Raw genomic sequence first — 144179 nt, forward strand, 5'->3', positions numbered from 1 at the left:
GGTGAACCAGCTGGCCCTAAACAGTCTTGTTGGCTTGTTGGCTTTTGTGCAGTTATCACAATTGAACTTGCAGCTTACAGAAATGCTATTCAAAAAATCAGTTTCTAAACATTCTCAGGTGTCTTCAATAAAAACCTCAATTGTCAAGTAACTGCAACACAAGATTCTCATCAGTCCTTCTGTCACCCCCCCTTCCTCTTTCCCCCTTATAAAAAAAAGGATAAAATGGAACAAAAATCTAACAACTAAAGGGACATGAGCAAAATAACACAGATAGTGTGCAGCGGTGACCACAGCATGTGGAAGGAGGGATCTACATAATCAGAGCTTGCATCCAACTGGTATTTAGACCGTCGTATAATCCGCTCCTCAGGGCCTCTATTAGTATTGGAACAAGTGTAAAGCTTGTATTCGTGTCGGGTAGGCGTATAAGGGCAATCCCTGAGAAAGGTAATGAACTAAGTAGCCCCATACATATTGAAAGTTCTTAAAGGTGTCCGATAGGATATCTCTCATGTGTTCCATTGATAAAGCCTGCCATGGGCGAGCGTGCCATTGTATTATAGAAGGGGCATCTGTCCTCTTCCATGCGCCTGCCACTGCCATCTTCGCCGCTCCAAAACACAACCTCAATCATTTTTTATTGTTTGAAGATGGCAAACCAGTGCAAAACTTTACTTTGTACGTTGTTTTATTGAAGCACATGCTCTCCACATTTTGTTGCCATATGTTTTCTTTTGTTTTTCGTTCTTTCTTATAGCATATGCTTGCACTATAAAGAAAACCACCACCTTGTATTTTAGAAGGCAAGTTGGGACTTTTTTTTACGTCAAGGCTTTTCCCCCGCAAAAGTTCACAAATATCCAACTCAAATAGTCCGCAGTGCTGGTCCAAGTGTGGGAAATTAGATAACATCAGTGGACATTCAGGCTTCTATGTAGGTTACTTCAAAAGCTTTGATTTACACAAATGTAAGTCTCACCAACAAACATTGAGAAGGGATTGCCATCATTCACAAAGAAAATATCCACTGCACCAGCGAGACAGAAGACAGCATCCAGACCATGGAACACCTCAACTTCAAGTTCCAAACAGATGGAAAAACCGCCATCAGAGGCACCCTTGCCTCTAAACCCCCTGGACAACGCCCCAGCTTTTGCATAATCATCCCTGACTTCATCGACCCTATCGCCATTGACCCCAAGGACTACATCTTCCTTGGAGATCTGAATTTTTCACCTTGATTACCTCAACAACACCAACACTGCCAATAAAATCGGACTCACCCAACTTATTACCGACCCCATCCACAATGCAGGACACATGCTGGACCCCATCTTCACCTCCAGCAACAGGGTCAAGTACAGCCAAGTCATCTAACTCACCTGGAATGACCACAGCATCTTACACTTCAACATCTCAAGCCCTGCATCTCCACCACTGAGCCACCCAGCACCCTCCACCGCAATTAGAGCAAATTATCAAAGAGCCAATGGACCGACGCCCTCAACACATCATGCCCTAACATTGCATCTAACCTGGACCAAGCTGTCAAAAACTTCAACTCCTGGATCACTAACTGTGCTGACATCATCGCTCCCATCAAGACCAGCAGACACAGGAGATTCACGAAGCAAGCAAAACTGAGAACAGCAAAATGCCACTGCAAAGAAAGAAAATAGTCCACAAGCCAGGACACCTCAGAAAGGACCCCCTGAAGACCTTCCTCAACCTCTACCACCGGCTACTGAGAGAAACTGGGAGGAAAGCCATGGCCGACCGCATCGAGTCCAGTTCCAACCGCAGCAAAGATGTCTTCAACATTGTCAGAGAGTTTTCCAATCCCGCAGCCACAGAAAACAGCATCACCCCCACCCAAGAACTGTGTGACAGACGCAATTACTTTTTCAAAAACAAGATCACCAACATCTTAAATAACTTCAAACCCCAGTCCACGTCCTCAGATTTCCTTCACACACTCACTGAAATCAACACGCACCACCGACCCATCCAGGGCACAAGTCTGGGGTACAGGTTGGTCCACGGCATCCACCCACTACTTTCACAGGGTGGACGCTGTCCCCCCCCAAGCCAAGAAGTTGGGCCACTCAGAAATATGGTGAACTTGTGGGACACGTTCAGCAGTGTATGTACGTTGTCTGCTTTCAATTCCCAGCAGCAAAGTGCAGGCAGCAAGGGAGCTTTTTTTCACCTCCAGCTGGGTCGCAGTTAAGGGGCCATCTAACCTCCTTTTGTGTTAATACCCTGACTGGAGGCGGCCCGGAACCTCACACTTAAATGTAAATGCCACGGAGAGGAAACAAAGGCACAGGGCTTGTTATCTCTCCACAGGTACCTAAGGGAGGCATGCTTTTGCTTTTGTTCAGCCCCTGTATATTAGAGATGTATGCACTCTAAGACTGTCTGATGTGTTGGTCTGTCCCAGTATTTACACAAATAACAATTTCAATGGCACTGTTTTATTTCTTTAACAGCTCTACACAACTCATGCAGGGTGTCAGAGCTCTTTATGTAACATACACATTATACATTGATAATAAATCATGTACATGTGTAAATCAATGTACAAGATGAGTTGCATGAGACAGGGTTACAAGGTGTAGGAGTCACATGTCCTTCATAGGTCACTGTGCTATATTGCAAGGATTACAATTTATGAACAGCAGGAAACAAACAGATCTCTGTGTTAAAAGCAGTAACCCACTTTACTATCTACATAAAATAAAAATCTGTCATATGCATGTTACGTGGTGTGATTTGCAGGAGACACATTAACCTTATACTACTTTGATTCAAATCTGGGACTTCACAAAACACAGATCTCTCCAACAAATGAGTTAAACTCCAGAGTTATCTCACCATTATTACTATTCCCTGAGATTTGCTGGGCACCTTTACAGCAGATGCCTTGCCCAATAAAATATTTTAAAATGTAGACTTTGCAACCAATAAGTATAACAGATCTACTGCCATGCTTCTCCTTGTTACCCATTACTTTGTGGAACGCATAAAAAAATAAATGTATTAGTTGAGGCCCAGATTTTGCATCAGGATTGCACCACTTTTTTGGCACCACCTCAACACCAAATCTCAATTGTTAAATCTCATAATGCGCTTAAATGTTCTTATATACCTGAAAATCATATGTGTGAGGTCTTAATATCTGATATCACTTCTTGTGATTTCACTCCCAGTGAGGTCACGTGCAATGTCATGCGTCGTGACATCATGCATTGTGATGGCACGCATCATGATTTCACTTGCATACTGCCTAAACTGGTTAGTCCCCCCACTTCTCTTTTTAAGGACCTGTGCCCTGGACCTATCTGAATCTAGAAAAAGAGTCATGCACGCCCTCATCAGTAGCAGACTGTACTAGGACAACACTTTCTACGCCAGAATCAACAAGAAACTACTTTGCAAACTCCAGACCATCCAGAACGCCACAGCAAGACTAATCCTAGACATCCCCTGTCACAAGCACATCACCTAGCACCTACGTGATCTCCACTGGCTCCCCTTCGAAAGAAGAATAACCTTCAAGCTCCTCACACACGCATACAAGGCCCTCCACAACATCAGACCAGCATACCTAAACATCCGCCTCTCCGATCAGCTGACCTCTTTCTGGCCACCATCCCACGCATCTACAAGACCAGAATGGGAGGAAAATCCTTCTCCTACCTGGCAGCCATGGCCTAGAACAACCACTCCCTCCACCTCCAGCAAGTCCCTACACTACTCCAGTTCAGGAAGGACCTCAATACCTGACTCTTCAGATGATCCCAGCACGCAACGGAGCCACTCCCTCCCACTCCCCCAGCGCCTTGAGACCAACACAGGTAAGTAGCTGCACTTTACCAACCCTGATTGACTTACGTCACTGGATCAGCTCACTCACAGGACACCACCCCCATCAGGAACTCCTTTCACTCGGGAGCCCCCACTGACCCCTGCCCGCACCAGATTTTCAACCTCTGAAGCTGCAGGATCAGCAGTGAGCTCATCACCCTCTTCAACTCCTCACTTGCCACTGTCCCCTTTCCCAAAGATTGGAAACATGCAAAAATCAATCCACTCTTCAAGAAACAATCCTATGACTCAAGCAAACTCACAAACTAGTGCCCGTCTCCCTTTCCCGGCAAAGTCCTGGAAAAAGCCATCAACCGACAACTCACTAAATAGCTGGAGCAGAACCATCTCCTAGACACCTCCCAACCTGGATTTAGTGCCAATCACACCTCAAGACTGCATTCATTGCAGCCACCGATGACATCAGAGCCCTCCCCGACTAGGGAGAAACGCCAGCTCTGATCCTCCTTGACCTCTCAGCGGCCTTGACACTGTATCTCATTGCACCATGATCAGAAGACTGCATCACATCAGTATCCAAGGGAAGGCCCTCAAGTGGATCACCACCTTCCTCACTGGAAGAATGCAGAAGGTCTGGCTATCTCCATTCACCGCTGAGCGCAAGGACATCATCTGCTGTGTCCCTCAGGGATCCTCCCTCAGCTCCACCCACTTCAAAACCTACATGACCGCCTTGGCCAACATTGTCAGATCCCACGGACTAAACATAATATCTTACGCAGATGACACCAAGCTCATCCTCTCAGAAGATCCAGCCACTTCCACAGTTGCATGACGAGAATCGCCAACTGCATAAAGGACCACTGCCTGAATCTCAACATGGACAAAACAGAAGTGCTGATCTATGGCAACAACGCACCCCTTGGAATGACTCCTGGTGGCCCTCGGAACCAGGACCATCATCCAAACAAACCAACTGCGCCAGAAACCTCAGCATAATCCAGGACAGCAAACTGACCATGAAGTCCCAGATCAACGCAGTCGCCTCTACCTGCTTCTGCACACTTCACATATTTTGGAAAGTCTTTAAATGGCTCCACCCTGAACACAAGGTGTACCGTCACTCAGGCCCTAATCACCAGCCGATTAGGCTACAGCAACGCACTGTACGCTGGGATCACCATATACACCTGCAGAGACTCCAGACCATACAAAAATCTGCTGCCATACTCATCCTCAACCTCCCCAGAGGGGCCCACATCACTCCCCACCTCAGAAAACTCCACTGGCTCTCCATACAGTATTGATGCCAATTCAAGCTGAAGATCCATGCCTGCAAAGCTCTGCGCAACCAAGCACCAATCTACATCAACCATCGCCTGAATTTTCACCACCCTACCAGACAACAATGCTCCACCTCCCTCTCACTCACCCACATCCCCCGTCCACTGAAGCAACAGTGTAGGACGCTCCTTCTCCTACGTTGTGGCGAAAACCTGGAACAAGCTCCCTCTGCTGCTACAGACTTCCAACTGTATACTGGAATTCCAGAGAATACTCAAGACTTGGCTGTTTAACTGAAACACCTGAACCATCATGACACCTCAAGCACCTGGATACCCTCTTGAGTGATTAGCCATGCTATATAAATCCACTTATTTGATTGGTAGTAGACAGACGCACCAGATGCTCACCTGTTTCACCTCTTCCATCATCTTTTCAAATGTTGCTCCTTCCTAGTGAGTGGTGTACCAGTGTGTGAGCAGCGTGCTTCTGTGATGGCAAGATAGCCACCACATTTTGAGAGTGCATTGTGACTAAGGTTTCCAGTTTTCTATTTGACTGATATTTACAGATGAATACTGACAGAAAACAATTTGTTTTCTGTCTATACTTATTTTACAAAAGCAGAAAAATGCTGACATTTGTGCTTCATGTTGGTGACTCTCCATGCTGTCTTTGTCATTTTCAGGACAACAGCTCAGGAGATAGATAGCATGGGAAGTAAAAAAAAAAGTTGAGATTTCCCTAAAGACAGGCATAAGTTCACATATATTTGTATTATAATGCTGATATTTACCTGTGAGTGTATTGTTTCACTATATTTGGCTGTTTATTTTGCTAATAATTGACATGCAGAAAGATAAGAGTGCATATTTATCTGTAAAATAAATGTGGAAATATACAATATTACGGATCCGTTTATTCTTAAAACACTAAATAAATATGGATAAATACAAGTAAGGTGGCCAAAAAATAAATATGGATAAATACAGACAGCAATATTTTAAAAAATACCAGAAAATCGGAAGCCCTTAGTGTGAATGATGTGCCTGTGTGAATGCAAAATGTAGATTTTCCTAGTTATTATGACGGAAAATCTTAATTTTATTAAAGACACAGAGGCGAGTATTATGCTTTCTTATCTTGCATTTATTATAATAGCAGAAAAGATAAGCGTAAAACTACAGTTCCCAGGGGCCCAGTAGAACACACTGGCCAATGGGAATGCAATAAAAAACGATACCTAACAACCAATCATGACATATTAACCTATAAAACGTCATATCTCCCTGCGCAGCTTCCTCTGTTCACTGACGAGCAACTCAAATAAAGTCAGAATACAGTGCAACAATTGCCAAAATGATAGAAAAAGCCAAAGTCCAGGAGCAAAGATCTTGACCCATATTCATCCAGTAGAAGGGAGCAACAGGAGTCATCGTAGAGGCCTCAAGTCCGGACGGAGAGATGAACAGTCGAGGAGGAGACCAAATCCGATAAGAAACAGGATCCTTACGACGATGCCGGTGGCAGCGCAGGATTTGCTGAAGGGAGGGAGAAACGCAGGTTAGCAGTGTAGCGGTGGGATAATACTCGTCTCTGTGTCTTTAATAAAAATTAAGACATTCCGTCATAACTAGGAAAATCTACATTTTATGGCAAGACCGGAGGCTCCTATTATGCTTGTTTAAAGCATATTAACCACAGTATCAACAGGTTTGCAATAAAACATTCAAAAAACACTGTCATTAGTCCAGTCTGCTGATCTCAGAATGTCCTCAAGACAGGAGCAAGCCCAAAAGGCTTTAGAAGCCATGGCTCTCCTAGTGGAGTGAGCTCCGAAATCGGAGACATCAATGCCCGCAAGAGACATAACCCAATGCACCCACCTGGCTAGAGTAGCAGAAGATGGGGTTTTCGGTAGGAAATGAGCAGTTGGGAAGGTGAGGGCGATCTGAGATCAGAAGTCCGTTGTTCGTACACTTTTAGACATTGACCTATGCATAACTTGGGATGAGAGGTAAAATAGGGATAAAACACAGTATTTAGATTAGTCTTAGTTCTTCTGTGGACCTGGAACAGGACACCTGTAGGAGAAAATTGACATGAAGAAATATCTAAAGCTTTAACATCCGAAATCCGTTTAATGGAAACCAAACATAAGAGCATGGTAAGTTTGGCTGACAACATTTTTAACCCCTTGCATGCTCGTGACGGAACTATTCCGTAACGAGCCACGGTGGTGCTGTGCTGGTGACGGAATGGTTCCGTCGCGGCCCGGCCGCCGTGCCTGCGCTGCAGTGATTTCGCGCCTGCGCGGAGCGTTCTATTGAGCGGGCGGGGACATGACGGAACCATTCCGTCACAAGCACAGCGCCACCGTGGCTCGTGACAGAGTGGTTCCGTCACGAGCATGGCAGAGCCGCTCGCCCCCCTCCCCCCCCGCCCCTAGCGTCACGGCGGAATTACCGCCGCGGCCAATGGGTTAAAGAAAGAGCAGAATTATCTGGCCAATCAGTGAACAATTTGAGAACAACAGAAACATCCTATAAATTAGAATACTTAGCCAACGGAGGTTTGAAAAAACAAACTCCTTTTAGGAGACGACAGATTAAAGGATGTGCACCTACAGGTTTGCCGTTGATGGGGGAATGATTGAGGGAAATAGCAGATCTATACAAATTGACCGTCCTGTAGGACTTACCTGCACTAGCTTCAGACGCTAGGAAATGGACCACAAAATTTAGAGGGACTGAAAGGGGATTGATATGCCGTTCCAGATACCAGCTAGCCCAAAGAGACCAGGCGGATTTGTAAGCTTTTGAGGTCCCAGGGGCCCAGGCTTTGCTGATAAAAGAGAAGCCTCTTGTGAAATGAGGATGTCAGAAGGGACAGGCCGGAAACTTTCCAGGCCGACAGAACCAGGGAATTGTCCAGAATGAGACTTTGATGAAGGCCCAGCGGGCTCAGAAGCAAGTCCTCGCGAACGGGGAGGAGAACAGGAAAGTCTATTGCCATTTCCAGAAGAGATGGAAACCAAATCTGAGATTGCCAAAAGGGAGCCACAAGGACCAGGGAGGTCGACTGGTGACGAACCTGGGAAAGAACGCTGCTGATCATAATGAAAGGAGGGAAAGCATAGTTGAGATGGAGAGACCAATCCTGCAGGAACGCATCCGTAGCAAGAGCTGCTAGATCTGGCTGAACCGGGGCAACTGAGTGTTTAGGCAGGAGAACCGGGGCAACTGAGTGTTTAGGCAGGAAGCAGAGAGATCTATGAAGAAAGGGACCCATTTTTGAGACAGGGATAGAAAATTGGATGGAAGCAGCTTCCAGTCGCTGCCTTCTCGAAGATAGCGAGAATGCCAGTCTGCCACTGAATTGAGATCTCCCGGAAGATATTCGGGTGTCAAGGACAATTGGTTGGTCAGGCAGTACTCCCAAAGGCTCTTTGCCAACTCTGCAAGGGGTTTGGATTTTGTTCCGCCTAATTGATGTAACGGGCCGCAGAAACATTGTCCATGCGGAGAAAGATAGAACAGCGAACCCTGTTTTTTTAAAGTCTTTGGATTGCAAAGGAGCCTGCAAGCATCTCTGAACAATTGATGTGCAATTTCGACTCCTCTCGTGACCATGTACCGCCAATCGATATTGGACCACAATGGGCACTCCAACCCGCCAGGCCGGCATCTGATTCTAATAAAGGTCTGGGGCCGAGGCGAAGATAGTTGGACCGTTCCACGCATCTAAATGGTGGATCCACCATTGGAATTCTAAACGGGATTCCTGATCCAATTCGATAAGGTCGGCGTAGGCCAAACCTTGGCGGAGGTGATTTATTTTTAGGCGTTGAAGAGCCCGATAATGAAGCGGTCCGGGAAAGATGGCTTGGATTGAAGCAGAGAGACGACAGACTATCCTTGTCAACGATCTCAGGGAAATGAGAGAGGTCCGCAGAACATGGGTGATTTCCGCCTTGATTTTAGAAACTTTGGATTGGGGAAGAAGAAGAGAAGCTGCGAAGGAATCTATCAAGAAACCCAAGAACTCGATAGTCTGAGAAGGGATGAGCATCGACTTTTCGGCATTAAGGAGGAATCCCAACTCCAAAAGGAGGGATTGTGTGGTATGAAGTTCTGACGGAAGAATTTGCATGTCCGAATTCATGATCAAGATATCGTCTAGATAAATAATAAGTCTGATCCCGAGGGATCTCAGAAAGGCCACCAGTGGCTTCAGCAGTTTTGTAAAGCACCAGAGTGCTGAAGAAAGACCGAAGGGAAGGGAGGTGAAGCGGTAAGTGAGGCTCGACCACTGGAACTGGAAAAATTTGGAGTGAGAAGGATGGATGGGAACCGTGAGGTAAGCATCCTGTAAGTTCAGGCGACCCATCCAGTCTGATGGTTGTAGGCTATCCCGTAAGTGAAGAATGGTTTCCATGGTTAAACCATTTCAGGTTGATCACTGGACGCAGTTTCTTGTTCTTCTTCTGAACGAGAAAAATAGAGCTTAGGAAGCCCGACGGGTCGAAAGGAGCGACCAGAAAGGCTTGTTTCCGAAGAAGAGTTTGAATTTCTGAGGATATCAGAAGTGCCATGTCTTTTGAAAAGACCAGAAAAGGGGGAAAAACGGTTTGAGAAGGCGGCGAATAGAGCTCTATAAGATAGCCTTGACCAGTATTTAGAACTCATGGGTCTGTGCTGATAGTTTGCCACTTTGAAAGAAACAGTTTTAAACGTCCTCCCACAGGGGGAAGAGGAAAAAGACATACCTTGTTGGTTGTTGTGGTTATTGCAGTAATTCTTCTGTCTACATCCTCTGAAACCTCTACCCAGCTGACGGGTAGAATTGGGGTTTGTAGTCTTGGGAAGAATTGTTGAAGGATCCCCTGGAGCCTTGATTGTTGTAGGAATGGCCGGAAGAGCGACTCCTGCCTCTGCCGGCCCGTCCAAAAATACTTTCTTTATGGACAGTTGCGCCTTATCTAGAGATGCGATAGTGGACACAAATCTACTAAGATCCCTGACCAAGGAGTCGCCGACGAGCAGACCATTAGCCTTACTACCTGGATCTTGAGGAGTCAAATTGGCCAATTTGGGGTCCAACTTAATCAAGAGGCCTTTACGGCACTCATGTGTAATGGCGGCATTTGCATTTCCCAGGAGACAAAAGGCTTGTTGAACCCACATGGAGATCTCTTCGGCCGACAGGTCCGAACCATCTAAGCGGGCAGCTTCAGCCATGTCAAAAATGCGAGCCAGAGGGCCCGCCACATCGAGCAGTTTATCCTGGCAAGTGGACCAGGCTTTGCCCACCCCCTTGCGGGGATCTTTACCAAACTTAGAAAAGAAAGTAAGGAGTGGCTGGTCAATAGCAGGAACCATGGTATTTTTTTCTGGTAATGAAGGTTTGGGACATTCGGATTTAAGACTGGACCTGACTGGGGCCTCCAACGGCAGGCGTAATCTGGCGGAAATGTATTCCCCTACGTGAGCAGTAGGCAACCACTCGGTGGAGTTAGGGTGACATATTGAGGAAGGATCGAACATAGGCATTCCTTCAGAATCAAAAACTGGTTAAAACACATAAGAATCTGATTTGGATCTTTTGAAGGGGGGAGGGAGGGTCAGAAATGTCAAAGAGATCAAAAAGGTCATCTGCGTCCTGCATGTCATCATCAGTGTCCATTATGGAAGAAATGACTAATTTCTTCGGTGTCTGTGCGTGCTTCGCTTTGAGTTTTTGCTTGCCCTCGATACCTACATTTCCCTCCTGAACAGGAGCCCTGGGTGGAACTAGGTCCTCATTCAAATGCGAGGAAACCCGGCGACGCAGACGTGATACACTTTTGGAAGCGAACAACGCAGCAGAGGAACCCACCTTTTTATGTCTGCCATCCCCGCAGACTGGGCCAGTGCCTTGGACAGGAGGCTTAACATGGAATTTTCCATCCCTTTAGACATGCACCGCATAGGAGTCTCCACAGATGAATTAATGAATTTATTCAAGTCTTGTTTAAAGGCTTCGCCTTCTTCATTCAGAATTGTAGGTTCTGCAAAGCTATCCATCTCCATAATGCCCAATACTAGGAACAAGAGTCACTGACGGGTTAACAGAGAGGCAGAGGGGAGGGGCGTCAAAGGAAAACACTCCTTGGGGCGTGTCAGGCTGGACGAGCGCTCCGGAGTTCAGAGGAGGAAGGAGAAACACTCCCCGAGGTGAAGAGCAGAAGAAATCACTGTTGAGGAAAAATGCTCGACGCTACACCGGGTCGAGAGAGAGCAGGCCAACAGGTGAGCGAGAGCGTCATGCCTGGGAGAGCGGTAACGGGTGTGACCACAGCGAGCACTCGCGGGGGGAAAAGAAAGGAAATGAAGCGCAGAGACACTTAAAAGCGGTGAAAACCGCGCAAGCACAAGCGTGAAAGCAGCGCTAAAGGGGCAGTAAAAACCAGCAATAACACAACAATATAATAAATAAATACCGAATACAGAACAATACTGAGAGCAAAAAGATAAAGCACTTATCTGACTGCGCGCAGCAAGAAAAGAGGAAGCTGCGCAGTCAGGTATGACGTTTTATAGGTTACTATGTCATGATTGGTTGTTAGGTATCGTTTTTTATTGCATTCCCATTGGCCAGTGTGTTCTCCTGGGCCCCTGGGAACTGTAGTTTTACACTTATCTTGGCTGCTATTATAATAAATGCAAGATAAGAAAGCATATTAGGAGCCTCCGGTCTTGCCATAAAATTAACATTGTATTTTGTGAGTGCATGGTAAGTGGTCTACAGGTTGAAAGCTGCTCCTATGTGTGTGCATAGTGAAAAATATGCTTGTGTGAGGACTTGCCTTTGCAAGGGCAGCAGTGTGAGTATGGCAGTTCAGATACCCAGGTGCTGTAATTGTCCAAAGTCCGCCCCTTCCAAATTAGATAGCACAAAATGAGTAGGCATGTCAGACCCTTCCATAGCTGCCAAGGTTTGAGATTGCCAAGTGTGACATTTTCATAATTTCAGTGTAATTATGAGTGACATTCCAACGACTGTGAGTGACACTTTTTCGGAAGCAAAATCAAGCAAGGAAGACTAGGAAAACATATAAATATCAGCAATTACACCCATTTGGGCAAAAAGAAGATGTTAAAACTGCTGGAAAGCACCAGAAACTGAAGCATCTAGTGCCCTTATAAGCTGATCGTACTATTAACCAAAACGAGGACTCAGATCTGCACCACTCTGTGACAGTGCGCGCTGTGCCACTACAAACAAAAGGACGTTTCTGTAATTTTCAGCAAAGTCAGTTATTTTAGCAGGGGCAGATTATCTGTTGCGAAAACCGGTGCAGTGTGCCTGCCACTTGCTCACCTGGAATACAGAGAATAACATGACTGGTATAGTGGGGGGTGGGGGGAGATAAGGAGGTGGATGAGGACTATTTTCAAGATTGGGTCTCCTCATTTGAAAACGCACATCGACATTGTTCGTTGGGGTATTTACTGAATAGAATGTATCCGAGGTCCAGACTTTCCAGTACCAAAATTTTGAGCAGGTGTTCTGCTTTAATTCTGCTCTGACAAACCGAAAATAAAAAGCTTTAACTAAGCACTTTCATGACTGCTGAACCTCTAAAAAACTCAATCAAATGAGCACGGGATTATAATTGTATATAAGAGCATCAATAGTTTTCCTTGTTCAGAGGTTAAGAGATCATGTTTAAACTTGCACGTTACTTTAAAGAAAGGCAGGCGACGAGCGGAGACGGCGCAGCGGCGACAGGCACCTTCCCCCTGGGCTGGTACACACACTCACAGCTGCAGGCAGCAGTCCGGCCCCGCCGTTGGCGAGGTAGGGTCTGTTGACCCCTAGTACGCGGGAATCAGGATTATACCACTTCGCATAGCGGACCCAAAGTGGCAAGCAGCAGCAATCTCTGCTACAGGGTGGCAGCAGGCACAGCAGCCGCCACTGCTTGTAGGGCTGGCTGGGTGACATTTTGAGAGATCGAGGCAAGCCTGCGGTGGTGCGAGCGGCGGTGGCGTGCTCATCTGCTCAGCTACCTAACCCCTGACCTTTTCATTATCTTAGATCCTGCCTCTGCCAGCCACGACTGTGCGACCGACCCATCTAACCGGCGTCTAGTCAAAGCCGGTGTTTGCGCGCATGAGCGAGGAGGCAAAAAGAAGTTTAATTCAAACTGCCAGCAGTGCCACTCGCTTTGCCGCCTACGCAAAGAAATTAAGGATACACTGATGTGGTCACGTGAATGCCGTGCCCCGCAGTAGGTTTGCTAATAATGAATGCTCATTGCTGCAGGCAGCGCAGCAATGAGCCATTCACAAACCGACATTTCACACTTAGACTATTATATACACAATGCCAGAACAGCACGTGGTCTACGCTGCGTGCTCAGCTCATTCGGAGTTGGCCGGGATTACGATTTCGGTCCCGTTTATCTCTTCCTCTGTAAGGGTGGTGATGTCAAGGATGCGCCACAAATGCGTGACCTTGCATTTTTGTGCGGTGATGCGGACCGCCGTACAAAAATGCGTTAGTGTCACACCCAAGGCGTGATACTTGGCAGGGCTGCCCTTCAGTTGAGGGTTTCATTGCTTATTCATAAGGTTTGCAATTAGACCCTAAGAAGTATCAGGTAGTCTATCCGCAAGTGGATCTCTCACTAGTTGTTTGGAGTGTCTTAAAGTACACCTCGATGTCAATGAGGCACCACAGTTAAATGGAACGTAAGCTATGCAAGTTTGAAATGTAATCTCTCAGGCAGTCAAAAATGTCCTTGCCCTCACTACTGCTCAAATTAAACAGACTTACTGCTCAAATTAAACAGACAAAAAAAAAAGATACTAAAGAGGGTAATTCAGTAGTCTGATGTTCCTAATCTCTCTGGCGTACCCCAGCATAATCACTACTAATCGCTGTTGATACGATAGAGCTGCTAGTTCAAATGTGGCCGCCATCGATGCAACGTCCGCTCTTGACTTTACTCTCTCTCTCTGCTATCTATCTTCAATACTGTTAAAAACAAACAACAGACTGGGAAAAACGTGAGACAGGACTATGTGATCCTCGTGTTCGCAGTCTCAGGATAGAGTCTTTCTGGCAGTTTTACCAATAACTGAAAGCAAGAGAAGGAAAACAAAACATACACATTGTTAAATAATAGTGGAGAGCATGCAGTTATGAAACGATGGTAGTAAACTCGTGTATTAAAGTGTTTATTGTAAACGATCATAAACGTTTTAAAATTGAAATACTGTCACGTGACAAACTTGGGTCTGTGCAAGCAAAAAAGTGAAAACGGATTATATTTATGTTCTGATATGAAATATTGTTTTCGGATTTTCAGCTAATTAGTCTCTCGTCCAAGATGGCGTCAACTCTGTTAAGTGAGCGACAGTCCTTCTTTTGTTTCCAGACGAATTGTCTTGTCCGGGTCGTTGTTGCCGGGCGGGAGCGGAAGTACTGTCAGACTCAGGACAGGAGCTGGACTCGAGGGGATGCTGAGCCCGTCAGTAGTAGTACCTGGAACGAGATGGGTAACATTTTTGGCAGGAAGCGGCGTAGCAGGGTCACTGAGCAGGATAAGGCGGTACTGGTAAGTGTAGGGGCAAGAACGGAAATGGACTGGGGAGGGATATATTGGAAGGAAATTGCCTGGCCTACAGGGGGTGTGGCTGAAAAGGGTGTGACTTGAGGAGGCTAGGCGCCAGAGTTTGGAAATAAAAGGTGGGTTGGTTGGAGAGGTATGAGAAGAGGCTGTATTTAGGGGATGAAGTGGGAGGATCTTGGATTTAAGATGTTATGTTGCATTTCAGCAGCGTCAAGCCCTATTGTTATTCCAACAAATTGCACGTCCTATTTGTGTTCTCTTTCGAACCTACCGAGCTAGAGGCACTATCATTTAATAGTGTATGCTGTTTTATTGGCTTGTAATAAAATTAAGAATCAGTCAAGCACAGATCACATGGAGTTGTCACTGGCACGGAAAGAAGGCTACATAGAGGCACTGCAACCAGAATGGAGTAGTATGGGGCTGTCCACCTTCAAATCTTCCTGCAAGTGGTGTCAGAGCTGGCTGCTCTGTTGGAGGAGCCCAGTGAGTAGAGGACACATAATACATTTCTGCTAGTAGTAGTAGGTGTACTTGAAAGCGGTAAATGTAAATGGAATCCTGCATGTTCTGGCTGTTTCGGCACTTTAGGAGCTTACATTGGGAGATGTGTGATTGACTATAGGCTCCTAACTCTTTAAAAGGATTTAACCCAGATCTCTTGACTGGGGTGAATGTATGATTCATTCAGCATTCTGTCCATCATTTGTTTGCGTAGCACTTTTTGCCCTAAGTAGGATGGGTATGCCCAGACTTGGGTCCCTTGCTCACTGTGTCACTGGATTCAAGCTAGTCTGGCTGATGAAGGGTAATACCCTGAAACCGGTCCCAGAATGATTGTTTCCGGTCCAGGGAGGACCTGACTTGGCAGTTCGGTCTGGACTGTTCCCATGAGGCACAGGGTCAAGACTGATTTGCATATGGCTGGGTCTAAACTGGTGTGGCATGGTGAGCCAAAGAACGATGGATTTAACCCAGATCTCTTGACTGGGGGTGAATGTATGATTCATTCAGCATTCCGTCCATCATTTGTTTGCATAGCACTTTTCGCCCTAAGTGGGTTGGGTATTCCCAGCCGTGGGTCCCTTGCTCACTGTGCCACTGGATTCAAGCTAGTTTGGCTGATGAAGGGTAATACCCTGAAACCGGTCTCAGAATGCTTGTTTCCGCACCCGGGAGGACCTGGCTTGGCAGTTCGGTCTGGAGTGTTCCTATGAGGCCCAGGGTCAAGACTGATTTGCACATGGCTCGGTCTAAATTGGGGTGGGATGGTGAGCAAAAGAATGATGGCTTTAACCCAGATCGCTTGACTGGGGATGAATGTATTATTCATTCAGCATTCCGTCCATCATTTGTTTGTTGTTTCGATGTGCGTTATCCTGTTTAATTCATCGTGGCAGTCTGAATCTCAGTGTCATATGTACACTAGGGTTGTAGACCTACAAGCTTGTTGGTCTTGCAGTATAAAAGTGTTTACTGCATTTATGGTACAAGGCATGTAAGGAACTATTGGTGACAGGTTAGCTGCACCTGAAGAAATGTTGTCTTTGGTGTGGCGCATTTGTGAATGGGTGTGTATACAGATGTCGGTGTTTGCCCCCACAAACTGAACTCTTGTGAGTAGAAGCTGATGAGCAAATACTGTGTTGCGTATGAGGGAATATAAGAACCACGTTGCATTGTGAGATGCACCTATAAGCATGCCAGTAATGCCAGCAAGACACTAGACGGGTTCTAGGGGTTACACTGCTCAGAGAAAGTTTTAGTGCAGGGTCATAGTTACTTAGGCAAAGTGGAACAGTGTTCCTCTGCCAGACAGGTGAATCTGTAATCCTTACCTATGGAGTTATTGTATGCTGTTGCATCAGTCTCAGCCAAGTTTGTGTAGCTAATTCAAAGACCATGTCTCTCAGGTGGTGTTTTACTAGACCGCGGTATTCTACTCCAAGACTCCGGTTGCCATTTTCTGCCCGATGCTAGTAATAAAATAGGAATTTTATCAGTTACATATATTTTCCTTTTAGAAAAGCCGTCCATTTGAATAAAATCACTAATTGAGTATATTGAGTGTTATCGCCTGTCTGCAAACACAGACAGTCATCAGATTATCGAATGTGGACATTAGGTCTGTATGAGTATTAAGGAAGCCATCTGATTTTCCTGTTCATGTCGTTTGACATCGCATTACAACACCATAAATCAGAGGATCAGATTTTTAAATTGGATCGATTAAGAGACTAAGTGCAGTTCTCCACCTTCATAAACTGGCCCTACTATAGATTTTTTAAATAATTGTGTGGCTACTCCTGAAGAAGGTATTGTGTACGCTGAAACGCGTATCGAAAGTCATAAGATCTCGCCACTTTTTAACCTTTTTAATTTTTTGTTTATGTATTGGCTGTTATGAATTTAAATGCATTATAGATTGTGTAAATCACACAATTTTTTATATATTCGAATTTTTAACAAAGAATCATTAAAGAGTGGATATTTTCTGTACATTTTTTCTCTTTATCCTTTGTTTCTCCCTATATTACATTATTTATATATAATTCTTGAATTATCCTGATTGCCTAGGAGTTATGTTCTCTACATAGTTTTACAAGACCTTGGTACACATGCAGAGATTCCAAGCACAATTGTGCAGCTTTTGTCCGCACAGTGCGATCAATCATGCTTGTGGTCACCGGAGCATGTTTTGGTTGGCCCGCCTCTTTCTCTCTGTGTCAGATGGTAAATGCTGCAGCAGTCCAGCAAAGCTGTTAGAGACCCACAGCTTCTTCCGCAAGAAGTGCAGATTTCAGGCAATTTCCTGGGCCTCTGGGAGATTAACTACCAGCAGTACCGTACTGGATCACAGCAGCTCTTCGAGTACTCTGCAAGGTGCCCCTATTCTTGGGCAGTGAAGCAACTTGGAACTGGAACAAAATTCGCAGAACTGTGCCTCCCTTTTATGCATAGTTGCTGGGATGTGGATCCACTGTCTACAGTTCAGGGACTGGGTTGTTTTGGTTCCTTTTCATAACTCCATTTTCTTCCTGAGGTGCAGATAATTCTTTAGACAAAGTTAGCCCATCACACTTTAAAGGGCAAGTAATAAGCAATAAACAGTTTTCAAGATGCAAATGTATTCCAATGAAGAGTCGATGTTATGTGGTCGTATAAATTTCATCCTATATTTTTCTTTTTTTTAAACGTTTTGCAACCGCCAACGCGTTTCGTCCATACAAGGACTTCTTCAGGGCTCGCACTATAGTGCGAGCACTGAAGAAGCCCTGTTGTCCGGTCTTGCACCTTTACGCTGCCGTTCTTACTCTCTGGATCGGGGACGTCGTTCAGAGGCGGGTAAGCACAAACATAAATCGCGGAGCTCTTCCTCCCTTACGCATTACGCTGGTGCCCATTCTTCTTGCTCCTTGCCAGGCACGGGCGTCCGGCCGTTGTCTCCTCCGTACCCTCCCTTTCCGGGAGTTGGAGCAACGTGGGCCCAAATGAGGCTTATTCAAAAGCACTCCACTCCTATTTTGGGTCACCCCCTCTTCCTGGTGCGCCTTCGGGTCCCACAGAGGTGGAAGGCACTTATGTCAGATCTTCTCCGGCAGATTTTTCCTCGACGCCGGCTGTGTGCATTGACTCCGGCTCCAGAGTCGATATGACGTCAGCGGGACACGGCCCAGAGGGTCCTCCCAGTCAGCCATCCAGCCCACCCCTCCAGTCACCGCATAGCCCTGCACGGCTTCCTGCGCTAATGTCAAATGCGCCGCCAGGCTCGACGCCCTGTCGAAGTCTTTCCTCCTCGCATATTGCGGTGGGATCGCAGTCGGTGGGCGCCCAGGCTGAGCCCCTTTGCAGGTCGTCGACGTCGAGACGATTCCGACTCGGCGTCAGTCGACACCGGTGCCACCCTCTACGCCACCTCTTTTACATGAGGTTAACGTTCCTCACGACTCCTCGGACATCGATACGACTCCCATACGGCATCGGTCAACGCCGGTGCTGACGCCTCCTCTTTTACAAGAGGTTGACGTTCCTCTGGACTCCCCAGGTCCGAGGTAGTTTTGGTGCCCCATGGAGCAGGTACCTAGTGTGGCTTGGCCTTCGGATCAGCCTCAGACCCCTCCACTTTTGCTGTCAAGTGGACGGCTTAGTCCTACTGACGGTTTATTGTCGCCTCCTAGGATGATAGCTGAGGCTAGTTATGCCTACGCACGGGCTGTTCACAGGGCGGTGGCTATTCTTCGATTTCAGCCCCCTGTGGTTTCCCTGCCTTCTGATCCTTTACTGGATCTTCGCCACATGGAGCCTATTGAGGTGGAGCCTTTGCTGCCCCTTGGGGCATTTTTGTTTGACATCATGCTTGGCACATGGGTGAGGCCCTCCTCTGGTGACCCTGTTGATCGGGCCACTGCTCGTTGACACCGTCCTGCCCCGGACAGGGATGTGGAATTCCTATAGCCCGACGCCCAGGACATATTGTTTGGGGTCTAGGGCAACAAGTTTTAATGTGCATTTTGTCCTTGGGACCAGTAGGCCCAATCCCCTGCAGCACAAACCCTTTGGCTGCCAGTTTACAGTACCACAGTGTGGATCAGGGAAGGGCATTCTGTACAATTAAGGTTACATGTGTGTTATATATAATACGTGTGTTCATGCTGTTCGAACTTGTATATATGGTTCATTACCGCAAACCCTTTAGAATTAGGGTGAGCACTAAAAGTAAATGTTTTAAGCTCAGCCTGCACTTCTAACGGTGGTTCCAGTATAAAAGTGTACACACATTTTCAAAGATTAGTAATATGAGGCTCTGTATAATGCACCCAGAATGCTCTCTGATTGTATGCAAATATTTGCAGAAGCTTCAAAGCAAGAGTGATGATTCTTTGCTTTCAAAATAAAACGGTCACAAAATGCGAGAAAAAACATTTAGCTAAACTACTGTAAGATTTTAGGTACCGTATCTTTGCAGCATCATTTAGTAACATGTTGATGTATGTTAGTATTTACCAAAAATATTCAGAATCGGAAATCAATGTAACCAGTTTAAATACGAATATGGTAAAACAAAAATAAACAAGCATTGGCAAAGCTAGCGGGTCTGAAATTGGTGGTCAGCCTTTTGGTTTTGTCAAGGCGTGACTTGTTTAGGCATGGTTTTTGTAAAACCTTAACTGTGTGAGCTGCTGGGTCCTCACCATTCTAACAAGCATTGGCAAAAGCAAAACAATCAAAATGTTGGTCTCAGCACACATTGCAACAGTGGTTCTGGGCTCTGAACAAAACTACTTTGTGTGCCACTATGCTCCTTCTAAAAGAGCAAAATACTGTCACTTACAGGGACTCCAGCTGATAGACGGAGAGAGACAGAATAAAAAACAAAACAATGGTTAATGCCAGGCCTAATTAGAGGCCCAATTATTAAAGAAAGTCTCAAAAGTGCATCCATGGCATATATCCTTGCATTAAGTGCATATGCACAGTTTTCACGAATTCACAAGAATTTACAGAAGTAGGCCAAGAAATAGTACTCCCAGAAAATATTTGTGAACTGCATTTTAGCATGAGCAAATATGCAGGTGTAGATTTGCTTATGTGAAGATCTGAATGTTTTCAAGTTCACTTTTTTTCTCCAATCACTTTTTTCCCAACCCTGGAAGAAGTTTTAAGGCTGCCACTGTCAGTAATAAATTTCCAACAGTTCTCAGTATGGGAAATGATTAGAGAAGAACTGTTGAAAACACTTAAAACAAGCACGTTAGTAGGTTTGCACAGACTAAAAAGGGCATTCCAACCCTGGAACTATTGCTTACCACTACCTTCAGCCCCAGTATGTAGACCTGAAGAAACATAGCATCATAAGGAAATTACTAGTATTCAAACACTACTATGGTATGAACCCTGGCATAATCAGAGAAGCTATATCAGAACTCTTAAAAAATGAGATTGCTGCGTAATTTGTTGCCGCATTACATGGCACAAATGGGACAAGTGGATTTTGTTACAGGACAAGTAGATTTATTAAGCAGCCTGCCTCATGGACAAGTAGAAATTTTATTAAATTCCACACCCCTGCCCGGATGATTCACTCTGCCCACTTCACCCTAGAACTCAGGGTCTAGTTGTTCAGGCAGCTTTTGACTTGCAGCCTTCCTCCGCTTTGCCGTTGCTACCTCCCACCAGGGAGTCTAGGTGGTTGGAAACGTGTGGTCGCCAGCTTTTTGCCTCTGCCAGTGATGGCATCTGTGCATTAAATACGTCTTGTGTGTTCGCACACGCGCTTCCTTCGCCCTTTGGGACTTAGTCGAGATCTTCCTTCCTTCCTTCTATTCCAGAAGGTCCTCGGGCAGAATTACTTCGCCTTATTCTTGATGGCAGGGGAATGGCGCAATTTTCCCTGCGATCTTTCCTCGATGCAACTGACTCTGGGTAGGGCTGTTGCTCGGGCTGTGGCTTTGTGCCGCCATGCATGGCTGCGTGACTGTCGTTTCCCAGACAGTGTTCGGGATGCTCTTAGAGATCTGCCATTCACTGGCGTGGACCTTTTTGACAGCCACGCAGATTCAGCGGTCTCCCGCCTCATGTCTGGGTTGCCGTAACTATTGAGGAACAATTTTCTGCCTTCTAATATCTTTTTCTTCTGTATAGGTGATGTTACCTTGTTGGTTTTTCAGAAATGTCCCGGGTTCTTGTATAATACCCGCATAATGTAAGCGGCTGTTCCGCTATCTAAGTATTTGTTCAGTACAGCCGGACGGCTGGTTCTGTCTTCCTTTCAGTCCTCTGAATATTTGCTTTGCCCAAGAGGATTCCCCTCACGGGGTTTGAGGGGTATCTGCTGGCTATTGGGTCACTGCATTAGCCTTGGTATGCTCCTATGGAGTCTTCCTCACGGACATCCTCCTGAGGGTCAGGCTGTCCTGATTTCTGCTACAATCCTAATGTTGGCATTGCTCTATTGCACTGCGGTTGCAATTGGTTCCGGTCGGGACAGTACTCCTCTTGTTCGGGATGGCTGCGCTTTTTTTGCCGGCCACTATCCCTTGGGCCCTTGTTCTGTTCACTTCAGGCGCAGCCCTTCATGGCTGATGCCCTGTCATCGTTTTGCGCCCCAATAAAAAGCCGCTGTGCGGCACGCTTCTTAGTGTTGGCGCAAACTGGGAGTGCACCTTGGTATAATTGCTATCATAGGGTGCTTGCGTTGTTTCTTCCGCTGCTGTGGTGCTGATTCTACCCTCCCCTCTAGGGTTGGGTAATAGTTTTTTATTTTTTTATTTGTTTATTGGCATTTAAACAAAAAACATCCATTAAGCACAGCAGTGGCACCTACACAGGAATAGCAATACAGTAACTTTATGACAGAAACACATTGCACAAAGGCAGCAGCACCTCCCCAGCTCTAGTCCGAGCTGCTATCACCTATACAATGTACAACCACCCCTCTGATTACATTGGTGTTATTAGTAGTCACTCCTTCCAACACGATGTCAGTATTCGAGTCACAAAACAGTTCTCTAAGATAATGTCTCTATTTTGTCATGCAGTGATGTCGTCTCGTGTGCTGTCTGACTCTGTGACTGAGGCCTCGGCTCTCGAGTCGCCATCCCCTCGTATAGACCTCCTCTCCAAGTACAACGCCCAGTAATTTTTCGGTCGGTTTTGGGGGGGGTAGTAATTTGCTGTATAGTCCCGTTTGTGTACAGCAGTATAGCATATCATTCTCCCATCTGGCCATCGTCGGGGTCGGCCCATGCATCCAAGTTAACGCAACACCGCGCCTGGCAATTAAAAAGGCCATATCTATCAATCTCCGCAATGCTGGCGCAATATCTTTAGAGTATCCCAACAGGGCCAAAAGCAGAGAAGGGGTTAACGATAGACCAGTGAGTTCATTCACTTCTTTGTACACTGCCAGCCAGAAGTCTGCCACCCTCGGACAAGTCCAGGCCAGGTGCAGGAAGTCTGCAGACTGAGCGCTGCACCTCTTACAGCCAGGACCCTCTCGCAAGCCGTATCGGAACAACCGCTCAGGGGTGTAGTAAACCCTGTTAAGGAACTTAAAATGCAACAGGTGGTGACGGCCATTGAGCAACACCTTCCGAACACTTGCGCAACAATACCGCCATTTGTCTTCAGGGAGGTCAGTGTTTAAATCCGTCTGCCACGCCAAACGCGGCTTCGCGTAGTGCGTCGTCCGCTCTGCTAGCGTGATTCGGTAAAGTCGCGATATTAATTTAGTAGGTGCCTTAGCAGAGGCCATGAATTCGTACACAAGCACCACCTGCGGCTCCTCCATATCGTCCCCCCAAAGCGCCAGCAAGGCATGTCTCACTCTGTGGAACTGGAAGCGAAGGAGAGGCTGGGCGCTGAGACTCCATCCGTTTCAATGTCGTCCCAGGTGCGAGCCGAGCCACCTGCAAAGAGGTCGACCATGGTAGTCGGATTCAATGTAGCAAGTGTAGATAGTACACCTTTGTCCCTACAAGGGCTAAGCCATGTGCACCAAGCCAGCTGCGCTTTCGGGGCGTATAACAATGAGCAAGCCTGTGCGTCCATGAGGTGATGAGGTGTAACCAGGCATATGTCACAGCATTTAGTGAATCCAGAATGCCCGTTGGCCGGTCCCGAGGACGGGCGAGAAGAGCCGGTAGCGAGACCGGATCTGCCACTATTCCCTCAATCTTCAGATGCGGCGCTTCCGCAGGTCCATGCATCCAGCCATACGCGTGTGCGTCCTGAGCAGCGCGATAGTATAGCTCAAGATCCGGGGCATTCAGGGCTCCCTTCTCATAGGGGCGAACAAGTATGTCCCATGCCACCCTGGGTTGCTTACCAGCCCAAACCAGACGCAACACAAACGCATGTAGTTGTTTAAAGAAGGCACCCGACAGGACCATCGGGATATTACTGAAAAGAAATTGCATTCGGGGGACGACTACCATCTTCAACAATGATGTACAGCCCAGTAGTGACAGGGGGAGATCTATCCATTTAGCAATCGTATCCTCGAGCTTGGAGATTGCCACTCCATAATTCTCCCGAAGTACCACCTCCGAGTCCGTGTGTAAACGGATACCCAGATAACGTACCGAGTCCGTAGTCCACTATATGGGGTAATCCGAGTCAACCCTCCTGGTGGCAGGGGTGAGCGGGAACATGACAGTTTTGCTCCAATTCACATTGATCCCAGACAGCAAACTGAACAGGACCACTTCCCTCAGCGCCCTCGAGAGGTTTTCCTCTGGTTCCCGCACATAGAGCAGGGTATCATCTGCATATGTGGAAACTATTAGGTTGTATCCCGGAAAGCGGATTCCTCGGTGACCGTGATATTCGCGCAATGCGCACGCTAAAGGTTCGCCACCAAGGCATACAAGATAGGGGAGAGGGGCCAGCCCTGCCTGGTGCCACGACCTATCTCGAAAGGCTCAGTTGTGAGTGATCCAATGCGCACCCGCGCCGTTGGGGAGGTATAAAGAGTGTTCAACAGTTGCAGAAAGAGATCCCCAACTCCCTTGCGTTGGAGTACCAGGCGGAGAAAAGGCCATTCGACAGAGTCGAAGCCCTTTTCCATATCAAGGAAGACGGCTACTGCTGGTACCTCCTGTCGCCTGTGTTGGATCGCCGCAAAAAACGTGCGTAGGTTATAGGTCAGATTACAGTTGGGGACAAAGCCCGCCTGTTCGGGAGCCACCATTGTAGGGATCCAAGGGCTGAGACGATGTGCAACATTCTTAGCGAATATCTTCGCGTCCACATTAATCAGGGACAGTGGTCGGTAAGAAGCACATTCCCCCGGGGGCTTATCCGGCTTGAGGATAGCTACAATAATAGCTTCCTTCATCGTCGCTGGCATCGTATCCCCCTCCGCCATCTGCTCGATCAGTGTCAGCAGCCTGGGTATCAATAAATCAGAGTACGTTTTATAAAACGAGGCCGGGAAGCCATCTCTGCTCGGGGCGCTCCCCGCCTTCATGGATGACAATGCCCAGACCACCTCCTCTCTCTCGAATGGACGCGCCAAAAATTCACGATGACTATTTGTGAGCCAGGGTAACTTAATGTGCATTAAGTAATCAAGGATATGGTCCTTCAGGATCGGGCCCCTAGTAGCGTAAAGAGCCTCGTAGTATTCCCTAAAACGTTCTGCTACTTGCTCATCCGGCAGTTCCTCGTCAGTTTGTGGCGATCGCAGTGCCGGCGCCGCAGCGCCTTGTTTGCGTTGTTTGGCGAGTCTAGCCAAACCCGTCCCCGGCCGTTCCCCCTCCCCGTATGATCTGGCTTTAGAGTATTTCCCCAGATATTTCACCTCCACGTCTGCCTCCTCATGATACTCCCTTAGCGTTTTCTCAAGTTCTTGGGACAACTCCGCGCCGGTATCCCTATGGCGACGTGCTTCTATGTCCTTCAGTTTACTTTCTAGGAGCGCTAGACGTCCTCGAATGGACTTTAGTACGCCCGCATGTTTCAAAATGCCCACGCCTCTTATATACGCCTTAAAGGCTTCCCCAACAGTCAAAATGGAGTCTACCGAGCCTATATTCCTATAGAAGAATTCCTCAATGGCCGACGCCAGCTCTTCCCGAAAGGCGTCGTCCAAAAGCGCGTACGGTGGAAGGCGCCACGAAAAAGGGGGTGGGGTCGGTGCTTCGGGGCTCGAAGCGTAACCAGCACCGGGGAATGATCCGAATAGGTTCGGGGCAGCGTCGCGCAGGCCTGCACCATGGAGAGGAGGGGCACGGAGAATAACCAATAATAAATACGGGTATGGATATTGTGTTGTGCCGAATTGTGTGTGTATCCCCCTTGTGTCGGATGTCTGGTTCTCCAAACGTCCTGCAGTCCTATTCTAGTCATCTCAGTCTCCAACACTCGGACAGAGGCTAAGGGGCGTCTGCCGGGGCCATCCGAGCGATCCAACGCCGGTTGCCGTGTCATGCTGAAGTCCCCGCCCCACAGTACATGTCCGTCGCCCAGGTCCCTGATCTTGCTGGCTAGCGTTAAGTAGAAAGAGGGGCAATCAAAATTGGGGCCATACGTGTTAATCACATGAAAGGTCATGCCTTTGCCAGCGCATTTCGTGATGGTGTATCGTCCTTCCGTGTCAGTGGCGATAGGTGTCATGGTCAGGGAGGACTTGGGATTTACCCAGGTCAGCACACCTCTAGCATTGGAGGTGAAGTCGGCAGCGTGCATGTTGTTGTGTAATCCCCTGTAAGTCAGTGTAGGACTGTTTGGCCGCAAGTGGGTCTCTTGGAGCAAGGCTACATCGATCGCGTGCCTCGAGTGGTATTGCTGCACCAGTCTAATCTTTCTATGGTCATTTAAACCCCGCACATTCCATGTCAGAAGGGTGAGATTGTCATTGTCGGGGTGGGTTGTGTCATGGCGGTGGGTGTGGTGTACACATGGGATAAAGTGTGATCGAGCGTGCCACCGTCCAATGCGTCGTCCTATATGTACGTGTGCCAATACATTGCAAAACCAAACAAACAACCATAAACCAAACTCCCACTTTCAGAAACCTCAAGAAGGGAAAAACATATGACTGCATCCCAACCCCCTCCCACCCTTGCCCATCCCCAACTCTGCCGCGTCCCATCCCGCCTCCCGCCGCCCCCCTACATTGATCCCCAGATACTCTTCCCCCCCCACCCCTACCCATCACCCCCAATACCAAATGAATATGGCAAAACAACACATAACAAAAGCAAGTCCCCCAGAAGAGAGAGTAGGGCAGGGAAATGTGGTTCACACACCGGGGCATAGGTAGCATGCACATATCAAGTATAAATCAGTATCCTTTCTGTGCTACCGCCACATCGCCTCGCCCTCCTGCCTCTACAAATAAGAAGGTAGCGAAGAGCCAGTACCTATGAAAATGTCAAGCTATATCCCATAGCAGTACGGGGGAGTAATTCCCGAATCCGGGGAGCCCCATCACTCTGTCCTTACCTCCCAATACATCTGACACATGTAATTAGCCCACTCAAGCGACAATAAAATATATAGCAGGATACAACTCGTAAGGCAAATGCAGCATCTCTGATTAACGAACATCATGCACATTTATGGGCAAAAAGATCAAGTGATCACCAAGGTATCATTGTATACAAGTCTCAAGTAGGAGAACACCCCCCCCGCCTCCCACCCAGTGCACAGCTCCCCCTCAACAATTCCGGGATCTGCAATGGTGTACGGACTCAACAAGCAGTCATGTCCGCCTCAAACCAGCACCCTCCGATGGCAAAAAACAACATGTCTGAAGTGCATCTGTCACTGAAGAGCAAGTACCTCACTCAATAGTCTGCAACAGACCTAGTTCTGTTCGTCCATGGGCCCTCCTGTTGTCTCCTCCGACCTCTCATCGCTCGGCGCAGTTTGAGTTTCTCTGCGCCAGTCCTTCATGGCTTTCTGTAGCGCTTTCAGATCAGTAAAAATGGTAGAGCGACCCTGTCTGTTAACCTTTAACTTGGCAGGATACAGCAGCGCATAATCTATTCCGAGATCTCGAAGTTGCCGTTTCATGGGAACAAACTGGCGCCTAGCCTCCTGCACCCTGGCTGTAAAATCCGGGAACAGGGATAGCGTGCTACCCTCGTAGTTCAGTGGCTGTTTCTCTCGGGCCAATCTCAGAGCAGTATCCCGGTCTCTGTAATTAAGAAGTTTAGCCACGATGGGTCGCGGTAGGGCCCCCGGCTTGGGCCTCGGGCCTCGGGTGCGGTGGGCTCGTTCCATTACAAACATTCCTGAAAAAGCGGTGTCTCCCAGCAGCTTTTTAAGGAGCGATTCCACAAAGAGTTCAATGTTACCCGTTTGGGTGTTTTCTGGGAGGCCTGTGATGCGTATGTTGATCTGCGCGACCGCGCTTCCAAATCCTCGGCCTTATCCTGCAATAGCTGAATCACCTTGCCCAACTGCTTGTGTTCCGAGTCCAGAGACATCTGCGACTCTTCCACCTCCCCTATTCTGCGCTCCGACATGTCTAGGCGTTCGGCGTGCTTGTCCAGCCGTTCCGCCATCCGGTCCGTACGATATGTGAGAGCATCCATTTTGGTGCCTAAAGCAGTGATACCACCCTGCAAGTTATTTTCCATCGCCAATAGAATGGTACGGATGTCAGGTTCTGAGGGGTCACCTTCCCCCGAATCTCCAGCTCCGCCGCTCGTAGTAAGTTGTGGAGGGTCTGGGTCCTTAGTTTTTTGCCCTGTTCAAAGTTAAGTTTGGGTTGCGTGCGGTCCGGACGACCCATGGCGCCGCAACCGATCCCCTCCGCAGGTAGCCCAGCACACCAAGCACACTTATAGTCTTCGCAGCCCAAAACAGGAACAGACAGTGCCCGAACAGGCCACTCCGAGCGCAATGCTGAGTTGAGGATAATGGCTTACGGGCAGTTGCAGTGGCTCCACAGCGTATCCTCGCCGTCACCGGGGACCGAAGTTTGTCTAGGGTCTGGCAGGGCCAGCCAGGCAACAGTCCAGGGAACCAGGTCAGGAATCTCGCGCGCTCTCCACAATTGTCCCAGCACCAGTGGAGAGTCAGGGGGTGCAGGCCTGTCGCAGTCTGCGCATCAATTTGATCCCAAAGTCTGTCCTCCTAGCGCAGCCCGGGGGCCACCATCTCTGCCTCCAGCACCAATGACCGGGCCCCGACCGTCACCCGGCCGGGGGGGGGCTAAGGTAATCCAGGCGCTCCTAAAATGGTGCCAGACTATCAGGGTAGGCTCCAGGCCCACCGCGGCGGAGCGCGTGGGGACCAGCCAGTGCAGGCCTCAGAATACTTGTGGCGCCAGGGGCTCTAGTGAGTCGTCACAGCTGCCGCGCGGCCACCTCCGCGGTCTCCTGCCTCCAGCTTCAGGACCGCCCGCACGTCCCCCAGCACCAGTCTGCCGTCAGCCGTCCCAAGCTCTGCAGCCCACCCAGCGTGGCAGCCGCCCCCTCTCTCCACACACCTGCAGGGTCTCTCGTACGCAAGGGAGGGCAGCACAGTATTCCAGGTCCAGTAAGAAACTCACAGTGGAGTCCGCGATGTAAGGCCCGCAGGCCCAGCCGGAGCCAGGGGCTCGCGTAGGGCGCTCCTCCCGCCTCGGGCCTCCAGGGTAGTGCGCTCGTTCCATACGGCCCCCCGCTCACCGCTTTCCTCTGAGTCAGGGTTAACAGCTCTCCTCGCGGCTCCGGGGAGCAGGCCACCCTCTGCAGCCGCTCTGGGCCGCTGCAAAGCAGGGGCTCACTTCAGCACGAGTTGCACACCAGCCGCTTCACCCCGTAGGCCGCGCCGCCTCGTGGGCCAGTCCTCCGTAGGCCGGGTGGAAATCGCCACTTTCCTTCATCCGCTGGTCACAAAACTCGCACCAGTTGTACCCCCCTCTGCTCGGAAGCTCATTATCGGCACTGTGGCGCTCGCAGAGCACCGCTACCCTCAGGATATTTGGCAGGATCGACTGCGTGGCGGAGGAGCCGACGGCTTAGGCGGCCATCGCTGTTGCAGGCTAGCTCCGCCCCCCCAGGGTTGGGTAATAGTTTCTCGTCCTTCAGCCCTTACTGGGCATGTTTTTTAAAGGTGGCGTATTTGCCATCTACGTCTCTACTGTACATTGCTGTGTGCCCTCAATTTCTAGGCACTTTCCCAACAGGAAGTTTTCCGCATACCCTGCTGCTTCCGCTCAGGTGTTTTCCACACTTCTGCTTTGTGTTCCTGCTGTAACGCTCTCAATGGGAGTGTTCTCTTCAGGAAACTTGCTTCTTGGGTCCATGGGCCATTAGGTTGGTCCTGACAGTTTCCACTTCTTGTCTGGCTCCATTTACTCAGCTGTCTTGCGGGGGACCGTTGCTCCTCCTGGGCAGGGGGTTAATGTCGCTTACGGGTCTGGGCTTTGTGCAGTCCATTTCTAATTCCATATGACTGTTGGTACCTCTTGCGTACCCTAATCCTTTATTGTATTTCTTCTTACTCTATATCTGCCTTGTGTTCTTACACAGCAGAGTCGTGCAGGCAAGTTCCTTCATGCGGTGCCCGTGGTCCTCGACCCTGTCTGCTCCTGCTACAAGTTCTTATGTGGGTGTCCACCTTGCCTGGTACCCCTTTTATGTTGGTTGCCTTCTTGCTATTGTGTCTCTCGCATCTGGGCTGCTCACGTTACCCTACAGGAAGGTTTTTGCTATACTTCCTATGGTTCTAGCGTCCACACGGTGTGATTATGCATCTGCCACTTAACTATCATTCTTACGGTAGTCCTGTTTTCGGTGCTGAGGCTGGTTGCAGTCAGCCCTTTCACATGTCCTGTGACAGAGCGAATATGTACTAGCGTGTCTTCTGTTTTTAGTTCTACTGGCACTTTCTGGCTATGGATCAGCATCCTGCCAATGCTGCTCCACGTATTTTGGCTGGTGCAGCTTTCAACAGTGCTTTCCCACTATAGTGCATACTGGACCGGTATGCGCTTACTCTGTCCTCTTTCTGCGTTTTACTTACGGTCAGCATGCAGAATCCTGCGGATCCATCGGACCCTAGGTTCAGTTCCACTTCTTTGCGAAGTCATGAACTTTCCCTTTCACACCATCCTATCTGACATGTTTTTTTCTTTTCTCACCCGGTATACATATGGGGGTTTTCTGGCTGTTCTTTGTCGGCTGGTGGTGCCTTTGCCTCCCCATGTTTTCCGCTCTTTTCTGAGCTTCATGGGCTGGTGTGGCTGCGCTGATTTGCGATTCCTGCTGTGTTTCGTCACCTTAACGGTTAAGTTCTCTCTGAAACTTTATGAAGTTCAGTCGCAGACCCGCCTCCTCTATGTGAATGGCTTCGGTATCTATTCTAAGTTAAGGAATCTGCGGCTAGATGTCTCTATCAGATGGACAAGTTACTTACCTTCGGTAACGATGTATCTGGTAGAGACACAGTCTAGCCGCAGATTCTTTTTAATGCCCCATCATCCTCCCCTTTCTGCGAGGACCGTTTCAGGTTGCGCCGCCTTTATTCACCTCCCTCCGGGTGGCTTCACAGTTCTGCAGGTTGACATTTTCACTTCACTCCAACACACAATGCTTCATTCTGTTTCATTGCTCATCCGCCCATTCTCGTTATTGGGCAGTATGCTCATGTGTCCTTTCCAACCCTTCGCCCTTGGTTGTCCAGGGTGGGATCTACTCATGTTTTCCCACCCCCCACTCTCCCTTTCTGTATCCTCCTTGGGGTCTCTTACCTCCCCTGCGGTCCACTGTTTTGAAATCTTTTGGCACTGCCACATTCTATAGGTCTCTCATTGGGCATACGGCGTCTCTTTCGGGTGACGTCTTCTGGTGAATTGTCATTGTTCCTGTGTTCCGTACATGTTGTCCATCACAGTTCTACATTATAGTTGCAGACTTTGTCGTCTGCTATGATGTTTTTCACGTCTTCATCTGCCTCCAAGGGAGTCATTAGGCCGCACTTTCACCGACACAAATAATACGGTCTGGTCACACATAACATTTGCAAAAAACAGTACCCTGCCTGCCAACAGTAACATTATTAAGCCCTATCATAGTGCATTTTCTCTGAGTTTACTTGCCTGAATAGAGTCTGCAATTTAAAGGCGATCAGTTACCTGTAGGCTTTTCCTCAGTAATCACAAAATGTTTTCAATTTTTAATATAATCAGTTTTAACAAAAACTGCCTGATTAACAACCAAGTTTCACTATAATCGAATGTGAGCCACTTATTCCAATTACGAGTCCATCTATGCCCCACATTACGATATACATGGATGATAAAAACATTCTTTTGCCACCTTTTTGAACAACTATCCTTCATGTAGTTCTTCAGTTTTGCACGCGCAACTCGCCCGAGCAAAACCGTCACGATTCATCAATATCCTTTATTGTACCACGTATAAGCAAACTCCCAATATGGCCGCCGCGACCGTCCGGTCTAGTGGTCTAGCGGTTTTGGGAAGGAACCCGGAAGCTCGTCTCCATTTAACCTTTCCGGAGCAGCAGACGAGTAAGATGCAGTCCCGGGGAGGCTGTTATTAGGTATTATCGAGCGCTTTCACCACTCTAGAAGTAAGTAACCTTTCCTCACGGAACCATGAGACACCGGATTAGGCGTCTGAACAAATATTGATTGCCATTTTGCGAACTGATAATTATCGATCTTCTACTCTCCTATTTTCTTCCCTTTTCGGACCAACAGCAGTGAGTCCAATTAGGTGAAATCGATCCCCCTGAGAGACCATGAAGTGTTATTTAGCACAATACTAAGTAAATATCGAGAGTCTTCTTTATCTATGTACCTGCTATATGTTCTACGTGTCTATCGTTTTGGTCACATTAAGTCCTGTCTTGTTTTTATGTGTGAATTCACAAATCACTCCGCACAGTTAATACGTCCAACACTTGGCATGACAGCCTGCACGCACCAATATGGTGCAACCATCCACCATAGTACCGGATATGTGCGGCATGAAAGCATACTATGTGACCCTTCCCACCAGGAGGGGATTAATGCCTCTAATGATGTGCTTTCTTTTTACAGCATCGAAATTCGGTACAAACGTATGTATTTCCATTGAGAACGCATGCCTTTAATTAGTGTATTATCTTAATCCTATCACTCCCTAACTAGGGACATAGGAGTGGCAAATGCAGGGCTGGTCCCGGCATGGTCCTGAAGAAATGCTAGGGGTAGCATGAAACATGTTGACCTTTTCACTTTCACTGAACCAATCCTCATTACAGGTTGGTCTACAGTGATATTCACCCCACTTTTAACGTACCTGCCTAGGAGCATAATAAATTTGTTGAGGCCCACTAAGCACGGTATTTTTAATTCACCCACACCCACTCCACCACCTTTTTGCACCACACATAGTCTTTCATTTAAAAGTGCTCCTGCGTAGTTCGTGAGTCGTAGCACGCCCCTTTTCGTAGAGAACTGGGATGGCCCCAATGATGAAGCATGTCACCGTGGGGCAACCCCGGTGAGTGAGGGGACACTAGAAAGAAATTTTTCTTTCTTGTATGGTTACACTGATCAACTAGTTCAGTTTCCTATACTTGAGCTAGGTCTCGGGACCCAGTAATTTGGATTCCAACTTATGTACTAAGACTTTTGAGGGCGACCTAGTCTCTCATTCCTCCTTCTCCCCCTATTTCATAGTTGAACTTTGGCATCACCATGTGTCTCTTCTGTATATTAGCTCTCTTCCCTCTTCCTCCCCCATTCCAGGAAGTAAGTGCGTATTGTACCTTTCGTGTGCCACCTCTTCACCGCTGGAAAGTCCCTGCAAGCACTGGCACTAGTGTGTGCTGAAGCCATTTTTTGCCACTGGCGTTTCATGTCTGGTGATGATGGCTTCAGAAGGAGAAAGATAACACGGCGTTGCTTGAGAAAAGCATACCCTTCTTTTTGCCCCCATTTAATACCTTATGGTGAAGCTTGAGCTAACTAGAATGCTTACTTAAAACACAGGTACTGTGCACACGTCTGATCGGTACAATAATGGTATTTTTGGAGACAATGAGACATATAAATATCATTGATTACATAAAGACAGTTCGTATTGTTGAATATTAGTCTTTATTTCTTTTTTCTTCCTTTCTTTATTCAAAAAACGCCAGCCGACACGTGTTTCATCACAGGTGAAAGACTGTGACTCATCAGGGCTGAGATTGCGTGGTAGAAATCAAAATATATATCGGAGGTCAGCCAAGGTGTACTGGGTAAGGATCACAATGCATTCGGGTGCGAATGCAAAGGGCTTGAGTATAAAGTTGTGCTCCTGGCCGTGGTGTGGCCTTATATGAAGGCTAATGAAGATAAAAAAAGATGCCACTATAAGGTATTTGGTATTCCCATTTTAATAAAGGATTAGATGACTGCTTAACAGTTCTAGTATCCGTGTTGAATACACACTTTTATATTTAGATAAACACAGACTATGAGTGGTTTCTGCTGTTTCAGGTCTTACGTGTCAGAAGCTATTAAAGAGGCTCTGGATTCAGGAGGCAAAGCTATGCTTGAGATGCTTGATCTGTCTGATTTTGAAATCTGATTTTGACACCGTCCCCCATGAGGGTCTCCTCGCCAGACTTCATGAGATCGGTCTGAGGGGGACGGTGCTCAGCTGGTTTAGATCGTTTTTGGCTGGCCGCCGACAAACGGTCTGGGCCTCCCCGAGCTCTGCCGTGATGCCGCCTTTGGGAGTCGGAGTCCCGCAGGGCTCAGTGTTGAGCCTGACTCTTTTTAACATCTTTATGACCCCTCTGGCGGCATTGGCGGAGTCTTTCGGGGCCCAGATCGTATCTTATGCCGATGATACCCAGCTCCTCTTTACGTGCGGGAAAGGAGCAGATTTTGATGGAGAGAGTATCCGCGGGTGCCTTGGGGCTGTTTTTAAATGGTTCCAGCTTAACAGCCTCAAGTGCAACTCAGACAAATCGGAGGTACTCTTCTTCGGCTGCCGATCTGACCCAGACTGGCAGGAATGGTGGCCTGTCAATATGTTTCCTCCAGCGGGCTCTTCCCAGCTAGCCAAGAATCTGGGGATTAAGATCGATAATGGCCTGACGTTGAGATCACAGATCCTGGGTCTAACGGGAACATGCTTTGGCCTCCTCAGGATGCTCCGTAAGTTTCTTCCTTTGCTCTCAGAAGATCATAGGAAGACTACGGTGCAGACCTTAATTGGTTCGAGATTGGACTATTCCAATGTCCTGTATCTCGGCCTGCTGGAGTACCTCCTGCAACGGTTGCAGGTGGTCCAGAACTCGGCGGCACGGGCCATTTTCGGCCTTTACAGGCGAGCTAGAACTTCCGGCCTCCTGCAGTCGCTTCATTGGCTGCCTATCCGGAAGCGGATAGTTTTTAAGGCCTTGACCTTGGCCCACAAGGCTCTCCACGCGTCTGGAGCAAAATATCTCCAAAGGAGGCTAGCCTTCTACCATCCTGCCCGATCTCTGAGATCTGAGTCGTTGTTCCTTGCTGCGGTCCCTCGAGTAAAAAGGGCCCGCATTGGAGGCCGGTCTTTCAGGCTGTTGGCGCCACAGCTTTGGAATACTCTGCCCTTGGCACTGCGCAGCACTTCTAATCTGTTGACTTTTAGGAAGGGCCTTAAAACTTGGCTTTTTGCTCTTTAGTGCGTTTTTTTTCTGTTGTCAGGGTCTCTTATTTTCCGTGTTGTGTTATCTGCTACAGGTTTACAATAAAAGCGCCGGGACACTCTATGGAGTAGTCGTGCGCTATAAAAAACTCATTTAACATAACATAACATAACATAACATAACGTGAATGAGACAAATCACAATGACCTCCAGACCAACTGTGAAACATAGTGTGCATATGTGAGGTGACTGACTTTGATGAAGTAACGATCAAATTATAAGGGACTTCCTAACCTAAATGTGACAGCTCATGCGGAGGAAATAATGGATGCTGCTAAAGAACATTCAAAAGCCAAACAGATCGCTTGAACTCTTGAGAGCAAAGGCAATGCCCAATGAGAAAACGTTGACATAGTCAAGTTAGAAGAGTAATCTCCATTTCAAATAATTTGCATAAAAAAGAGCACAGTACCAGATGAAAAGTAGAAAAGCTTCATAGGCATTGTGGCAGCAAAACTTTTCTAGAAGAACAACACCCCCTCCCCCCACAGGCACCAATGCCTAAGAATGTTACAAATGTGAATTAACAATTGATGCTAAACACCCACTCCAAAGAAACATTGCTTTCTTCGAACCAGACAGACATATAAGTTGTAAAAGGGAGTTTCATTCAAAGTTACTCAAACATGAGCTGGATGATACAGTAATATAAGTCCTCTTCCTGATGTGCACTGGCATCGAGATGAAGAGAAGACACCCAGAGAGCAACTCCAAGCCCTATAGTCCTTGCTCAAAATTCAACCAACAAAAATGAATTGATTCCTTTTGTTGTAGAGTAGCCTCAAGGCAAGCTGTGCGCGGCCAACTCCGGACTGAATTAGGCGAGCTTACCTTGAAGTCTGGCAGAGACCACATCCTAAACTTCAGTACTGAAGAAATTCAAGTGATGCTATGTACAACAGGCACCACCAAGTTTCAGGTACTGTTAAAGACTTACATATTGACTCTACTGTGCAGCAAGTGCCTCAAAATGAAGAAAGAGCTGCTAGAGTATCGACACTCAGGATCTGAGCTATAGCTGTTGCCAAATAGCCTGGCTAGGCAAATCTTAAGTAATTAGGAGCACCTAAGCATTAGGTGTGTTATTATTATTTATAATGCAGCTTAATTCTTAATAGTAAAAAGATTGGATTTATTAAAAAAAATCTAATAAATAGAAAAATCACTACTGCAGAATTACATATATTATGTTACATCAACAAATGCATTTGAACAGATCAGCATAACATATTTGTTTATATAACTACATCCACAAATTCATAGTTAAAACGAATATAGTCATTGGGTAGGTATCTTATATATCAAAAACCACAATTATCATAATTTCAATAAATTTGCCAATATCCATCCAGGTATGTGTTTTTTTTCATCAAGACAGAGCACATTAATAATATCAATATCTTAATCCATGCACAGTACAATCAAATCCAATTAAACGGCAATCCAGTGACGGTACAATCTTAAAATGAGGGTACCTGGACATAAGCACTAGATAATATTCTCAATCAGTAAGTGATTGCAAATAACAGAAATCTCACCAGAGACAATATAAGCTAACATTATATTATTTATATACAGTTATGATTAAAATAGTTGACTCACGATTTTCCCAATTCTATCCTGTTCTTGGTAGCATGTCAAAGGCTGAGTGCAGGTCCACAAACCTAACATAAAGACATCACCTTCCCAGAATAACTGTTATCCAGTACAGCATCTGTGGGTAGAACACTTGATCAATTGTGCTTGTGGACTCTCTAAAGCCCTCTTGGAGGGTTGGCAAAATCTTATTGCCAGCTATCCAGTCCTGTAATCTAGCTATGATCACCTTACTAAAGAGCTTTTAGTGTACTGTCTTTGAGACTTATTGGATGATGATTCACCAGCAAATTGCGTGAGCCTTTTTGAAAATGGGGATTGTTTCAGGCTCTGCCCGTGTGTGGGATAGGTGCCCCCTTCAGAATCGCGCAGTACTGCACTGCAAAATAAACACCCCATAGTTGTCTCACTCCAGAGTAGATCGCCTGGGATTTTGTCTAGCCCTGAAGCTTTGTCTAGGACTATTACCCCAATTGTCAAATTTATCTCCTCCACTGTAATGTCCATGGGCTTCTCTTCTTGTGAATAAATAATGGACTGGGGGAGGACAATCTTGGAACTCGCCAAATCTTGAGCACAAAGTGGCTGTCAAATTTCCTCATGTCTCAACTGACTCCTTGTGGATGATATCAAAACAAGGGTGAATAGCTTGGAAATACTGTGAAGGACTGTCCATTGAATAGGGACAGATGTGGAGCAGTTCCCTATATTAACCAATAGAGCTACAAAGCAAACAAGAAGATTTGGAAAACAGATGGCAATATACATATTTGCTGCATCCAGAGAGGATCAGCAATTGAAGATATCTAGTTGTTTGTACAGGCTGCCCTCGCTTTAAAAGGAAAATATAATGAGCAAGATCCGAGGCCTATGGAATTCATATAACCCCACACCCAGTCTACATTGTTTGGGGTCCAGGATAAAACCTGTTCATGTTTATTTTGTCCTTCGGAGAAGTATGTCCAAGCTCATGCAGCAGAAACCCTTTCAATGTCAGTTTACAGTACCACAATGTCCATCTGTGTAAGAGGATTGCCTTCCACTACAGCAGGGTTTGTATCCAAATATATGTTAGGTATTGAGACCTGTATTTGGGATTAATCAGAACAGTTCACTATTATGGTGAATGTTCTAAGGAAATGCAGTAAGCTCAACCTCCATTTCTGACATTTGTCCACATTAGTAAAATGTGTATATGTTTGATAAATGTTTACAACTAGAGGCTATTTGTAATTGTTAGAACTGGGATTTCTGGTTGGCTAAGGCTTACGCCAAAGCCAGGCAAAAACCTCCATTCTAGCCAGGGCAAGGGGGTCACATGCCAAGATAACCCCTGCTCACCCCCTTGGTAGCTTGGCACGAGCAGACAGGCTTATCCCGGAGACAATGTGTAAAGCATTTGCGCACGCACACAACAGCAACAACATCCTAGGCACACCACAAAAGGAACTCCACAAAGTTATATAAAAATAACTTTTGTATTGTCAAAACACATCAGATAGTAATCACACAATATACATTGTGCCAACTGGCACAGGCAATATTCACACAGGATTATTTACATCAGGACAGGGCCTCGTGGGCCACTGTCAGAATCAGCACTTAGCAGAAATAGCACTTCTAGAACATAGAATAAGTGTAGCACAAAATAACAATTATAGACCACAACCATTAACCACTGGCAACAGGTAGGTACACACTACGCAATACTAATAACCATAGGCCTAGATCACGCAGGGACACAAACTCACTAGTATAACATACTAGGCAAAGTAAACTTCTAAGCATGAGCACATTTAGAAGTATAACACAAGCATAAAGGCAAAGCACATTACGCAGCAATCACATTAGGCCTAAACAGTATAACTACAGTAGGCAATCTCTCACTAGTCTTAACACATTAGACTCTTCCTCCTAAGAATATATCACATTTAGGGGCGTACCTCACAGCGAAGTAAACTCTCACTGACATAAACCCACATAGGTAAAATAACCTCATAATCATAGTAACGTCACATTGCGCAAAAATCACATTAGGCAATTACCATTCTAAACATAGTAAAATCACATTGCGCAGAAATCACATTAGGGCCTTGGCCAGCCCCCTGGCCAACTGGCCATCTCAAGAAGGGGCTCAAATGCCCTGTGTCCCAAATGTCAGGGTGCGCTGCCACGCAGCGCCATTCAGGGGTGCCCCACCGGCGCAAACCTAAACGTTGCAGCTGCCCACTAATTGCTGGGCAGCTGGGAACAGTAACAGGGCCTAAACGTTGCAGCTGGCACTATGTGTTGCGCAGCTGTGGAAGGCCTGGCACCTCTGCGCCATCTCCGTCCCACACAGGGACTCTCTCTACCTTGGCGCCTAAACGGTGAAGCTGCCCACTAATTTCTGGGCAGCTGGGAGACAACAAAACTGTGACAGGGTCCTCACTGACCCTAGAAACCAAACTGCGCCCAAACGTTGGAGCCACACAGGCTCTGACATAAAACATGCCCGCAAATGGTTGGAGCCCTCTGGGCTCTGGAAAGAAGCATGGGGGCGCTGGAGCCATCTGGCTCAGAAAGCATAATGAGGCACAAGTATGGGCACAAACATGGGCCCCTCTGGAACCCTTTATCAGGAATGAAACTTTGAGCCTCGCAGGCTCGAAGGAAAGAATACCCAGAAACCAAGCTAGCGCAGGCAGGAGGGGGGCGGGCACCGGCAATGTGCCCCGACGCCCCCTCTCACAACAGTGGCCCCCTTCATTGGAGTCCCCCCTCTGGGGACTCGAAAATAGCAACTGCTCGTGGGCTCTAAGTAAACAAATGCCCTTAGGACGTTTGAGTCCCGCTCGGGGACTCGTGCAGAAAAGGTGCCTCTTGTGGGAGCGGCCCACTGACCAAACGGGGCCGTTCGACCCGCCTCCAGACACTGTGCCTCTCTCAGGCACTGCAAGTGTCCCCGGAGCTTCCCCCAGCATGTGACACTCACCGGCTTCTCTGGGGACTCCGCTTTGGTCTCCCGGCTTCTCTGGTCTCGGCTGCCAGCACACGCGGAGCTTCACCGGGGCTCCTTTTCCCTCACAGGAGCCTCGCTGGGACGTTTCCCTACTGCCTCTTCACCCGGGCCCCCTCCTGGGACCCGGGGCTTCACTGCACACTGGCAGGGCTCTCCCCCTCACATGGGAGCCCTGCTACCGCCGCCATGTTTGTTGCTCCCTTCCTTCCGAGTCCGGCCCCGGGCCGGCAGCCAATCACATCGCGGCCCGGGGAATGATATCACGGGGGTGTCCCGGGCCGGCCGGCGGTGATTTCCATGGTGGAAAATGAGGGGTGGGCACCCTCGGTGCGTAAAATAACATAAGAAACGGGGTGGGCACCCATGACATAACTAAATAAACGGGGTGGCACCCATCAAATAAAAATAGCGATCATAATGCAGGGTAGGCACCTGCGAGGCATAAAAGGGCAGGAGCGCTCAGGCCTAAAATCACCAACACCAGGCTACAGAAATAGGCTAGGAAAAAGCAAAAAGTTTCGGGGTGAACCTGCCAAAAAGGCCGGGTCCAACAGCAATGCTCCCAGAATGCTTCCTATTTTTATACAAATTACATGCAAAAACATGGAAGCAAGATTGTTTGCATTTAAAATAAAATGTACACGAAAAAATGGATCTTAAAAAAAACAACATTTTTTCTGAGCTTTGTTCAACTTTGAATGCCATTTCTCTGAGGCATCATTTAGTAACCACTTTTTGATGCATGCCAATATTAAAAAGATAAATACTGGAGGGTGTCTGGACTCCCTCTGCTACATGGCTAAAAAGGTGTTGGCAGTGGTTAGACCTACATGGGAAAAGTTGGATGCTGTCTGTAGGAAAGGTATTTTGTGAGTTTCATGGTATATGGAAAGTAGGTGTTGTAGAGTTGTGCAAGGATAGATTCAGTCATGAATGCAGGTGCTCAACATTTTTAAATAGAGGTTACGGAGTGGTTGTTGGTAATGTTTGTGTGATCCCCAAAGGTATGCCTTTGAAATGGCATGGTCTAGAGTAGTTGGAAACCCATCCAGTGGGTTTGGGCCATTCATTGCGTGAGTTGGAAATAACTTGTTAATATTGAGATACAGTCAGTAAGGTTTTAATCAATACGGTTGGGGTGGCATTACCCAGCTCCTCTTGCTGTTCTGTAGGTCCTTTGCAAATATCATTATCTCTCTTTATGCAAGGTATAGGGTTCACAACGTTGTGTCTTACTTTGGAAATAATCGTTTTTTGTATTGCCTTTCTGAATTTGAAATGGTTGCTGATTGTTCTTATCTTCTTGGGCAATTTGTTCCATAACTTGTGTGTTTGTACTGATATGAGCTACCTCCTATCCTAATTCTTCCGAAAGGCAGAATCAGGATAGGAGCTATGGTGCCATTCTTGAGTAACAGCCCCTTCTTTGAATCTAAAGTTTGAATTTTGACTATACCAAAGTAGATGCAGTCCAATGGTTTGCCCTTTGGTTGACGTAGAGGGCTTTGAAGGATAATCATCTTTCAACCAGAAGCCAGTGCAATGCCTTGAGGATAGGTGTGATGTGGTCACACACTTGTTCAGGCTGAGAACTTGGAGGCGGCTGCATCTTGCACTTTCTAGATTGACAGGCATTTTGTAAGCCCACTGTATGCTCCATTGCATAATCTAGCCATGATATCACTAACAGTATATTGACGCCTGTACTCTGTGATGATAGCCGGGTATGGGAAGATCTGTTGTAGAATTCTCATGATGCTGTTGGCTTGTTTCTTAACATTGTTGGCTTGATTTTCAGGTCTGAGCTTGGTGTCCATGATCTTACCCGAGTTCTTTATGTTTCTGAATGTGGTGGCAGGAGAGCTAATTTCCCTTTTGCCAGGCTGTGGTTGGGTAATGCTCTTTCCATAGTTCACTGGTTAGAATTTTAGTTTTAAAAGGTTTTGATTTCAAATGTTTTTTGCAGCATCGAGATATCAACTGCAAATAGACAATCAGTGAGCACTGATTTCCCGATATCCCAAGATTTGATGTTTTTCCCAGTTTAAGGACAGTGTGTTTGCCAACAGCTTAGTTGTACCAGGTTAGTTTGAAGGATTCTAATTGACCAGGCAGCAGAGTCTGTTTTATGTTGAAAAACTGAGGTTCAGTTGTTGTCCCTTGGACAACACCTATGCTTTATGTGAATGAGAATGATTGGAAATTATATATGATACAGTTTGAGTTCTCTCACCGAGGTCTGACTAGATGTATTTCAGTTTGGTGCCATATATTCCTTTATCATTTAGTCTTTCAAGTAGTAGTTGGTGTTTCACAGTATCAGAAGCTGTGGGATGGTCAAGCAGGATTATTTCAGCAATGCTGACAAAATCTACAGTGTGCTTGCTGTCATCCCAGATAACAATTAGTGCTGATTCAGTGCCTTTTGGTATTGGAGAGGGAGTGGTTTCTGTCATGGAACTTTGAAACCTTGATGAATTCAGATAATTTCATTAGTCTCTAGGTCCAGTCTTTGCTCTTAAAAGTTGGTTTGATATAGGTTTTTAGTTTGTTGGGGAATTCTTCTGCTAACAGTGATTCATTGTTGATCGCACTGGCCACTATAGCTGCAGAGGTAGCTTTCAGAATGTTAGTAAATGTATGTGGGGGCCCCATAATCATCAGAAGGAGCCACAAGTACTCCGATGTAATTAGTTTTTGTATTTCTTTATGTAGAGTTGAATACGCAAACCTATGTTAGAGTGTGGGTGGCTGTTATGGTGGTTGGACTTGATTTCGGATGTGATCTGATTATTGGTGTTTTTTGTTAGCAAGTAGCTCTTAAAATCTTTGGATTTTTTCAGTTCTTCATTTGTATTTCAGAGTTTTTGGGAGTATTTGGAGATGCATTCTAGTTGCTGGAATACAGAGCTAATTTTTAATTGTTGTTTAGTCGAGTTGCTGGCATCTGAGATGAGTTGTGAGTAATATGATTTCTTGGCTTTTTTAACAAATATTATTTTTAATTCTCACTACCTTGGAAAAAATATAGGTAGGTTGTTACTCTCACCATCTCAGAAAAGAGAGTAAGCATGTTCCATAGAAAAACAGAGCTGCATGTTATTGCAGTTGGACAAAATAATAATTTTCATGCCAACAGATCACACGCTTCTACCTGATCAAATTTTTGGTAGTAGGCCCTAACCACCCCACAGGCATTCTCTCCCCCCTGCACTGCAGTAAATCTACAAATGAATTGTTGAAAAAGAAAGGATTCGGATTTTGTAGAGGCCAAGTCAAATTAACATTAACCTCTTTGAGATGCTGTATGTATAAATTAATGTTTTCTGAAGAAAAGTGGACTTGAACTCCAATCACAAGATGTGAGAGACGAATAAAACTCTTACAGGAAACTTCACATTGTTGCTGCTAAAAGGGGTTCTACACATTACTGAATCCTGGGGTGTACTGTCTCTTTCACACACAGCTACTAAACTTTGGCTAATTCTTTGGTTGTTTAAATGATTTGAATTTGTGCTTTTTGTCTGCATGTTAGATTTATATACATTTAGAATTTGGAGAAGACTAGATGAACACTCACTATTTATCATGTAAAAGCAAAGATTCTTAAGAGGGTTTATTTTATTATTTCACATCACTAGAGTAAAAGAAGTGGGGTTATATAGTGGAGAATCACAGTTTCGTAGGCAAGTGAAGCTTTTGTGATGTTAGAAACACCCCCCCCCCCCTTAAGACAAACTTTGGAAATCCCTAAAAGTTATATGGACCTGAATCTCAATACTGCAGAAATGCAAACTAATTTTTCCAAGTGGATGTGTGAATCTGTGTCGCGCAACTTCAACACCTCTGCTGTGCTACAATTTGTCTAAATTTGCCCAGCAGCACAGACATCCATGTTTTCAGTGACTGTAATGAGCCTTAAATAAAGAATTAGGCCAATGAAGGCATGAGCAGGTACTCTGCATTATAGGATGGGCAAACAAATTTAAATTTAGTTGTTATTTCACTCTCAAACAACACAAGATAAACAACAAGAAAAAATGTGCTACAGCAGTGTAGGGCTCGACAATCACACTAGTGTGTCATAATGATTTTTGTTTTTATTCTCAAGTATTCCTTCGCTCATCGTTTCATGGCCTCACTACCACAATCGATCAGAAACCCAAAAACAATATATTGAAAAAGAGCATAATTATACCAGAAAAAGTTTCCTTAAATGGATATTCTATTCCAACCATAAATTGTCAACAACAATCAGTCCAACATATGGAATTTCACAGAATCAATCCTCCCGGAGCTTTTTGAATATGTACAGAATCAATTTTATTTATTTGAGAAGCTGGCCTGGTATATGATGTCCACTGACGTAAGTTGGCACTGTGCACCAGTCCAGACAACACTTATGGTGATTTAAGAGGTCTTAGACAACCTTAGAAGGCTCTCTAAGTTGTAGCTGTGGCGATCAGCCTTCAGGCTTAGTCCAGAAGGAGTGAACAGCAGCTTGTTTTACCAGAATGCATTCTTATAGTATAGATTAAGTGAAAAGAACCACACCTAGTATTTATAAAAATATGTATTTATTATATGATACTCTCTAGTACATTCCAGTATCACCAACACGGAGATAAACACAATGCACACAATACTTTACCAAAGACACACAGTAAATAGCACAGAATACTCTGTGGACCCCAGGGGGAAGACCAAACCATATACTAAGGAAGTGGTATCGGAAACACGGCTCGGGTCAAGACAATGTCGAGAGGACGTAGAAGTGCTGGGGACCCACTGAACCACCCAAGGTAAGTAGATATGGACCCCACTGAAAGTGTGTGCAATGTGGAAACATGACGGAGTGCTCTGTGCAACTCTATGTGTAAGTCATGATTGGATTGTTCAAGATTAAGGACCCTTTCCAGTTGACCCTGAAGAAACCCTGCAGAAGTCAGAAGGTTGGAGAGCCCCCCACACGTGGATACCCTAGTACCTATGTTACCTACACCAAGGAAGCCGGGTGCATACGTGTGAAGTTGTCGGAAACCGCTGTCGAACCCAATGGAGGACTTTAGGAAAGTGCCGCTGTTGCAGAAGGAGAAAGTGTCCAATGGAACTCGGAGGTGGATTCTAGATGAGAGGTACATCCAAGCAGATAGGACAGAGTCTAGGTCACTCAGGAGTGACCAGGATACTTGGAAGACAAATGCCCTCCATGTCAGATGTTGCTGGATGGGTGACGATGACCTTGACTCTGCAGCCGTGAGGACCAGGCGACACTGAGGAGAAACCAGCGTGACCCTCAAATGGACTCCTAGGCTGGAGGCAATGGAGTTGCGAGAAGACCTCTAGCAGCTCACCAAAAGATGCAGGCCACGATGATGTGTGGCTGAAGTCTCTGCTCCCCGGAGGTGCTCGAAGTTGGGGCTATTTGGAGCCCGAAGATCTTCTTGGAAGGAAGCCTTCAAGCCTGTGCAACTGCAAGTTTACCCGGTGCAAGGGGTTCGGTTATTGCAATCCCCACAAGGGATACTGGCCTCAAACTTGGTGATAGGGCAGGGCAGGCCTCGGGAGCTTTGGAAAACCACCAGCTGTATTGCAGAACCTTACGGAGTCCGGAGGAGCTCCGTATCAGCAGGCCGGTCTGAACCAGAGAAGGATCTGGACAGGGGGTTGGTTACTCCCTTGTCCTTAGTCCAGTTTCACACCAGAGCGGGAGCCAATGGCTTCCAGGACTTGTTTGAACTGGACTGTGAAGAGGGATACCTAATGTGGCCCTCATGCAGACTGAGTGGCGCTGGCAAGCACACCCACCCGACCCCAATACTCTATATCCTGTCTGAGAGGTGGTCACATCTCCCTGTGACAGGATGCCAGTTGTTCTGCCTTCACCTGTTCGAGCTTGCCTCAGCAGCAGGAATTGTGTCTCTGTTCAGCAGCAACCATTTTGTGCTGACCGGGTCTAGAAGGCTGGTACCGGGAACACAGAGCCTAATGGAGGGCTCTTTCAGTGCGTGTATCCAATCTGGTGTGTACCTAAGTACTGAAGATAACAAGTTAGGGAGAAAGCATATAGACTGGGGTCCTGGTTAGCAGGATCCCAGTCAGACTAGTCAAATACAGCTTAGCACCATGCAAAAAGTGGGGGTAACCATAGAAGCAGATCTTACTTTCCTACAATTTATTTTCACGATAAACAGATTTTTCAATCAGCCCCAGCCGACCTGTTTCATCCCTTTAGGACTTTATCAGGGCTGTGAAATAAAACAAAAAAATATGCATCACTCATGGTGTCATGCAATGATACTCGGATGGCATAGTACAAACATTTGCATCTATATTAACACAATAAATACAAGTTGCTACATACTCCTAAAGACTCCCTACTCCAAAATAATACAAATTGCCTATCTATAATGTGTTTAAATACAATTTGGACAATCATTATAAAAAAAGACTGTTCTTTATATACATAATGATGTCCTTACTAGTTTACAATACACCAAAATGACACATCATTATAATCTGTCTTTTAGCCAGTATAAGCGCTAAATCAAGGAATCCATTCCCCACTTTCTTGGGCTTCGGTCTAGGGAAGGACCATGGTAAGCATATCTCTAAAGTGCACGGCACGATGTGGTGAATGTCATAACTAATTTCTGTGCCACTGCTGCCCACAAATCTGTATATAGCCACATGGCCAAGTCATATGGCGGAAAAATGCCACCGCACAACATGTGCAGCGCCTGGCCTCCCCCTTCTAGATTGCAGTGAGCTTCTTAGGGGTGAGATGAGGCTGATGGAGGTAGTTAAAACTGAATATATATATGAAGCAAGTATTACAAGATACCTCCTGTGGGTAAGCTAACATTTTCGCCATTCCTAGTCAGGGATGTCCCTTCCTAGTATTCCTTCCTGGTCGCTCTAAAGGCAAGCAAGGGCTTTCTGACCATCCCATTAAGAGCACCATAAAACCATATCACCAAGTGGCTTCCTGCTCTGATTGACAATAACAATTGTAGGACGGCATGCATCTGAGGTTTGCGAATCCCCCCCCCCCATCCCAGAACTCTGTGCGTGTCCTGGCAGGTTCCTCAAAGGTAAGGAACTGCCCAGGATGTAAGCCGTAGGCATCCATGAGAACTTCTGATTGCATCAATGTGGAAGGATTATAGCACTCACCCACTGTCACCAACCCCATCTCCGTCCGGACATCCAGTTGTGTCTATGTAAAAAACATCTTATGCTCAACATGAAGCAGTCCCACCAATAGGGGGGGGGGGGAGCTGGGCATACAATATGCAATCCTGTGTTCGCCAGACACACCGTGCCAGCATTGGAGTGCTATGGACAGTACCTAGCCATCCCTCCCCCTTTCAGGAACCCTCCGGAGCAACCTCCGCAGCAATGCTCACTGATTAGGTTCAGCCCCCATGCGCACCAGCTTTATCAGGTTCACTTCAGCCAACCACTTTGTGATCCACTGCTGCTGAGCCGCTAGAAAATAGAATTCAAAATCCGGCACCCCGAGCCCCTCTCCAGAATTGGCTACCAGATGGTGTCTAGAGATACCCTGTAGCGTTCTCCATCCCATATGAGCCCCGAAGAAGCGAGTCCAGCTGCTGAAACCATGCAGTCGGCACCCATGTGCGGAGATTAATGAAGTCATAAAGTAGTTGAGGCAACATTATTATCTTGGCTAGCGCTATCCTATCGAGGTAGCCTTCGGGTTCGCCAGAAACCCACGCACCCTCGGATGCAACATATCGCTGCTCCCAGGTTACCTTCCTGCATATCCTCCAGCTTATGATAGATTTGTACCCCCAAGTAGCAGAAGGTGCAGCGGGCCCAATGGATGCCCGACACCAGGGATAGTGGGCTGTCCAAACCCAGATTCTTCACCCACAACAGCAAACCCTCCCCAAACTCTTGTAGCACCTTCAACATGAAGGGGACATCTGTTTCCTTATTGGATACATATAGCAACAAGTCGTCAGCAAACAATGAATTGATATGCTTAGACCCAGCTAACATAATGCCCTTCATTCATCCCACTCTCTGCATAACTCCACTAGCGGCTCAGTGGCAAGGCCGAACAGAAGGGGCGACATTGGGCACCCTTGTCTAGTAGCTCAGTAAATGTCGTACAAACCGGTGACCATCCGACCCGTGTGGACCCTAGCTGTAGGGCCAGTGTACAACAGGCTCACCCAGCCCACCTGGCAGCTCCCAACCCCATTTTGACCATAACCGCTTCCAAGTAAGATCAGCTAACTGTGTCAAACACCTTTCCAGGTCAACAGACACTTTCCCAGCGCGAACCCTTTCTCTCTAACGAAGGAGCACGCATAATCCTATACAAGCGGCGCAGGTTGAGGGAAGTATTACGCTGCGGTATAAATCCACATTGGTCAGGGTGCACTAACTTTTGCATATGTGGAAGCAGTCAGTACGCAAGAAGTTTGCTTAAGATTTTGAAATACATAGTCAACATGGATAATTGTCAATAGGCTGTGGCAGGTTCCCCCCTCATTTGTGTCTTGGAGTGGGATAACCATTGCATCCCTGCTGGTGGATGGGAGCTCCCATTTCTCCAGTGCCTTAGCATATACTCGGCCAAGCGCCGGCCAGTATTCCAAAAAAGGTAGAATAAAACTATGCGGTAGGCCATCTGAGCCCTGCATCTTACCCCGAGGCAGATCCCGTATGGCACATTTAATTTCCTGTGGCGTGATGGGCCCTCCTGCAGCACCTAAGGCGAGACTATGCAGCCACAAGGGGTTCAAGAAGTCCTCTGTGGGTTTTCTGGGCCCCTCAGTCTATCTCCCATATAATGTGGTATAATATTCTCTAAAGGCATTTTTAATATCCACCTGAGAATACACCCCCCATCAGGTATATGCAATTGAGTAATTGAGGACACCCTGCTCTCCGTTTGCACCAGCCACACCAGCAATCTTCCTGCCCTACCCTCACGGTCATGAGCTCGAGCGATATATTCTTTAGAACTGTGGAATCGGAGCCTCTCCAATCTGATACCGTATTGTTCCTTGGCCTCTGCTAATTACAGCCCAGATGCAGGATCAGTGCCAGTCTGATTGTCTAGGCCATGTATGACCCCATACAGTTTTATCAGACCTCGCTCGAGGTTTTTCAGGATCCCTACTGATGCACCCATGCTGCACCCCCGGCCGACCACTTTAAAGGCCTCCCACTCAGTAAGGCAGTCCGAGGCCATACCTTGGTTTTGCTCAAAGTAATCTGAGATGCCTTTCAGGAGGCCCTGTTGATAGGTAGCTTCCTCCAAAGTACTGGGGTACAGGCACCACATGGGGATTGCCAGTTGATTCACCCCCATTTGCAGTCACAGTAACAATGGGCTATGATCAGATATGGTGCGGCCAAGGTATTCAGGGTGTTTGACAAACTGACACAGTCGTAAGCAAAAAGAATACTGAGTTCCCATTACTAGCAAGATAACTCTACTCTCTACCATATGAGTCAGTCCTATTGCTATCCTAACGTGACTTATTTCATTCCATCTTGGTCACTTGAGTCATGTCCCCTTCAATAACACTGAGAGCCTTTGAGAGTCACCTACTTGGCTCATATACATTGGAGAACACTACAGTCTGCCGTCACAGCATACAGATACTTTTCAACACCATAATCTGCTATTACAACATATAGACACATCTTAGTATCGTGGTGAATGCTTTAACTGGCATAATTGTCCATTACTAGACTGTTTTCTTTCTCCTTACCTACCTCTTTTCTGACCTTGCTCCATGAGGTTTTCGGCTGCCCGTGCGATTTCAGCCTGATCCATGATGGGACACACTGATCTTGGTGCCAGCATTATGAGTCGATCCTCTCGACTTTCACTTAATCCAACATGACCTATCCACCTCTTTCCAGTTGTGTGTAGGTCCTCACAGTCCGGGTTTCATACCAATCAAAGTGAGCAGACCGTGCCTTTTACTCTCCCTGGTCACGGTTCGACTTCTCTCCCGCCCCACACTATTTAGTGACGACCTTTCCAATATACATGTGATAATTTACCCGGTGGATAAACATGATAGGTGACACACTCACAGCGTGGTATCGGCTCACATTCCCTCCGATACATCACGCTGGTCATTGCCCACCTGCACTATCACCCCTTCCTAAGATGGCCGCCACTATAGGTGCGCTATTTCTCAGACGCATTACACGCGTCCACGCTGACGCGCATGCGCGGCCGGGGTCACGTTGGCCACGCCCACTGACGGGGCGCCACGCTGCGGATTCTCGGGCATACAGCATTTAGTCCTGATGGCCCCTCCGGGACTGGACCAGCTGTTCTGCGCTACCGGCAGGGGCGCCTCGCGTTGGGGGTAGGTTTTCACCCTGGCTGTTCGCTATCTCGGGTAAGCCTGGCAGTTGACACTGCAATCACGTGATTGTTTCTACCGGGGAGAGAGCCTCTTCCGGTACCCTAAGCTCTGGTCTGGGGGACATGTCCCTTGTCCATCGGGTGCCTTGCAGTGATTTCCCACGTCGGGGCCGGGGGGGTTTCTTGACTTTCCGGGCTCTGTAACCGACGCGTGGACGGGTGCTGACCTCCTTGACCTGTCCGGCTCCGGATTCAGTGGCGGGGTCGGCTATGCACGCGGCCCTGAGGCATGTCACGCGGGGCTCACCTTTGACAAGGGCTGACCCATGGGGCAGAGAGGAGGACTGAGTTGGTTCTCTCTGGTCCCTCCATTCATTCACTTGCAGTCCTTGTAGTTAGGCCAGGTGTCCACATACCCACTTGGCCATACTATGGTAATTTGCCTTAAACAAACATCCCTTTGGGTGCCTGTATGTGTTCCTCTTTTACAGGTCTACTACCTTTCGAACAGCCCCACGGGAACAGACTGCGGGGCCCACTAGGGTTGTTCTTAGGGTAAGCACAAAACCAGTCATTTACTAGTGCTGTGATAACCTCTTCTTTTAGTGTCTTTTGTATTGTATTAATTGTTTCAGCCTTGTATTACACTGCCCAAATGTCAGGAGTGGACTTATTACCATTAATATGCCCACTATTGTGTAATTCGAGGATTACCCTTCATATATATGTGTGTTTTATGGTTTATGGAGTACTTATTGGAACCTAGCTTTTGATGGACATTGCCGTACATTATGCTCTACTGGCTCTCCTCTACATGTTTTTAGGTTTCGACTGGGGCACGGAGCTGTAGCTCCGCCCCCAGGAGAAATTTGTAGTCTTCAGTAAGGGACACTTGAATCCGTCCTCTGTTCCATTGGCTAGCTCCATAAATGGAGGCTAGCCATTGGAACAGAGATCTGTCCGTCATTCACGGACCAGATTCGTGGGCGTTCCTGCATTTTTTTCGCTCTCCACCCTTTTTGCATCGTCATCGGGCGGTGGGCGGAGTTTCGTTTTTTTTTTGGGGTGTCTGTGTCCGTCATTATGCCGACCACGGCCGCCGGAAGAAGTCCAGGTGAGTGCGTTCCTTTCCCGCCCCCCCTCCCGCTGTCCCTGCGCCGTTCCCGCCCCCCCCCCTCCCGCTGTCCGTACCCGTCCCCGTGTGCCCGTAGGTGCTTGTTTTCATGGTGTCCACTGGTTTCTTTTTCCTGGGATTTAGTACTCGATGCTTTCTTCCTGTCAAGCAAGCCAGGAAAGAGACTTGTAGGGCGAGCAGTTTAAAACTGATGTAGCTGATTCAAACGACGTCTCTCTAACACTTTTAAAGTAAAGGCCGGTGCCTGGGGCATATTTTTTTTTAAGCAAATTGACTCCTGGCTCTGTGCCAATCGAGGTGGACAACAGATTACCAGGTTCTCTTAAAACTATAAGCTTTCAGTCTGGCTCTGTTGGAGCCTTGATCACGGATCTCGACATTTAATTTCGGGCCGCTGGGGTCTTTATTTAGCCTCACAAACACGGTGGGACCGCTTGGGGCTTAAAACCAATGCGAGAGTCGTCCTGCTAGCTGTGTGCACATAAAAGCATACCGATCCTAGCTTCACTAAACACAGCAATGCGCATGTTCTTGTCTGCTCTTTGTCTTCAACGCTTGCATAGCTACCCCCATCCCCCAACCGTTCTGAACCAGGGCAAAGGAGAAGCGGATTTCACAGGAGAACTGCAGGACCCGATTTCGATGGGAGAAAGCAGCAAGTACCAAGATCGTGTTCGTCGTACTAAATGAGATCAAAGGACACCATACAACACTGTCACAGCGCACATAGTCGTTCATGCAATCTTCTGAAGCATTCCTACACTATTTTAATTAAACCGAATCAATTTCTTATTTTTTTTTTAAAAAGCGGGCAGCTAAATAATATGCCATACAGCGGAGGAGCTCTACGATTACAATTGCTTTGTGCACCAAGGCACACCGATTAAGAAAGCTGTTACCATACCCCCTACAACACCAAAATGTGCAACTAATGTAATCTTTATTGCACTTAACACCAGTTAGTACCACAAGCTGCTTAGGATGTATGCTTTTGCCAAGCAACCGACACACTAAAAGTCAAAAGTAAGCAATATGTGATCTGGCCACAATTTACTCAACAGGCAAACTTCCACGTTCCCGCGCATCTCCACAAAATGTGTTTAACTTTTGGGAACGCCTTATTAGGACACTACAAAATGGAGTTTTTGTGTAGGTCTACACAAAGTTTGAGGTGTGCCTCTTCCAGAACTTCGAGAAGTAAACCTTTGAGTAAGTCTCCAATTTGGCTTGCATATTTAAATTCTTGAACTGTAATAAAACTCTTGCGAATGGCTTTTTTTAGTATGACTAAACCAAACTGCACAGCGGATCTGAGCCCAGTACCTCAAGCAAATCCAGAATTATGCTGGGGCCTCTAGGGCAAGGGCTTCCCAGCGATACAAGTGCTGAGCAAATTACTGAATACACGGAATTCAGCAAATCTAATCGCAGCAAGCTGGATCCGAACCAGAAGCATGGACGCGTAATTGAGGAAATACATTTTTTAACACAAAACACTATGCCTTTGCAATTAAAAGGAAGAGGAGAGAAGGAAATCTAGTCTAATGGTACGAGATTTTCCCAAAATGCAGAGTACTACCCTTGGGACTAGATAGTTTATGTCCCCCAAAAGGGTTATGAAAAGGTGAATTAAAAGTAAATGATGTTGCAAGCAGTGGCGAGTAGACTGGCAGAATTGGTCAGCGTTCTGCAACCTCTGAAGATGAACATCCGCAAACGGGTAGTCAAATAATAAATGTCAAGAGTCAATGGCTGAAACCTTCTGCAAATTGTTGCAATTTTCAGTTGGGCATTCTGGGAACAGAAAAATCAGCAACCATTTGCCAGATTGCCTTTCGGGAGAGTTATCACCAACCAGATTTTACCATGTTAATATTACTAAATGCACTCCATCAGCTGTGTTGTAAAAAGTTACCCAATTACTGAAAAGTAGGGCAAGGGATGACCTCCCATAGGGCCCTCTGTACTTGCAGAGTACTTTGAATTGCCATTCGTCAGACTGTTCTCCAAGTATGTGTCAGAAGTTTAAGGCAGCAAAGCTGAACACCATCACACCTGGTCCCCATATTCACCAGGGCATTAGCGAAATCAACGATGCACTGTGCCTGGTTACTTCACATGAGGTATTAAAAGGTTGAACGTTCATAAACAATCTATAAAAACATAGTATAGTAGTAAATGTGAAAATTATGGATACTGTGAGAATGTGAAAAAAATGTGTGGGGTCTCAAGAGGTGGCATCGGTCTTCAGAATCTGTATCAGATCTATTGTGCATACATATATGAAGCATCACACAAACACAGAAGTGTGCCACTACACTACTTTAAAGCCAAAACTGAATTGATGGTTGGTACATATTTAAATTGTACCGTACATTTAGGTCACCAAATAGTCACTTCATGGTGCTCATTTAATTCGAGCGTATGCAAAGGATGTGACAAATATTGATCAAATGTGTGAAAACACTAGCATTTAAGACAAGCGGCCATTGGAGTATTTATAGCTAACTGGTCAAGGGGTTAAAGGGTACACTTGATAACTATGCATGAAATTTCCTAAGTACGACCATCAAGTCATTAGCAAAAGTAATGTGTTTGGGGGAGGGGTGGAAAGATTAGTAGAAAGAATGTGGGTGAGGTTTGTATAGATGCTAACGTGTTGGTTATCCAACTCAAAGGCACTGACTTTATTAATCTCAGAACAAGAAGAGTTTGAGTTGGCCAACATGTCTTGCAGGCTGCATAGAAATGTTGGCAGCAGGTGCCTAAACCACTAAACTCTGCATCAGTATCAGTACAGTTCAGTGCTTTTCATCATGCATGCCACTGCCATGCTTATTTTTTGCAGGACATAAGGATTATTATAGTGTGAGTGCAGAGTGCGCAGAGTACAGATAGTGAGATAGTGCAGAGTGAGTGAGTGTGCAGAGTGAGTGAGTGTGCAGAGTGAGTGAGGGTGCAGAGTGAGTGAGGGTGCAGAGTGAGTGAGGGTGCAGAGTGAGTGAGGGTGCAGAGTGAGTGAGGGTGCAGAGTGAGTGAGGGTGCAGAGTGAGTGAGGGTGCAGAGTGAGTGAGGGTGCAGAGTGAGTGAGGGTGCAGAGTGAGTGAGGGTGCAGAGTGAGTGAGGGTGCAGAGTGAGTGAGGGTGCAGAGTGAGTGAGGGTGCAGAGTGAGTGAGGGTGCAGAGTGAATGAGGGTGCAGAGGAGTGAGTGTGCAGAGGAGTGAGTGTGCAGAGGAGTGAGTGTGCAGAGGAGTGAGTGTGCAGAGGAGTGAGTGTGCAGAGGAGTGAGTGTGCAGAGTGCAGAGTAGTGAGTGCAGACTGTGCGCCTTTGTTTACATGTGGCTAGCCGTATTTACTTTACCGCGGCTGCGAAGGGAAGTAGCAGGGGGCACAGCCACACGGTCGCCCCCACCCTCACTACAGTAAGGAGCCGCTGTCAGATGAGTTCGTGCAGAGAGTTCACTAAAGTGACGTACCGGGACAGGGTTAAACTGGAGTATTAGGAAGAGGGAGGCAAGTGTGTTTACAGCGCTACAGGGAGCAACATATACCCGGAGAGTATACACAGTGGCAGCGGGCACTGACGAACCAGGACAGTGGACACTGTCTCATGGGGTGAGGGATGGTCATCGGTACAGGACAGTGACTAACGTGCCACCACCACCATACAGGGATTAGAGACGTGTTTGCCTCAGTGGACAATGTGTTACTGGGCCTGTGCCCACAGAAGGTAGTTATTTGGTTCACTGAACAGTAGGCTCTATGGCCAAAGTGCACCACCGGTTGATACAAGAGAGAGAGTGTAGAGTGCCACGAAGCGGTGGGGGCTTGTTTTGTTAGGCACGGGGAGAGTGGGTGTGTGTGCGTGTGTGGCTCTGGGTGTGTGTGTGTGTGGCTCTGGGTGTGTGTGTGTGTGTGTGTGTGTGTGGGGCTCTGGGTGTGTGTGTGTGTGTGTGGGGCTCTGGGTTTGTGTGTGTGTGTGTCTGGCTCTGGGGGTGTGTGTGTGTGTGTCTGGCTCTGGGTGTGTGTGTGTGTGTGTGTGTGTGTGTGTGTGTGGTAGTAATTGCTGTCTGCTGACCTTGTCCGTAGGGTACAATAGGTCTCACATTTGCGAGAGATTAAGCTATTGGCAATGTAAATGACAATGCCATTTATTTATCTATTTTCAAAACCAACACATAAATAAAAAATGTGTCATTTACAATGCCAATAGCTCTAACTTTTCCAAAGGCGAAACCGTTGCATTGTAAATGCTTGTTTCTAGGTTCCCCTCTAGAGTAGGACCAGTTGGCTTGCTCCCTGATTGACCCAATGAGGTTGTATGGTTTTAATCTTTATCACTTATTTCACTGTGTAGTACTCAAAACTCGAGGTCCTGAAGAATTGCCAGACAGGCATGAAACATGTCGACCTTTCTAGAGGGTTGAGTTAGTCCGCTGTAAATTGAGCAGTTCCTTTCTCCCCTCCCACCCTTTTAATAAGGGAGTCAGCCACCCCAATAAAAGTTCATTGTGGACTGACTTACCTTCTTTTAAACCTCACCAATCCCTCACGACTACACCTTCACCAGACCCCTCACACGCACTCAAAACATTGGCTGGAACAGAAGATCTCCAACAAAGAGCGCCTACGGCGCCCGTCAGACATTGCAGCGCCAGTCTGATGAGGAGCAGGAGACCAATGATGAAGCATGACACCTAGGTTTCTGGGTGTGTGAGGTCCCCTAGTTCCAACAAGGGAACACCTTGTTCCCTGCTACTGTCCCGTCTCCATATCCTTACACCTCCTTTCTTTCTATCTCTGGGGAACTCATTATTCTTTTTGCTTACAAGTTGTCTGGACATATACTTTGGACCCCGTTAAACATCGTCCACTTCTGGTTCCTTATTTTGCATTTAAAACTGACACAGTCGCCCAGAGCAAAGGAATTTATCTAAGCTTACATTTAGGGTATATAGACTGGAATAGCAGCATTATTCCATCTGTATGCCGTGGTGTGTTTGCCTGGAAGTCAAATCACTTTGTGTCCCTGTCTGTGCCACACCCTCAATATGGAAACATCTTGCACATGCTCTGTATTAGTATCAAATCAAGTCCTCTGCTGTTAGCAGGGTCACTTGGGGACATGCTCCGTTTGCTGGTGTTGGTGTCTTCCGAGGCATACTCCTTGGAGCGGTTACCCTCATCTGAGTCCATGGGTGTACCATTAGTGATTCCAATTGCTGCTAGCAGTGCTGTTGCTTTATTCTTATCCGCTTGTGCCCTTTTCTGCTTCCTGACGTGCTCTAGGCTTGTTGGGTCACAGTACAATCACTTTAATCTATCATCTATCTCCTACCCTCCATTTGACAAAAGCTTTTCCACCGTGGTGGTTTTTCAGGGTCTCAGATATCATTATGCCTGCTGCGTTCCTCATAAAAACTGCTAACCCAAGTGTTTTGTTAGTAGCTGTGGTATCAAGTTGACCTGTGCAGTATTCAATTTGAACCTACCAGTCATCCCTTTTAAAGTGTGTTTCCTGAAAAGCTCCAATTCACTATTCAGTTTCTTCTCGCCCTCTGTTTTAAAGCTGTCCAATTTTATTTGCTTCTAATATGTTTAACAAAATCACTCTGCATAGTCTGTGTTATCTGACCACTGAGAGCAAAGCTTCACTGCTAAATATCCCTCCAGCTGCCAAACCAGAAACAATTAAGTAACAGGAAGCCTTTTGTGTTGGCCCAGCGAATAGATCAGCAGTGAAAAGTGGAGGTAGTAGCTGAAGCAGAAATTTAGAGCCACTTTGGTAAAAAGTGGCAAAGGCTCATGTATTAACATTTCTTTGGCTCACATACTTGCTTAATGGTCTCTAGTTGGCAGATGTTTGCACCCTGTCCAAGTAGGGACCCTCACTGTAGGCAGGGTAAAGGAGTCACACAGCTAAGACAACCCCTGCTCACTCCCTTGCTAGCTTGGCACAGAGCAATCCGGCTCATCTCAGAGGCCATGTGTAAAGTATTTGTGCCCACGCACACAGTGAAAACACTACAAAAGGACACCACAACAGTTTAGAAAAATAGCCAATATTTATCTGAATAAAAAAAGACCAGAACGACAAAAATCCAACCTAAATAAGTCAAGCTATCACTTTTTACAGTTGTAGTTCCTTATAATCAATGGGTGCGCTTGACTAGGCCAAAGTACCTCCGATTTGTTAAGTCAAAGACAAGGCTCTATGGAGGTAAAGTGTTGGAAAATCTGGTGATACTCGGTTCCTAACTGCTAAGCGGCAGAGGTGATGCGTCGTTCTGGGCACGATGCAACGGTTCCTTACTGCGGTGAAGTGTCGATGACACAGGTGGTGCTCAAGGACGGTGCATCGATGATGCGTCGAAGTTAAGTCGCGCTGCGTCGGTTGCATTAGATCAAAGCAGACACTGCGTTGGAGTCAGAGCGGTGCGTAATGGACTTTGGTGATACTGTGCTCGAAACTCATGCAGTGGCAATTCCTCGGAGGCACTGCAACCGAAAGCTGTGGTCTGCGTTGTAAGCTGCTGTCGGTGCGTTAAGTGGGAACCACACTTCATTGCAGGCAGCGGCGATGCTTCGAGTTTTGCAAGGATGGGCCAATTCCGGATGATGCTGTTAGCGATGCATTGATTTTCTTCTTGATATCTCCAGAACTTGCTTCCAAGGTCCCAGGAAGTGGATTTGGCACCACTTGGCTAGACAGGAGACTCTGCAATAGAGCTCAGGTGCTGGTAAGTGAATATGCAGTGCTCACTATTCTAGTGATCACTATGTATCAGTCCAAACAACCCTTATTGATGATTGGTTGTAAGTCAACCTTATAGACCAGCTATCCTAGTAGCATGGATACGAGCAGTCTAAGGCTAAGACTCTAGAGGGCGTGTTAAGCCAGCTGTTTTACCATCACATTACCCCTTGAACACCCAGTGAAAGGACACCACACAAGTGTTATGAAAATAAACAATGTATTTATTAGAATCACAACAACCCTGTACTCTTTATGAGGACAGGGTGCTAAGCACACAACAAAACTCTTATGAAAATACTTAAGTTAGCACGTTATACACAAATGCCCGAGGGGCACGAAAAACCATATATTCTAAAAGTGGAATGCGAATTACTAGCAGGTAAGTAACTGTACTAATAGGCTTTGGAATCGCTAGGACTTGACTATAGAATCGTTAGATTACTTCTAGGAGACCTAGGGGACTCGGGTGCAGAGTGTGCACTCTCACGCGGGATGCGGGACAAAGTCTATGGAAGCTAGAATTCACAAAGTTAGTGTTCACGGGCGAACCCGACCTGGTAGGAAGAAAACGACAGTGGATCCTGACCCTAGGATAGTGAGGCTATGCTGGGACACCGAAGTGCCGAAGTTACCTAGCCCAGGGGCTGCAGCTGCATAGGTCTGAAAAGACGTCGGGAATCTCGTTGCCGGACCAGGAGCCTGGAAGAAGGAAGTTGCTGGCAGGCGACCAGTGAAGGAAAGTTCGATGGATCCAAGCCTGGATCAAGGAAGAAGGAAACCTGAAAGCAGAGGGGACCAAGTTCTTGAATCACTAGCCAGTGATTAAGTGGGCACCAGGATGGCACCGGGCGAAGTCACCGCAGTCAGGTGAGTGGGCGCTGCTGGGCTCTGCAGTCTCTCGGACCAGGAGGCGTTGTCGGCGACCAGGATGGAGGTGCGAGCTGTCCCACGAAGGTTCTTGCTGTCGACGTCGCTGGACCCAGGATTGGGCAACAAGTCTTGGCAAATGCAAGGCCCACGCGGTGGACCTAAAATGGCGTCTTGGGTGGACCAGGAGGGTCCAGGGTACTTCTCCGATGGAGGGAAGCAAGGGCCAGTCTGGAGCAACCAGACCAGCAGCAGTGTTGTCGTCGGGCGTCGTTCAGAAGGCCACAAGCCAGCGGGCTAGTAGCCAAACAACGCGGTGAGCAAAGCAAAAGCAGAAGGGCCCCACGCCGATCGTGGAGATGCTGGGGGGCTGCTCTTCGGTGCTGGAGCTGCTCAGGGTGGGGGCTTCTCGGACCCCAAAGCACTCACCAGGAAATTACTCGGTGGGCTTGCTGTGCAGAAGTCGTGCAGTCTTGGCGATGGCCGGTCCCTCGAGGTCTCGTCGCACCCACGGTTCTCAGCTGTGCTGTAGAGGTGGGTAGAGGTCAGAGGTGCCAGGGAAGCCGGGTCTCGTCGAGCTGGGCAGTCGGATTCCGGAGGAAGGACGTGCAGCAGACCGCAGTGTTCTTAGATGGTGCCTGCGGATGCAGGGTGACTACTCCTTAGCCACAAGGGAGAATCTTGAGGAAGGAAATCGTGAAGTCCTTTCGTGGAAAGTGGTATCTTGATTCCAAAGATGATCTGATTTGGAAGGGGGCCAGTCCCTACCTTTATCTGGGAAAATGGGGCTGGCACGCGACTAAGTCCTGCCCTATGGGTGGGACCAGGAGGGGGGTGGTTACACCCACTTCCTTGGCGGGCTTTTCCCCAGCACAGGGTCTGGAGTGTCCCTGGAACTGGTTCCAGCCAGCCTATGCACAGTGAGCACCGGGGTGCCACGTGCAGTCACCTTCCTCTAAAGCCCTGCCTACCTACAATACACAAAACCCTGTCTGGGACGGTGCTGGCACCGCCCCTGGCAGGGAACCCTTTGTCCTTGCCTCCTGCTCTGGGAGGACTCCCAGCAGCAGGAGGGCAGACTTGTGTCTCGGTGGCAGCATCCATTTTGTGGAGCTGAGGCTCTGTTTGACTTTAACCGGGGTTAGGGGTTACATACATGTCGTGTCCCTCTAGAAGGGTGGAATGCTAACCCCGTCGCCAGAATTGGCGAGGGGTTAGTATTCCAATTCGTATGACACCTTACTCGACATGTTTTGATAAAGCGATACCAGAGTTGGCATATAACCGCGAGGATTATAATGCACTTAAGAGTATATGGTATGCGATATCATGGAAACGGCTAAGGGATAGATCCCGAAAGCCGCAGACAGGCTCAGCTCATGCCAGAGCACCATCTCACACGATTCCAAGCACTCTGCCTTCGGGATTGTTAAGGCCTGCCATAGGAGTGACTGATAGGAGATCTGTGTGTCCATTTTAGGGTTAGATATAGGTATACTATATCTAAAGCAAAGGGTGATTACACCACCTTGCCCCAGCTGTCAAGCAGCCAGTTGTGTCAGATTTGGATGGCCAGCCAGGGGTGGCATAATACATGCTGCAGCCCCTGGTAGGCCCTGGGTACACCTATGCCCTGGGTACCTAAGGTACACTGTACAGGGACTGATAAGGTGACTCAGTATCCAATTTAGATATGTACCTAAGGTACATGGAATCCATTTTACAGAGAGAGCAGTAGGCCTGGGGCCCTGAATAGCAGGGTCCCAGGTCAACTAAGTCAGAAAACCAGCAAAACACCAGGCAAAAAGTTGGGGGCAACCATAGTCAGGGATCTACCTTCCTACACTGGTGTTGGTGTCTTCCGAGGCATACTCCTTGGAGCGGTTACCCTCATCTGAGTCCATGGGTGTACCATTAGTGATTCCAATTGCTGCTAGCAGTGCTGTTGCTTTATTCTTATCCGCTTGTGCCCTTTTCTGCTTCCTGACGTGCTCTAGGCTTGTTGGGTCACAGTACAATCACTTTAATCTATCATCTATCTCCTACCCTCCATTTGACAAAAGCTTTTCCACCGTGGTGGTTTTTCAGGGTCTCAGATATCATTATGCCTGCTGCGTTCCTCATAAAAACTGCTAACCCAAGTGTTTTGTTAGTAGCTGTGGTATCAAGTTGACCTGTGCAGTATTCAATTTGAACCTACCAGTCATCCCTTTTAAAGTGTGTTTCCTGAAAAGCTCCAATTCACTATTCAGTTTCTTCTCGCCCTCTGTTTTAAAGCTGTCCAATTTTATTTGCTTCTAATATGTTTAACAAAATCACTCTGCATAGTCTGTGTTATCTGACCACTGAGAGCAAAGCTTCACTGCTAAATATCCCTCCAGCTGCCAAACCAGAAACAATTAAGTAACAGGAAGCCTTTTGTGTTGGCCCAGCGAATAGATCAGCAGTGAAAAGTGGAGGTAGTAGCTGAAGCAGAAATTTAGAGCCACTTTGGTAAAAAGTGGCAAAGGCTCATGTATTAACATTTCTTTGGCTCACATACTTGCTTAATGGTCTCTAGTTGGCAGATGTTTGCACCCTGTCCAAGTAGGGACCCTCACTGTAGGCAGGGTAAAGGAGTCACACAGCTAAGACAACCCCTGCTCACTCCCTTGCTAGCTTGGCACAGAGCAATCCGGCTCATCTCAGAGGCCATGTGTAAAGTATTTGTGCCCACGCACACAGTGAAAACACTACAAAAGGACACCACAACAGTTTAGAAAAATAGCCAATATTTATCTGAATAAAAAAAGACCAGAACGACAAAAATCCAACCTACATAAGTCAAGCTATCACTTTTTACAGTTGTAGTTCCTTATAATCAATGGGTGCGCTTGACTAGGCCAAAGTACCTCCGATTTGTTAAGTCAAAGACAAGGCTCTATGGAGGTAAAGTGTTGGAAAATCTGGTGATACTCGGTTCCTAACTGCTAAGCGGCAGAGGTGATGCGTCATTCTGGGCACGATGCAACGGTTCCTTACTGCGGTGAAGTGTCGATGACACAGGTGGTGCTCAAGGACGGTGCATCGATGATGCGTCGAAGTTAAGTCGCGCTGCGTCGGTTGCATTAGATCAAAGCAGACACTGCGTTGGAGTCAGAGCGGTGCGTAATGGACTTTGGTGATACTGTGCTCGAAACTCATGCAGTGGCAATTCCTCGGAGGCACTGCAACCGAAAGCTGTGGTCTGCGTTGTAAGCTGCTGTCGGTGCGTTAAGTGGGAACCACACTTCATTGCAGGCAGCGGCGATGCTTCGTGTTTTGCAAGGATGGGCCAATTCCGGATGATGCTGTTAGCGATGCATTGATTTTCTTCTTGATATCTCCAGAACTTGCTTCCAAGGTCCCAGGAAGTGGATTTGGCACCACTTGGCTAGACAGGAGACTCTGCAATAGAGCTCAGGTGCTGGTAAGTGAAATCTTTGATGGCTCTGAGACCCTTTAACAGGAGGCAAGCTCAGATAAAGACCTTGGAGAACCTCAGAAAGCAAAATGTAAAAAGCAAAGTCCAGTCCTTTCACTCCCAGGAAAATGCAGCAAGCAGCAGGCCAGCACAGCTAAGCAAACAGCAGAGTGGCAGTCCCTCCTGACAGCATCCATCTCTTCTTCCTAGCAGAATATCTTCAATCCAGAAGTGTTTTGAGTTTAGGGTGTCGGAGGTCCAGTATGTATACCCATTTTTGCCTTTGAAGTAGGCAAACTTCAAAGGAAAGTCTTTGTAGTGCACAATACCCTGCCTTACTCTGCCCTGGCTCCAGACACACTACAGAGGGTTGGAGACTGCTTTGTGTGAGGGCTCTCCCAGCCCTATTCAGGCGTCAGTGACAACTCCTCCCGCCACTCAGGAAAACTCATCAGTGATGGGCCATCAGGATATACAGGGCACACCTCCGCTCCCTTTGTGTGACGGTCTAGAGTGAATGCACACGCAGCCCAACTGTCATCCTGACCCAGAAGTGTATTCCACAGAGATGCAGAGGCACAGAATGGTTTAGCAAGAAAATGCCCAGTTTCTAAAGGTGGCATTTTCAAACTTATAGTTCAAAAACCAGTTTCACCAAAAGATGTATTTTTAAATGGTGAGTCCAGAGACCCTAAACTCCAAAACTCTGTCTGCTTCCAAGGGGAGATAACAATTAAAAAATATTTCAATGCAATCCCTGTGTTACTCTATGGGAGAGATAGGCCTTACAATAGTGAAAAACGAAATTAACAGTATTTCACTATTAGGACATGTTAACACACCAGTACATTTCCTGCCTTTTAAATATACTGAACCCTACCCATGGGGCATTGGACCTCCTTTAGGGCTGACTTGCTATAGTTAAAGCTGAGGTTTGGGCCTGGTAAGTGGGTGCACTTGCCAGGTCTAAATAACGGTTTAAAACAACACTTACAGACGCTGCAATTATAGGTCTGAGCCACGTTTAAAGGGCTACTGAGGGGGTGCCACAATCAGTGCTGAAGGCCCACTAGTAGCATTTGATCTACAGGCCCCGGGCACCCCTGATGTGCTGTACTAGGGACTTACTGGTAAATCAAATATGCCAATCATGGAAAAACCAATTACCATCATGTTTTAAACAGAAGGCATTTGAACTTTATTGCCGGTTAGCCATGGTAAAGTGCCCAGAGACTTAAATCGAATAAAAATAGGTCCGAAAAAATAGGAGGAAGAAAGGTAAATGTTTGGGGATAACCCTGCAAAAAGGGCCAGGTCCAACATTTACTATGTGTTGGTTTAGAGGTGTGGCGCAGCGGCCAGGGTGCCGGCCTCCGCACCATGGGTTTCACGGTTCGATCCCCGGTGCCAACAGCAGGTTAGTCTAGCACCATTTGACTCTGGGCAATAGCTTGCTGAATCTTCCCGAGGGCCCCCAGCGTCTGGACACCTCTCCGGTGGTAGCTGTGCACTTTACAAATACTGGTATTTCATTTAATTTCATTTAGGGACCAAGAATCTGAATACTACCTTATTCTAAGTAGATTGCTTAATCTTTCACAACCATATGGCAAACCTCTTGAGCATTCGAGAAGAGGCAATGCATGGTCCATCTGTAACCTGCTCAATGGGAGTACCCTGGACTAGCTAGAGAAACTGTATTCATGTTTGACCCCCTCCCCCATGCTATCACCAATTTGCAGCAGTTAATTGATAGAGTTAAAGTTAGTCTGTCACATGTGCCACATCACCACTCGGGCTCTCCAGGTCTAGGAGAGGGTTAGTATTAATCTTCCTTCCATTAATGGTCAGCCTCCAGGCTTGCTTAGATATGTTGAATACAGTGTTTTAGTACACCACACATGCCAACTCCACAGGGCTAGCTTGGGGAGGCGGGTGTATGGTTGATTTGTCCTGACGTAAATGTGACATTAGTAATGGTGTCACATGCCAAATAATTGGTCCACATGGGTGCAGTCAGAGTGGGAACACAAGTGCATTTTATGGTGTAGATCTTGACAAAATTTCAGTTTGTCATAACCATGTAACAAAGCATTGTAATGAGCAGAAATAGCTCCATTATATTATGTAATACAAAGTAAACAAATAACAAATCCCGTAACTCCCCGCCCCTCGGAACCAGATGATATATGGGTGATGTGATCATGCAAAGCGTTTATTGAGGGTGGAGTAGTCATGCAAAGGGTTTATTGCATCCTAATTGGTACTCTCTGAGGGTGGAGTAGTAATGATGTCTTTCAGACGAAAGAGATAAAGATATTTAGGGCAGGTAAGTTCTCGGTATTCAGATATCAATAAAGTAATAAAAGGGTGCCAGAGCTCAACATAGGAAGAGCTCTGTCCTGAAAATATGAGGGTCAGCCTCTGCATTCCTAATGTATACCAGAGGCGGTGATGCTACCCTTGATAAATAGGTATTCAGTCAGTGCCCCAATGTATCAGAATGTTCTGTATTGCGCCCCCTAGGGCCAGGCATATCTGTTGTCACCTAGGTGATTTTAGAGGGCATAAGTGCATTTTAGAAATATTACTAAGCATTTGTACCAGAAGCCATCAGAAAAGTCTGCTCCCTTTGAATTTTATTCTAGTTTGCCACAGCAAGTTTTGGAAGGAGCTTTTAAAGACACTATATCCTGAGTGAAATCCCTAGGTTATGATTAGGTTTCTCCAATATAACTCCTATCCTATCTGTAAAACCCATTATTGATTTCGCCTCCATATAGGTAACAGTGGTAGAGCAGGCCAGCTACAAACAAAGAATTGGAGTTTTAAAAGGCACCATGCCTGAATCTTGAGAATCCTTGGATCCCATGCCACTCCCACTCCATAGCACCATGGTAAATCTGTCTTATGAGCAAACTGTAATTGCATTCCAAAATCATGGGAAATTAGCCATCCGGATAAAACACATGTCCAGGAATACTCATCTTACCACGGTCCATTCACATCCCCGGGGCATAGAAGATGCAGGATAGCTGCTTCTAGCAAATTCCACATTTACCTAGAGACCCCCACTGCTGGGCCACCAGATAAGAGATATTTCACACCGTTTATCCCTCCACACAAGTGGGTCCATCACATTTACACCTGAGGCATTACAGAAACTTCCTCTCCAGTTTGAACTTCCCAGAAACCATTTCCTCCTCTTTGCCTTTGGGCTCAGCACGTCCATAAGCACAACTCGACCTTACAGGGGAGATACACGATTGAGTATTGCAGATACTCTGAACCACCACCTGCTTTGCGTCGCATTTCAAAACACACTTCAATTTGTCCCATTAGGGTGGACTTAGTCCGGTAGGCGTATGCTGCCCATTTACTGATTATGAAATTGAAAACTGATAAAAGTGGCGAAAATGCATTTGTCTCCAAAATCATTGGTTTCTTATAATTTTGTATGTAGAACTTCATAAAATATAACTGCTAATGACTTCTCTTCGCATGTTTACTTATGTGGTGCTACGTTATTGTGTTTTCAGTGTAGCACATACTCCTGCAAATCTGTGGCATGGCTCTGACTGAGAATACAAATGCTCTCATTACAAGTAGCCCCTTAATTCCCTTGTTAGCAGTCATGTTGGAGGTTTTTTTCTATTTTCACTCAGAGTTTTTGGCTGCTAAATGCAGTCCAACGTGAAATAAGGAATTATCAAGGGAACTGGAATGACCAAATTCCTTATTTCTTTTTGGCCCCTAAGGGTCCTGCTCGTAATGGGCTGCATTTTCCCCACCCCAAAGTTCCCAGTACCCTTGGCATTGGTAACTCTGGGAGTTGGGAAAATGTGACGTATTTCCTGGTTCACTCATTTGAGTCAAAACGGAGAGCTAGTAGTCTGCTGTAAAAAAGGTAGTTATCTGGGACTTGTGAAAAGTTGTCAGTTGAGGGTTAGTATCAAGAATAGGAGTCCGTTCCATAGGGTTGGATGCCAGAAAAGAAAAACTCTTGCTACCCATTTTCGAATTTTGGACTTGATGGCCTGTGGGACATACATGCATGCTCCTGAGGTGTGCTTTAGTCCACAATGTATTGTGCAAGTGTAATGAGACTTCCTGTGTCATTTCTCCCACAGCAACTCAAGCAGCAGCGGGATAAACTAAAGATGTATCAGAAAAAGATTACGTTGCAACTCGAGAAGGAACGAGAAGTGGCTCGGCAGCTTCTGCGAGACGGCAAGAAAGAGTGAGTGGCGGGCTCTAAAGCCTGATGTTTCTCCTCTGGGCTCCAAATGTTCTACTTGAAGGGCTGTGCAGTATACTTAGATCTGTCCCGAGTGCTCAGTCACTGATTGCTTGCAGTGATCTGCGGTAGAGTTCATCTAACATTTGAAGGTCTGAGGGAATTTGCTCCAGATATCTTTACACCTTTACTCTTCCTAATCTGCCTGTCATAGTCCTGACTCTGGATGTTGTCTATAAGTTGGCCCACAAGAACCTGTCATTTTGATACAATATTTCTCAGAAGTATTTGGCACTTGCAGAGCTAAAGTTATCCATCTGAAGTTCTGGGGAGTCAGTGGGTTATGGTTTTGTGGTACCACACTTATTTTGCTGAGTGGACACACTCCAAACTGCTATTGGGCATAGAAATACCAGAACACGTTTTAGAAAGGCACAGTCATGTATTATGTATTAGAGCTCTGGACATAACACAGGTTTGTTAAACTACTTACTAGTCACATTTCGTCTGAAAGATTTGTAATATTGTATAACAAGAGCATCCTGTCGATTTTAGAACTGTATGGGGCAGTTTCGAACCACAGCACATTGGCACAGCTCCTAGATTTGGACTTAACGTACATGTTACAGATTAATAGCAGCAAAGTACATTCTTCAGCGTTTACTCATGCATTCATTGTATTTTCAATGTGTTACAACTAGCACATGGTTTTGCAGTGCAGCTTGATGTCTAACACCCTGTAGTGAGATGGATGTGAAAATGTTTATCCTCTTCTGCAACCTACTATGTGGGTCACATGATTGGGTTGCACAGTTCATGAATAGCCTAGGTATTTAGGGCTTGTGAAACACTTAACTGTACTCTGTTCCAAACAGATGAGTTCTAGTTGGATGTGGTGTTAGCTGCTGTCTTGTGCACGCAAGAGTTGATAAATGTGACTTGCTGCCTATATTTAGGTTGAGTGTCAAGCATGGAGCATAGAGTCTAAAGTAGTGATTTCAACACTCCAGAGTAGGAGGTGAGCATTACAAATGCTGTGCTAAAGAAGCTTCCAATACATCGAGTATAGCTTGTGCCAGCTTGTAGCTATGCTTCTGCCAATATTGTACATGCTCTATGTATGCAGGTTAAATTTATTTGTGTACCCAAACTCAAATGCCAGTGGTATGTTTCACATTCCTGGCAAACAAACTTTGACAGAAAGAGAGGACCTAAAACACCACACGTTGAGCTGGTGCAAAAAAACATTGTATGCATCTGACTTACAAGTAAGATTTGAACAAGTCTTTACATTTATCCAAAGGAGGGCATGGTGTCAGTGGGGTGACTTGGACACTTTTGTGGTGATGGAGAAGGAAGCCTGTTTTAGAGTTCTTGTTTTCTTTATCTTTGAGGCATCTAGTTACCACCTATCTTTGCTATTGGTCGCATTTGGCCCGCCTGCATGAGTGGCCAGCAGCTATCTGTTAGTTGCTGGAAACTTAACATAATATCTAGATACAGCAATGTCCAATTTTGATACTTGCTTGTAGAGGTGTGTTTTTTTACAACTTGAGTTGCACATAGCACATTGTTTACAGTGCTAAGACTGTATTGGGCAGACCACAGAGAGCGTTTCTTCTGCTCTCTTAGGAGAACACTAGATATGTAGCTGCTGTGTGGAAAACCGAGGTAGTGATTGGCTATTTCATTTTCCACAGTAGATGAAGCTCAGTAGAATGTTTCTGCTGCAACGTATCCAGCTGTTGAGTGAATCCCAAAGATTTGATGTGAATGGCAGTGGCAGGAGGTGAACCTAGAAGAGCTAGAGTAGAGAACTACTTGTGGATGTTTACTGGAGATTCTTTGGAATGAACAAGAAGAAAGTTTGTTCTGTGTGTTTGATTTCAGAAAGGAGGAGTTTCTCCAGTTTTGTTTTTATATTTATTGGATATCTTCATTTCACACAATGAGGTCAATACTCAAAGATGCAGCTAGTAGTATTACATCATTTAGAACTAGAAACAATATAATTATTACACACATAAGTCGTGAAAGTAAGCGCTCAAAGAACCATGGATAATAAGAAGCTTGTTTTTAAAGTCCACCTGTGTAATGTGGTGTGATTATTAAGATTACTTTACATAACCATGATGTAACATACATTTATCCCTTCTAGTGGTGCACCGACCACCTTGCAGTACACCATTTGGGAAAGCAAGTCCTCTCAAACACCTTGTAACGTACTTGAAGTGTAACATACATTTCTGCCGCATATGGGATTGGGGGGGGGGGGGTGGACAATTACTCGCTAAATACGGATTTGCTGTGATGGGAATTTAGCACAACGTTTGCGGTTCAGGCCCCTTTAAATGACAATACGTCTCAGGCTGGTGCAGAGCTAGGAAAAGAAAAGGTTCCCTTATGCCATCAAACACACCTATTTGGTCATTCATTTCGTAGATTATCCGCTTACAGTCTGTGACCCTGGCCAGTTCAAATAATCATTGTAGGGTAGGGAGGGAGGGTTGTCTTCAGACCCTCAGGATACACACCTTGGCAGGCGCGAGGGTTGTTGCCAGCCACTGATGATTGTGCTTATTTAGTAGGGTCAGGTGCATTGATGGGTGAATAAACAGTCCTCGTACATCCAAGGTTGACGCACAGTGGTCCAGGATGGTTAGAGTACCAGGCACTGCTAGGTGAATTGTGGTAAATAACAGCTTCCAGCTCTACATCTCCAGCATAAGTCAAGCAGTAGGAGGCTATCACCATGTAGGTGTTGGTGGCTCCAGTACCAGCCATGTAGTAGCTTAAAATAGTGGAATTTCAGTTTGGCTTCCTGCAGAGGAGCATCGTGTGGAGGAAGGTGGACCAGTCTTATGCAGTGTAATCTTGTCTTAATGTGAGCTGCCACATTTGTTTTGTGCAATCTCTGGCTGGCATGGAAAATAAGTAGTGTATAAGTAGGTTGTATATGCCAGACCTCCCTCATCCATGGTTCCCCCAAGTTTCAAGATACTGACATATGGGTGAGTGGTGGACCTCTCCAGTATTGTTTCTAAGGCACCCTTTGAGGCAATGCGCCACTTGGGTAAAGGACCATCGTTGAGTCTTGGAAAGGCCAAACTCCAACTAGAGTATCTGGAAGGTTTGAAAACCAGTTTCATTGAACATTTGGTCAACTACTATGATCCCAGCTGACTTCCATGAGGGGCAGGATATGGGGTGGCCTCCTATGCATATCCCATGGCTGTGCCATATAGGGGCAGAGGCATGCAGCCATGAGCTGGGTTTCAGAAGGCTGTGCGCGGACTTCCATGTAACCAGCATGGCTCTAATCACTGGGTTGTCATTTTGCAGAGAATGGACCTTATGCGTATAAAGGACCTCTAGGGACCTATCACACTTCAAGAAATGTTTTTTAATGGTAACCCATGTGGGAGGGTCCGAGCTCTTAGTTATCTAGCAAGTTAGCTGTGAAGGGTAGTGGGCAATAGATTTAGTAGGAGGACACATGTGACCGGCGTAACGTTCCTGATTTAGTGTGGGTACCTATAGTTTATCCATTTGAAGTTGGAGGTGCATAACTCCTCAAGTTAACGATTTGATTGTTGAGTCAATTTGTGACAATAGGCTTTGGAGATCAAGACCAGAAGCATTCCAAACACAATTGAAACTCTGGGGTGATGACCATATTTACGGCTTACACCTGACCCCTGAGAGAGAGCTGGAGGGCTGACCATCTGTCAAAGTTAGATCCAGGTTTTGGCAAGTAGGGGACACATAGTCCTCTCTCAAGTGAGAGAGGATCTTATTTAGGTAGGTCCCGAGAAGCATCATTCCTTTGAACACCCATCGGATATTGTACCCTTCAATACAAGCTCTAGTTGAGCTCCACGACATAGGAATCACCTTATACTTGTCCTAGTTAACTTTGTAACACAAGGATTGAGAGAAGGTATTCAAGAGTTGGATTAGGGCTGGCAAGGAGTCTCTGGGCGTGTTAGTCATAAGGATGTCATCTGTTTAGAGAAGGGCCTTTATAGCGTTGCCTCTAATTGAATACCTTGTATCAGGTGCAAGTCCCTGATCGCCAGCGGTTCTAGGGCTAATAAAAATAGCAGGGGAGAAAGGGGTCAACCCTGTTGCATTCCTTGCCTGATTGGAAAACTAATTGTGAGGAAGCATCCTCAACAGAGCTGAGCCTCTGATGTCTGATATAGCCCAAGTACCTTATTGATGAGTTGCTGCCCCAAACCAAACCAATGGAGGACTTTAAACAAATATGACCAATCCACTTTGCTTTCTCCAAGTCAAGCGAAATGGCTAATGTCTCTTGTTCCATCCAATTCTGCACAGGCCTTCAAGTGTCCTGAGGTGGTTCCTGGAAGAGCGACTTGGTACAAACCCAACTGTGAAGGAGGTATAAGGGTGGGGAGGACCGTATCCAACCTGGTCTCTAATATCTTGGCCGGGTTTTGATATCTGGATTGATCAGAGATATGGGCCTGTAACTCCTGCAATCTAGCAGGTCTGTGCCCGTCTTTCAGCAGTAGACGTATATAGGCCTTGTTGGAGATGCTGCCCAGGGAGTTGAGAGATTCCGCTTCCTTAAAGGTCCCATGGAGCAGCTGGTGTACCAGGGGTTTGTGTGTTTCACAAAATTCCCCAGGAAACCAATCTTCCCCCAGGTATTTCCAAATAGACTGACCAAGGGACTAATAGTATGAGGTGAAGGCCTCCAAGAGAACCTCTTGGTGAGTTAGTAGCCCCCTTGCTTATTTCGGATGGTTGGGATCACCAGCTGTGCCTCCCTTTGCCATAATTGGAGGGCCAGCAATCTACTTGGTTTCGCATCCCACTCGTAGTGCCTACATTTGAGTTTTGTTAAATCTCTGTGTTGTAGAGGAACAATATTGGTTAAGAGTAAATTTGTATGCACCCGGAACTCGAAGCTTGGAGGGAAGTGAGGCTGGACATCTGGGGAGACTGGCTTGCAGACTCTCAATTATAAGACTTTGCGAGTCTGGACGATTATGGAGTACCACCGGTGACATTCCTGCTTCATGCCACACTGTCACAGCCGGTCTTTCATTTATGGGGCAATACTCGCAATGAGCCCACCACGTCTCCGCCTCTACAAATTTTTTTAACACGTGGACGGGGCAAACGTGCAATCACTGCGATTTACAACTCTCTTAGACCTGACTCGACATCCCTGTTGGCCCCACTGCGTGAGTACTGGGACACCGCACTGGCAGCTAACATCACCGATAAACAATTGACGCAATTCATAACTTACCCTAAAGTTATATCAACGAATACCAGGTTACACACAATTCAACTATCTCCACCACACGTACTTACCATATAGGTTGGCGCGTATGTATCCCACTTTGGTTGATGTCTGCCCCAGATGCCTGGCCCCGGAAGCCACATTTTCCTACTTGGTCTGGATGTGCCCTCGCCTCAGGACATTCTGGGATGACTTAGTTGGGGCATTGACGGAGGCAGCGGGCAACCCGATAAAACCCTGGGCTCCCCATTTTGTGTACGGAATAACTAAGCGCGATGCCCCACGTAAGAATCTTAATACATCTTTAGACCTGGCACTGGGGGAAGCAAAGTGCAGAATAGCTATGTCTTGGAAGTCTCAGACGGGCCCCACCATTCAATCATAACTCCTAGATCTCCTTACAGCACTTGATGCGGAACACGAGACACAATTATCCAACCCACCTAAGATACACTCATGGGTTAACCCCAGGCAATGGCAGGAGTACCTGACTGACATACAAACTAAGTTGCACACAGTAAATCCAGCTGCAACATAAAGCACACCCTTAACCTGCGCTTTTAATTAAAACAACGTGAAATCACTGCATATAAAGTACATCCTTATTGACTACATACTCACGTTTAGAAATGTATGGGTAGGCGATGAATTCACGAATGCACGGATCATGGGGCTCCTACCACCCCCTCCCCCTCTGGTGCCCCCTAAACCCGCACCAGGTCGTTTACATCCGATTGCATGTAACTAGAACTCAAACCCAAATATAAGGAAGACGAGATCGGAAAACTTGGAACAGATCAGTTTAATTGATGTGCATAGAAAGCCTAGTGCTTGTGATATAAATTGTCAATACTGGTTTAAGAATACTGTTATAAGATATTGTGTGGCACTCCACCACAGCTGCTCCTGTAACAGGTGCTGTAATACCAAGCATATTATGCTGGATAAAGTAGTTTAATTGTATAACCTGCTGAAAATCAATAAAGATTATTCAAGAGGAAATTTGTCTGCTTCCAACTTATGCCGTTTCTGGGCAGAAAAGGATAGATTGTACGCAGCTGTGGATTTGGTTGTGGCCTTTTTCATGCATCTCCTCTTATTCAGGGCTTTTGTTTTGAAGGCAATGTCTTACATAAAGAGGCCCCTCCAGGAAAACTTGCCCTGCGTCAGGGTGAGCTTACCGGGTGGGCATTTTCGGAATATTTTTGTGATGGCAGAGACTCACATTAGTAGACCCCTCCATGTAGCCTTGCCGTGTTTCTGGGGGAACTCACCGGGTGGGCATGGTCAGAATGATGTACCTGACTATCTGAGCTCTGTAGGTGCTTATATTCAGGGGCTTTGTAGTTGGCAGTGTTCATTCTCCATTTACTCTCAGTGGCTAATCTATGCCCTAAGTGGACGGATATCCTGATCTGGCTGTCTAAAATGGAATTGATTGCAATGTTCCAGTCCCCCTCCCCCAAGCCACGATTACTCTTGTGTCTCTAAATTGGGTGAGCAGCCTTGAAATATGTGCTTGCGGTGGAAGAATATGAGTGATAAGTTTTAACGGGGTATACCCTAAAACTATCTGACCTGGGTCAATAATTAGGTACTTATGAAAAAAAGGTCAGTGTCTATTTCTTTCAAAAACAACAAATGTCCAATATATACATTGCGTATCTAAGATATATTGACCAGTCCAGTATTCAATGCACATTTTATTTAGCACAGAAGTGAACAGAAACTTAGCATCAAACAATAAGTAATAACTGGGTAAAGGAGAAAATCAAATGGAGTGAAACCTATCCTATGTAAAAGAGATATATGGAACTGTTGATCTAAATTAGACTGTAAAGGTCCTATTGAGTTCTATTGTGATTGTGTTATGGTCACAACACCTTTACCCAGTCCCCACACTTATCCCATCACACCTATCCCACTTAACTACCTTTCTCTTTTTTCACTGAGAGTGCGCCGATATTTATGTAAATACCATGTCATAACTTTGATTGATAAAAGTTATATATGATCTTTTTTTAAAGAATACATTTATGTTTTTCGCCGCAAGTTTAATGGAATTAACAATTCACGGAACTTATTGATTGATGCTAAGTTTCCGTTCACTTCTGTGCTAAATAAAATGTGCATTGAATACTGGACTGGTCAATATATCTTAGATACGCAATGTATATATTGGACATTTGTTGTTTTTGAAAGAAATAGACACTGACCCTTTTTAGGTCGAGCGTCAGCAAAAGACCTATTGTCAGCCGTATTTGGGAATGTATACACGAGAGGGGCACGAGCGCAGATTTCACCTCGTGGACGCGCACGGCACCGTGCCCCTCTCGTGCCTCATTCCCATGCGCAAACACACTCACACAGCCACACTCACGCATGCGCACATACACAGCCACACGCATACACAGGCACACACACACACACACACTGCATACACACACGTAAACCCACGCGCACACAGACAGACACACGCACAGACACATTCGAACACACACAGACACACGCGCGTACAACCCCCCCCACTCACCGGGCTCTTTCGGCGTGTTCCGTGTCTCCTCCACAGCGCTGGTCTTCACCCGGGCCCCAGTTCCGTGTCTCCTCCGCAGCGCTGGTCTTCACCCGGGCCCCAGTTCCGTGTCTCCTCCGCAGAGCTGGTCTTCACCCGGGCCCCCTCCCGGGACCCGAGACTTCAGATGCCGCACTCCGCTTTGGCGCCGGGGTTCGAAGCGCGCATGCACGGGCAGCCCCCGCCCTCTCACAACGAGCAGCTGACTTTTCCCAGAGAAGCTTGTGTTTTACGTCTCATTGATAACTTCAGACTAACGCTTTTTTTCAGGTTTACATAACAGGAACTCGATCCGAAAGTATTGGAGCGCTTTACATGAGCGCAAGTTACGTTACCCAAGGCACATTTACTTTTTGTTAAACAGGGAGAGATTAAGTGATTTGCCCAGAATCACAGGATGTTGAGCTGACGCCGAGGGTCGAACCTGTTTACCCTGTTCCAAAATCGGCAGCTCTGGCTGTTAGGCTACATACTCGCCACTCTCCTGCCATTAAATATCAATTTCTTACCAGTGTCTTGGTTACCATGCCCCCAGCTACTTTTTGAATCAGAGGTGAAAGGCACACGCTGAAACAATCTCTAAATGTATTTTGTCGACTTTCAATCCGTGTATTCCCTTTGCTTTGCTACTGCGGAATAAGCCTCCTGCTATGAACTGACAAGGCCAATAAGCAGAGGTAAATTATCGCAATGGAGAATAAAGCCTAGGAAAACCAATCTAGACAAGGCATCTTCATTTTATTGACCATTGACCTCTAGCCACTCACGGAGTGGAGCTCGGCATCTACGTCACCACGCCGCTGCCCGGGTCACGGGAGATCAAGTACAGGGGAGGCAGCACAGCGTGCATGCAGCCCTGTAGTAAAACTAGCAGCTTTGAACCTGGAACTCTAGAGCCTCTCAGGTTTCACTTTTATGTGCAAGACCACAAAGGTATGCTGCCAGCAATAAAGCTGAACTGATTAGCCTTCCCCTTGATCAATGGTATGGGTAATGTTCAGAGCCACCTCCACTGCTGCTTGGGAAATGATCACCTTGGAGCAAAACACGCGCTCATTAAAAGTAAAAGTAAAGTTAGTATTATAATGTAATGGAGCCGGCTGGACCCCAAAACCCACTCTCCATCTGGAGGTAGTAGGGGAAAAATACAGATTTACCGAACTCACATTGGAAAGGATATATTTTTATTTTAACCGTGAAGTTGTCAAATTAATTTGTGCAGTTGCATTTAATTAAAAATATATTTAATTTTTGAAGTGATGAAAATCTGCAACTTTGTTAACAGGAGGGAATACAAATGCACTCATTTCTTTGCGTGTTTTTTGAGCAAATGCTAAAGGAAATTGGGATTGCATTTTGGAGTATAAAGTGCATTTCGTTACATTGTTTTATTGTGAATAGAAAACGAGGTCACTTCGTTTTTGGCAATCTATTTAATTTCGGTACAGAAGATCAACTTGGCCCTAGGCGCGGCATGGAGACAGCTTTAAATGACTCGCCAGCCTTGTGTAAAACAAAAACACCAAAAATGCATACATATATAGATACATACATAGAACGATTTTGGATCAACAGTCTCCATCCATTGATCTGTTTCCCCACCATTCCCTTCATTTTTATTTGCACGTTCAATCCCAGAACAAAATGAGTTTGAGCTATTGGCATTGTAAATGGCAATTCCTTTCATTTATGTTTTAAAAACCAATACGTAAATAAAAGGCATTGTCATTTACAATGCCAACAGCTCAAACTCTCACAAATGCGAGACCTATTGCATGCAAATGCTTTTTTCATATGCGGTGGAAGAATAGGCTGAGCCCAAAATTAGTGTGTTGGAGTGTTTTGATTTTAGCAAATGCAGATCTCCCGGGTATGTACTTTTTTGGAGCACTTTGGATGGGAAAGATTTGCTAAAGAGTATAGCAGCCACACATTTTTTTGTGCTGTTGTTTGCAGGTGGGTTGTCCGCATCTCTCGGGTGGTCCCACAGCTGTAGACAGCCTGCACTACCCAATTTCTCTTCACCTTATCAGCCTCCTTTGGAGCAGTTTGATATCTTGTGTTTAAGGTAGGCCATAATTCTGTGTTGTTTGACATAGCTTTTCAACCCGTTGACATTGACGGAGAGTATATTAACAGGGCTATGAGCAAGAGTAGTCAAAGCAATGTCCTTTCTAGGAATGTGAGGATGTGAACCTGTGATGGATTACGTTTCCAGAAGGCTCTATGAGATGTGGGTCCAGTGGCAGCGATGTCACTGTTCTGCAGGGGAGAAGGCTGATACTTGGTGTATCCTCTAGTAAGACACTGCAGCAGTGAGTGGTGGAACTGGAAGATGGGGGCATTGAGAACAACAAAGGGGAAGTGGACTTTTAACATTGTGTGAGCCAAGCTCCACCACACTCCAGGGGTGCATTCTCAATATATCTGATATAGATGTTATGAGTGTAATGTATATTTTAAACTGATTAGGGAGAACCCTGGGCATGCACTCGACTCACCCAGGATCCGAGAGAGCAGGTCTTAGTGAATTGGTTTCATCACTTAACCCTTTTACTGCCAGGGTGTTTGTACACCTCTGTGTAAGTGTTTTTATTCAGAAACAGGTGTTAAGAGATGTTCAGAGACGTGTACCTCTTTTATTTCTTTGTACACTCTATGAACCTTTTCTGTTTTTCATGTTCAAGACTGTGTTTTGATGCTAACCCCACATCAATATGCAGCATGACGAATGTGGATATATTTTTTGTTTTTCACAAATTTACTGGATATTTTGTGCCATTTTTCCAACTAGACCATTATAAATCCTTCAAATCTAACCGAGGAAATATTGCCATAAATGTCTGGAATGGGGCAATATCAAATATGGGATGGTTTTCCGAGGGAATGTAGCCTCAGAATGAATTAACATAAGCACAGATCACTAAATTATGACAGAATCACTGTTAGGGTGCACTGTTTAACTGGTGTTGGATATCAAATTTACAACTATATGAAAAGTATGAAGGTTTATTTTTTCCACTTCTGAACAAGCTAATACATCTATTGATGCTTCCCTGACCTCCCTTGCCGGTCTGGAAAATCTACTGAACGTGACCTTTGTCAGATTTACAGCAATATTTTCCTTCCAAATTGAGGTAATTCTCTCCAGAGTCCCTTGTGCAGAGACCTATCCAAGACAAGGTTTGCTCCATATTTATGTTCCACTTGGTCTGGAGCTTGGTGGTGTAAGACCTGTGTGAGTTTTTATGGGTGTGGGATTCCCACAAGTGACATGTTGGGTGAAGTTCATTTGTGATTTTTAAATTTTTTTTTTTTTTATAGTCCTCATTCACGTTCATGGTTTCTAGCTGGCAAGCAACCAAGCAAGGGAGAAAGGTATAAAAGAGTACAGTCGTGCTGCCTCCGTCTGAGCTGGCAGGGAGGGCGGGCAGGGAGTGGCAGCAAATTCCCAACAGCAATGACTGGCTCACACCAATCAGAATGCCTTGTTGCCCAGATGGCAGATGACACCCATTACCACCATTGCAAATGCCTGTCAGAGTATCGGGCATAGCAGGGAGAATGAACCATGGCTATGTAATCATCGGACCTGGGGGGGGGGGGAACAACCCCAGATTCAATGCGACCAATCAAACAAGTGCCAGAAAGCTCTCTTATCTTGTTTCCCAGCCCTGGCAAGGTCTAGTTTCGAAATTTGAAGGATTGAAGTGCACCAGTCATGAAAGGAAGGGATGGAAATATCCTTCCAATGCTTACAGATTTCTCTGCGAGCCGCCAGGATAGAATAGAACAGAAGGTCCTTGGCTGGACTACGAGTCTGGTCCACGACTCCAAAGATGACAATGCGAAGATCAATCACTACTGTAAAACCCAAAGAAGATGACAGTTTGCTGCTGATTGAGTCTCAGAAAGCTGCTAGGTGGGGACAATCAAAGAACATATGCGTATCCGGGCCCTCTTTTAAGCCACACCGTGCACAAGCCACAGGAACCCCCCAGGAAGAACTTGGAGAACCTCTGCGGGGAGTAGTATGCCCTATGCAGGGTGAAAAGATGGTTTCTACGAAGCCAGGCTGGTTTAACTAAGTCCCACAATACTTTGCAGGACATTAACCACAGGTCTTTCACATTCAGACCTGGCATCGATTCTCCCCACAATAGCTCAGTTCATTTGTGAAATTTGTAAAGAAAATGCCTTTTTAGGCTAACTGTATTGTGGTCACAGGTATCACCCCTGTAATGAATGGAAACCAATTTTCAATCTATACACTTCGTAAGGTGTCTTTCCTTGATGGCTCAGTCTCACCCCGATTATCTGGCCTGGAGAATGTGTTGAAGTGATGTTTATCAGATAACATTTTTTACCCTAAACAAATATGGGTGTCTACTTAAGCCTTCCTCATGCAGAAACATATCCCTGCCAAGATGTGACCCACATCTGTGTTCTCCTGTCCTCTGAATGTGAGGGTATAAGACATGGGCAGGTTTTCACTGAGGTAGAGCAGTTAACCACACCAGAGATGTTTTGGTATGGGGAGCTTTCATGCAGCATTTTGACCCATGGTCGGCCGGCACCAAGGGAAACCTACCAAGCCTTAAAATATATAAAAACTAGAATCTGGGAATGCAGGACACTTGTTGTGACCCTAAACTCCTCTCCCTGCAAATTCAAAAAATGGATTTAAAAAGTGCTAATTTCTTCAGTTTTTCTGGATCTGCTTGGAAGAACAAGAAATGGGTGAGCACGCACCCCAATCCTTCGTCACCACCACCTTGAAGCAGGTGGTCGGTGCATTGAACTGTGTGTTTGTGCTTCAGCAAGAGGACTGCCGCTGACTTGATATTTTCATATCTTAAGAAAATATTAAGGCAGCAGTTGTGTCTTTGAGTCTTAAGTTTTGTGCCTGACGTTATTTATATTTTTTTCTTAGGCTAAAAGAATATCTAAACAGTGTTTAGCTGGAGCACAGAACCATAGCTCATTCCTCTCACAATGTTTCTCCTGGGCAGAAAAGCATTGTGAAACGAAAGAGTTGTGTGAAATTGAATCCAGATGATGGGATTGAAAGGAGAGGAACAATCCTAGTCCCCTTTATTCCAATCTTCTCCTCTTGGTTCATACTTTTCTTGGTAGGGTGAGCGGAACTGGCTGATCCTCCCAGCTGCTCTCCCACCGCCATCCATACATCCTAAAAAAGGGGTTATGGCCAGTGGGAATGGCTAGGGAGTAGCAGGAGGCAGTGATAGCTGACGCTAGCCCCTCCTTTTGTTTTGGGGTGTAGGTGTGGTGGGGGTGGGGTGTTTTTGTTTGTTTTCAGTAGTTTCTCAGTGTCAAGAAAGGATTGGGCTCTGGCAGACTCCCTTTGCCTTCTCCCACAAGAAAAGGGAGCTTGCATCCAATCGTGCCAACAAAAACTGTTATATTTATTGAAAATCACACAGTTAGAGTTATGGTTGTTGCTCAAAAGGGCAAAACGAGTGAAATTCAGCTTTTTTGGTATCCAGGCCATACCATTAAGGAAGTCATCCGCCAAGTTTAATTTTTGGTGGTAGACTCCCCTTTTTTTTTTTTTTTTTTTTTTTTACAGTGGGTAAAAATACTGAATTTCATTTGTACATGCGTGATATATGCATGGCTGTCAACATTAGATATGGTGTGCCTTGCATACCATACATTTCACATTTCTGTCAGTCACACCCAAGATCTAGACACTCTTATACAACACCCTCTATACCAGAACAGACACACATCTCCGCACACCATATGCGCTAAGACAAGTAATTGTTCTATGGACTCAAATCTTCTGCAATCATAATATGCATAATGAATGTTAAGCAATGATTAAAGTTACCAATTGATGTATACTCTGTATGTAAGATGCAAAATCCAATAAAAAAAGGTTAATAAAACACATTTTCTGTGGGTTTGCTCTTTGGAGCCACTAATGGTAGTTTTTCCAGTGAATTTCATTGGTTTCTTTAATGACTCCCTTAGTTTCCAAACTGCTTTGCAAGGCCTTCAGTCTTGTACAGCAAGGTTGGTTACAGAGCTGCCTGGCCAACAGGACTATTGCCTATGCATACCCACTGAGTGGCTAACCACCTTTGTGCTCAGTGATTTGCCCACAGAGCTTCTTCCTTGGCGAGGTCCTGTTTTGTTTTCCTTTTTGTTTTAGGATTTGCAGGTCTTGGTACAGTACACCAATGTAACTCATGAAATGTACTAAAACAGGTTCTGCAAACCACAGGCTCCATTTTAGGTGTCAAGGTACTGTGAATCCCCAAAAAGATCCATAGACGCCATGACACTTTTAAATCTTTTTTTATTTAAGCCATGGAGGCTCCCATAAAGTGACCACCCACTAATACCTAGGACTTGGGGTGTGCTCACATTGCCTCATTTGGAGGCCTTTAACCTTTTCTTTCAGGATGCTGTGACAGTGATCTTTGCGCTGGAATGGCAGCAACAAGAAAAATGTTTTTCTTGCGGCCAGCGAACTAGAGCTTTCAGATCTGTGGTTCCACCTTTGAAACCGCAGAGTCAAACATGACAACAAGAGAAATCGGATTTATTTATTTTTATTTAATTTCTGGATATCTGCAGGTTAGATCCGCAAATCTTTTGAGATTGAAACAGCCCAGATTTAAAAGTGTAGTAACCCTTAGAAGACAACCAACACCTTTTCAAAATGCTTATATCTCAAATACTTAGCCAAGGATTGCTCGTCTTGAATACAGAAGAATGGTTGTTATCCTTGGATCTCCATGATGCCTGCTTCCAGTTTTTCTCTTACAGGGGTTACCCAAGTGTTTCTGTGGGGGTCCATGCACTACCAGTAAAGATCTTGCCATTTGCTCCTAGTGTTTTCACAAAAGTGCTGACAGATGTAAGGACATCACTGAGCTAGTCGGGAGTCCAAGTATTTCCATTCTTGGACATATGGCTGGTGTCCCCGATGTTGGTCGAATTGACTCTCTGTTGGGAGGCTATTTCTTATTTGGAGTGGGTATAGCTAGGGGGACTGTTTCTGGTGACTGCCCATTTGGCAGGGTCCCTCAACCTGACAACAGATGCTGTCCGTCGCCTCTTGCTGGAGGACGATGGTTGAGAAGTACACCCCAGAGTGATGGAAGTTATAATCCCCAGATAGATAGGGGTATCCATCTGTGGATCTCTATTCCACACCCCAGAAAAGACAGCTTCACCACTTGTGCATCATACGCTTCACTCTGAATGGTTCCCTCAGGGTTCAGCTGTTCCGAGGGCTTCGGTGCACATTTCTTCTGATTCAGCTTCTGCTACAGAAAACCTAGTTGATCCTGTTTGAGCAAGTAACATCAGATACTCCAATCTGTTAGCACTCTGCATTTGACCACCTTTTCCCTACAAGACAAACCTGTTCTATCTTCAGGATTATGTTCTTCAACCCACTCCCAAGCGCTACTGCCACAAGTATGGATATTGAGCGATTCTTTTTGCCTCTGAGGAATTTGCAGATCTCTTATTGGCTGCCAGAAAACCCGTCATGAAATCTATTTATGTAGATAACTGGAACCAATGCATGCTATTGTTTAAATCTGGACTCTTGGATCCTTTTAAATCACCCATTTCTGATGTCCATCATTTTGCACAGTTGGGGCTAACAGTGACTACAATCAGTGGTTACGTGGCTGCCCCGCTGGCCTTTGTGTCTCCAAGCTCAGCCATCTTTGTTTGTCACCTTTACTGGCTGCTTTTTGAAATGTTTGCTTTACTCGTTTCCTTCCTCTCCTGTCATTGTGGCATGTAGGATCTGCATCTTGTGTTCAATTTTGCTGATGGCATCCCCTGTGAAGCCCGTTTTGAAGAAAGCTTTGCTAACAGCACAAATTTCAGCTCCCAGGGTCCTGGAACTTCAGGCTGTGGCAACCCGAGCTGTGGTTCTGCGGCATTGCTGCCTGCTTCATTATTGCAGGCCGCGGTGCAGCCTTCAACACCTCCCCCTCCCCATCGGGTGCATCGATGGCCTGCTGTTGCTGCTTTGACGTTGCGGTGCATCCCGCAATGCCAATTACTTTTTGGTATTGGGCACTTCGCGGACTTGCCCGTTGTATAACATTTCTGCATATCAGGAATGCCGCAGCTGCAAGATTCCTTCCTATAATACACTTGTGGGGCGGGCACTATTTACTTACCTTTTCACTTGCTGTGAAATAATTCCTTGCTGCTCTTTGCTTTCCTTGGGGCCATCTTGTTGCCTGTTCTTGTTTCCATTCTTCAACGGTCATGGTCCCAGAAGGCCTTGGGGAGGTTGGTTCTACCACCCTAAGATGGCTACCATTTCTATTTTGTTCTTCACTGCTTTCCCTATCCAAGATGGTGACCACTTACTTCCTGCTTTGTCACTTCCTGTTCATGAGTATATAAGGGGCTGAACCTTTCCTTTCTTTGCATTGCAATATTCCTTGCTCCTGTTGGTGTGTCCTCGCTCCTGCTGATTACTTTTTCTACGGTGTGGTTTACCTTTCCTCTCGTTGGCGCACCTTTGTTCTCTGCTGGCACATCCTCTTTTATTTCGGTTTTCCTTGGAGCCTTCCGCTCTCTCTTGAAATTCTGTTTTTCAAGTTCCTTTCCCTTGTTTGGTATCTCTTCTTGCGCCTTGATTTTCTCCTTCTTTCTGTTCCTGAAGTTTCCACCTTCTTCTGAGGTTTTTCCCTACTGGGGTTTTCCCCTTGGAACTCCTTCTGGAAGGCACAGTTTGCTTAGGCTTTTTATTGCCGGTAGCACTGTGGCTACCGGAAAGGGTCGCCCATACCTCGGACAGACCAGAATCATCAAGGACCGAAGTCAAAACCCGTTCCAGCACACCAAGACTGGTAAGAAAGATTCCAAAGGTGACACAGGCCTTTTCAATTCACCTCACTTTTGCAGTTTCCTTGCCAGACAAGTTAGTTCTGTGTACTTGCACAGCCTTCTTTCCTAAAGTGGTTTGTTTCCACCTTTCATATGGCCGAGTCTTCCCTCTACCTCATATCATCAAGGTGACAGCTTAGACTGGATCCCAGGTGTTCAGAATCATACTACATGATCTGCACTCAACATGACAGACTGGATGATTAGCTCTTTATAGGCTTGGCTTGAGCTAAAAAAGGCAGTGATAACCAAAGGCTCCAGTTAATGCTTGGTCTTCCTGTGTATTAAGATTTGATTTTACATGGACCAAGAAAGAGCCACTAGTGGTTATTCATGCCAACTCCACGACTTCCTTTTCATTTCCACAGCTCGCACCAAAGACATTCCGTTGGCTGACATGTGCTGGCCAATCTTATGGTCATCCCTGTATAAATTTGCTAAACATTATTTGATCACAGCGCAAGCACTCAGTGACTAGTATTTTGCAAAGGCTATGATGCTCGACTACCTTAGTCGATTGGCATTACTTGTTCCCTCCTCCAAAAGAGTATTTTTGAGAGTCATTCTTAAGGTAAGTAATCTGCAGAGAATGTATCAATCCAAAGTAGAAGTTTCTTTTGCTGATGAGTCAATGCCTTATATAATAAGACTCCAAGATATGCAAATGTGTTTGTGCTGTTATTGTCACTGTTGTTGATGCTGTCTTCGTTCTTCTCCACACGCCTCGTCTGAATGCATAAAAAGTATCATGGACTAATGTCATTGGGAGTGTTCACGTCTGTTATACCATGGTGATGACATGTTAGGCAAATAATGCTTGAGCCTCATGGCGCTACTTGGCATTGCTGGAGAGCAGCTCAGGGGGAAAGTTTTGCAGGGCTGGTCTTGCACTTGGGGAATATTTTTAATGTAAGGCAGAGGTACGGCTAAGTGAAATACACTTTTGGAGATGGTTCTCTGCCGGGGGTAAGAGCGAACATCCTGGTGTACTCTATTTCGCTGGACTCTGTGGGCTGGGGAGAGTCTTCTACACAGGCTAGATTCGAAGCATCAGAGTTTTAGGAGTACACCAGGTGGAGTTCTTGCCTTGGGGAAATTGACTTCATGCAGCTCCTCATTGAAAAATCACTGCAGCAAGGTCCACGCAGGTTCAGGTAAGAGACGTGTTGTTCTTTGGGTGCTGGAGGGGGTGACTCGAACCTATATCATGAGTTCTCGTCAGTTGAGTGGCCTCGCACTACCTATAGATTCCCTTCTATCCCAAAGGGACTTCTTTAAATAATAGCTCATTTGTGAGAAGCCTGCTTTTGGTTATTTGGCAAGACGTGTTATATGATCCACTTTAAGGATAATGAACACCTCATTAGAATAATGCATTAACTATGCAGAGATTAGATGGGACAGGGCTGGCCATTTCCTTGATTAGTTAGGCAGGATGCTTGTACCCCAGGTGACCGTGTTCTCACTGGGTTGTTGTGAGTTTAGCCTGGCCTGCTGCTACCTACACTGTACGTGTGGTGTAGCTGTTCTTTGTGCCAGTGAGCTGAACATGCTCTTGCTTGTGATGAACGTAGGTCATGCTTCACATTGTTTATGAAAACAAGCTAAACTTCACCCCTGCACCACTTTCCCTTTGATGATGATGTGTGGTTATGTTGCCAGTGAACTCTTCCAGGTAACTCAGTTGCCTATTTCTAGATGGAGTTTGAGGCAAAACATAGGTCTCCCTCAGCAGATATTTGCATAAAGTTATCTGGCATTGCGTTTATTGATTCTGGACTGTAAACACTAGATAAAGAGTGCAAAGTCCAAATATGAACTATTACATTGGAATGTTTAACTTTCAATGGTGAATGGGCAGGTTATATTCCATTGTTACTTTATTCGCCACTCGCTGAAAATTCTTTGATTCTCATATTGCTAAGAGTACAAATGTGTTTGACTTTTTAATCCCTGCTTAAGTCATTGAGATTAAAAGGCAATGGATGTGGAGGGGAGTGCGTACATTTATAACATGAATGCTAGAGTGGCTGTTGAAGTCCAGTCTACTCTGATCAACATGGTGGTTTTGCATCTTGAACTTGTTGAAGATTCAGTGATGTGCATTATTGCACTGGTGGGTCTGGATAAACATACAAGTTGAAATAGATGTGGTGTTGTTGGCCTTCACCCTACGAGGAGCCAACCCGACTCCTACTAAAGTCGGCCATGTTCCCACAGTGCCCAACAAATTTGACCTCTTGTTCTTCGTTTGTAACAATTTCAATAATGGAAATGACAGAGCAGCACTTTATGGATCCTGGTTTTCACCCCCCTACTAGGTCTTCATTGTATCTCCCTTGAACCTGTGAAATCTACTCCATCATCTTTTTGGCAGTGATGGAGTTAGAAAAGATCCCAGTCTAAATTGTGAGCATCCCATTGGACGTGACCTGTGAAGTTTAAAATGGCTGCTTTTCTTTTCGTTCTAAACAGGAAAGCCAAATTGTTGATCAAGAAAAAGCGTTACCAGGAACAGCTGCTAGACAAAACAGAAACGCAGATCAGTAATCTGGAGCATATGGTAAGCATTGTCCGTCATCCGGTCCTCCAGGCATGGGGGCTGCTGTCCCAGGTCTATCTAATGACCACTTCTGGCTGGAGACAAGTCTACTGCCTGAATAAGACCGCCGTAGTTTTCAGGATCTTTCAAAGTGATTGGCTCGCTGTGTTGAGAGTTCTGCTTTTTATGTATTGTTGTTGGAGTGTCTGCTGGCAGAGCAAACGAGAATGCTTCTTTTATCAGATTGCTGTGGGCTCTGTTCTGCGTCAGAACTGTGCACTTCATATTGTGGAGGAATACAAACAGACTATTGGGAAAGCACATTGACGTTGCCACACTTGATGAGTGAGTGTCACTGTGCCAGCAGTTTACAGAACATCTTGCAGCTTAAAGATGCCTCTCTGGCACAGTGATAAGTTGTTGACAAAAATAAAATTTGCCAATGGGTAAGGTCTTTCAGCCATCAGTCTACCTAATTCCTGTCTGATTTCTGCACATGGAGTGCATGCATTGTGGCATAGCTTATGTGTCTTATGTGTCTTCTCTTTGCAAGCCATGTCTTCTGGGGGGTGGGTTGAAGTACACACAAAGAGAAGGAGGGAGGGAGGTACAACTCCTCGACTGTCCTCCCTAACTATAAACCAATCTCTCACAACAAAGGGGTGAAGTGGTATGACATAAAATGTTATCACCCTTTGTAGGAAGCTGGCTCTGTATATACTATACCAAAGTAAGGTTTAGTGTGCACAGAGTCCAGGGGATCCCCAAGGGTAGGCAGAGGTTAAAGTAGACAGTACCTTACTCTCTAATTTGTGGTAGTGTGGGGGAGCAGGAAGGCCTTATCAGAGGGAAGTGCTGAGCGTTTATTGTACAATTCAAGCAAGGACTCAACTCCGACCAATTGGTTTGTAGGAAAATAATATTTAGGAAGATGTATTTCCTAGAACCAAGGCAGGCCTGGTACAGGTAAATATAGAAATACTTTGCAAGCATTACTTTGTATTTGCAGATAGTCAGAATTACTGTGCAATTACTTTTCTTACACAGTCTTGCATCTCTTGATACAAGGTTGGTACATTTCCTGTGAGAGTGAAAAAAGGAATCAATATGTTTTGCAAACTTAATACAGGTTCACAGTATTACTCATGAGCCACATTTAGTCCTGAAAAGGCAGAACTGTGTTTACGGGTCCGCAGGTAGGATTCAGCCAGGGGGCACTCGAGTCACACCGCCAGTAGCACAGAGGCGGCTGGGGACAGAGTGCATGGACCACATGTCAGCCAATGGGCTAAGCACAGCGTGGGATTGGGGACTGCGGCGAACAGGCCACCAGATTGGGGGACAAAAGCTCCTGGGGTCGAGGTCAGCACTGTAGGGTCCAGTGGCCAAAGAACTACACCACCAGCGGTGTAGGGGCGGCTGAGTGTAGGATGCGGTCTAGGCTGAGCTCTAGGCTGATGCTGCAGAGTCAGTCGCAGTTCCCTTGGAGTCGGTCAGCTACTGTGTAGGCGAATGGGGCTTTGGGAGGCGTCATCCTGTGACCGCAAGCGTGTAGCGACGGTTGGACGGACGGACGGACGCAGTTGCTGTTTCTGGACTGCTTTGGTTATGGAGTCGATCAGGGTGTCTCCTTCGGTCGCGGTTGAAGGGACCTGTCAGTTCTTGGCTGCAGGTTTGATTTGGGAGTTTGTTGAGGTTCAGGGGTCACTGAGATTCAGTATAGGATCGCCGGGTGAACTTTCTAAGGGGTTGGTTCGCTCAGGAGCAGAGTGGGGGCGACTCAGAGTCGGCCGGAGTCAGAATCAGTTACTTTTGAGCACATTCTAGTACTCATGGGAGACAAAGACTTGCTTTAGGAAGGCAGAGCAGGTCCTCCGAGTTCTTGGAGTCTGCAGGAGACCGAGTTTTCAATGCAGCAGGTTCAAGGTTCGAGGTTTAGACAGACTGGGGCCAAGTCAGTTGATATCCACTTTTTTCTGCACAGCTTTTTCAGTCTCTTCTTCTTCTCTCCTCTTGTCCTAGGAGGCAAGATTCGGGGTTGCCTCTAAATACTACATTTAGGGGGGTAACAGGTAGGTAAAGGTCGGGACCAATGGGTCTCTTAGTTTGGGTGGGTACACCCTCTATTATCTTGGGGTGAGTGTGTGCATAGGTTATGCATACATCCCTGCGGTGGGCACTCCGTTAAGGTTCGTATAAAACAGACTCCACTAGATTCTGAAATACGTTTTTTTTCCGTTTATCGCAATTTTATTTGAATGTCTTTATCCATTGTTATTTCACAATGCAAATTTTTGTTTCACAATACACATTTTCTTTTGAAATGGTGCTCCGGTGCATTTCGGGCAACAATCGCCCTTTCTCAAGGAGCCCTGTAATTTTAAAGGTAGTATCAGTCTCCTTCATAGCCCATAGTCATAACTTAATATGCGCAACGATTAAATCAACATTTATAACATTGCAGTGTACACAAACCAGTAGTCATGCATGGTCTTCAGTGTAAGTGTTCTAAACCGGGGACCGTTCTAACCCAAGTGAAAATGGAATTAAATGTAGGTCGAGGGGGGGGGGGGGGGGGGAGTGTAGGTAGCTGGGAAAGGTTTATCGTTCGTGCGTAGTGAGTGATGACCAAAATACACTTACATCGGCACCCCCTATTATGCCACACTCCAGTGGAAGAGGGGTATAAGCCTCACTCTGGTCAGCTAGGTCCCCCATCTGCAAAATGGCAGGGACTGAGAGTTATGCTTCACCTCGCCTGTCAGTATAGAGTCAGGTTAGCCACTAACCTTACAACCGGATACGGCAGGAACGATGATTGACGCTAGTTAATCCTATCCCCTAAAGGGTGATACCCATGAAGGTTTGTATACACACTCCATAGATGACACCATCAAAAGGGGAAAGGGAAAAAGGGATAAAAGAAACAATAACGTAGCTGCTGCGGAATACAGAAATGGGATGTCTTCAGATTTGGGAGACCCTTCTTCTATGCTCCACCCCTTCTGTCCTGCAAGTGAGACACAACACACACACATTAGTAGACCCCCCCCCCCCATGGGAGTTAACTAAACTGTTTCTAAATGTTGTTTGCACTTACATAATTGGCAGCTGCAGATCGTTCTACCAAAAAAGGCACAAAAGCAAAAAATCAAGTAATCAAAAGAAACTATGCAGTTCTGTCAATAGAATCAGGAGTAGATATATGATGGCAAGAAAATGATTCAAAATAAGTCATGCAATGAGGTACTTATCTTTCCACAGATAATCCTCTAGAAGTCATGAGTGCATCTTGTCTCCAACTGCTCAGGACATGGGAATCTGCCAAGTTTATCCACCTTGGTAAAACTACAAACAGGCTCCCCAACGCAGGCTGAGAAGCTTCACCCAAAACGCCTGAATAACGATGAATGCCTGCTCTTCTTGCTCTCCAGAGCGGAATCAGCAGGAAGGGTCAAAGTTCACAATCCATAAAAATCGGAAACAAACCAGCCGCATTAATCCTTCATGCGGCAAAATAAATATAAGGTACCATACATCACACGAGTGGCTACGTTCTCTTATCAGCCTCTCAGACTTCCGAGAAGCAAAACAGCCGGTTGCTAAGCTGAGGGCTCCGTACGCCTGAAGCAATCAAGTGCTTCGAGAAACGCCCTCCTGCTGTTTTCCTGCTGAATCAGACAGAGCGGGCGAGCTGCAGCGGATGCGAAGCGCCCCTTGCAGTTTCAGGAAACATGGCGCGGAGGAGCAGCCTCCTGTCCAGAATGTTGGCGATGTCACTGGCAATAATTCACAAAGGTGCAGCTTCTTTCCAGAGCTGCTGTGTCCGATACTACAATACCGAAGCAAACGAGTGACAAGCCCCGACTGCAAGGTGGGCGGGGCTTATCAACCGACATCCAGGAAGCAAAGAATGTCTCGCACAGGGTTTCTGTGAGATGTAGTTTTGTCTCTACCACATTCACACCGTGAAGTCTGTGTTCCCCACTACACCATAGCTTGCTTATCATGACAGTATCCCCTCTCAAGGTCCGACGTCTCGGACCCTTGGTTTGAAGGGAAAGCGGGCATGATAACTCCTCAGAAGACAAGGGCAATGTAGGTTAGCCGCCGGTTCCCAAGAGCGTTCCTCGGGGCCATAACCCTTCCAATCTATGAGATAATGCAAACGTCTCCTAACATATTTGGAGTCCAAGATACTACGCACTTCATATTCCTCCTCCCCATCAATTTCCACTGGTGGTGGTCTAACCTGTAAACAAGTGTTTTTTAAGCACGGCTTCAAAAGGGAAACATGGAAAACAGGATGTATTCTCCAAGAAGAAGGGAGCTTAAGTTTCATGGCAACAGGAGTTATCACTCTCTCCATCTGATAAGGACCCACAACTTTAGGCTGCAGTCTGGTGCTCCCTCTGAATTTCAGGTGTTTAGTGTTCAGCCACACTCTATCTCCTGCCTTGTAAGAGGGTTCGGGGGTTCTCTTCTTATCAGCCTGTAGTTTGTCTCTAGTTTGTGCCTCTTATAGATGTGCCTTAGCCTTCTCTAACACTAGCCTGAGGTGTGTGTGGTGTTCCTGAATGGAAGGAAGACTGGAGGTCACAGGAATGTCAAAGGGTAATAAGTTGGGATGGAAGCCATTAAGACAGAAAAAAGGTGAACAATCCAGGGATGAATGATCTGTGTTATTGTATGCGAACTCTGCTGTCCACAATAGTGTACTCCACTCATCTTCTTGCGTTAGCGTGAAACATCTCAAGTATTGTTCAAGAGTCTGGTTCAAGCGTTCTGTTTTCCCGTCTGTCTGTGTATGATAGCTTGTAGACAGACGGGTGTCTATTTTCAAAACCTCACATAGCGATTTCCAGAACTTGGAGGTGAATTGAGTTCCTTTATCCGTAATGATCACTAAAGGGATTCCGGGCAGTCTAACTATGTTTTGAAGAAAGACTGTAGCTATTTCTGCTGAAGTGGGGAGCTTAGCAAGAGCAATGAAACGGCCCATTTTCCCATTTTGGTAAAATGATCAATGACCACTAGAATGGTGTCATACCCCGAACTCTGTGGCATTTCCATGATGAAGTCCATGGAGACTGTATGCCATGGAGACGGGGGTGTAGGTATAGGTCGTAGTAGACCGCTAGGGCGTTGATGTTGCGTCTTGGATTGTATGCAAATGGTGCATTCTGACACGTATTCTACTATGTCTTTCCTTAGTGTCTCCCACCAAAAGTAACGAGATGCAGTTTGTAGCGTTTTCTGGATTCCCATGTGTCCTCCCAATGTTGTGTCATGAGTCCAGTGTAAGACTTGTAACTGGAGTGGACCTTTGGGATGTACAGTCGTTTGTCATGAAGTAATAACTCGTTCGAGACAGAACGGTGTAGCGGTTCTTTCAGCACCCATGCGTTCTTGTCAATCTTTGAGATTTGTTTTCTTACTTAATTCAGGAAACCATCTGTATCAATTAGGGCTATGTTTTTGGACGGGAAAGAGGCCTTTTGTAGAATGATGGAAGTTCTTCTACCATATCCATTCCATCTGCAGGATTTAACAAGGGTCTTGAAAGAGCATCTGCTTTCCCGTTCTGTGCTCCTGGTCTGTATTTGATCACGAAGTCGAAATCCGCAAAAAACATAGACCATCGTAGCTGTCTAGGAGTTAAGGCTCTGCCACTTTTGAGGAACAACAGATTCCTGTGATCTGTATATATTTCTACTTTATATCTGGCTCCCATTAAATGATGTCTCCATTCCTCACATGCTCGTTTGATGGCCAGCAACTCCTTGTCAGTAATGCTGTAATTAACTTCACACGGAGACAGCTTCTTTGAATAAAAAGTGACAAGATGTAGCTGACCCGTATCCGGGTGACGTTGGGAAAGTATACCTCCTATAGCATAGTATGAGGCATCCGTTTCAAGTATAAAGGGTTGACACACATCAGGATGTCTTAACACTGGCGCACTGATGAAGCACTGCTTCAATGTTTGAAAAGCCTTTTCTGCTACAGTATTCCATTTAAAGATGGTTCCCTTTCTTAAAAGTATAGTCAGTGGCTGGATGATACAAGAGAAGTCCTTTATGAATCTTCGGTAGAAGTTTGCGAATCCCAAAAAACTCTGTAGGGCTTTCACAGAGGAAGGAGATTCCCATGTCGTGATAGCCTGTGTCTTTTTTTTATCCATGCAGAGTCCATTAGGGCCGATGACATACCTTAAGAATTCTACCTCAGTGATGTGGAATAAACATTTCTCCAGTTTGGCATATAAGGAATACTGCTGCAGTCGTTCCAATACGACCGTCACATGAGGAATGTGTTCTTTCATGGAAGCTGAATACACTAGGATATCATCGATGTATACTATACATGACACATCCAGCAGTCCTCTTAGCACTTCATCCATGAAGCATTGGAATGTGGCGGGGGCGTTGCACAGTCCAAATGGCATAACTTGATATTTGTATAGGCCAAACTTGGTCCAGAAGGCCGTTTTCCATTCGTCTCCCCGCCGCACTCTCACAAGATGATAGGCTCCACGGAGGTCTAGCTTAGTGAAGACGGTAGCTCCTTTCAATTGGTCCAGCAGAACAGGTGTCAAGGGCAGGGGATATCTGTTCTTTTTGGTAACTCGATTAATCGCCCTATAATCGATGCAAGCCCTGAAGCCTCCTTCACGTTTCGGGATGAAGAAAAGAGGCGAGGATGCTGGTGACGAAGAAGGACGAATGAACACTGTTGACAATAATTTCTCCAGATATTGTTGCAAGTATGTGGTTTCTGCTTCAGTAAGGGCGTAGATCCTGCTACATGGGATACTGGCCCCAGGTTCTAAATCAATCACAGTCGTACTCCCTGTGAGGAGGCAGCTTGCTTGCTTCGTTCTCACTAAACACATCCTTGTATCTTTGGTATTCTTCGAGTAATGTAGTGACACATCCTACATTATGAGTAAGGCAACTGCTGGCTAGCAATTCCGCAGGGTTCTTCTCCTGAAGGGTTTCGCGTACACTGTCTTTATTGCAATGTTCCTTGCAATATGAGGAATTCAAGGTAACAGTGCGCACTGCCCACTGTACAAAAGGATCATGGAAGAGTGAGCCATGGCATACCCAATATAAGAGTAAAATGAGGGGCATCAATCCAATCAAATTGAATGTATTCGTAGTGGTCTAAGCCCACTTGCATCTGTACCTGCTGAGTGTGATACCGTACGGGGCCAGATGTCAACTCCGTGCTGTCTACTGCCATTACCACTTCTGGTATCTTCTTCCTGAAACAGGGTATGCCCATTTCTTGAGCGTAGCTTTGATCAATAAAATTACTAGTAGCTCCTGAATCCAGTAGGGCGTGCACTAGTACCACTCCAGCCCCAGGGATGTCTAAGGTTACGCAAACATTCATGTGAGCCACTGCATTCTGTACAGTGTTAATCACCGCTGGACAGATCTCATCCTCAGTTGACCTCAAACAAGGGATCTGCGACTTGTTTGGGCCTTCTAGTTTTCTGACTCCTTAAGTGAATAACCCACCACTGGAACCTTTTGATTTCCCTTTACTTCCAGATAGGGAGATTTTGATTTTGCTCGACAGTCTTTGATAAAATGGCCAGGTTTTCCTCAGTACATATATAAACGTTAAGTCCTCCGCCGCTCCCTTTCATCTCGACTTAGGGAACCCCTTATGCCACTGATCTGCATGGGTTCTGATCCATCAGAAGCAGTAGGGTGTCCTTCTGTGATACCTCTAGGGCGAGGTGCTAGATATCTTGTGTCAAGGCTATGTTCATCTCCTTTTCTCTCTTGTAATCTATAGTCTAGCTGAACTGTAAGATCTATGAGTCCCTCGCATGTATTAGACATATGCACCACCTGTGCCAAAACATCTTTTAACTCGCTCCTCAAGCCCTGATAATATAGGGAGGTTCTCTTTTCCATAGGCCAATCTGTCTCCGCTATGAGCCTATTGAATGTAGTGATGTAGGATAACAAATCTTGGGTACCCTGTTTCAGTGTAATCAGTTCCCTATCTAGAGAGAGTAAATGAGCCTTCCTATCAAACAATTTACGCATTTCTCCACAAAAGGAGTCAAAACTCCGCAGTATAGGATCATCTCTATCTATCGGTGAAAAGGACCAGCTCGCAGCATTACCCCCGAGATAAGACATTACAAATGCCGTTTTGGCCTGATCAGTGGAAAATACAGCTGGTTTACACAGGAAGTGTAATTTGAACTGTCCTAAAAATAAAACAAACTTTTTCGGGTCACCAAAGAAACTTTCAGGAGGAGCTAAGGGTAATTGTGCTGGCTGTATGACTTGTATAGTGGAAGGTCCTGCTTCCCCTCCCACTGTGTGAACTGTTTGCCCTGTTTTGGTCACATGGGATGCAGGGGGGGGGGTAGTAGTGTCCAGTTCCGAATATACTGAGATTTACTACCTGTCGGGCTAGAGCGAGATAAACCAGCAACTTCCCGTCTCATAGTACTCTCATTGCGTAATTCTTGATTCTCCCCGCTAAAAGCATCTACCTCCATTCTAAGGGCGGTAAAAGATTCCAACACAGAGGTAAGGACTGTGTTGGTATCCATCGTTCGGGCCTTATGTATAAGTGGGCTTGTCACTCTGTCAATATAGAGTCAGGTTAACCACTAACCTTACAGCCGGATACGGCAGGAACGATGATTGACGCTAGTTAATCCTATCCCCTAAAGGGTGATACCCATGAAGGTTTGTATACACACTCCATAGATAACACCATCAAGAGGGGAAAGGGAAAAAAGGGATAAAAGAAACCATAACGTAGCTGCTGCGGAATACAGAATAGGGATGTCTTCAGATTTGGGAGACCCCTCTTCTATGCTCCACCCCTTCTGTCCTGCAAGTGAGACACAACACACACACACACACATTAGTAGAACCCCCCCCCCATATGAGTTAACAAAACTGTTTCTAAACATTGTTTGCACTTACATAATTGGCAGCTGCAGTTCGTTCTACCAAAAAAGGCACAAAAGCAAAAAATAAAGTAATCAAAAGAAACTATGCAGTTCTGTCAATAGAATCAGGAGTAGATATATGATGGCAAGGAAATGATTCAAAATAAGTCATGCAATGAGGTACTTATCTTTCCGCAGATAATCCTCTAGAAGTCATGAGTGCATCTTGTCTCCAACTGCTCAGGACATGGGAATCTGCCAAGTTTATCCCCCTTGGTAAAACTACAAACAGGCTCCCCAACGCAGGCTGAGAAGCTTCACCCAAAACACCTCAATAACGATGGTGCCTGCTCTTCTTGCTCTCCAGAGCGGAATCAGCAGGAAGGGTCAAAGTTCACAATCCATAAAAATCAGAAACAAGCCAGCTGCATTAATCCTTTATGCGGCAAAATAAATATAAGGTGCCATAATCACACGAGTGGCTAAGTTCTCTTATCGGCCTCTCTCAGACTTCCGAGAGGCAAAACAGCCGGTTGTTAAGCTGAGGGCTCTGTATGCCCGAAGCAATCGAGCGCTTGTAGAAACGCTCTCCTGCTGATTCCCCGCTGAATCAGACCGAGCGGGCGAGCTGCAGCGGATGCGAAGCGCTCCGTGCAGTTTCAGGAAACATGGCGAGGAGGAGCAGCCTCCTGTCCAGAATGTTGGCGAGGTCACTGGCAATAATTCACAAAGGTGCAGCTTCTTTCCAGAGCTGCTGTGTCCGATACTACAATACCAAAGCAAACGAGTGACAAGCCCTGACTGCAAAGTGGGCGGGGCTTATCAACCGACATCCAGGAAGCAAAGAATGTCTTGCACAGGGTTTCTGGGAGATGTAGTTTTGTCTCTACCACATTCACACGGTGTAGCCTGTGTTCCCCACTACACTATAGCTAGCTTATCATGACATCGCCTCCCCCACCTGAGTGGTGGGGTTGGCAAAGGTGGGCACACCTATTCTCCTAACTTGGTTTTCCCACCGATTCTCTCACCCTAAGTGGGGGTCAGAACCGGTGGGGGCCAGTTGCTGGGACCAGCAAATGTCTGCTGTAGCTCACAAATGCGGTAAGCATTTGAAGCTTCCCCTTCGTGGACCCTGCCCATCCTAGGGGAGGAGGCTTGGCACCTCGTCCTAGGATGTGCATTGTTTCAGGACCCGGAGAGTGGCAGGCTCACGACCCAGGGATCCAGAAACATGTCTGGTGGTGGCAGCTGACGAGCAGGCACTCAGCCAGGAATCTAGACTTGGTCCGTTTTTCAGAGGGCATCTCTAAGATGCCCTCTGAGAAAATTTGCATTAAATCACACACTGGCATCATGGTGCTGTGTAGTTCGTAAAGACAAACTCCCAGCACCATATACACTTTATGGCATTACTCCACTTACAATGTCTAAGAAATGACTTATACACAGTAGGGGTACAGAGCTCATGCCCCTGTACCCTCACCACTGGTATAGTGTACCCAGCTAGAGGGGTACACTATACCAGCTACAGGGCAGTGGATTGCAGGCATGGCACACAGGGATGTGTGCCATGTCGATGCTTCAACTTGTTCTCCACCAAAACATACAGCCTGCAATGGTAAAACAAGTGCTCCAGCCCTTGGAGGCCTTCCCTGGTCACAGTGCCCTTGGTACTTATGGTACCTTTTATAAGGGACTTGCATGTGGCCATAGAGTTGCCAATTGGGTTTTGCAACAGTACAGTTTGGGGAAAGAACATATGCCCTGGGTTCCTGGTTGGCAGGAACTGAGGACACACTCAGTCAAAGTACATCAACAGTTTGACGGTTTGGCAAAAAGTGGGGGCAACCATGCAAAAAGGGGCACTTTCCTACACCCTTTATGGGAACCCACATATGGTTAACAGTTGCACTCACATATGGTTAACAGTTGCACCCACATATGGTTAACAGTTGCACCCACTAATAGCATGCTTGATCATAGGGCGTGCTAAAACACCCCCTGCGCAGCCAACACGGTTTTTTGTAGTTACAAACAAACTGTTAAAGGGATACAGTATGCAAAAACTAATTAAAACTACCTGAGCAGGGTCCCTCTATTTTATTCTAGGCCCACTAGACAGGGTTAAAAAGGTATCATAAGATGAACTTGGGATATTATTGTCCTTTCATGTCTTATGCTGTCAACATGTTTTGGCCAAACATCTATCGCCATAGATGACTGACCAAAACATGTTGACAGCATAAGAGAAGACCAAGCAAGTCAATATTTTGAAATTATTTTTACCCACCTGCTCTTGTCCCTCTTTTCTACTGTCTTCTATTCCTGAAGTGTACAATGGCTCAACCACAAGATCCCACTGTTCTTTTGATCTGTATGTCAGAAATGTATGTTAAGCATTTTAATCTCCATTCCCAGCTTGTAGGAAGGATGGCTGACGTGAACATAGTGATGCTCGAAGTCTTCATGGAAGAGAAATGACTGTGAACTAGTGCAGACTGTATATCCAGAGAGAGCATGCTATAACCGTTGTACTGGATACATGGTGCATTGGCTTGTCACTCTGCCTAGGTCACTCAGTGCTTTAAAGGGTTCCGTGGTGCAGTGTTCATTGTGGAGCAGTTCAGGCTATTGAAGATCGTTGTCAAGCCCTCATTGTGTTTTTTATTTCTTCCAGGTTCAAGACATTGAATTTACTCAGATTGAGATGAAAGTCATTGAGGGGCTTAAAGTTGGAAATGATTGCTTGAAAAAGATGCATGAGGTGAGAGCTGTGGCTTCAATACAGTAAGGCAATGCAAAAAACCTTTTGGTCCAAGGAATGATCATCAGCAATTTTCCTTCTTTTACTTCTAGGCCATGTCAATTGAGGAAGTGGAGCGAATCATGGATGAAACTCAGGAATCCATTGAATACCAGAGGGTAGGTGTGAAAATACTGGTCTGTTTTAGGGGCCTTCAGTAGCGGGAATTTGTCTTTAATTGGGGCTAAAGTGTTTTCCATGCACATGACGTTATGTTCAGTGCCTGTACAGTAACAAATCACTCTCCTGCTTCTTTATGTGGGATCTTTGGGTAAAGATCTGGCGTATTGTTTTCTAGCTTAATCTTTGTTGAACACTTTACTTGCGTTATGTGCCATGCAGCTTGATGGCGACCAAAACATACCATCTTGAATGATCCTCCATTTCCCAAGCTACAATTACCACCCTATAGCCAATCAGCTCCTCTGTGATATGCTCCCCACTGAGGGTGTCCTGAACCACGCTAATTTATCTCTGCTGATGGCTCTCTTGTTATCCGTCATTGCGTCATTGGCCCTGCACCGGTAGGGGTTCTGTATTTTTGTCACTGTTATAGTTGTAGAATTCCCTTGCCCGAAGACTGGTGCAAGTTTTTTTCACATTCCCACAGATGAGTCACCTTTCCTTCTGTTCTTTTATTTTGGTGGTGTGATCTTTCCAGTCTTTCTGAGGTTGTGCTTGTTTGTTTGGCCTAAAGCTTTTGTGGTCACTTTTGACACCCGCTCTCATAGTTATAAACCTTTCTGTAATTAGCAAAATAGCCTCTGCCCCATATTGCACAAGTGGCATGCAAGTGGCAGCATTGATTTTTAAAAATTTCTGTTTTTTCAGGGGGTGTGGGTGGTGTCATTGCATGAATACTCCATGTTTGACTGAAATTCTCCTATTACAAATTGGAGAAACTTCTGCTATGAGCAGCCCTCTACTTGGACTTTATCCAAATAGTGGATGCACCCTGGCTTCCAGCAGTACTTAAGTTATTTGATTTTTTTAAAAATACGTTTTTTGAAATTACCTTTATAAACGTATACATACACATGATTAAAAACCGTACCTATTGAACAAAAATTAAAATGTACAGTCCTGATTTTAATTTAATTAACACTTAATTTGAGCAAACCTTCTTTCTAGTGTAAAGTCAGATTCACACCTTTTTTGTTTGTTTAAAAAGAGTTCACATTAAAGAAAATACAGCATGTCTTCAAATACAACCTTCCCTGTTTGAAAACGACTATTATTTATAGATGCCTTGCCCTACAATTACCCTCAGGCGTCAGACTGGGTCCTGAGAAAATTTTTCGTAGCAGTACCCCTGCGCATTGGTAGGTGGTGTTCGGCATCTTGATCGCCGGGATGACGTTGCGATATCTACTTAGATGCCGCCCTCGCGTGCTGACGTCAGTTCTTTCTTTTTCTGCGCCAACCAGCTCAGATCCGGAGAGAGCTGTACCACTAGTCACTACTACTATTTTTGACTTTTGTCGACTTCTTCTCGAGTTGTTTGACTCCTGGTGCATTTAGGGATGTCCTGTCCTCGGACCGGCTTCAAGGCTTGTGACTCCTGTCACAAATTGATGTTGGTTACAGACCCGCACTTCGTGTACCTTTGGTGTTTGGAGTTCGACCACGACCCGAAGTCATCCTCTGACTGCCGGGTAATGAACCCAAAGTCTTTGGGGGATCGGTCCTGAAAGCTTATCGAGGCCAGGAAGCCTGCTCCGTACCTGTCGAGAGGGTGGTCGTAGGACTGGTCGTGGAGCCATCACCACCACTCATCGTCGAAGTCTTCGTCTTCGGGTAAGTCAAGGAACAAAAAGAAGGCGAAAAAGCATCATCGCTATTTGTGTTCTCCCCATCCATCGGCCGACGCGGGATTCGGATGGTGGTCATCCCGCGGCTCCGCCTGTGGAGCCTGCTGGGTCGTCTCCGAGCTTCCCTCCTTTCCCGGGAGTTGGATCTACCCATGCCAAACTTTGTAGTTTTTACGAAGCCCTTCACTAGATCTTTGGCAAGCCAGACTCTGCTGGTGCGCCTTCGGGCCCCGGCTTGGGGTTCTAGACCTTCGAACCCGGCGGCTTCGGCCCTGGCACCGCAAGGCCGCCAGATATCCACACCTGGATCCAGATTGGCGCTGGTCGACCTTACGACACCTCCGGCATCGAATCCACTGATTACACCTCCACCCCCTCCGATGCCGATTGTATCCCCAGCCGGCATCGACCCCAGCCTCCACCCTGACCTGGACACGGAGCCGGACCGACGCCAACCGACGCCGGATGCGGCGATGAGCGGTACTTTTGTATCATTGTTCTATCCTGGAGTTCCTTTTTGCCCTGAGTGGCAGCCAGAAGAGGACGAGGAGGACGGAGGGGTCTGGTGACCCTTTAGCTGACCAGCTGAGTGAACCGGACTGGAGAGAGGAGTTGGGTGATGCCAGTGGTCTGGGTACCTCACCAGATCCTGGTATGCTTTCTCACCCTACCTTGGCTACGGAGGAGGGAGCCTCATACGCAGTGGTGGTGCGTAGGGCACCTGAGGCCTTGAACCCTGAGCTTCCTATGGTGGCGTTCAGGACTAACCTCCTGACCGAGGTGCTTCAACCGGCAGCGGCCTCTTCAGTTCCCTTACTGCCGTTCAATGACGCCATTACTGACATCTTTCTGGGCACCTGGTCCAAGCCCAGCACATTGGCTCCTGTGGATAGGACGATTGTCCGACGCCACCGCCCGGCCCTGGGTGACCCACTTTTCCTCTCCCAACACCCTACCCCTGAGAGTGTGGTGGTCCAAGCATCTACTTCTAAGGGCACATTCCTCACTGCTCCCCCAGAGCGGGAATCCAAGAAGCTGGATGATCTTGGGAAGAAGCTTGGGACTGCGGTCAGTGAACACTTCATGTCTTATGGGCCGTTATTCCCACTCTGTGTGGGATACGGTTGCGCATGTGCTGCCACAGTGTCCAGATAAGGCCCAGGCCAGTCTCTCCCGTGTAGTCGCTGAGGGCAGAGTTTGCCATTATGTGTGGGCTGGACACCGTTAACTCGCTAGGCAGGACAATTTCAATGTTGTTAGCCCTGTGACATTACTCCTGGCTGAGGTCCAATGGCTTTTTGGGTGATGTCCAATCGACTCTTTTGGATAGGCCCTTTGATGGCTGTCGCTTGTTTGGCGACAAAGCGGACAACGAGCTTGAGCGCTTTAAGCATCCTAGGGCTACAGCCAGATCCTTGGGCCTCGCTATAACCTCTCCCCCCACACAGTTTGCTTTTCGCCCCTTTCGTGGCTACGGAAGGTGTACCCATCACATTCCACCCAGAGCCACAGGCCCAGGCTAGCCACCCGTTCACGCAAGCTGCCCATCCTGTGCTTGGCTGCAGACGTGGGACCCATCGATGCGGGTCTGGGGGCCAGTGGGCGGGCCAGTCCACCCATAACCCCATTGCAACAGCCTCTAAACCCTCGTAGTCCGACCTTTCAGGGCGACCACTGGCAAAACATCACATCGTACAGGTGGATTTTGCAGATAGTCAGAAGCGGCTACTCCCTCCCCTTCGAGACTACTCCTTCCTCAATGCCACCATACTTCCTCCATGCCACCATCCTTCTTTGCATGCAGAGGATCACTTGACCCTTCTCCGCCAGGAAGCTGCAGCTCTCTTGGCCAAGGGAGCTATCAAAAGGTTCCCTGTGCCAGAAGTAGGTTGTGGTTGCTATTCCCACCTCTTCACTAAGAAGGACAAAGGTCTGCGTCCTATCTTAACCTCAGGGCCCTCAACCGCTTCCTCCGGAAGGAGAAGTTCAAGATGCTCACGTTGGCTCAGGCCCTGTCTGCCCTCGACCCCGGAGACTGGATGGTAGCGTTGGACTTGCAGGACGCATATTTCCACATCCCCGTCCTGACGGCCCACATGTATTACCTATGGTTCACGATAGGCCACGAGCACTTTCAGTTTACGGTGCTCCCTTTTGGCCTTACCAGTGCCCCTGGGGTGTTCACGAAAGTGATGGCAATAGTCATAGCTCGTCTGCGCAGATAAGGGGTTCCAGTCTTCCCCCTATCTCGACGGCTGGCTGTTGAAGGCAGGCTCGCCCCAGGCTGTTGGTTCCCACCTCCAGACTACGGGGGACCTCCTGCATTTGCTGGGGTTCACTATCAATGTGCCGCAGTCACCCCTGATTCCCTCTGAGAGGCTCCTTTTCATCGGAGCGGTTCTGGACCCAGCGCAGTTTCGGGCCTATCCTCCTGAGCAGAGAGTTCTGGATATTTGGGCAATGATACCGATGTTTCAGCCTCTATCCGGGTTTCGGTCACAATGACCCTGATGCTGCCTGGCCTCATTGCCTCCTGCATCCTGCTGGTGGATCATGCCAGATGGCATATGCAGGTTCTGCAGTGGGACCTGCAGTTCCAGTGGGCACAACATCAGGGGAATCTTTCCAATTGCGTACAGATCTAGGAGGGCACTCCACATCAATTGCAGTGGTGGCTAACGAACCAGGATTGAGTCACCGGCAGATCCCTCTCCCTTTCCCGACCAGAGTTCCCTGTGGTGACAGATGCATCACTTCTGGGGTGGGGCGGCCACATGGGAGGGATGGAGATCAGAGGCTTCTGGTCTCCAGCGGAGTCCGGGCTGCACATCAACCTTCTAGAGCTCCGGGCGATTTGTCTTGTACTAAAGGCATTCCTTCCATCTGTCCAGGGAAGAGTAGTGCAGGTGTTCACGGACAACACCACCGCCATGTGGTACTACAACAAACCGGGCGGGGTGGGGTGGTGGACCCTATGTCGAGGCTCTCTGCCTTTGGACATAGCTGCAACATCAGGGCATATCTCTGGTGGTTCAACACCTGGCAGGTTCTCTGAACGCCAGGGCAGACGAACTCAGCCGCAGGTGTCTGATAGATCACGAATGGCATCTTCATTCGAAGGTGGTGCAAGGTCTCTTTCAGCAGTGGAGAGAGCCTTGGTTATATTTATTCGCCACCGAAGAAAACACGCAATGTCAACAGTTTTGCGCGATGGGATTTCCAGGGCGGCACTCGCTCAGCGACACTCTACGTCGTGCTTGGAGTTGCGATCTTCTATACGCCCCTTTCCGTCTATACCACTTCTGCCCACAGTACTGAAGAAGGTCAAGCACGACCTGGCCCAACTCATTCATCTGGCTCCTGATTGGGCACGAAGAGTCTGATATCCCGAGCTCTTACACATGACCATCGATCCTCCGATCAGACTGCCTCTTCGGGAGGATCTTCTGTCGCAGCAGCAGGGGACAGTTCTCCACCCGAACCTGGTCAGTCTCCACCTCCGTGCGTAGAGCTTGAGCGGCAACAGTTGACAGCTTTCGACCTTCCTCCTGAAGTCTGTAATGTTATCTTGGCAGCCAGGCATCCCTCCACTAAGACGATATACGCCTGTAGATGGAATACATTTGTGGCCTGGTGCACAGGAAAGGCTGTAGATCCCATTTTTCTCCTCTTTCTGATGTTCTTTTTTTCCTACTTTCTTTGACCCAGCAGGGCTCTGCTCTGGGCACACTCAAGGGCTATCTCTTGGCTATTTCAGCCTTTTTTTGGCTTCCTGATCAGCCTTCTCTTTTCAAGTCCCCTATTGTAAATAGATTCCTTAAGGGCATTACTCATCTCTTTCCCCTATTCCTTTCGTAATGCCCCAGTGGGACTTGAATCTGGCTTTGCCTTACCTTATGTGCCCTCCTTTTGAGCCGCGACATAATTCTCCTCTCAGGCTCTTAACTTTAAAAACTGCTTTTCTAATTGCCATCACCACGGCTAGCAGGGTGAGTGAGCTCCAGGCTCTGTCTTCTAAGCCTCCTTTACTTGCTGTTCATCCAGACAAGGTTGTCCTTAGAACTCAACCTTCTTTCCTCCCCACATTGGACAGACTATCACTTTGCCCACCTTCTTCCCGCCCGCATCCTTCAAAGGAGGAGGAGAGGCTCCAACGTCTGGATCCAAAACGTGCGCTATCTATCTATCTGGATCGCACAAAACAGTTCCGGGTGGATGACCAGCTCTTTGTTGGCTATATGGGCGCCAAGAAAGTTCGGGCTGTGCAAAAACGGACCATCTCTCGGTGAGTCGTTCTTTGCACAAAAATGTGTTATTCCTTGGCAAAGAAGGAACCTCCGGTAGGAATGCGTGCCCATTCCTCCAGGGCAACGGCAGCCACTACTGGTTTGGGTTCTTGGAGTCTCCCCTCAGTGACATCTACCAGGCAGCCACTTGGGCATCCCTGCACACTTTTACAAAACACTTCTGCCTGGACAGCCAAGTCCGGAGACTGCTTCTTTGGCCGTTCAGTTCTCCAGGACTTTCTGGTGTGTACTTAGTTCTCAGACTCACCTCCGTGGTTCGTATTGCTGGGGTATCTATTCTAAGGTAAGGAATCTATAACTAATAGTCTCTTTCAGATGAACAAGATACTTCCCTTCGGTAACGATATATCTGTAAGAGACCTATATTAATAATAGATTCCTTAACTCCCCACCTATCCTGCAAACTGACTTCTAGGTTAAGGGACTCCCTTTCAGGGCCCTAGTTTTGTGCACCAGTGGTCAGTGGCTTGCATGGCTCTGTGCTTCTGGTGTGAAATGTTGTGTAAAAAACAGACATCTGCGTGCAAGGGCAGCATCTAAGTAGATACCGCAACGTCATCCCAGCGATCACAATGCCGATGATTAAAGTGGATTCGACCGACGCCACCTACCGATGGGCAGGGATTTTGCTATGAAAAAATGTCTGTTTCCAGTCTGATGCCTTGGGGTAATTCTACGGTTAGGAATCTATAACTAATATATGTCTCTTACAGATATATGGTTACCGAAGGTAAGTAACTTGTTCGTTAGATCCAATAATTGGAATATACTCTTACTCCCCGCATTATCCAATCGGTGACATACAAACATATGAGTTAGAAATTCTAAAAACGTCACCCGCTGTTGGTATTCTATGACAGAAGGGCTTGGAACGAGCAGCCGGTTTCTGTTTAATCTTTGTCTTTCTGTAGTGAAATCGCCTTTATCGAATTCAAAACAGTGACCCTAAAGATGCAGATCTGTGCACTGCCAATGATGTGTTTTCAGTGAATATACAAAAAGCAGAAATTGCGTTTGCTACACTATTTTTTATCCTGAAGACATTCATTGAGCATTTTTCAAGCCTAGAAACGTAAGTTACTAATGATTTGTTCCTACCAGAGCCCTTGAACTGAGCATTGGGCCGAACTTGAGGTGCACTTGTGGTGCAGCCCATAAATCATGTGTCCACAATAAAAACTGGTCCTGGTCGCCGGGTTGTGGGGTGTGTATGGCTTTCTGCTGACCCGTATCTGTATGATCACCTCTCCAGTATCCGTATGATGAGTAGGGCTTGACTTCCAAACTGAGCTTTGGAGCTCCAAGATACGTGGTCTCTGTGGCAAGTCACATGGCGTTTGCCTGTTGACCCACCCCAATGGATGATCCGATACTCTCCTTGTCCTGCTGCTCCGTAGGTTAGTCTTCTGCGAGGCCGGGATTTGTTCAGAAATAGCTGTCCTGATCTAAAAAACGAATGCCACTGACCAACAATGTGCTGTTTATTCCAATACTTTCAGCAAATTGATGAAATGCTGTCTGGGAGCCTGACCGAAGAAGATGAGGAGGCCATCCTGGAGGAACTGGACGCCTTGACGCAGGTATGGCCTGAAGCAACGCTGCCCTCCGTTGTCATGGAGCTTCCAAGTGACAATGTGATCCGCAGCAGAAGCTGAGTTTCTGCTGCTTGGTCCAAATGGATGGTTAGAGGGATTTACTTCTTCCTTGATGTGACTGAGTGTTTAGGTTTACAGCTGAATGTCTTGGCAGGCCCTGTGCAGAGACTGGCGGTCGTGAGAGGAGTGTTCGTGTTTAGCAACAGGCTGGTGCATCGAAAAGAGTGGTGGGGCTGTGCCGCCTGCCTTCAAAGATTAATACATACTGCTAAATCTCCAGTTTGCATACATGCCAGTCTGCCACCTTTGCCAGTAGTGCTGCACATGTGCCGGAATAGGAGTGTCAGGAGATAAATACATCAGGGGAAGAAAGTCTCCATTGGTAAAACCGGTGTTTAAGCCGATTATACCTGCAAAGTGATAAACGCTTCAGTAACTAGCCAAAGACTGGCAAGTTGAGGGTTGGGACTGGTTGGATGGGCAATTTTTGTTTGCTTGTTGGGTAGTGGACGTGAATAACGGGGTGACCGTAAAGTTGTAAGCAGGCCGATGGGAGACAGGCGATTGGTGACTGGTGAGGAAGGTGTAGACTGGCAGCTTGGTTCATGTTGCAAGTAAGGAAAATAAAAAGTTTGTGCAGTTTACACAAACCTAAATGACCAACATTTTTCAAGCTACAAAGGGCTCTGCTAAGACATTTGTCTTTAAAACATTAAAAGAATGTTGCAGTTTTGTCTTTTATTGAGAATTTGTGCCTTCCTATATGCTTGCACAGACTCCTATCTTCATTCAATGCCCAACTCTGTGCCAGGGTGTGGACGTCACTGTGGATCTGTTGAAGTTGTCTGGGGGTGCAGCTTGAGGGATGGTTGGGGTAGGAAAGTGAGGATGAATTATGAGCCTCTTGCCGGTGTGGGCTTTATTTTTGAACTACAAAACGGCATTGATTGCTCTTGCATGAGGACACGCCAGTCTTATGATGTTTCAGTCCTAATAATTGTTAAACATTGTCCTTTCTTCTGCATTTTTAGGAAGAGCTAGAGCTGCCAGAGGCCCCCACGGAACCCCTGCCAGAAAAGAAACCAGGTATTCTTCCGACTTTTCTCCTCTCCTTTTTTAGTTACCTATTTTTCTCCCCTTGCAGTCTATAATCACGCTCGTGTGTGTTCTTGACCCCTGTAAAGCATCATAAAAACACACACGTGGCTTGTGTGCCTAATCCAGGTAGTGTGGGGGTTCGTACCAGGGAGGAGTTTTTGAGTGATTTAGGGTGGATAGTTGGATACTAGTTGTTTAGGTATTCTCACCCCAGAGTAAATGTGCTTGTTTATAGTGTCTGGAAATGTTCTTGACTTGATGTAGTTTGTGACTGTGGTTTCCCGTACTCATTTTGAAATGTGAAGCGGTTTTAGCACACTAGCCTGGGGCTGGGGCAGAGGGAGGACAGGATATGAGGGAAACACTCTTCCCGCTTCATGGGAAGCTGTAACAAATGAGCATTGCGTGTCTTTTTACTACTGAAGGGGTGCCACCAAAGTGGAGGTGGGCGTCAAAGAATAGCCTTCTATGGAACAAGGATAATGAAATCTGGTGGTTTCTGTTCACAATCTTTTGATCAGAATCGAGCTCTGAGCGGGCATGCAGGGACCATGGAAAGACTTTTTCTTTTTTAAATTGGGATTATTTTCATAGGAAGTAAAATTCGGGGTTGTGATGCAATATTAATAGTGGCTTTTCACAGTGTGGGTGTCATTGTTTTGAAAATGGGCACTTACAGCACTAATTGCGACATTGAAAGTGACCATCCAAAGCAGATTAATCCAGTGATGCAATGTTCCTGTTTGAGATTAAAACAAGCATCCTTGAATCAGGTGTGTTTTCCATTCGGCTTAATGAGAATCAGTTGTTCTAGCATTAGAGGAGGGGAAACAGCATTTACAAGCGGCATGAACCGCGCATAACCTTTACCATGTGTCCATTACAACGCATGAGTCTTGACCATTCATGCCTCCCACAATATTTTTACCGAACATATGTCTTTACCATGCATGCCTTTACAAGGAAAATGTAACTATTTGCAACATATAATTAGGGCAAGGCCATTTTTAAGGATTAGGAATGGGTGAGGGATTTGGGTGGCAAGGGTTTTTTAGGCTTTAGGGTGGTTATGGGGATTTGGGTGGCAAGGGTATTATTTAGGGTTTTGGATGGGTAAGGGTATTGGGTGGCAAGGGAATTTTTAGGGTGGGTAAGGTATTTGGGTGACAGCTGTATTTTTAGGGTTTGGAGTGGGTAGGGTTTTTTGGGGGACAAGGGTATTTTTAGGGTGTAGGGGTAGGGGTCTGTGTGGTAAGTGTATTTTTAGGGTGGGTAAGGGTTTTTGGGTAGCAAGGGTATTTTCATGGTTTATGGTGGGTGGGGGAATTTGGGGGGCAAGGGTATATTTAGAGTTTAGGGTGAGTAGGATTTTAGGGTGGGAATGGTATATTTAGGGTTTAGGGTGGGCAGGAGTTTTTGGGTAACAAGGGCATTTTTAGGGTTGTCAGGTGTTTAGGGTGCCAATGGCATTTTTAGGGTTTAGGGTGGCTAATGTTTTCTGAGTGGCAGTTGTATTTTTAGGGTTTAGGGTGGGCGGGGATATTTGGCTGGCAAGGGTATTTTTTAGGGTTTCAGGTGGGTAAATGCATTTGGGTGCAATGGTATTTTTTAGGGTTGACGGTTACGTTTGTTTTACGGTTTAGGGGGGGTAGGGGTATTTGAATGGCAAGGGTATTTTTAGAGTTTGGGGGGTGATGGTCAATAAGTCAAGTCAAAAAAAACTTTATTTTGGCTATACAGCCATAAAAGCACAGTTAAAAAATACATTTCATAAGATTCAATAGGTAATTATACATAGGTATGGGAGTCAGGTATAATATCCCAAACAGCAGTAGATTTGTTATAGAGCACTGTAATACATTCTTGTTATAATATTATCTTTCACTAAATTGATGTCCAATAAGGTAAGATGTATTTTTCTACATATATGTACATATAGATATATATACACACACACACACATATGCAAATGTATGCATGCGTGTGTATATATATATATATATATATATGTGTGTGTGTATATAGCTTTATACTAACCTGCAAAACTCTTACATTTTCGTTGTAAAGGCATGGGTTGTTCTGTCATACAACCTTTGAGGAGTGCCTAGGGATTTCTGCAAAGGATATTGGATTCCGCACTCGCCTCCATCTATCTATAGTATAATTCAAACATGTTTTGTCACATGGATTTTTCCACACGCTATTTGTGCTCTGTTCTAAATTCCAGATCCTTCGGAGATTATAAATATGAGACCTTAGAATTATCTTCAGACATTTTTTGTGAGAAGTATCCCTGCTCGCTGGAAGGTGACATCAGTTGACTCCTGGTGGCGTCATCCGCGCCAGCGGTGACATGTTTGGTTCCTATATAGGTTCAACCCCAGCTCGTTGATGTCAGTTCTTTTCTTTTCGCCCTAGTCATTACAGTTCCATAGAGAGCTACCCCGTCAGTCACTTTATTACTGAGCTTTTGTTATGTTATGTTATGTTATAGTAGCTTGTATAGTGCACGATTACCCGGGGGTGTCCTGGCGCTAGTTACCTTTCCATTACATAAAACAGCAGATGTAATGGGAGATGAATGTGTCATTATTTAACAGAACTATTTGTCAAAAAGCCTTGTTTTGTTGAAGTCTTGTGAGAGTTCTTCTCCTGGTGTGGCAGAGATGTTGCTTGGTATGGCAGGGATGTCCACTAGGAAGACTGACTTCAAGCCTTGCGGAGCCGGTCATTGACATATGTGGGTGATGGATCCACATCTTAGTTACCTCTGGTGTCTGATACGCGACAACAACGCCAAGACCTGAACCAATTGTCAGCCCATGCGACCCAATGCCTTGAGACAATGGTCCCTTGAGCTCCATGCTGCCTGACGAGCGACAACACGACTGTCTCGTTTCCAGTCAAGAAGAAGGGTCCAGGATCGGTCACGGCGTCCAAGATCATCCTCACATTCCAAGTCTTTGGTCCAGTCTGGTAAATCCCACAAAAAGAAAAAAAGTAAGACGTCAAAGCAGTCTTTGACTTATCCTTGTCCTTCTTTCGACAAGACAAGGAAGAGTCGCCATTCACGGCCTTGTTCCATGGTTGAGTAGCGCCTGGATCAGCTCTGCGCTTCCCTGTGTTTCCAGAAGCTGAACAAACCCCACTGAACTCCCGGAGCGCTATGAGGCCATGCTCCTCATATTTGAGCAGCCTGCCCCACCAGCGGTTCTTAAGGCCCTGTTGGTTTGGTGGAGCCCCTACTGGTTCCTCACTGGCAGCTCTGAGCCCAGCGTCAGTGGGGCCCGAGGATCCTCAGATCATAACACCTTGACCATCCCTGGCGGAGGCGGCCCTATTCTGATCCCTGGCTCAGACACCGAGCCAGAAGGTTGTCGCCGACTGGAGCCATACCTTTCAGGCTGAAGCCTGAGCTCTATTCCTATGGGCTAGGACTTGTGAAGGATTGGGAGGGGGCACTGGACCCTGAGGAATAACAGCTTTTATATCCACATATAGATTGGTGTGAGAACTTGGCAGAGGCCACTAGACTAGACATTTTTTCATATACTGGCATGTTTTCCTCCCTCTACCATGGCTACGGAGGAGGCAGCATCCTTTGCAATGGTCGTGAGAAGGGCAGCCGAGGTCCGGGACCTTAGCCTGTCCTCGGTAGTCAAGACAGACGTCTTGACTGAGGTGCTTCAGCCAGGAGTAACTCCCTCAGAACTGCTTCTGCCATTCAATGAAGCTCTTACTGACATCCCTTTTGGGACCTGGTCCAAGCCCAATGGCTTGTGTGAACAGGATTATTGCCCACCACCGCTCCACCAATATCTTCTCTCCTCGCACAACACCCCACATCCAGATAGGGAATCCAAGAGGCTGGACACCTTGGGAAAGAAGATGTTTTCTTCAGGTGCTGCCTATGTTCCCAGAGGATGCCTGGGCCATCCTCTCCCAGGCTGTGGCTGACGGGAGACATGCAGCAAAGTTCACGTTGCGATGTGGACTGGATCCCACTGACTTGCTGGGCAGAGTGGTTTCACTGACAGTGGCCTTACGGCGCCACGCCTTGCTGAAGACAACTGGCTTTTCAGGGGATGTCACTTATGGACATGCCCTTCGATGATCTCTTCAAATACCAGGCGGATTCACCACTGCAGCTCTTTAAGGACAACGAGGCTACTGTCAGGTCCCTAGGCCTTTCCATGGCCCCTTACCACCTCCAATCCACCTTTTGCTCCTTTCATGACCACGGAAGGGGCTTCCAGCTGTGTCTGTACCTGCCTAGCAGTGCGCAGGCTTCCCATCGTCTGCGTGGCTGAGGATACGGTGCCCACAGATCTGTCGAGCAACCAGAGGTGAGGTCAGTTCTCCCCCCTCTCATCCCTGGCAGCCACAGCCTCCAAACCCTTATAGTTTGCCCTCTTACCATTATGGTCATCCAGTGGGAGGCAGGATACCCCATCACCTGCCCTACTGATGGTCTATACCATCAGGCCGATGGTTTCTTCAGATTGTCCGAAGAGGCTACTCCCTCCCCTTCATGACTACCCCTCCACCCATGCCACCTGCTTGCTACAGGCTGCCTGAGGGCCCTCTTACCTTGCTCCACCAAGAAGTGACTTCTCTATTAGCAAAGGGAGCCATAGAGAGGATGCCAACGCCTGAAGTAGGTTGTGGTTGCTATTCCTGCTACTTTCTGGTCCACAAGAAGGGCAGAGGCATTTCTCCAATCCTAGACCTGTGTCTCTCAGTTTCTTCCTCAAGAAGGGGAAGTTCAAAATGCTCACGCTCACTCAAGTCTGGTCTACCCCAGACCGGGAGATTGGATGGTAGCCTTGGACTTGCAGAACGCATACTTCCATGTTCCCTTCCTGCCCGCCCACAGGTGTTACCTGCAGTTCACGATGGACCATAAGCACTTTCAGTTTGCTGTGCTCCCCTTTGGCCTTACCATCACATCTTGGTTGTTCACCAAGGTGATGGCGATAGTTGCAGCTCATCTGCAGTGATCAGGGGGGCACTCTTCTCCTATCTCAATAACAGGCTGTTAAAGGCGGGCTCTCCCCAGGCTCTTGTCTCCCACCTAAAGCCTACAGCATACTTCCTGCATTTGCTAGGGTTCGATAGCAACGTCCCGAAGTTGCACCTGACTCCCTCCCAAACGCTTCCTTTCATCTGAGCTGTTCTGGACACAGTAGAGTTTCGGGCTTATCCTCCCGAACAGCTAGTTAAAGAAATTTGGGATGTGATATCAATGATTTAGCATCTGTCCTGGATTTCGGTGTAAATGACTCTGGGGCTGCTGGGCTCATGGCCTCCTGCATCCTGCTTGTGACACATGCCGCGCTGGCATATGTGAGCTCTGCCATAGGAACTGAAGTTCCAGTGGGCACAGCATCAGGGAAATCTCTCAGACATGTCCAGATCTTGGAGGGAGTTGCACAAGATCTGCAGTGGTGATTAACAAACCGCAGTTGGGTAAGCAGTAGACCCCTTCCCCAACCAGATCTGACGATAGTGATAGATGCGTCACTCCTGGGATGTGGCGGCCATCTGGGAGAAGTGGAGGTCAGAGGCCTCTGGGCTCCAGCTGAATCAGAACTCCACATCAATCTTCTGGAGCTCTGGGTGATCCGGCTGGCATTAAAACCCTTTTACCCTCCATCAGGGGAAGGCTAGTGCAAGTGTTTCACGGACACCCCCGCTGCCATGTGGTACTGCAACAAACCAAGAGGGTGGGGTTGTGGACTTTTTGTTAAGAGGCCCTGAGTTTCTGTACATGGCTGGAACAGCAGAGCATTTCCCTGGTGGTTCAACACCTGGCTGGTGTATGACGCCTGGGCAAGTGAACTCGCCAAACATGCCTGGCACATCACGAATAGTATGACCATCCGGGTCTGTTTCAGCAGAGCTTTAGTTGGATCTTTTCACCACTGCAGAGAACACACAATGTCAGTAGTTCTGATTGCTGGAGTTTCCAAAGCATCTCTCGCTCGGAGATGCTTTTCTTCTTAAGTGGAGCTCAGACCTCCAGTAAGTCGCTCCAGCCATACCACTTCTTCCCAGGATTCTCAAGATCAGGAACAACCAGGCCCAGGAGAGTTTGGTATCCCGAGCTGATGAGCATTGCCATCGGTCCTCTGATTAGACTGCTTTTTCGGGAGAATCTTCTGTCTTACGTTTCTCCACCCGAACCTGTTCACGCTCCTCCTTCTTACGTGGAGATTGAGTGGTGACAACTGATGGATTTGAACCTTCCGCCTGGAGTCTGCCGTTTTATTCTGGGAGCAGGCGTCCCTCCACCAAAACAGTATACACCTGCTGTTGGCGCAAGCTTGTGGCATGGTGTACAGATAAACAGGTTGATCCCCTTTCTTAAGTTCTTCTGTTTATTCTTTTCCTTGCCTGGCAGGGCTCTGCTCTGGGCACTGTAAAGGGCTACCTTTCTGATATATCAGCCCGACCAGCCAACCCTTTTCTAATCCCCTATTGTACATAGGTTCTTGAAAGGTTTGCAACATATGTTACCTCCTTCTCCCTTCATCATGCCTCAGTGGGACCTTAATCAAGTCCTGACTTTCCTGATGTGTTCCCTTTGAGCCCTAGCACAGCTGTTCTCTCTGGCTCCTTACCATCAAGATTCCCTTCCTGGTGGCAATAGCATCTGCCTGGAGGGTTAGATGGCTGCAGGCTTTCTCATCCGAGCCTCCGTACTTGAACATCTACTCACACGACCTGGTTCTACGAACTAGAGCTTCCTTTCTCCCGAAAGTCGTCACTCCCTTTCAGGTAGGCCAGTCCATCACCCTGCCTACTCTTTATGCTCTGCCACAACCCTCAAAAGAAGATTTGAATGGATTTCTGGCGATAGGGTTTTTTCCCCTTTCAGGGCCCTAGTCTCCCACACCAATCTTCAGTATTATTTGTGGCTCCACGCTCCTGGCATTGAAAGTCGTGAAAAGAAGCTGATGTCAGCACGCTGAGGTGGCGCCTATATGGACACCACACACGTCATTTCCGGGCACGATGCCACGCTGAGCCCATCAACGCCACCTACCGGCTCATCGGGGTATTGCTCACAAAAATATCCAGATCCAGTCTGACATTTGGGGCTAATTCTAAGGCAAGGAATCTGTGGCTAGAAATGGTCTCTACCAGATAATACGTTACTAAAGGTAAGTAACTTATTCATTAGTATGAAATCCGATTTTCATGAGGTGAGCATAGTTTTTAGTGGGGAGGTATGTCCTGTACAAGAATAACTCAACCCCCACGCACGGGCAGAGCGCCATTCATGTGAAAATACTGCAAACTATCCCATGTTCATGTCACCATTTTTGTGTTCCATACAGAGAGAGAAGCTGCGAAGGCCAAGCCGAAACCACAGCTAGTGGCTGCTTCCTAACGCCATTTCAGAGAGAGTGCCAGCACAGTGTGAAAATTACAGCGAGGTTGCCCGACCCTGCATTGTGACCCGGGCACAGCAGCTGCAAGTGCTGTCCCTGGATTGTGGACAATGGCCTGCTGACCAAGCATCGAGAAACAGATCACTTTTTTGTATCCAAGATTTTTTGGAAATATTTTCCTTCTGTCGACATATCAAGTACATCGTGAAATAATTGACTCCTGCAAAGTGTCCTGAAGACATGGCACTTCCAGGGCCTGAAGTCCAAAGGTTGTTTATTTTAACCTTGCGTTTACTTGGCTTCGGCTTGAAGATTCGAAGTGCAGTTCCTTTCATCTAAGAAGGGACATATCAGCAACTCTGAGATACTAAAATGCCTGCACCTCTTGGGCGGTTTTTTAACAACTGTATTAGTACCTTCAGAAAGGTTTCAGGTCTTGTTCTCTCATTGGTCCTTCTCTCCACTTTAATTTTTGCTGTAATTCTGGGTGAGATGGTCCTATTGGCGGAGCCAGTGTAGCACTGTGTGTCACAAGCCTGTTGAGGAAACTAAACTTTATGTATAGTGCTTTCTGGTAGTCAGCGCAAATAACAACCACAAAAGGATTGTGGCTGTGAGCATATTATGACTTGTAGCTGCCCCCATGATAAAGGATGCTTGAAATACTCTTCTGACTCAAAAGTGGGTGCAGGACATTAGGAGCAGTTTCATGGGGGTGTCTTTCCTGGTGGTAATCGGTCTTCTCAAAGGGCCTGTGGTGCCTGAGTTCATTGACCATCTTATGGTATTGTGTGCGATTTGTCAGAATTCTGCTGACCTTAAGTTTAGTAAAGCAGGAACAGCATTCTAGAGAACTTGAAGATCAGGAGGATTGTGTGCTAGCTGTTGCAGAAGAGGATTATCATGTGATTCGAGAGCTTTCAAGTTATCATAAAACCAAAGTTTCTGCCTTAGGGATGGATTCTGAAAGATTCATCATAGGTCGCTGGCGAAAACCGGTCTTAAGGCACAGTGATTGTTTAAGTGAATTCTTCTTTAGTGCCACTCTGCTACTTGGCATGCATTTTACCACATATTATATGACCACCAGCATATGGGGTTTAGTCCACTATTCTTGCTGGTTGGTGGAACTGGTTTTTCAGACTTTGAATTGTCCACCCCTAACAGCCTTCGGGCATCTCGGGAGAAGTTAATCAGTTCATTGTCAGGAGTCCAGGCTCCAGATAACATTTATAGGGGGTGGAGGATTACTTTACATTTAGATGTAAAGCTTTTCTTCATGTCAGGATCTTTTTAACATTTTGAAAACCTGGATATAGATTTCATAATTTGTACTTTTTCCCTTGAATAATTCCCTCAATAGCATGCTTTACAGGAGAGTACCTCCCTGTTGTATGTCTCTGATGGTAGGTACATCTGATCAAAACTCATCAGCAGAGCAGCCCAAGTGGAAGCTGGCGGTGGACTCCAGCATATCCGTTGCTCCCAGTTTTCTGTTGGAAGTGTCAACCTGATTTCATGAGTACTGTCTTCATCTAGATACCTAAACCCAGCTGATACAGGATTGCTCGTGCTTTTCAATCCTGTAAAGATGACACTTGCAGACCCTACAATTAATACTGGTATTAATTTTGCTGATAGAGATTTCCCAAATGGTTTGATACCACTTCTGGAGAGGCATGCCGGTATACCCATGGTGTGCTTGCCATTTTCTTTAATGCATTAATTATCCAAATTCTACTGGCACAGTATTCACTCTCTGTACACTCTGTGCCCCTTTTATGAGTCCTGAAAAGAAACATATTTGTGGGGGATAAGGGGGCGTTGAATATTCATTGGTCCTTGGGTGAAGTTTGACGGTGCTCATTTACTAATATGAATACTCACATTTGGGCTGCTATAACTCCAAGTTATGTCCAGTTTGTTTTCGTTTTTAGGGCTCAGTGCTGTACACTACACTGAACATGGGAAGTAGATAGAGGAGTAAAACGAGTGCACTAAGCCACTTGTTACAGAACTGACCATACAGTTAATACTTGGGGATTAGTCCCCAACTTTTGCTGCAGAGAGGCTTTTGCACATAATGATCAAGTCGTTCGGGCATGGTTTCCAAGCAACAATTTTTCTGAATAGTGGAAATGCATATTTGTGGACCTGTCTGTTCTCGTCTGTACTCGATGGTTCCCCAATTTCATGGTTCAGTACAGATTACAGTTGCCCAAAGCCCAGCCAGATAATCTGGTCTTGCTTCTATGTTTCCGTTATCAATATCATCGTGCCTCAAAATCTTCAGAAATTTCATATTTTACCCAGCACAGACTTTCATAGCAGTTAGGGTATCCTTACTGACACTTTGACTCTTGGTGGTCCAGTATCTTGGACACTTGACAGAGGCCATCTGTCGGCAATGTTATGACTTGGCTTTTTAAGCGGTTTATTTTTAACTGGCGTCAAGAAAAAGTACCACAGCCAAGGCTTTAGGGAGTTTCATATGCTACCACAGTTACTAAATGTGCGCCCTATTTTGTTCTATCAGGGGAAGAAAATGGAGGGTTATTTACTGCGGGTGCTTATGTGGAGCTCCAAGTTTTGGGCTGCACTTGTGGGCTTTTATAATTATACCGCTGCAAGCACCCCCTCAAACCCTTGGTACATAAACCCCGTAGTTTGCCAACAATCTCCATGGTACATCCCTGAAAGGTGGAGAAGTGGTTAATTGTGTTAACAGGAGCCCTGCATTTTATATCCTGTCTCCCACTTTACTAAGACTGTGTGATCCTGGGAAAATCATTTTGTCTCTGTGTCCTGCAGTCTGCTCATCTACCAAAATTGTAATCCATTAGCACCAGTTAAGCCATGGTACCTGGTACTATGAGTTGGGCATCATTTTTTTAGCTTGTTTTTTGGGCTGAGCTATGTGATGGCTGCACCTACTGTGTGGGCATAGTCTGTTCATTGAAGCTGAGGTGATAAAAGGGCCAGTGATCTCAAACCTTGTGCCTGTGGTTTACGGCAAATATATACTGTGACCCAGTGGCTGTTAATGGCTTACACATGACTTTCAGATTACATGTTGGGCAATCTATTGGACTCTGTTGTAGATTGAGCATAACATTTTGAGAAAGTGTTGCATTGTACTGCGATTTTTAACGTACTGCAGCTCCCTACAAAGGTGGACTGGCCTTCTGTTCAGATTGGCAGATTTCCAAACAAGTCAGCGCCTCTGAAAGGCCAGATACTGGCTTGAGTCAGTTACATGTCGACTAGAGTGAAACCGCATCATTTGACAGTAAGCCGGTGAGTCTGCAGGAGTGGTAGTGCTGAGACTGCAAGTTGCATGTTGGCGGCGCGGTCGCCTGATCAGGCATTTCCTGGCTGTTGAATTCATCAGTCAATGATGAAATGCCACTGAAGGTCACTCCACAACCAACGCCCTGTAACACTTTCCATGAAGCCTGGTGAAGTGTATGTATAGTTTTGGTATATTTTTTATTACAGTATTTATAAAACATACACAGAATAAGAAGACAGATCGCCTATATTTGGGTCCTTTTGTCCTTTTAGGAAGGAGAGATTACAGGAATGTAATTTTAGATCAAATGATATTAAAACTCAACCTGCTATATGTGTAATGTTTTGTTTGAATTGTATCTGTTACTCTTTTTCCATACGAGATCTAGAGTTTCCTGGGCTCAGAAAAGCTTATGTTGTACCACAGCTTGTTTGTAATCCCCTTTGAATTTCTCTGCTTCTAGAATGCTTTCTGCACATACATCGTGTTGTATTGTCCCAGCTTGTATGTGGTGTGACAGGCAGCATTGGTGATCGGGCCAGTAAGCCAGGGTAAGTCAGGTTAGGGTGAGCTTGCTGGTCAGATGCAGAGCGCTCCCTGTCCCCAGGCTGCACAGCTTGAGGGAAGTGTTCAACCACAACTTAAATATGCGGTCCTGAGTCGCTGTGGAGCTTGAATCTCATCTCCAGGGTTGGCCTGCACTCTGTGACCCAGGACTTTGAATCAACCATCTCTCAACGCTTTTGGGCCATTGTAGGCTCTGTGTGCTAGCACAGAAGCAGCTGCCAAGATGTGTCCGTCAGAGGGTGCCGCTGGCAGCATCTCTTGCTTTAGCAGCACCCTCGCACTCTGCAGCTCCTGCCCCCTTGCCTGGCGCTTCTGGCGCGTCCCACCTGCTCTGCCCCTTTCACTTTGAGCACATCAGCATCTGTAGCTTCGATCACATCCTCGTTGCGCTCTGCGACTCTTCTCAGGACAGAATACCAGCTCTCGGTGTCTGTTGTAGGTACACTGCTTCTACTCCCGGTCTGCATCTCCTGCTTCAAGCACACTCCAGCTCGGTAGCTCAGTCTCTTCAGTGGATCTTCCACTCCACAGCTCTCATTTTCAACACATCTGTCTTCCTTCCCACTCCCCTGTACATCCAGCACGTCTCTGCATCTCACTTCCAGCACGTCCAACGCTTCGCATCTCTGTCCGAGGGCATCACTGCTTCACGTGCATCCCCCACGCCTCTGGCTCCTAGCACAGCACACATTCTCTGCACCCGCCCCTCTGTGCACATCACTCCAGCCCTCGGAGCTCTGAACTTCATTTAAGGGGCTCAGAGTCCAGCCGTATTCACAAAAACACCTGCCAAGAGTTGGAAGCCACTCCGTGGGCAGGAACAGATTCGTCAGACGAAAGTCCTGGGCCGGTTTCGCTGCATGCTTGGTGGTAGCCCGGGGAGGAATGGCTGACGTCAGTCAGTGCCCAAAGTATGTAACTCACTCCTGGCAGAAATTGGATGCTTCGTGGTGTATGGGGATTCACAAAGAATTTCCAAACCTTTATCGTCCCTCTGGTATTCTTCCTACCCTTATGTTTGTTTTGAGCGTTGACGGTGGTAACTTAACCATTTTTATTATCTTTTGTATAGTATGGAGCCTCCCTCCCGTGACCTGCCAGTGAATGTTTTGCTGTGAAATATGCAAACTGGTCTCACCAGCTCCTCAAGTGGAGCAGAATTCGTTTTTGTGAAAGCAGTGCGTGGCGCTGTGGGTGCACCGACAAATAATGCACTCACTCCAGCAGTATGAGGAGATATCACCACTTGTTTCCACACAGCGGTGCACACGTATTTCATGCCCCTTCGTTTACTGGAGCATCGGGGTCTCCAATGTAAAGTCTGGTTCTGCTCCAGGGGGGGGCGCAGCTGCAGGAGGTGTCTGGTGGGGTACTACACTACACCCGTAATAAATCTAATCTCTGGAAAATAGTTGGGCATGATGAGTCTGTCGGATTTCACCTGGGAAAAAAAAAATATATATATATTGACACACACACAAACGCACTCTCTCGTCTCTTTTGAAAGCCTTAAAATTGTTGGTTATTTTACAAAATATTGTGTTTTAAGTACCCCGTACAATCTGCACTCTGCTCCCTTTCCTCCGCCCCTTAACTCCCCTTCTGCACCGCTTCTCCTACAATGCACTTTAACATTGCATGCCCTCATGGGTGTTGGTAAACCTGAAGCTTACGCTGCCCAGTCCTACTGACCAAGCCACTGCTCTGTTCTGCTCACAGACAAAAGGTGGCAAGATAGTTCAGTAGGAAGACTGGCCGCTGTGGAAGGGGCTGCGATGGCGGATTGCAGCTCCAGGCTGGAGAACCCCAGATTAATGGAACCAAAGCCAGGTTAATGATTACAAACAATTTGACAAGCGGCTTGGAAAAACTCAGACCCAGAATCGAATCCTGGGCGGGACTAAAAAAATAAAGTGAATGAAGAGGTTTAATAGCATTTAAGAGTTCATGAAATACAAGAATTTGAAATGAACAAAAAATCAGTAAATCAAGACTTTTAAAAAGGGTGGTTTATTTTCTATTTGTTACTGCCACCGCGGCAAGTAGGAGGAATATGGGAGGAGGCAGAGCCCGAAGCAAAATAAATCAGGGTTGTTGACGGTGGAATGCAAAGCACCGACTTGGGAAGGAAAATGTAAAGCAATAACCACCCCCAGAGCAGAACATTTGGGAGAGAGAGCGGGAGGGAGCGATGGGAGAGGTGGGGTGGGGTTAGTACGAGACTGGTGCATATGAACTGGGTTTAGAATTACCACATCCCCCCCCCCCTCTTGAAAAACAAGTATTGCCAAAGCCAGTAGGGCTGGCTGAATGTGCTACTTGAGGCAGACTGTATGTGCACCTGGCTGTGATTCTACACATTTTTACATTCGAGGGAGACCCGTTGCTTTTGCCAGTGCTTGCTCATTGTAAACTTTAGGAAGGAAAACCAACGTTTTTATTTTTTCTATTCGCATGCCTCCTCCTTTATCCAACCAACACGTACTGTATTGTATTTGAGGGCAATGCCAGCTAAGGTCAGCCTCCTGCAACTGTTTGTTCAGCTCACTTTACCCAGTCTGCAGCTCGCACTCCTTTGGAAATCATCTCTGCTGCCACATCCTTTGAAGCCAAAGACCTCTCTCTTCTGACAGCCGTTTGGACTGGATGTATGACGTTACAACGCATACTTTTACAACGCCTACCATTACAATGAAACTTTTACAACGCAAAAACTTTTACAACGCATACCTTTACAACGCAAGATTTTCCCAACGCATATACCTTTACAACGCATACCATTACAACGTAAGTATTGGTAAGTATATAATAAATTTTTTAATTTAAATTAATTAAAAATATTGTAATATAATTTTATTTTATTTAATTAATTTAATTTAAATGTAATTTTATTTTATTTATAAAAAATACCCCTGTACCCCAAAACTGACCCTGAACCCTAAAAATACCCCTTTACCCAAAAACTAAAAACTGACCCTGAACCCTAAAAATATCCCTTTACCCGAAAACTGACCCTGAACCCTAAAAATACCCCTTTACCCGAAAACTGACCCTGAACCCTAAAAATACCCCTTTATCCAAAAACTGAAAACTGACCCTGAACCCTAAAAATACCCCTTTACCCGAAAACTGACCCTGAACCCTAAAAATACCCCTTTACCCAAAAACTAAAAACTGACCCTGAACCCTAAAAATACCCCTTTACCCAAAAACTGACCCTGAACCCTAAAAATACCCCTTTACCCAAAAACTGAAAACTGACCCTGAACCCTAAAAATACCCCTTTACCCAAAAACTGAAAACTGACCCTGAACCGTAAAAATACCCCTTTACCCAAAAACCCAAACATATAACATTTTAAAAATAATTATATACTTACCAATACTTACGTTGTAATGGTATGCGTTGTAAAGGTATCTGCGTTGTAAAAACATGCATTGTAAAGGTATTCGTTGTAAAAGTTTTTGCGTTGTAAAAGTTTCGTTGTAATGGTAGTGCGTTGTAAAAATTGCGTGGTAAACGTTGCATACCGTTTGGACTAGGGACTGCCTCGTGTAGGTTCCAAAGGCTGCCTCTCTCGCTGCAGTCTGAAGCAGCCTCAAGGCTGGACGAGCAAGGTAACAATCTGGTGCCACGCGTTATCATTCGAGCAGAAGGTGCATCGACTGCACAGGTCCACGGACAGGCCTTGAAAAACTCAATTATTGAAACCGACCGAGACATCGAATTCCATGTGGGCAGCGTTTATATTCGGAACAGCAAAGAATGGGGTCGGTGCGAACCTCAGATGAGCGCTGGCGTTAGCACAGAAACAAAGCAGACCTTTTAATAAATGTTTCTGTGGTGACTGCTTCGACACTTGCACAGCGGCGGTCGCTTGAACTACTGTCCTTTCTACATGTTCTCACTGAAAACATCTGACAGCCTCTCATCCCCCCTTAGTACTCGAAGACACATGGAGCCTCTTCTCCCAATGATGTCCATATTCCAGTGATAAAAAAAGCCACAAACAAGTCAAAGATCCTAAAACCTTCAGACTGATGCATCTAGATCGTGTCGAACAGTTCAGATGTTCTACATGTATTTACATACAATAATTCTCAATGAAAACCCATTACTTAGTGGTTATTCAGAAATCCCGGGATGAATTCGACCCTCCTGGACCTATGTTGGACACCCATCATCGCCATGGACATCGAAAGAAAGTATCTTTGAGGGACGATTTTGAAATCTGGAAAATAAATAAAATGTTGTTTTGTAGTATTTATTTAAAAGCAACTGTTGGTACCCTTGCACCATCCTCATGCATTGGAAAGTTAAATTTAGGCAGAATTTTTGCAGTCCCATACAGTTTAGCACATTATACCGTACCAAAAAAATTCCTCCTGGGTGAAACATCAGTATTATATTTACAAAACTGTGCACACCTTCCTAAAGCCAAAGTAGATGGGTTCATCCCAAATAGCTTGCAGTAATTCCATTCTGCGCCTAAACTGAAGATCCCTTTACTGTGAACACCTTCCATAGGATGGGAAGCATATTTTCTTAGGTAATATTTATCAGCAGTATGCGAAAGTGTTTCACTCACTAGCATTATAGGGCAACATGTGAAAAAATTATTACTGATTGGTGGTAGTGTTCCTGGTGGTGATGGTACTGGTGATGCGTTTGTTGCTAGTACTAGTGGTAGTGTTACTGGTAATGGCAGAGGTGCTAGTAACAATGGGACTGTGTGGTGACGTGGTGGTGGTGGAACCACTGATGGTGTTGCTAGTGGTGGTGGTAAAATGTGCTGATGGTTGTGGTACTGGTGATTGTTGTACTGATGATGGTAGTGATATTGGTACAGGGGCTACTGGCAGTGTTGGTACTGCTGGTGATAGTGGTGATATTTCTGGTCCTAGTTTTACTGGCAAGGGAGACACTGGCAGTGATGGGACTGGTGTCAGCACTGGTGGTAATATTGGTACTGTTGGTGTGGTAATGGTGGTGATACTGACAATTGTGGTACAAGTAGGGGTAATACTGGTGGTGGTAGTGGCGACACTGGGATTAGTGGTGGTACTGTTACTGGCAGTGGTTGTGGTTGTAATGTTAGTCGTAGTAAAGATAGACTGATAAAGGTGGTGGTACTGGTGACCATGTTGGTGGTGGTGGTACAGATGTGGAGCCATACAGAAGTACTAAATGAGCCCTCTTGACACTAGGGTATAGGGCTGGGGCGCAGGTCACAGGAGAAGTTATACAAATGAAAGAAACACGTCTGTCTGATTCCAGGGTGGTGTAGAATACAGATTTAGACCCATCCTCACTACCACATCGGAGGGCCACTTGGAATGACCTGTAGATAGAGGCAGGCAGACACATATAGAGACGCACAGTTTATTCCCCTCTTTCTTCCACTACCCCTTTTTAGGTCGAGCATAGAGCAGCGCATGCGCTGCTTGCTCGACTTTAGTAAGGGGATTTTCAAAGTGCTACCCACAAGCTTTTCCTGGCCTAAAGCTTGCGTGCGTGAACGCGCACAGCCGCCATCTGCCTTTCTTATCTCTCCCATTAAGCCTTGTTTTACAGTTAAGAGCCGTCATAGCTCATTAAGTGCTTTCCGGGCAGACGACACTCTGGCGCATCCCTTTGAAGGGAGAGGGTGGCTGGGTCTGCTTCTAAGCTCAGGTCATGAAGCGAAACTCTTAATGGAAGAACGGGTGCTTGGGCTGACTTCGAAAAAAGGAATATTTAACAGCCGAGGGCACATTCTAAACTCAAATACTTGTTACCAGCAAACGTGCGATTGCACAGCAACCAGGGGCATACATACCCTAAGTCAAAACACGAGCCTCGAACAATTGCCACTTCGTTTTCTTTGCGTCTCAATCTAGTGTGATTATGGGCTCACTCTATGACTTCCTCATCTCAACGCCCAAAAGGAGCATGGACACGCGGTAGACGAGACGTCCAAGAAGCTTTGCACAGGATCACACTGCATTAATTAAATGAGCTGACAGTGCAGTATCTCACAAGCACTAGTCAAATCCACTGCATATACACAACTATGAACACACTCTCGCTCGCACATACTCTTATACACGCACACCCCTCCATCACCTGGGCACAGTTTCTCACACAGACCCAAAACCAATTTCTCGTGCTCATACGCACCTTTCTCTCACCTCACATAACCTCGCCCAGAAGCAAACACCCTCTCTCGTAAACACGCAGTCTCATACACAGTCTGGCCCCTCTTGTTGTTCCTCTTACATGCACACCGCGGCTCTCTCACTTCAGTCAATCTCAACTCCCTGTCCATCAGCCAATGCCCCTTCTCTCTCTGAGATACACAGCTCTCCTCCTCATTCTGGGACACCATTCTCATCTATAACAAGAGGGAAGTGCTGTCAGACCCCATTGTTGCAATGAAGGCCTTCCACTCAAAGATCTGTACGGTGAGTGAGACGGTTAATAGATTGGGGTGTGCTATTGAGCATACGTGTTGTATATCACCATCCTGGTTCCCAAGGAGTATTACTACTTTCCATAGAAATAATGCTACTATGAATGTTATAGAGGGTGGCTTATAAGTATTGGGTTCATTTTTACACATGCAGCTCTCATGGTGGTGCAGATCTTGGCTGGGTGCATTGGAGTAGTATATAACAGTGTGAAGCTGCTGACACAGGGGTTAAATGTAGCAATAACCCTGATGCACTGGACTCGTGAGCAGTGGTGGTGATCTGCAGAACACAGGGATAAGTGTGTGCAGAGCATTAACAGAACATTTCTCGTGAGCTGGAGTAGTGAGGCACAAGGGAGTGCAATGCAGTGGTGTGACGCCAGAGGACTCTGGCACATGCAGTGTGTATGAGTCTAAGGGCCCTGAAGCTGTGCCTAATACACTTGGTGAAGAGTTTTAGCAGTGACACAGTGCGCTGGAGAAGACTGGCTATGTAAGTTTATCTTGCACAGGGTGACCTGATTCCCTTGTGATGTTGTCCTAGTGCAGCTGGAGAACCACTAAAGACCAGGAACCCATCCCACCGGTTCTATACTCAGCTGTAGAGCAGCATGCACACCACCTGCAGGTGAGGGAAGTGGTGAAGGAGAGAAACAGAACTATCCTACTTTTATTTCTACTGCGATTTATGGAAATAGAAGACGTCTGTCAGTGCATTTTATGGTCAAATATCATTATATTGACTGCCTCTTTTTCTACAGCTATAAAAATGTATGTACATTAATGAAGGACTGACCATGGCTCCCTCTACTCTGTAATTAAAGGCAGCTATAGACCGGGACAATATGGGAGGCAGTAAAGTGTCCCGGGATGAGAGTTCTGTTCAAAGTACTTTATTCAACATTATGCCATAAAAGAAGCAAAACAGAAAACACACAATCATCCTCATGACATTAAAAACTCAATTTTTAAAACTAAATACTAACAAAGAATAAAATTCAAGCATTTTATTCATAAAGTGGCGAGTGCGATTCCTAAAAGGTTAAACATTACTCCTTATTGCATTATTCAAATGGTATCTCTACATATATTTCCCTTATTGCAAAAGTCAATCAAAAAAAGTATAAAACAGCATAACATGTGTCCACCGTAGGGAGTCTTTACAAAATCTCTAACACCAGTTCGTGCTTTCTAATTTTTAAGCTGTGCCGCATCAGAACTAACAAGCATTGGCATAGCCAATAGGTCTCGACTTTGGGACCTTATAAGTATTTAGTTATGCAGCACAATATCCTTACTGCAACAACATTAACTGTTGCATGGCTAAACACTTATAAGGTCCCAAAGACGAGACCTATTGGCTATGCCAATGCTTGTGTTTCTCTTCCCTGCCAACTAGCAGTGTATGTGGATAGTTTATTTCAAATTTCATGTCCATTAAATCGGGGACGGGGTGGGAAGTACAGGGATGGCCAGCACAACGGTGGATATACTTGACATCTTTTCAGAAGTGCACACGCTGGAACGAACTGCATTTACCATGATGCCCAGGGGCCAACCCGCTGGTAGGAGGAGCAGTGTGCAACCATATTGGATTTTTGACGGGGTGGGAAGTAGGCTGGTGCAGAGAAGGGCTTATCTATTTTCAAGAAATACTTCAAAGATGCTTTTTATTTTAACAAACATTACCTCCTTTAACACACTGTATAACCTCCATAAAATGAAAAGAATAACTAACCTGTAATGCAATAACCAATAGGGCTGTCCTTGCCCACATGTGCCTGAGCAACACGGCACAGCCTGATGGAACAGCAGAGGCAATGGAACTACTTTGTAAGCAGACAAACACAACGCCTGCCCTATCAAATGCTTTACCGAAAGGAATCAACGTGAGCGAAGCCAAATTCTCTCTATTTGTGGCACTTCTTAAAAATCGTCTAAAAATGATCAAATTAAGGTATGGAGACAGCTGCGCTGACAAGCCAAAGCTAAAAATAAATGGGTTGAGATGTTAAACGCTGTAACTCTCCACCCTCTGAAATCTTGGGAAACTGAATTTAAATGGTCAAAATAACTTTGGCTAGAAATAAGTTAGTCATTGTTGATTATGCCGTGCCTTTGTAACATTCCGATAAAATGTATTTGTAAAGGGTATTTTTCAGCAGGTTTACCTGAAACCTTTGTAGAGATCTGTGTGAAATTTGCTGGCCACAAGCTTGAATTTCAGCCGGACGGAGTCTTTATTTTATACTTCAGAGGTCTATAAAACAAGAAACAATGGGAGTTTGGAAATAACACCCTATTATTTGATCACCAAAGGGTCATGTTTCTGTAGCACACTCCTAAATGTTTACATTGGTGATTCTAGTATTCGCTGGAAAGTGATGGTCACATACCAAATAGACTTCATGATACTACATTGCGCTGCTCTACTACTAAGCTGAGACAAAACCAGATTTATACATTTGTAGCTACTCAAGGCGGTGGGGGGGGGGGGGGGGGGTGCTGCTACTGCTCGAAAAGCCAGGTCTTGAGTAACCTCCTGAAGGTTAGTAGGTCTGCGGTCTGCCGTAGGAGGATGGGGAGGGTGTTCCAGGACTTGGCGGCGAGGTTGGACAAAGATCAGCCGCCGGTGGTCGCTCTTCGAATGCGGGGGATGGTGGCGAGGGCGAGGTCAGCGGAGCGGAGCTGGCGGTTCAGGTTGTAGAAGGAGAGTCGTCTGTTGAGGTATGCTGATCTGGTGTTGTGGAGTGCCTTGTGTTCAGGGATGAGGAGCTTGAAGGTGATCCTCTTGTTGACGGGAGGCCAGTGGAGGCTCTCAGGTGGGGTGTGATGTGGCTGTGGTGAGGGATGTCGAGGATCAGGCGTGCAGAGGCATTCTGTATACGTTGCATTCGTTTCAGCAGTTTGGCCGGGGGTCCAGCGTAGAGGGCGTTTCCGTAGACCAGTCTGCTGCTGACGAGGGCCTGGGTGACCGTCCTTCTTGTGTCGGTGGGGATCCACCTGTAGATCCTTCGGAGGATGCAGAGGGAGTTGAAACAGGAGGATGAGATGGCGTTGACTTGCTAGGTCATGGAGAGAGTTGAGTCGAAGATGAATCCCAGGTTGTGTGCATGGTTGGTGGGTGTTGGGGCGGCTCCCAGGCTGAGGGGTTGGAGCTGCGGATGAGGACCTCCGTCTTGTCAGAGTTCTGCTTCAGACGGCTGTTCTTCATCCATTCGGTGACCGCTTTCATTCCTTCGCTGAGGTTGGTTTTGGCGGTGAGCGGGTCCTTGAGGGAGAGGATCAGTTGTGTATCGTCGTGTAGGAGATGATGTTGAGGTCGTGCGTGTTGAACAGTGTCGAGCTGAGGGATGATCCTTGGGGAACGCCGCAGATGATCTTGGAGGCTTCGGATCGGAAAGGGGGAAGGCGGACGCTCTGTGTTCTGCCGGAGAGGAAGGAGGAGGCCCAGTCCAGAGCTTAGCCTCGGACTCCTGCACTGCATCGTGGAGGCGGGTGCGTAGGGTGCGGTAGCAGACAGTATCGAAGGCGGCAGACAGGTCCAGGAGGATCAGGGCAGTGGTATCGCCGTTGTCCAGCAGGGCCCTGATGTCATCGGTGGTGGCGATGGGGGCCGTTTCGGTGCTTTAGTTGCTGCGGAACCCGGACTGGGATGGGTCCAGGATGGTGTTCTCCTCAAGGTAGCGGGTCAGCTGTTTGTAGATAGTTTTCTCGATGACCTTTGCTGGGAATGGCAGCAGGGAGATGGGACGAAAGTTCTTGAGGTCCCTCGAGTCTGCCCTGGGTTGCTTGAGCAAGGCGTTGATCTCAGCGTGTTTCCAGCTCTCCGGGAAGGTCGCGGTCTTGAAGGAGATGTTGATGGCCTTGCGGAGATTGGGTGCGGCAGGGTTTGCTGTAGGTGGTGGTCGTGGGGTCTGAGGTGACGTTGGGTGCCGTGGTGGTCTGGTTGTCGAAGCTGTCGTGGATGTCTGCGATCTTGCGATGCAAGGAGACAAGGGATTGGTGTTGGAGCTGGGGTTGGAGAGTTCCTTCACAATGTCGAAGAGCTCTTTGCTGTTTGTGCGTTTTTGTCTAGGCGGTCCTTGAAGGAGGTCTTTTTGGCGGATCAGATGAGGTGATGTTGGTGCATGGCCTTCTTGTGGGCTGTTTGGTTCTCTGGTATCTGTTCGTGGCGCCATTCCCTCTCTGGTTTTCAGCAGTTTTGTTTGGAGGTCTTGAGGTCCGTGTTGAACCATCTGGCATTCTTGTTTGTGCATCTGTTGGAGGGGCTGTTGATCGGGGCGAGGGTGTTGGCACAGTCGTCCATCCAGCGTCTGAGGTCGTTGGCGGGGTCAGAGGGTGGGCTTCTGGTCAGGGCGGTGTTTAGCTGGTCTTCGGTGACTTTGCTCCAGCTGCGGCGGGGGATCTGTTGGGTGCGGTGGTGCGTGGTAGGTTTCCGGAAGGTGAAGTGGATGCAGCGATGGTCGGTCCAGTGGGGTTCGGTGGTGTAGCTGAAGAAGACGTTGGAGGTTACAGAGAAGTTGGGATCAAGCGTGTGGCCGGCGGAGTGGGTGGGTGTTGTCACGAGGTTGGTGAGGTTGTTGATCAGGGTGGTGGAGATGGTGGTGGTGGTGGTGTTGTTCTCGAGGTGGAAGTTCAGGACTCCGAGGAGGATATAGTCCGTGGAGGCGAGGGTGTGCGTGCTGACTAAGTCGGCGATGGAGTCGCTGAAATGCGGCCAGGGTCCGGGTGTCTGTAGATCAGAGTTCCTTATGAGGGTGGTGTTGGGCTCAGTGTGAGTCTGGAAGTGCAGGTGTTCAGCGGTGCTGAGGGTGTCGTTTGAGTTGGTCGAGATCTTGAGGGTGGACTTGTGGATGATGGTGATCCCCCCTCCTACTTCGTTGGTGTTGTCTCTGCGAGTGATCTTGTAGCCGCCCAGGAAGGCTATGGGGATGTTGGGTGCCGAGGAGTCGTTCATCCAGGTCTCAGTCAGGAAGGCGACGTCTGGGGATGTGCAGGTTCCAGAGTTCCACAGCGTGTTTGCGTGTGGAGCGGGTGTTCAGGAGTATGCATCTGAGGTGGTTGCGTCCTGCGTCCTGTCTTGGTGGGTGGAGTGGCAGGTTGGATGCTGGTGAAGCTGTAGTTCTGGCAGGTGAAGGGTCCGTGGGTGCGTTTTGGGGCGGCCAGGAAGCAGGTTTGAGTTTGTCCGTCGTTGAGTGCATGGAGGGTGCTGGCATCGTAGTGGAGATGGGCGTCATGGCGTAGGTGGGGGCCAGGGGTTCTGGTGCGGAGCGCGGACGGGCGCAGACGGGCTTGCCTTTGGCGCGGCCGCCATGTAAGGGGAGGCGGGAGGGAGTTGCTGCTGAGAGGCAGGAGCGGGGCGGCGAATGGGCGAGCAGGAGACAGGGCCGCAGGGACGCTGTGGTGGGAGAAAAAGGGCGAGGAACAGGGCACAGACGATAACAGGAAGGAAAATACAAGGAGATTAAAGGCAAAAACAATACAAAACAGTCAAGAAACAGAACACAGACAATAACAGGAGGGAAAAAACAAGGAGATTAAAGGCAAAAACAATGCAAAACAGTCAAGAAACAGAACCAAGCAGATACAGGGAGCAAAACCTTGCGACAGAGGCAGATATTGACATGTCCTGCTCAATGCTGATTGTGGTGAACTGGTGAGTGCATTATTTTGCAAGTCTCTTAGTATCCCTTGACATTGTCTCCTGGTTCTTCCTTCACTTTAAAATAAAATCAATACCTGTCATTCCCCAATTGATAATCTGGATACTAACACATGAGTTTGTCAATTTTCAATATTGGCAGTTTAGCAAACAGCCTCCATAAAATGACCTAAATATGTATGGTTAATCTGATAGCAACTTCTAGCTGCAAATTTCTTACCTTTGAATTGTCCCAAGGCTTCAGACTAGATCTGGAAATTTTTTAGTGACCAGTACTACTGCATGCCGGTAGGTGGCAGCGTTCAGCTCCGCATAGCGTCTGCTCCGGAAGGGACATGTGCGGTGCCTATATAGGCGCCTGATATCAGTTCTTTTCTTTCCACGCCAGTCAGCGCAGATCCGGAGAGAACTACCCCCAGTCATTTTTTTACTGGCCTTTTTCAACCTTTTTGTCAACTTATTTTGAGATTCTTCTCCTAGTGGTGTCATTAGGAAAGCTGGCTTCAAACCCTGCGACCTATGCATATGCCCTTTGATGGCTTCCTACTCTTCCGAGACAAGGCGGCTTTAGCGCTGGAGCGCTTCAAGGAGAGCGGAGCTATTGCCAGGTCCTTGGGCCTTTCCGCAGACCCCACCAAGATCAGTCCACCTTTCAAGGCCGCTGAAGGGGCTACCAGCTGCGTCTTTACCCACCCAGCTACCACAGCATGCAAGCTTCCAAGCCTCTGCATCTCCCTGCCCCTGTAGGTCGGACAGCAAGAGGTCGGGTCAGTCCCCCAACCCCCGGCAGCCTCCAAACATTTTTAGTTCGCCCTCCAACCATCATGAGCAACCAGTGTGAGGCAGGATACGTCATCACTATTACCACTGGAGGTCGATAACAGCAGACAGCTGGGTCCTCCAGATTATCCGACAGGGCTACTGCCTCCCCTTAGTAAATACCCCTCTATCCCTGCCACTCACTTGTGACAGGGTGACGGAGGACCATCTCTACTTGCTCTACCAGGAAGTGGCAGCTATCTTGGCCAAGGGAGCCATAGAGAGGGTGCCTACCCCAGAGCCAAATTGTGATTGTTATTCATGCTACTTTCTACTGCCCAAGAAGGACGGGGTACTTTGTCCTATCCTAGACTTGTGCCCTCTCAATTTATTCCCTAAAAATGAGAAATTTAAAATGCTCCGCCAGCTCATGTACTTTCTGCCCTGGACCCGGGAAGCTGGATAGTAGTATTCAACTTGCAGGACGAATAGTTTCACATTCCCGCCCTGCCTGCACATAGATGTCACCTGCAGTTCATGGTGGGACACAAGCACTTTCAGTTTGCCTTCTCCCTTTTCACCGTAACAGCGTCTCCTCTGGTGTTCACTCAGATGATGGGGGGTGGTTGTAGGTCATCTGTGGAGATCAGTGGTATCATTTTTTCCCTATCTCGACGATTGGCTGTTGAAGGTGAGCTGGGCCCAGGCAGTCGTCTCCCACCTCCAGATTATGGCATACCTCTTGCGCGTAGCTGGGGTTCACTATCAATGTGCGGAAGTCCACCTGACTCCCTCTCAGATGCTTCCTTTCATCTAAGCTGTTCTGGACAGGATGCGGTTTCGGGCTTATCCTCCCAAACGGCGAGTCTAGGATATTTAGGCTATGATACAGATGTTTCAGTCTCTATCCTGGGTTTCAGTGAAACGGACTCTGAGGCTGCTGGGTCTCATGGCCTCCTGTATCCTGTTTGTGGCATATGCCTGTTGGCATATGCGGGCTCTGTATTTGGACCTGAAGTTCCAGTGTGCGCAGCATCAGAGGAATCTCGGACTTACATTTCTGATGTGCGCTCCCTTTGAGCCGCTACATAACTGTCCTCGCAGGCTCCTTACCATCAAGACTGCTTTCCTAGTGGTGATAACATTTGTTCAAAGGGTCAGTGAGCTTCAGGCACTGTCATCTAAGCCTCCATACCTAACCATATTTTAGACTAGCTGGTTTTTCGCACTAGAGCTTAATTTCTGCCGAAAGCTGTCACTCCCTTTCATGTAGGCCAGTCCATCACCCTGCCTGCCTTTTATGCTCCGACGCATCTCTCTTAAGGGAGAGGAGCACCTCCATCAACTGGACTTAAAAGAGTGTTGTCATTCTACTGTGACCGTACAAAAGATTTCCTGGTGGACAACCAACTCTTTGTTGGGGTATGTCAGAGTTAGGAAGGGGAAGACTGTGCAGAAATGGGACAATCTCTTGATGGATCGCCCTCTGCATTAAAGTCTACTGTGAACTGGCCAAGAGGCAACACCGTGAAGCTCATTCCACCAGAGCTAAGGCTCTGACCACTTCGTAAACATGTGGAGTTCCGGTCCTCGACATCTGCCAGGCAGCAACGTGGGCTACGCTACATGCGCACACCTAGCACTATTGCCTGGCTAGCCAGGTCCGTTGGGATGAGCACTTTATCGGTTCGGTTCTGAAGGTCTTTCTATTGTGAATTAGTTCTGCAGATCCACCTCTGGAGAAATATTGCTTCGGTATCTATTCTAAGGTAAGGAATCTGTGGCTAGAAGTCTCTATCAGATGAACTAATTACCTTTGGTAACGCCTTATCTGATAGAGACTATCTAGCCGCAGATTCCTATCTGACCCACCCATTCTCCCTGCTCTGCGAACCAATTTCTAGGTTCGCGGCTGTTCCCCTTTCAGGGCTCGTCTTCACATCAGTGGTCTGTGTTCTTTGTGGCTCCTCGCTCCTGGCGTGGAAAGTTACAAAAAGATACCGACATCAGCATGCTAGGGTTGTCCCTATCTAGGCACCACGCATGTCCCTTCCAGTGCGGAGGACAGTGCCACCTGTAGCTGAACAACGCTACCCACCGGTGTGCAGGGTACTGCTCATGAAAACATTTCTGGATCCAGTCTGATGCCTGAGGATAAGTCAAAGGTAAGAAATCTGTAGCTAGATAGTCTCTACTAGATAAGTTGTTACCATGGGTAAGTAACTTGTTCATCTAGCTACCCTTAAAGCAGGACACCTCAAACTTCATTGACGAGGCATCATTTTTTGTAGCTGCTTATGTTTTGATAGTGTGTTGACACGTCATCGTCTCAGTTTCTACTGTTAATGTCTTGGTTATCACTTGTAATTGATTTATCTGGTACCACCAGACGACTCCATCACAGTCCTCCTGCACTCCAATAGATTTATGCAATCCCTTTCTGGAGCGAAAATTATTACAACTGAGCAATGTGTCCCTTGATATACCACTGATGACTACACTCCTAAACGATTAGACGGCCATAAAAAAGGTATAGCATTCCTTCTAGAAAACCCACTAGCTTGCAGTTCTTGAAACTGATGAACACAGTAAAATTAGCCCAATTGCAACGTCACTCATGTAACTATTATGTGGCTGCGTGCCCAACAGATGTTACAGATCTCTATTAAAATATAAGAAGTGCTGCGTAGCTCTAAATGCTATTCTCAACGGCAAATTAGGTTTTCAAGCAATCACACTAAATCCATTTCAACAGCTAAAGCGCTGTATCCATCTTCTTTAAGGCCGTCTCCTCTATTGGAATTACTTGCAATATAATTTACACAATTTGTACTAACGTCACTGAAGCATTCTCGTCCGATTCATACATTCTCCCAGTGTTGCAGCCTCAAGAGAATTCATTAAAGGAATGGAGTACACCCAGTTTTCTTAAAATTGTGTTAATGGAGAGAAAACAACTTTATGTGATTTTAGTGCTCAATTAAGAGCATTCTTAAAACATTCTAAAAATAAAAAATTACCTTTTTCCTGGAGTCTTTTTTGGTTTCTTCTAGTTTTAATGAAACCGCATCTGGAGGTTTCTTATGTGATTAACTTTTTGGTAATGGATAAAATCAGAACATCAGAATAAGATATCATCAAAATTAATACACTGAAAAATATTAACTTAAATATCCTAAACATTGCAAAAATTGTTAAAACAAATACAGAAATGTGAGTCATACAATAATGCTCCAATTATTTTTCTTTTGCCATGCGTTAAGTATGGTTCTACTTAAATGAAAAAGCAATTGACATGCATTTTCTACTATTCAAAGACCTTTTATTAAGGTGAGCGAGGATTTGGTACTTCTCTCACGTATGGTAATGTTTATGTGGGAGCACCAGCGGCTTTAGGTGGAGAGGGATTGGCTTTGTTTCATGTATTCTAGTTCTTTTGCTTTGGAATGCAGACCAAAAAGTATGATATCCACCTTCAACAAGTCATAGCAGGTTTAGGATTTAAGAAGGACTGCAGAGGGGGAACAGAATGGATGTGGAAGTCTCCCTGCCCACAACACTTTCAACTACTTCGCCTGCGCACATTCACACTAACCCATCCCCTGGCCGAGCATTAACAAATGCAAAACAAAGGCCTCTTCTCTAACGAGAAACATACAAGGATTTGGATAAGCTCTTATAAAGAAACAACGCAGTAATTTGCTATTTAGAGGATCAATGCTTTAAAACTACAGATGGCATAAAAAAATGATTGAATGTATTTTTTGTAGTCATTGTTTGGCACTCAGTGCTAATAACAATTAATGCAAAAATGTTGAAACTTTGATGCAGAACAGTTCTAACCCATTGCAATATTTCTCTTTCACAGGAGGGTTATATAAAATCCTGACATTTAAACTACAATTTATAATTGATGCTCTTATTTATTTATTTGCGAAGTTTTATATAGCGCTGGTTAGACCCGGAGGATCAGAGCGAAACAGGTTACATAGTTACATCAAGTTACAGGCTCCAAGTAAAAACATCGGAGAAAACAAAAAAATGAGATGCGGGGCTAGGGAAGGAAACATACCGGAGCGACGAGGAAAAACAATGTCAGATGTCCAGCTGGGTAGGTTTCGGCCGAGGGGTTGAACCAGAGCCAAAACTCCTCTATAGCTGCATAGGACAACTCCACCGGGCATCGGCCAAGGTTGCTTGGGCTCCGAGGTAGGTACAAACAGTTATGTTATCCGCCCAGAGGTCATCGTCAAAGTTCTATCGAAAAGCACCGGTCCTGGTGTTACTGGGGATCGCCTTCTGCTACGTTCTCCAGCTGGCCCCCAGGACAAAAGTGGTGAGAGGAGAGGAGAGGAGAGTAGAGGTGGGAAGGGACAGTTTCCAAGGTTGGCAGATTGTTGGACACCTATCGTTCTTGCCTTCAAACCTCTTGGCGGGGAAGGAGCTGAAAAGGAGTTGTGCCTAGAGACCTGATCCTCATCAGATATTAGTCTACTATAGCCCCCCTGCCACCCACAGCGACATTGTATTTTTGTTCTGGGCGTCATTTTAGAGTTTGGAAAGTCCGGGCCTGACCTATTCTTAGAATAAACTTGTCTCACTATGCCCCAGTATAGAGTGCTGATAATAGAGAGCCCCTTAGAGTGACCCAGCCGACGTCTATGTTTTGTGGTGCTTTTACGCTGGAGACCTTGTTGTGCACTTTTGGGCTTCTCTAGCGTGACAGGGTGGTTGCTTCCCCCAGTCGGATGTCCCCAGTAGTGGCCATCTTAGGGTCAGGCGCAAGTTGCAGCTCTGGATTCTCTCACATGATTCCCACGCTGCATCCTTTATGGACCTCGGGGACTCCTGTTTAAAAACTCCCCATCAACTGGCACCTCCAGTGCTACTTCATAGGAGATCTACCGCTGGGATGCTGCTCCCGCTATCTTAGGGTCAGGCGGCACGAAGGGTGTACCCACTGATGCCACTCACCTTCTTGAAGCTGCTCAGTCCCAGTTCAGGCCCTTGCGGCCCGGGGGCCCACCAGGTAACATTCACACTGACCTTGCCCTTCGGTCTTGAAATCCTACGTGCTGTATCTGCACTTGTGTCTCTAGCACTCCGGTTCTTCAGCCAGGGCCTGGCAGTCTGTGTGTCCTTTTGGACTCTGTCCTCCTTGCTGTAATCAGATAGCCAGTCTCTGGGTTTAGCCTCTGCAGGTAAGGGCGGTGGGGCGGGCTGGGGGGGGGGGGGTATTTCGAGAGACGACCACGAGGAAAAATTATTTAATTTTCCCTTGTGGTCATCTCTCGAAATACCCCTCCCCCCCCCTTCCCAGCCCGCCCCACCGATCTTACCTTCAGCAGCCGCGGCTGTCCAGGTTATCTTTGGTACCCAAGGTTGTTGGTTAATGTGTCTATCTTAACATTCTCCTGAATCTGATTCTTCACTATGGGCAGCCATAGGTTTCGTTGGGAATTGGAAGTTCCCATGGTGGGGATTCGTGACTGCATCAGAAACCGTGAGATGCTCTCCCTGGAGATGTACCTCCACCCTTACTTGTAGCTCTAAGGCAATCCTTTTTCTCTTGAATTGGATGTTTCATCGATTTACAGGCTTGAATCATTCTTATTGTATAGCTGGGAGTCCCACATTACATTTTAATAGTAACACAATCCACCAGGCTGCCTTAAATGCCTGAAAAGTGTTTATTTATTAACCTAATTACCTCTTTGAAAATCGCCCAAATTCAACAATCCAGGTGAAAGAAAACTGAATTCAACACCCATATCCCAGAGGGTTCTGCTACGGAAATTTCTACTACATTTAGTGTGTGGCGGGAGTCGCTCTGAGCTCTGCTTTTACTTCAGATAAGCAATTAATAAGCAAATTTAAAAACAATCTGTGACATTACCAAATATTTTAGCAGCCTTTGCCCTCCTGGGTGATTTTTTTGTATTCTTGGCCGAGGGCTGGGACAGTTCTTTCCACCAGGCCAGAATTTTATAGACAATCTGAGCCCTTCAAGAAGGTTGTGTTTAAACCATACAGATTGTGTTGAACAAAAAACAACATTGTGAGGGTATACTCGTGAGAAATAAATGTATTGCTTGCACCCAAGCTCATAAGGCCAAGAACTGCAAAAATTGTTGCACTTTGTCTGGGAAAGCTTGAAGACTGGCAAGGCGGCACATAAAACAATCTGTTTCCTCTGTAGATAACTGAGGAGTGCTGCAGGCGCACCATCAAAAAATGCTCATAGGAAGGGTCAGTTTGGCATACTTAAATCTGTTGCCTCGTTGACAGCAATGCAATCTCCTAACACACTCAGCTTAAGCAAAATAGAAATACCTCAAACTGCCACAAAAACGATTGTCATATTCTACCTCACCCATTACTTCATTGTTGCTACCCACTCTGGTATGACCCGCCACTACCCTGTCAACAGCTTCTCCTTTGATGACGTGTATGCCAATACTGTCTCCACCAATGACGAATCTGCATTCATCATTTGCAAGCCGTTGTCACTATCACCTTCGTTGGCGAAACCACGATTGTTGACCAGAATTTCTGCATTGTAGTCATCAACGCTATTGTCCATAGCACTTCCATTGTTAATGCACAATCAAACAGCAGCACCCCATCGATTCTCTCTAAGAAAGCAGCCTGGTCGCTGCAGCCAGCTCACACCTTTCCTAACAAAATATCCAGCGAGCTCCCAGCAACATTGCCCAAGCCCATTTGGACCAGCTTGCAGACCTTTCCAGCTGCTCATAAAATACCAGGCCGATGAGTAGCATGATCTGGGCCTGGACCAGTAAGATGAACATCATGATGTTAAATATTATGATCATTCATATTACTATGATGACTTATCAGGCCAACCTTCTGGCCACATAAGGGTCAAAGGTATGTCTCTTTATATCTGGAGCCACATATGCTCCATGTGGGCTTTATGAGGGCCGTCCGACAACAATGAAGGACTTCTACACAAGTTTCTCCGGATTGGTGCCCAATGCTCCACAACCTCCCCTGCTGGGGCAACCAATTCAGCTAACTGCTCCATCACCAACTTCCACCATATCCACATTCTTCATTGCCTCCGCCCCAAACGGCCACAATTGCTGCCAGGTCAAGCACCCTGGCTTGCTGGAATGGACTCTAATGACGATGATGAGGCAAAAGATGAAGAAGATGGTGAGGCGCAAGAAGGTATGCTTGTAGATTACAAATGGAACTCTGTGTCCGCCACACAGACTCCCATGCCTGCACCGGCAGACGACTCCCTTCCTAATCACATAGCTAGATTTGATTTGTTGATGTAAAGGGCCTGGAAGCAGTTTGAGCGTCCAGTAGCTACATCTGAGATTGACTGCTTTATGAGACCTACCATGGAAAGTGGTCTGCTGTATCTGGTTGATTGAAAATATTTTTGGGGGGAGGGGCAAGCAAATGATGCTTCACCCAACGTTGTGCACAGCAGTGGTTCCAAGGCTGGCGAAAATGCACTGGACAGTACTTGTGCCATTCTCACTTCCAAGCCAGGCTTGTAACCTGACATCATCTGCCTTATGAGTATGACTGCAGGGTAGACACAGTTGGCAAAAGAGTATCTTTTGTGGCTGCAAGATCTATCGAGGTGGTTAATTCAGTGGATATACTGGGGCACTGATTATGGGCAAGCATTGCATGAGCTACACATATGATACCGGATGACAAGCATTAGTAGACCAAGACATTCTGCGTGAAGGAGGACGCTCTTCAATTGCCTTGATTGATGCAGCCATGGCAGTGGCCACTGCAAGTTGCTGCAAACTCGCAGTCTTGAGAGTACCTCATTCAGACCTGCGGTGCAGAACCCCATCAGTGACATGTTCTTTGATGGTGAGGTTCCATTTAGTAGATCTGTCTCCGATGCCTTGCAGAATATAAAATAGGAAAACTATAAGCCTTTTATTCTAACAAACGTTTGAATGCGTCTTACCCAACGGCTGCCATGTTTACAGTGATGTCTTTGCTTATATCTTTATGCATCATCATATTCTGCGATGTTATTTAATCTTTCTTTTCCTTTGTGTATGTAAAGCGCTCTGATACCTACGGGTCTAGCTAGCTCTATATAAAACTTTGTAAATAAATATAAGAACTTCCCAATCCTCCAAAACAAATAGACTTGTGTTGTTCTTCTGACAAATGTAATTTGGTTACTGATTTTTTAATTAGATTTTACCAATTTAAGTGCCTTTGGCCGAAAGTCACATGACACTTGTGCGCCTCGCAAGATATTATCTTGCCCTTCTCCACTAATATTTTAACAGAGTTGTAGATTCTGACGGTTTTAACAAATCGCTTTAAGCAAGTAAGGGCACAGGGCCGCATCCCATCAGTTTTTACAAAGCCCTTACATCCTAAATAATCTCCATCCCTAGAGTCGACTATAAATCACTTTGCTTCAGTTACTGACAGCTGCAGCTGCCACCGTTGTGGTAATTCCAAAAGTGGGCAAGGATCCCTTGGACTCCAAACATTTCCATGCAATCTATCCTACTGATATGAAAGCTAAAATTTGTGGAAAGTCTTGGCTCCTGCCTGGAATCAGTTATCAAGAAAATCATCCACCCTTAAGATCGATCAGTACATGAATATTATTGTCCAGAGTCCATCATAATCGAAAAACGAAATGGTATCTCCCAAATGATTCACGTGGCAAGTCGTTTTCTTGGAAAAATATTTTATTTATTCTTTTTATTCAATGGTTGTTCCTTAAAAACACAAAGCACGATTGACAGCCGATGCGTTTATTCAGGGCTTAGCTTGTCAAGGACTTATTCCAAAAGTTCTCCATCTCAAACTTACGTAGGAGGAAGGAGTGGTAGGATGAGTAAAAGCGTGTCAAAAACTTGTTCTAAACGTTCTCCATGTCAAACTTTCCTTTTGGAACCGGATGCCACAACCACACATTTGGGAGACATTTGTCACATTTACTCTTCGTACCACTCATTCCTCATACCTAAGTTTGACCTGGAGAACTTTTTAGAACATGTTTTCGACATGCTAAGATTTACTCTTTTTAAGGAACAACCATTAAATAAAATGAATAAAGAGAAAATATTTTTCTAAGAAAAACGACTTGCCACGTGGATCGTATGGGAGATACCATTTCGTTTTTTGATTATAAGGGACTGTGGTCAATAATATTCATTTACTGATCTATTAACATAGTTGATGGCAGAGCCACCTGTGCTATAATTTTGCTGTGGGGATTTTCTCTCCATTATTGGAGACGTAGGAGGGTCACGTCTCTGGCTCAGTGCACCATGCTGGACCTCTTTACAATCACTGTAATGAAATTGATTGGTGCAGGATTTTAGTGCCTTGACCGGTTTTTGTGTTGTGTTACACTTAAGAAACTGGATGTCATAAAGGCAAGCTAGCCAGTGACAACATACACACCTTCTGCCATATCATTGAGAGAGGGGCTTTTTCTACTTCACCATCAATAGCTCTGGGTGTTGAGGAGGCGTTTGACAAAGTTACTTTGCTCTTCCTTGAAGCATCTCTACGCTGGTGTGACGTGGATTACAATATCATATAAATGGCAATGTCGCTGTATGTTGATCCTAGTGCATGCTTTAAAATGAATGGTTCACTTTCAACACCTTTTTCACTACAAGGTACACGCCAAGGATGTCCATTTTCCCCTCTGTTATTTCTTAAAGAAATAGATCCTCTTATTCACCTTCTCAATGATTCATCCTACATTAAAAGATTTTCCTTTCAGAATGACTGCTTATGCTGGTGAAGTCTCGATCTTGTTGGAAAAAGGCCAATCTAGCGCTCCCGGCGATTATGGATAGCATACAAACATATTTGTCTTTCTGTCCATGCTCCCTGAAAAAAGACAACACGGACATCCTCCCCCTCAACCCTCATTGCACTCCTTCTCTTATCACTGACACAGGACTTCGTTAGCAACAAATATATCAATAACAATCTCTCTAACTCAGTTGCATACAACTAACAACAAACTATTCTAAAAATCAAAAACATTCTTTCATTTTGATCCCCCCAAAATATCCCCTGGTGGGGAAAATTAGAGACTATTAAAGTGATGTTGGCCCCTTTAGTTAACTTAGTCTCCAGCATGATTCCCGTCTGACCATAATTTCTTTTCTAAAACAGAAAGAACTACTTCCAAATTTCTATGGTCACAAAGAAGAGCAAGAATTTCCCACAAGAAACTGCCTACCTAAGATAAATGGTGCCTGTAACTTCCCTAACTGGTACAACTACCAAAGTACGTATCTTGAATCTCAGGGAGCTAAGTGGTTATCTCTTAGTCCTTCCACTTATCCCTCCGGCTCCCAATTGAAAAGAACCTCTGTTCACCTTTCCCTATTCAAGCTCTCCGTTCAGTGGTTCACCTATCCATTAAGCACTCCTTTCAAATAATACTTGCCACCATCTTTGCTCTTTGAGACATTAATAAAATAAAACTCTGCCCCATTCTCAAATTTGTAATCTCTTTGGCAGTGCAAGAAAGTAGAGGTTTCAACTGCACTACCTATTGCTTCGTCCTGGGTGAAGAACGATATTTGCTTCATTCACAACTGCTTTTTCTGTATTCTGCAGCACACATAGAAAGAGGAAAATGCTGTACTGGATTGTTTTTGTGCAGGAAGGTGGTCCTTCCTGCACAAAAACAATACTGTATGCAACACAGGCACCCTTGCACCATGGTGTGCCTGCATTGGCGTTAGGCAGCCGAAACGGTGCCAGCCCAGGGATAAAGAATGAATGCCCCGTATTCTTTTAAATATGGCACATGCCTGCCTTTTACCTGTCATGCTGCACTGCATTACTTTTTTTTTTATAAATATGCCCCTGAATTCCTGGCCTCTGACGTTGGGTCCAAAACAAGTAGTAAAGAATTTGGGAGTGAAAATAGACTCCGCTTCAACCCTTACCCCTCAAATCAATGCAGTAGTAAAATCATGTTTTTTTCTAACTTCATTTGCTGAAACGGAGCATACATTTCTTCTCCTATGATACCAATGCATAACACATTGGAATCTCCTCGCCTAGACTACTGCAGTGCTATGTACATTCATCTCCCAGCCTTTTTTTTGGGCCTTGAAGTTGCAGTTACTCCAAAGCTACACAATCAGCCTGGATGTGGGACTTCGTCCAAAGGATTCTATTACTCCAGACTTGATTTCTTTATACTGGCTGACTGCAAGTTCAAGTTTTGTGCTTAAAGCATAAGGCAATGTTTAATTTGTTGTTGTACTTTGCTCACATAGTGCTTTCACCGATACCACCTCACCAGACCACTCTGCTCTAAGGATACATTTCTACTTAGGATTCCCAAGTTTAAAGTCAATGGGTAAATGAGCTTTTTTAGTGGCACTGGCCCCATTGTGGAATCAGCTTCCACTTCATCTACAAAAGGAAGATCATTTGGATAAATATTGCACATTGATAAAAACCCGTTTTTCTCGTAATTTCTGTATTTCACCGTTCCATGCAACAGTTGTTTTTTGATTCAGTGTTTTAGTGCCCAGATACCCCTAGTGGGTGAAGGCATGTGCTCTACAAAACCCATTAAATTAATAGATTAAAATAGATACACAGATGGCATGCTTGCTCGGAGTGCTTCAATTTTAGAGACTATACCACAGCAGCAAAAACCTGATGGAAGGAATGCTGGAATTAATCTCAACCACAGGCAATTACTCTGAGGCGCATTCCACCGAAGGGACCATCAGCAACCTGTGACCGGTTTGGACCAACTTAGGTCTCATCATTGAGGTAGAGCTTGAGTCCTATGGCTCTGTGAACACGGACCCATGTCTGTGCATACCTTTCGCAAACGGCAACCATAACAAGGTTATGGATGGAATGATTAAAACTAATCTCATCCACTGACCATTTCCCTAGGCTTCATTCCAGTCCATCGTTTTACTTCCACCCTAGACAAAGTCCCGTCTCATGCAAATTAGTACCGAGCCTGCTCCTCATGGGAACAGTCTGTCCCAAACTGCCAGGTGAGACCCCTCCAGAAGGGACCACAACCAACCCCAGACTAGGCTTGACCTACTTAGGGCTCATCAGTGTGGTATAGTCAAGATTAATTCAAGAACCCCACCCATCGCTTTTTTGTTTATTTCAGTGCAAGGCCTTAAGGTTACCATGCCAATTATGTTTTTCCCGAGAGGCGCTTCTCTGCAGTATTGTTGGAGTTCATGCCAACATAAGACACATCTTGGCCAATTGCATGAACTTCTTAGGTGGGGAGAGAGGCTGCAATGTACACTCACAGCATTGCGAGAGCCTCTGTTGTGAAACTTTGCAGGGGTTGCCATGATTACGATGACCATCTGCACCCCAAGTAAGGATCTGTTCAGACGCGCAGTTAGATTTCAGAATCCGTGTCCATGCATGAATTCCTGCATTCTGATGGAAACCTAGTTATGCCCATTAATTATTTCCCCCCAAGGGAAGGTTGAACTGAGTTACCCCACTCAGTCACAGCATTCGTGTGCTGTGATTTTCTTGTTCCTGACAGTGACCGGCCGGCTGGTGCTGATCCATTAGCCCTACTGTCCACTGAACTTGCAGTACTGGGAGAACCGAAAAAGGCCTCTCCATGTCATGATTGGGCTCGCTATTGCGAGCAGGTGAGGCCTGATCTGGTCATCACAAACATTATATTGTGAACTAATTGTTTTACCGCTAAATTATCCCAATCATTGTTTAATTGTGCATTTTTTATATGTTTTTTAATGATTTATTTCTCCATATATACTCTCAATATATGTATTATATGTTTATATTTTCTAAGTTAATATTTAAGTGGTATGTGACGGCTATTTCATACTGATCTTAGACTGTCCCTACACTACCTCCCTTGAGCTATGCCTTAACTGCTCGTCCAGTTCAACTCAGAGTTAAGGAGGCCAAGTGAGGCCAACTTTCTGTCACAGATTTATTAAATGGAACGTTGGCTACCTAGTGTTCTCACTGTTTGAGTACTTGGAGTCCCCTGTTCCTGCGGGCCAAGGAGTTAAATCTTTGGTACCCTGCTTGGGAAACAAGCAGTTGGGCAGCCTGGTATGAAGAGGAGCTCCTCTGGCCGAGAAGAGACAAAGTCAAGGCAAGGCTGACTGAAAATTCTGTGGATGACTGACAGAGGAAGAGAGCCTGCCTGCAGTCTTCAGAGATCTGCAGCCCAGTTGATGTCAACCCTTTCCAAGAGCTACTGCATCACAAGAGACTTGATGATGTGCTGTAGAAACTGGTGTAGTATGCCTGCTAGTGTGTCTGCATTGCCCTTTGACACTGCCCAGCAGTCTCCTATTGTACACCCACGTCTGTGGCTAAGTGGAAAACAGGAAGACTGTCCTTCAATATTTTGCTAGAATCTCTTTTGACACAGTGAAGTAACATATTCCCATTCAATCAAAAATCCAGATTGTTATTCATTATGTGCATCGGATAGTGGTGAACTTCAGGATATTTTATTTCTACGGCCTATGTTTCTATGACTTATTATGGCTAGAAGTTCTAGGTATCACCTAATTCTTTGGACACACTCGCTTCTAGGTGCCACAGAATGGGTAGTTCTAGAATACAGTGGTATACAAACACAAATGTAACTCAATGCGCCAAAGGAGCCTGGTTAAATAGTATTTGAAGAAACAGGGGTTCCCTGTGGACTCATCTGTATACTCAATCCTTTAGTGGTCAGTGAGTAACCCACAACCATGGTTTGCTTGAATAATTCATAATAGGCTAGTAGAATTATAGCGTAAACTACCATAAACTACGATTCTGGCATAGTTCTACAAGCACTCAAGGGTGACACAGGTGAACTTGGTTCAGTGTACCATCGATGAATGTGAAAAACAGATTTCTGTAGCCCCGCAGAGCAGTACTCAATGTGTTATT

At 46.3% G+C, this 144179-nt stretch overlaps 1 protein-coding gene across 1 annotated transcript; it reads left to right on the forward strand.

The window, feature by feature from the left end:
• Window positions 1-14558: 14558 nt before the first annotated feature.
• Window positions 14559-117145, forward strand: CHMP6 (charged multivesicular body protein 6). Its single transcript, XM_078654112.1, has 8 exons — window positions 14559-14725; window positions 66171-66280; window positions 85498-85585; window positions 97180-97266; window positions 97359-97424; window positions 104923-105003; window positions 106050-106104; window positions 113460-117145. Exons 1-8 carry the CDS (start codon window positions 14663-14665, stop codon window positions 113510-113512), a joined length of 603 nt encoding a protein of 200 aa, XP_078510238.1. The 5' UTR covers window positions 14559-14662; the 3' UTR covers window positions 113513-117145.
• The last annotated feature ends 27034 nt before the right edge of the window (window positions 117146-144179 follow it).

The sequence above is a fragment of the Lissotriton helveticus genome, chromosome 7 (assembly GCF_964261635.1).
Source record: "Lissotriton helveticus chromosome 7, aLisHel1.1, whole genome shotgun sequence".
NCBI classification, from domain to species: Eukaryota; Metazoa; Chordata; class Amphibia; order Caudata; family Salamandridae; genus Lissotriton; species Lissotriton helveticus.

Coding starts and splice junctions, on each gene's coding strand:
- CHMP6 (XM_078654112.1), top strand. CDS start 14,663: ATGGGTAACATTTTTGGCAGGAAGCGGCGTAGCAGGGTCACTGAGCAG. Junction 14,726..66,170: donor AGCAGGATAAGGCGGTACTG/GTAAGTGTAGGG, acceptor TTTCTCCCACAG/CAACTCAAGCAGCAGCGGGA. Junction 106,105..113,459: donor CCTGCCAGAAAAGAAACCAG/GTATTCTTCCGA, acceptor TGTTCCATACAG/AGAGAGAAGCTGCGAAGGCC.